This window comes from Rhipicephalus sanguineus, chromosome 1 (assembly GCF_013339695.2).
Source record: "Rhipicephalus sanguineus isolate Rsan-2018 chromosome 1, BIME_Rsan_1.4, whole genome shotgun sequence".
Classification (NCBI taxonomy): Eukaryota; Metazoa; Arthropoda; class Arachnida; order Ixodida; family Ixodidae; genus Rhipicephalus; species Rhipicephalus sanguineus.
Genome location: NC_051176.1, coordinates 137,384,504 through 137,528,387, shown reverse-complemented (window position 1 = coordinate 137,528,387; position 143,884 = coordinate 137,384,504). Strand labels below are relative to the sequence as shown.

The window sequence follows — 143,884 nt, the reverse complement described above, 5'->3', positions numbered from 1 at the left end:
TTCGCCTCGGTTCCCGGACAGGGGCTGCAGTCGCCCGGCTGCGTCCAGGTGGACTTCGTGCGTGGCCGCGCCTTCAGCCTCACGCTGCTCGCGCTTTTCTCGTCGCCGCTGGCCGCCATGACATTCATTTACTCTCACATCTTTGTTGTTATACGACGTCACCGGGCCGGCTTAGTCAGTTTCCCATCGGCTCGCCAGCTGAACCGCAATGTCAAGGCTGCCTATACGACACTGTGGATCCTGGGCACGTACATCGTCGGCTGGATGCCCGCCGTAGCCTTCATCGTACTAACCTGCACTGACTGCGCTTTTCCGATCTACGACCTGCCCATGTCCACGCGGATGACTCTCGGCATTCTCACCAATGCCCTAATCATCTCCAAGGGCCTCATAGACCCGTTCATTTACGCGGCACGCATGTTCGAGGTCAAAGAGGCTTTGCAGAACATGCTCCGCTGCCGTCCTCGCAGGACCAAGAACGTGCGCCGGCGCTCTCTCCTCGTTACGAAGACGGACACTCTAACATCCAGCCTTCGCCTTATTCAGCTGCGCAGGGAGTCGTTTATTGTGGCCAAACCCAGACCGGACATATGTCGTTGCTCGAGAGCATGACGGTGTCAGCACTAGCCCCGCGGCGACCTCGTCGGCGGAGCTCACTTTTACCGTCCTTCTCATGTGGTGCGTGCCAAGTGATGATTCCTAAGCTACAAGCGGCTACAAAGCACTGCGCGAGGCATTGGACCTTTCATTTGTGTTAGATCCTCTGAAGGAGGCATGTGCGCGATGTATGCCAGCGTTAACGGCCCAGCTTAAAGCCGAGACTAACAAGAGACTCTAGTAAGCCTTCTGACATCGGTTCAACAAATGACAGCGCAAGACCTTGAACAAATTTGGGTTTTAAAAAGAACTGACCTTCTACACATTCCCTGAATGAACTTTATGTAAGGTACACGGACATATGCGATATACCGAAAAAAAAAAACTGCACTGTACATAGACATATCGGAAGTGGCATTCCATGCAATCAGCACTAGGGAGACTACTGCTGGTTGTTACCGTTGTATGTTTCGATAGTCGAATTTCCTTCCTTCCGCCAAGGGCGACTCAAGAAATTTATTTCGGGGGAAAGGGGGTGTCCGACCATCCTTTATGCGTGTTCATGCTTGTGTTTGTATGTATGCGTATATCATATATACACAGAAAATGTAGAAATATCGGCGGGTGGGGGGTGTGGTTTGATTCCCCAAACCATGCCCCCTCAGGCTACGCAAGTGTTTCCGCCTCTTGTTTGCTTAATGTTAGTGTCGAGTGGTGTCATTTTGCGGGGAACTGAGGTGTTAAGAATCGTAGCAGGTAGGGGCTTGCATTTCGACTTGAGGGTTGTAGGGAAATACTATTGGCCGAGTCAAACATCACTAATCCGAAGAGCTGACTGCCGCGAAAGAAATATTACGAGAACGTTCGTTAGAACTTGGAAACCGCGGTTTAGGACCAGACTAAGAATAGTCCAACTAAGGACCAACTAAGAATAGCTGGTTTATTTAACTTATTCGATGGTATCGGTACGCTCCGTCTAATCGAAATAATCAGCCGGTTTCTCCGTGAAAGCTTGTAAGGGCCATGAGCAGGCCGTGACGTCGCAAACGTCGTCATATTTGGAGTTGATTTTGGTGCTGCTAAAATATGCGCGGAGTCATGAAGCGTACACATTCGCAGTTTTCTTTTGTCTGCCTACTGGCAGCTCGAGTTTTTATTCTGGGTGATAACGAGTACTCCCACTGCCATTTATGCAGCACGGGACAGGTCTCTAACACTCGTTCTGTACATATTTGCTCTAAATAAAAAATAAAGAAATAACATCAAATTACCAGTAATAGGTATGACATGGTGGCATGAACCAGAATTACCCCAATTGCTTGCCGTGGTTACGTTCCTGAGATGCTGAAATTAACGTAACTGAGCCTACCCCAGTGAACATCAGGCAGAAAAACTAACACTTCATGCGAACACCATTTTCACATGCGCTTTCGCTCGGGTAGCATATACCAAAATGATTAAACTTTTGTCAGATAAAAAGTGTTTATTACTGATCAGTCTTTTTCATCAATCGTCTCACACGATTGGCGAACGTCTGTTCTTATAAGAGTGCGTACAGGGTAATGTTCTTATAAGGACGAATACAGGGTAATTGGCCTGTCCGGGCGATTACCCTCTTTGCGCCACCTCACCCTTGGGGGTCGGAGTGGCGCATATCCGTATGCACCACTTATCTCTCGTAGTGGTGGTTTTAACCGCTTCGCTGGACATTCGCTTTCACAACGTTGCCTCAATCTACATCGGGCGCTGCGGAAGGCGGCCCTAATTTTAGGAGACGTTATACGATGAAAGCCGCCGAATGATCTATAAAGAGCACAGCAGTACAGGAACGTTTGACTTCGGCAAAAGCGGATTCCGAGATAGCTTTGGCGACGCCACCGTATTGAGGATGCTGTCAGTTGTGTTGTGTGCTAGCTTTTTTTTTTCGCTAATTACTACCCATAGAATCCAGCGATAAAAGACGGAACAAGAGAAGAAAGGCTACACAAGCAAGACGCTGCTGTGTAGCTTCTTTTCTTGTCGTGTCTTTTAGCATTAGAGTCATGGTAATAAACAAAGATTGCCAGACTATCTATTCTACCGCTCAACAGTTTGGCGTTTAGCTTCGGTCCAGGCCAAACCATACTTATAGGCTTGAAAATCGTACGTTCTCTGTTGCCACATGTGGGACGCATGCACCTGACTTTTTCGATTAGCGCTGCCCGCGATTGGCTACCGTCCGACCAATTGCCCTGTTATCAAGCCTACAGAAATGAGTCACGGGCCCCATGCAGAAAAATTTCACGCAAAAAATTTTTGTAAGTCGACGTCCCAATTCCCAAGTCCCAAGACGAATTGTGGCTACCTAACCCCACCCGATTCATGCCTGCGGTTTGACTGGCGTGGACTGATCTGGCATTATTGACCAAGCGACTGCAGGAGCATCTCATTGGACGTCGCTTCCTCCGGGAGGAGGCTACATAAACATGGACAGCAGCGGCTTGCGACCATATTGGAATTTGATCCGTGCTACGCAAAGCATCTTGTCGTGCACTGACGCCATTCTTCTTGCTACAGGTATGTGACAGCATGTCACTTTCATTTCTGCATTTTGCGTAGTATACGAATCGCTTTCGAACTTGCTGTATTTTTTTATTTTTGCTTTTTCTGTGTGTTACTACCGCATTTTCTTTTTGACGTGTGATACGCCTTCTAACGTGGATCTTATCAGGGACATAAGTGCCCTAAAAGATGACATGACTAGACAGATCAAAGAAGTGGCCGATGAATTAAAGCAAGTTCGTGTTCATGGGGAGAACAGGGCTACCACTTAAGCGGCGAAAATAAGCGAACTCATGAAGATTGTGAAATTCGTGAGTGATCAGTAAAATGCTACTACCGCGAAGCTTCACTCGGTCCTCACTGAGAATAGGTCACTGAAAGAAGAAAAAAAAACGATGCTCTGTCTTTAGAAAACAACAAACTAACGAAGCAAGTTGAAACACGGAACAACAGTCTCGTCTGAGAGATACAGAGGTCAGGGGCACTTCAAATGCTAAAGATGAAGGCTTTGCCGAAGAGAGAGAGAGAGAGAATAAGAATAAAAGAAAGGCGGGGAGGTTAACCAGGGCTGAGCCCGGTAGGCTACCCTGCACTGGGGGAGGGGGGAGGCTGTGTAGAATGGAAATGAAAGTGAAATGTCAAACCCAACCGTCACATATTGATACTGCCCACAGGATTCCCACGCCAAATAACACGAAAGCGAAAAACATTGTAGCTAGGTTCCTTTAACTTGACAAAAAGAATGGACTTCGAAGGAAAGTGCGGAAAGCAAGGCTCACATCTAAGGATCTTGGTTTATGTGGTGAGCCTTAGCTGCGAGCCATCGAACACGTTCTTGAATGATCATTTAAGTCCGTACAACAAAGCGTTTGCTCTGCTGCCTTGTGAGCTAAAAAACAAACAAACAAATTAATGACAATTTCTGTGGACAGATCAATGTGTGGTAAAAGACCATCGGAATGCATCTAGTGCAGTACACAAAATTAAGTCAGAGGCAGACCTTCATATTGTTGCGAAGGATCATAATGAGCAGTGATCCTGAATGCCCAACATATAAGTTTGCTTGATCTCTCGGGAAATATTTAAATACGAAACTCTGCATTCTCCAGACTTCTCTCTTATACACTTGAATATTCGTAGTCTCCAGTGCCATTACAATGAATTTTTTCGTCTATGTGTCACCTTGCAACATTCATTCGGCATCATTATTGCATCTGAAACTGGGCACAGAGATTCGTCATGTGTTAACTACAATATCCCAAGGCACAACCTTGAGTTAGAAAGTCGGCGATCCGCCACAACGGCTTCTTTACATGGAGGGGTATTTCTTTACGTTAAAGACAGCATCAAGTATAAAGTATGACATGACCTATGTTATACTGCGGAGTGCTGTGAATCGCTATTCATAGAAATTCCTCTTATTGCCACATCCATTCGCTGTATACCGCATAAAACAAAAGCCACGCTTATTGGAGTAATATATCAATCCCTTTAGAACAGGGTGAAATATTTATTTCAAGCAATGCAATTGTTTCTCACAAAACGTGCGACACTAACATATTTGTCACATGTGACCTCAACATCCACACCTCTGACAAAAACAGCACAACTTGCGAGTACTCTGATCTTTTGGCATGTTACGGTTTAACCCATATATAATAAATATGCCAACCCGATACAGTAGTAACAAACAAACAACACTATACCAGATAATAACGGATTATCCATGCTCTGGTTTCACGAATGGTAAAATATCTGCTGATATTCCTGATCATATGCCCATCTTTACTGTGCCTACTTCGTCATTCCCCGCTAAGAGTGAAAAATATATCCGTAAAGTATGTGACTACAAAGCCATAATATCAAAACTAGGTTAAGCATGGGGAAGTGTTTATGATGTTACTACCTTTGATGAAAAGCTTGAAGCCTTTCTTCAAATAGCTCATGTTTACATGAGCGGTTCTTACTCTACGGTATTCGGCTGTCGAAAAGCTTTAAAGAGAAAGCAGTGGATTACACAGGGTATTTTAAAATCGATAAATAATAACAATACAGTAATCTACATAAGAAGCTTAAGCTCCGTCTGTATTGCATTCACCTGGCGATGACATACAAGGTGTATAAGAAACGTCTTGAAAAGTTACTGCCTATTTCTAAGTCTGAATATTGTCATTCACAAATAACTTGTACAACTAATAACGCTGCTAAAACATGGAAAGTTCTAAACACTGCAATGAACAACGTAGCTCACCAAACTAAACTAATGGTATTACTGATAGTAACACTGCTATAACTGAACAATGTGCACTTGCACATAGATTTAACAGCTACTTTCCTGAGGTTATTGCAGGTGATACCTGAAAACAATAACGCGCGGCCTTTGAGCACCGTAACGGCAGCTCGTTTTAGTTCGCTCCTACTGATCCGGCTGAGGCTCGTAGTGATGTGCTTGTGTTGCACAAATTCTGTAGCATAGGATGACTTACCATTAGCCCTGTTGAAACAGTCAGTGAATTTTATAGCGGAACCTTTAGCAGACATAACAAATTCAGCGCTATCATCTGGTGTCTTTCCGACAGCTTTGAAACTTGGCAAAATAATACTGGTATATTAAAAGAACAACAAACTATTAGCCAAAAATTACCGGCCGATCACACTGCTTTCGCCTCTATCCAAGATAATCGAGAAACTACTTCTTAAACGAATTAGACTTTATTTCGAAAACGACAAACTTTTATCAGGCGCAACAATGTGGTTACATGAAAGCGAAAAGAACAGAAGTAGTCTTACTGACCTTGTCGTAAAAAATTGGCAGAATATTGAAAATAAGCTCCACACAATGGGGATATTTACTGACCTGACAAAAGCATTCGACGTTACCACTCACGAGAAACTGTTGTACAAATTTGAGGACTACAACTGTGGCACTCCTAAGAAGTTAATAGAAAGCTACCTGACGAATAGGCAGCAGTACGTCTGCGTCAACTGACGAAGTTCTGATAAAAACTCATTAACACAGGCGTCCCACAGGGGTTACTATTAGGTCCTTCCTTAATCATTGTATTCATAAATGATCTCCCATCGGACATACTAGAAGATTGTGTCCTATGCGCAGATAACACAAATTTGTTGATAGCGACCGAGAACGAGAAATATTTATAAAAAAAACACAATCATATTCTCAACCGTCTGTCTTACTTGTTACACAGAAATGAATTAATTCCAAATCTTACTGAAAGCAATTTTTAAATCTTTTTCTGCTAGAAACATGCCGCTTCTTGATGACAGAGATTTGCTCTTTAATGGACATGCTATACAAAAAGCTAGTTATGCAAAATTCTCAGGATTAGTGATAGACGGACATCTGACGTTGCAGAATCACGTATATGAGGTAACTAGGAAGATTCACAAAAATGGAACAATATTTTATGAGTTACGCTACCGATTTCCGTGACAAATTCTTATGATCATTTACTGTAGTTTTGTCAAATGCTGTGTGTTATACTGAATTTCAGTTTATGGACTTACGTATACGACCACATTATAGCCAACTCAGGTAGCTCAAAATACAGTTCTAATAATCAGTCCTGAGTCCATATCATTTGCTTATCATCTGTTAAATATTTTAATGTAGCACAATCGCATTAGTTCCGCATTGCAGTTCTGACTTACAAATTTCAAAGAAATATTTTACAGAGTCTGTCAGTTCGATTTCATCAACGCGTGACACAGTACCCAGCACGGTCCTCGTTTTTAACTTTAACAGTTGCACGTGCACGCATATATTATGGAACATTTTTCTTTATAACTACTCCAGCCAGTCTTGGGAATACACTTCCTAAAGACACAACTTCACCATCATCCATTCAGTATTTTCCCACTCTCCGCGCCAGTATTTCCTGCACAATTCTTAAGTTCACAAACAGTTTCCTTTTACGTACTGTATAACATTTTACCTTTTTTTTAAATGTATGCACATATCTATAGGATCTTGTTACACACTATCTTGTTACACACTCTAAGTAACACTATCTGTCATATAAAGACCCCTTCCACAACACACTTTGAGTTCTGGGGTACCAACTGTATGAATATGATGCACTGTATTTTATTTAGTTATGAAAAATAAACTGATTGATTGATTGAATGAATGGCTGATTTATTGACTGACTTACTGATTTATTCATTGATTGATTAATTTTGTTAATATGTGATTGTGTTTTGCGACCAACAGTGATCGTTCGTTCATGTCGCTGTTAGAATTACCTAAGGAATTTCCTGAACGAGGACCTTCTCAACTTTCGGGTCAGAAGCACCATGCTTTTCGTTCGCGTAAACTGTTTTCCATCGGCTGGCCGCTTTCTCTGATATTTTTCGCTAACACAACTTGGTAGTGCTTCTTCTTACGAACAGCTCAGCCAAGAAGTCGAGAGAGAGAGAGAGACAGACAGAGAGGTTTATCTGCAGAAAGGAAGAGATGGGTCGGCCTGAGCGATAGTATGCTCTCACCTGCTATCCAACACTGGGGGAGGGGAAGGGGGAGGAAAAAGAGTGATGAATGGCAATGGTAAGCTAGCAGACTTGTACACGTTACAGAAAATAAGTAACCGATTACAATTACAATTACTTCCTTTAAAATGTAATTGATTACAGGGGTCACTTAAAGCCCACAAAACAACTGAGCAATTACAGAAATGTAATCGATTACTTTTGCTTTACTTTCCTTCAAAAATTTTATTGCCGTAACACAATAACACAATTTTACTCAAATTACAGATACTGTGGCTTGCATTGTAGAGAGAATGCTGGAGGCTTGCGTGAAGCCTGGGAGGCTTACTGTGGCTGTTGTGATACAGTGTTACGCGTTGTTAACTTTCAACAGGAGTTGTTTTTCAAAGTTGTCATCACTGATTCTTCCACGTTTCCTCATTAAGCGGCCAGCTGCTACACTGAACACTCAATGCATGCGCTGGAAGGAAGGGCGGTATTATAGCGTACAACACCTTGCGCACAAGCTCGTAGTTGCGCAGTGCTTCGATGCTAGTGTCCATGGGTGCTATGCAGGATGGCCCGAGTTTGGCGAAACTCGGTATCTTTCCGAGCTCTGGCGACACCCCCTTTTGAACGAGCTAATAGTACGATAAGGTGAAATCCATCCCTCAGCGCGCGCTCCGTTCCATTGGTTACGATGGAACGCGGCGTCACGTCAAGGGCGGTCGAGAAGGTTGGGTGGTGTCGTAAAACTAGAAGCACCTTCTTTCATTTGTTTGTCGTTCCACTGAGTGCAGACGTGCACCCTTGCAGGAAAAGTGGCAGAAAGCTGTACTAACTATATTTTTTATGTGTGCGCGGGCCGTTTGAATTCATTTTCGAGCGTTTAATGTCTGCAGCAAGTATTCTTTAGAATAAGCAGCACCGTGGCCTCCGAGATTAGTTCCGACCGAGCGCCTTACAACACCGCGGCTATAGCTATTCGCCGAGGCCACGTGTATAATTACCATGGTCGGCCTGTACATTCTAGCGCGTTGCTCGGCCGGCGCGCGCCCTCGTCGTTCTCTTCTTCATCGTCTGCTCGGTCCCAGAGCACGTGCGCCCGGCTGATTAGCTAATTGGCTGGGCGGTATACCTAGCTAAGTCAGGACGTGCTATGACGAAGCTGATTAGGCCAAATCTTGCTAAGGTCGAGCTAACTAAGCCAAGTCTTACTAAGACCATGCTAATGAAGTCGTGTAAAGCTAAGAACAAGGTAATTGAGGTCATGATAAATAACGTGACGCTAATTAGGATCGTGTAATTAAAACCAAGATAATCAAGACCTTTCTCGCCGAGATCGTGTTAATTAGGATCGTTCTAATTACGATTATGCTAATTACCTCTGTACTATTCAGGACCTTGCAAACTAAACCTGTGTAATCAATGCCGTGGTAATTAAAGCATTATTAGTTATTGTTAATTACCGCGACGCTAATTATGAGCGTGCTAATTAGGATCGTGCTCATTAGGATTACGCTAATTACCTCTGTACTATTCAGGACCTTGCGAATTAAACCTGAGTAATTAATGACGCGGTATTTAAAACATTATCAATTAATGCTAATTAACACGACGATAATTACGAGCGTGTAATTAAAACAACGATAATCAGGACCTTACTCACCGAGGACGTGTTAATTGGAATCGTGCTAATTATTATTATGCCAATTACCGCTGTACTTAATTAATGTCGTGGTAATTAAAACATTAACAATTAAGAAAGGACTATTCACTATCATGTTAGTTAAGACCGTCCTAAGCAATACCACCAATATTGAGACCGAACTGACACGGTGATTACACCGAAGCAGACTGAGTAGACGAGCCACGTAAAAAGGTGGAAGAAGCTAGGTGATCACAAACTCCACCGATGGCCCAAGCACTGCACAAGCACCGCAAGCTGCACAAATTATTTTACATGCAAAGAAGCTGCTAAGTAGCGTCCACCGCATGAACACTTGAGAGGCACACCGGCACTATGACAGTCACGAGTTGAACTGGGGCCTTTTCAAAATCAACGAGTTTGTGCCCGAGTTCGCGCGTCAATCAATTTGATTGACAGACGCCCGCGGCGAAGAGCGGGTCCGCCCACCGCGTTCCCTCTTGCCGAGGAGCAGTGCTCACGCAACAACGCCAGCGAGCGGCACGATTCATCTATGAGCTTAATCACACAGACTATGCACACACGCACGAAGAACTAAAGGTTATATAATCACGTGGATACGGTGCCTCGCATTCAATTTCACCGCTCTCACGACGTACCACTCACAGCTATGAAGCAAGTGCCCCTGGTGGCATTTGCGGCGAGAAATGTTATTATTGCTTGTTTGCGGAGACACTGTTTCTACCGATTGGATAATACAAAAAAATGTTCATACGTGCAATGTAAGTATAGCAGTAACCTGTCCATTTATTTATCTGTAATATTCCAGAGAAGCGAAACGAGCTGCACCAGAGTGCTGCGTGGTCGCCCTTGTTGCCTTCGAGAGTGGAAATTTCCATGCACTAGGTGGAACGAAAGAATTTTCCGAAAGAGGACAAACGCCCACGAACACGCCCGTGGGAGGCGCGATCATCAGTTGGCAAAAAGATAGTGCGACAATCACGCTGACGTCGCTGCACTGTCGAAATGTTGACTGAGTGGCGGCGCTGACGCGTTCGCACGCGGTATTCCTTTGAAAACCGCCGCAAATGCCGCGCATGCGTTTGTGACGCCATTCTCGTTCTTGTAGTAGTTTTTATCAACGCTTCTATCACGCGCTCCGCACTGTCTTCCTATCATGACCGTCGTAGGGCGGGCTCGGAGCAAACTCGTGTGCCCGAGAAGCTCGGGCCATCCTGCATAGCACCCCATGTCCTCTATGGAGCGTCGCGCTTCGCTGTTGCTGGCGCTCGGGTAAGGCGTTGCAGGTGAGGCCAAGGAAAAGGTGAAAAAAAATAGGCCCTGCAGGGACCCCCCGTCTGGCGGGAGAGGGGTCCCTTCAGAGCAGTCGCATATTGTTTGGGACGACAACTGCCGTAGAAGACTGGTTACAACTTGATATTGGAAAAAAAAGTAACTGATTACGGGTACTCAATTACAGGAAAACGCAGTCGAGTTATCCGAAACGTTACAGTTTCGAAAAAGTAATCGATTCACAAAAATTACAAGAACATATAATAGATTACAAACAATCGATTACTTGTAACGCGTTATGTACAACTGTAAGTCAGGGAAGGGAGTAAATACAGACGCGTCAAGCTGGCGCCATGCAATAACCGTGCATCCAGTCCAGTAGCTTGTAGGAAGGATATGCCCGGTCTTACGATCACAGTTGCACTGCTGGCGTCAGGCTAAGAGCTTAACACAACCTCATCAGTTAATGACCTACTATGAAATCGTTGAATACAGGAAATCACTTTCTGGAGAGTTACAAAATATGTGTTCATGTATTTCTGGTACTTGACAGTGATCACAATTGGGAGCGACGTCACTGCAGCCGATGATATCGGCATAATGTCTTGTGAAGGGCACACCAAGACGACTCTGGTGAATCATACTTGCGGTGTGTCGCTTTAATTTACGAGGCATGCAGAACCTCATTTACGGGTCCCATTTGTGCAATCGCCGGTCTCGTCACCACGGTTTGGCCCAGTGCTCAAGTGTCAAGTTGCGCATTACACACCGAAGCAGGGCGTTCGTGTCTGGTCTTGAAGACGCAATGATTACACCAAGGAACTTGTGGTGAGTTACAGCAGGTATCGCTGTTCCATTATTAAATATCGGGTATCTTGACATATGTTTGCGCGTGAATGCAAGCACTGCGCATTTGTCAATTGAGAGTGTGAGACCCTGCCGCCGTAGATATTTGGCTGTGATCGTCACTTCACGCTGTAGTCGAGAACGCAATAGCGGACGAGTAGCCCCGGATGCCCGTATGCATATGTCATCCGCATATGCGCTGACCTTCACCGTGCTAGGAAGTTCAGCTGCAAGTCCAATCATCGTAACTTTGAAAATAATCGGGCTGAGAACTCCTCTTTGGGGAGCACCGCGGTGAATATTATTTCGATCGGTCTCTTCGTCGCTTGTCGTCATGTAAATGGTGCGGCCATTAAGATAACTAACAATGCAGGCGTACAGTGGGCCACCGATGTCTATATCTTCCAGTGCGCCAAGGATCGCATAATTCACAACATTGTCGTAGGCGCCCTTAATGTCTAGGAAGACTGCCGCCACTAATTTGCGTTGGATTCTTTCCTCTTAAACATTGGAGATCAAGCCGACCTCACCATCAATGGCAGATCGGCCTCTTCTAAAGCCGGTAATAAATTAAGGAAGAAGCACTTCGTTAATGCGGGTACGGGCGCGTAATTCACAAAGCTGTCAGAACTGCTTATCACTAGTCGACGGCACTCGCCAATAATTGCACAGTTATAACATTGGGACTACTCCTGTTGCTAAGAATAACCTTAGTCAAACAAATATTTTGTGAATATTGGTCTGAATGAGCTACATTCTAAAAAGTTTTCGTTCATGAGAGCATAGTGACGTCAGCCGGACAGATGCTGCCCCTGGCATATGCTCGATATCGCAATTGGCTAAACAGCTTATGTTGTTACGAACTTCTCCGGCGTACAAAAGGCGTCCACAGGGTCGCCTCGCAAAAACTGCTGGCTATTGGTCGATTATCTTGGCAGACATTAATATTGAATGACATTACTTATTCTTATAGACCTTTATTTCATGGGCGCCGCCATATTGCCTAGCGGGCGGCGCTATCGCAGGTCTGCGTTCTTGTCGCAGACTCTCGTCTGCGTTCTTATCTCAGGAGTTGCCGCCGTTAGTTCCACTGGTCCTCCATCTTGACAGAGTAGAATGGCTCCAAGTTCATTCTTTTCGTTAGACCAGCGCTATGTTCTCGGGCTATCCCGACGGTTGAGCCTGGCCGCTCTAAACCAGCCCTCTTTACACCCGATGGCTCATATGAACTTAATGTGATGCTAGTCAGCTTTCGGAACGCGCCTGCCCTTTTGGATGCATGATCGACAACGTCCCTTGCGGCCCGCGGCTTCAAGCGGCAGACGTGTATATGCTACCTGGACGATATTGTGATCTTTTCACACGACTTTGGGGCATATCCGCAACACTTAGAGACTATCCTCACTTGCTTCAGCGCCGCTTGCCTATAACTAAATTTAAAGTTCTTTAGAACTTTAAATTTAGTTATAGGCAAGCGAACAATTCGTGCGCCATTGAACAATTCTAATTGTTCATTTGGCGCACGAAAGCGTCTTACTCTGGCTCATGTTGTCTCCCGAGATGACGTCTCTCCGGATCCCACGAAGCTTCGCGCTGTGGCCGAGTCTTCTAAACCGACTGCAATGAAATCTTTCGCAGGTTTCTCAGCCCTTGCCCACATTTTCGACCTTTCCTTACAAGTTCGCTCAATTATGGCGCCTTTGACTCACCCCCACAGGCACCGCGACCTTTCAGCGTGGTCACCAGCGTGCGACGTTCCATTCAGCAAACTCCGACGCATTCTTACGTAGCCTCCAATACTGCGGCAATTCGACCCGCTTGCCCCAACTGAAATTCACACGGGCGCTAGTGGTGTCGGGCTCGGCACTGTGTTTGCCCTGCGTAAACGTGGATTTGACGAGTAAGTCTTTGCTTATGCCATTCTTGCGCTTACCAAAGCCGAAGTCAACTATCCCGTTACAGAAAAGGGGCACCTAGCTATCAAATAAACCATAGGAAAGTTGCGCGTGGTGGTCTATAACCGCATCGAACGGCCACCCGTTCGATGTGGTTACAGACTACCAGGCGAAATAACGCCACTCCTCCTTGAAATATCCATCCGGTCACCTCGATGGCGGGTACTCCGGCTACATGCAGGAGTGCGACATCCGCGTCATTGGCCGCTCTGCACGCGAATATTTTGGTGCCGACGCTCTGTCCCGCTCGACTTTCCCATTTGTTGCTGTGTCCCCCTTTTAAACCTCCATGTGTGTCCCCGTCTGTGCCCCATATGTTTAGATATATGAAAAAGATATATCCGACCAGGATATATATATATATATATATATATATATATATATATATATATATATATATATATATATATATATATATATATATATATATATATATATATATATATATATATATATATATATATATATTGCAACAAGAGTGTTGTGCTACAAACACTTGTTGTTATTATTGACAAGGCTTGAACCAACCATGCTGATTCAGGCAGAAACCCAGCAAGCACGAACCACACGAACGTGAACATCTTCTTTCACGCTGGCACAGAGCTGACACTGATGTGCTCCGGTACAATTACTCCCCGCGCAGAAAGGAGCTAATCTGGCGACCTAAGGAAATGACTCAACAGGAGGGTCGTAGCGCGGCTTTATCCGTGATACGTGAACAGTTTCTCGCCCTCGGCAGCAATGGTCGGATGGTCGGTCGATCGGCTCAGTGTCATAGTTGACGGGAGATGTTTGTTGCACTACATGATACGGGCCGTGGTATTTCGACGAAAGCTTTATGGAAAGGAAAGTCCGGGAGTCGTGGACGGGACCGAGAGCCAAACTCGCATTCCCAAGGAATAGTAGGCACTAGATGCAAAGGCGTCGTGGCGAGTTTTTTGACGCCATTGGTCTTGCGCGGTAAACGAGCGAGCGAGCTGACGACACTCTTCGGCATAAGCAACTGCTTCGGAAACAGGCGCCGCTTCGGAAACATCGGGTCGGTAGGGGAGAATGGTATTCATGGAGCGCGAGGGTTCATGCGTAAAGAAGGAAGAAAGGAGAGAAGCCGGTGATAGTTTGTGGCGCTGAGTTGTACGCGTATGTGATGAAAGGGAGCATCCGGTCCCAATTTGTGTGATCGTCAGACGCGTACACCGCAAGCATATCTCCAAGGGTACGATTAAAGCGTTCCGTCATGCCATTTGTTTGAGGATGGTATGCCGAGGTTGTACGGTGGACAATGTGACATTCCTTTATCAGTGCGTCGACGGCGTTCGTGAGGAACACGCGGCCACGGTCGCTCAGTAATTCACGAGGTGCACCGTGTCTTAAAATGAGGTGGTGAAGAAGAAAACAGGCAACGTCTTTCGCGGTGGTAGCTGGCAGCGCAGTTGTTTCCGTGTAGCGTGGGAGATGGTCTACGGCGACAATGATCTACCGGGTGCCTTGATGAGTGTTTGGAAGAGGACCGTAAAGATCAATTCCGACGCGGTAGAACAGTCTTGCCAGGTAGGGTAAGGGTTGCAGAGGATCAGCGGTACTGTGAAGTGGCGTCTTGCGGCGTTGACACGCGGCACAGGACCGCACGTACCGGCGAACGTGCGGATACATTCCACGCCAGTAGTACTTTAGACGAAGGCGCGAGCAAGTCTTGAATACTCCAGCGTGGCCACACTGGGGGTCATCAATCGAAGGCAGCGCATATGTCCGAGCGCAAATGCCGGGGGATGACAAGCAGCCACCTACGCCCATCCGTCACGTCATTTCGGCGATACAGCAAGGCGTCACGCACAACAATGTGTTTTGCTTGACGACGGAGGGAGCGTGAAGTGGATTCTGGGGAATGGCGATAGAGGACGTCGAGCAGAGAAGCGATCCAGAAATCCTTGCGCTGCTCGGCCGGCATGTCAGTAATGCTCAAAGATGACGAATCGCAGGTGGCAGTGGGCAAGCAGACAGGGTCAGGAGGTAGCGGAGAATGGGATAGGGCATCGGCGTCTGAATGTCTGCGTCTCGAGCGATAAACAACACGCATGTCATATTCCTGAAGGCGTAAAGCCCAACGAGCAAAGCGGCCAGTAGGGTCTTTCATTGATGATAGCCAGCATAAGGCATGGTGGTCGGTGACAACATTAAAGTGGCGTCCGTAAAGATAAGTACGAAATTTCTCTATAGCCCAAATTACGGCCAAGCATTCCTTTTCTGTTACAGAATAGTTTGACTCTGCCTTCGTTAGGGTACGGCTGGCATACGCAACAACGTACTTGTTGCAATGCCATCCTTGCATTGAGCGAGAATGGCACCGAGACCGACACCGCTAGCATCCGTGTGAATTTCAGTAGGAGCATTGGGATCGAAGTGGCGGAGTACTGGTGAAGATGTAAGGAGCCGGCGCAACGTCGTAAATGAGTCGTCGCAACGGGAATTTGAGGCAGAGATCACCGCCTCCGGAAAGAAGCTGCGTCAAAGGAGCGATAATACAGGCGAAATTACGGATGAAACGTCGGAAATAGGAACACAAGACAACGAAGCTACGGAGCTCTTTCAGGGTAGTAGGCTTGGGGCACTCGGCAACGGCACGCAGTTTGGCAGGGTCTGGTAGAATTCCTTCTTTTGAGACGACGTGCCCTAGAATCATAAGCTTGCGGGCGCCAAAATGGCATTTCTTCAATTACTTGCAACCCGGCTGCCGTAAGGCACTGAAGAACATGTTCAAGGCGGGCGAGATGAGTCTCGGAATTAGCAGAAAAGGCAACTATGCCGTCCAAGTAGCAAAGGCAGGTGCGCCACTAAGTCGCCGGAGAATACTGTCCATCATCCTTTCAAAAGTCGCAGGCACATTGCAAAGGCCGAAGGGCATTACATTAAATTAATATAAGCCGTCATATAAGCCATCTGGTTCAGCTATTGGCACTTGTCAATATGCAGAGCGCAAATTGAGCGAAGAAAAAATTCCGCACCTTGAAGGCAATACAGGGCGACATCAGTGCGTGGCAGGGGATAAAAATCCTTGCGTGTGATCTTGTTTATTCGCCGATGATCCACGCAAAATCTGTCTGAGCCGTCCGTTTTCCTCAACAGGACGACTGGAGAAGCCCAAGGACTGTGTGATTGCCGAACGGCGCTACGTTGCAGCAAGTCGTCGACGTGTTGAGTGATGACGTCGCGCTCAGCCTGGGAGACTCGGTAGGGACGCTGGCGCAGCGGAGCATGAATACCTGTGCCAATATGGTGAGCAACAACTGGCGTGCGTCCCAAGGAACGTTGGCCGTGGTCGAAGAAGGCGCGGAAACGGTCGAGGAGTTGGATGACTTCATTGCGCTGATCTTGTGTAAGCGCAGTGTCCAAGCTGCGCAACAGAACGTCTTCGTGAGGTAGTGAAGGTGCGGTGGCAGACGTGACGGCATTCACAGGCATTAGCGTCGTGTCGGAAGGGGCATCGAAAGAGAAGATGGCATCATAAGTGTCAGGACGCCCGATACATTCGCCTTGCAATAAACCTGAAGGGCAAGGGAACGGATTGCACACGTAAACGCCACTGGAACTATCGGCAAACGTGAGGACGGCAAACGGGATGACAAAGTTCCGGCGACTAGCGTATTCCTTAGACGGCATAACATAAAGAGGGTAGTCGAATCAGGAACAGAGTTACAAGAAATGGACACCATGGCGACAAAGAAAGCAGAGATGACAACGTCAGCAGCAACGACCACCTTTTCGGGCAAGCAAGGGAGATCTACGGTTGTGGTACTAACGGAGACAAGGCGAGCTGGCGAGCACAAGGGAGAGCTGACGAGCAACTTCCTCACAGATGTATTGCTGAATTTGTGGCAACAATGTGGTGTAGTCAGCACCAATACTTCTGGACCCCAGAGCTGAAAGGTCAGCTGTTTGCGTGCTAGTGCGACGTGTAGAAATTCGCTGCTTGCGCCTCTGATCAAAACTTTGGCAGAGCTGTGTTACTTCGGTTACGTATGTGGGTTTTTTTGGCCACAAGCATATGAAAAGCGTCATCGTCAATGCCTTTCATTATGTGTCTTATCCTGTCAGCCTCCGACATACTCGCATCCACCCGCGTACAGAGGCCGATGACATCCTCAGTGTAGCTCGTGAAGCGCTTACCAATTTGTTGAGGTCGTCCACGCAAGCCGCCTTCAGCGCGAAGTTTCCGCATAGCTGGACGACCGAATACGGAGTCACGGTCTCTTTAAAAGCCGCCGACCAGGTGGAAATAATGGCTTGGTGGTTGTTGAACCATAGGTTGGCCAAATCAGGCAGGTAGAAGACGTGAGTCAGCTTCGCAGGGTCATCCCACTTGTTAATCGCGCTGGCATTTTCGTAGTTTGCCAGCCAGCCCTCGACTTCACGATCTTCAGTGCCGCTGTAGACTGGAGGGTCGCGCAGACGAAATACAGCACAGCGCACGACAGACGGGTGGGGGGGGGGGGGGGGGGGGGGAGGACGAAGAGGCTTGCGAGATATCGACGCGCTCGGTCATTCTAGAATCAGATGGTAGCGTATGGCTGCGGAGCTCCAGGAAGGACGCGGAAGGGGACTACCCAGCGACTCCACCGAATGCAACAAGCGTGTTCTGCTACAAACACTTGTTATTGTTGACAAGGTGTGAGTCAACCAAGCTGGTGCAGGCAGAAACCCGGCAAGCACGAACCACACGAACGTCTACGTCTTCTGTCTCGCTGGCACAGCGCTGACACCGATGTGCTCCGGTACAATATATATATATATATATATATATATATATATATATATATATATATATATATATATATATATATATATATATATATATATATATATATATATATATATATATATATACAGGCACGTGGTCATGATGGTGAAGAATGAAGCAATCGGGCTGTTAACGGCGAAACTCTTTATTGGGCGAACTTGTGCCGAGAAAATGAAACGTCAAAATACAAGCAACACGCTGTACACTGATAGCGGCAATCACAGTCGTCGACGTCAGCAATCTGATCAGCGGTAAGGCGTGTCGGCATTTATGCATGTGGCATCAAAGGCTCCAGCCTTATTGTTGGTGGCCGCATTAGTTCCAGAATAAGCTGTACTGTTCGCGTTGTTCACTCAAGCTGATCAGAACAACCTACAATGACCGGGAATACTGCTAGTCACTCCGGTGCGGCGTGCGCAAGGCAGTGATTACACGTGTAACGGGTCGCTTACATAAAAATAGAAAAAGAAGCTCCCGTGGCATTGCCCCCTTCTGAAAAGCATCGTCCCGATGCTTAAGAGAGGCCATGGACACGAAAAAAAAAATGCATACATGCGTGCATACACGACAAACGTGGCATTATATATATATATATATATATATATATATATATATATGTATATATATATATATATATATATATATATATATATATATATATACATATATATTTATTTATTTATTTATTTATATAGAGAGATAGATATAGGTCCAACCCTACTTAAGCGACACAATAAACCTCTCCTTATATCAAAAGTTTAAGCATATTATAATGAGAGAACAGGAGAATACGACAGCGTTTGTTTTGGGTGATTTGTAGTTAGGGAGGAGTGCTGCAAAGTGGTATTGCCGAGTAGTCTTATAAAGAATGAGCCAATCTGAGAGGCCGTCATGCGTTGTAGAATGTTCGGTTCCGTGAGTACAAATCGTTTGCTCTCGCTGCGTGCGATGTGCCCGAATCCTGGCGGGAACACAAGCTACACTCTATTTCTCGTGAACATCTTATGCACTTGCCGCAGCTTTCCAACAGCTTCGTTGACGAGTCAATCGAGCACGTGAATGTTTCACACAATCATGTACGGCTATCCGATGCGCAGCTCGTTACTTCGAGCAGGTTCCCGTGTCTGCCTTTTACACGTTACAGTTCATGCTCGTGCCTTGATTCCTCCTCGTCATCGATCGAGCACGTGAATGTTTCACACAATCATGTATGGATATCCAATGCAGGTCGTTACTACGCCGAGCAGGTTCCCGTGTCTGCCTGTAGGCGTTACAGTTCATGCTCGTGCCTTGATTCCTCCTCGTCATCCATCGAGTACGGGAATGTTTCACACGATCATGTACGGATATCCACTGCAGGTCGTTACTTCGCCGAGCAGGTTCCCGTGTCTGCCTTTAGGCGTTACAGTTCATGCTCGTGCCTTGATTCCTCCTCGTCATCCATCGAGTACGGGAATGTTTCACACGATCATGTACGGATATCCACTGCAGGTCGTTACTTCGCCGAGCAGGTTCCCGTGTCTGCCTTTTACACGTTACAGTTCATGCTCGTGCCTTGATTCCTCCTCGTCATCCATCGAGTACGGGAATGATACACACAAGCATATACGGATATCCACTGCAGGTCGTTACTTCGCCTAGCAGGTTCCCGTGTCTGCCTTTTAGACGCTGCAGTTCATGCTCGAGCCTTGCTTCCTCCTCGTCATAGGAGCGCTGCGCCGACGAGTCTTCTGCCGATGATGACATCAGATTCCCTGAAGTTATGAATGTTGTGGTGGCTCTCCCTCCACAGAAGTGGAAGGCGACAGTTGCGCTCTCCCTTTCAGTCGGGACTTTCCTTTCTTATGCGGGGATCACACTCACCTATTTGCGGCTACAATGGCTTACTTAATGACTGCAAGTTTCCGTGTGCGCCAGCGTCGATCAGTTCCAGCAGGAGAGGTCACGTACTTTCCGGTCACCGAATTTGGGGATGCCAGGCGAGCACGCGTTTTCGCCAACGTAGTCTAGTAACACTTTCGCGTTAAAAAGTGGTGAGATATCACCTGAAATAACTCTCTATCGGAAGTGTGGGTTCTGTATGATACGGTAAGTCTTGATGCAGCAGTGCTGGTGCATCAAGAATTTCATATTAAAGAATTTCATATTGCGTAATATCCTCGAGTCATGGCCTGCGAATCACGGCCTACGAATGAAGATGCAGCAAGGCTTACAAATCAAGTTTTTTGTGCCCACAAACATGTTACTTCCGGTTATATCTGTGGTAAGTTAAGGTATGTTCGGCTCTGTCGCTTCTGCGGCCTTAGTAGTCACACACACACACACACACACACACACACACACACACACACACACACACACACACACACACACACACACACACACACACACACACACACACACACACACACACACACACACACACACACACACACACACACACACACACTTTTCCCCTCACTTCATAACACCTTTGCCTAACATCCCGTTTCAGGCTGGGCGGCTGAATTCCTTAGATCTAATATTTTCCACCATTTTTCCTTAGATGTAATATTTTCCTCCAGTGAGACACGCCTTTGCTACGTATATAGTAACGTGGCCCGTACATATAACATTAAAGCCATGCAAATATTTGCGCTCAAATTTTGATAGAAAACTTGCGTTTCATATAACTAATTACTGCAGGTACAAGCATTCCATTCGTAACTCACAGTTTCAGGCCTCGGCACTAAAATTAGACTTTAACTGATGAAGGAGTGGAAAATTTCTGACATCAAGGTCTCAGACGCGAAAAGGAGGGCTGCGAAAGTTAGTGAAGGGCAGGCAGCAGGCGATTACATATTTAACGCGTTAAAAAAAAAGATATGGCTGTCGGCTGTCGTGCTATTATGAATATTTTGTCCTAGTGCTTCCGTAATAAATTATGCGCGTGCCTATGATCCGTTTATTATTCTTATACATCTTTCGTTGACGCCGTCTTATGCAGGCTCAGGGAACAGTTATTGGCTTTGCAGCTCTTTGCGCAGCGTATAAGGATGTAAATTGTATTTAACCTCTTATGAAGTGAATATATTACAAAAGATCGGTTACTGAATTTTGCCAGATGTGCTTGTGCGATGCGAGCGTGTGAAAATGTTCCAGATCCATTTTCGACCAAAGCAAGCAAGGTGAAAAAAGAAAACGGATCGAGCATCGCTGTCGTCATCCTTTTACATGCTTTTCATTCGGAAATTCAATGTGACGTAGTCAAGATTACAAAGAAATAATTGCTGCAAAAATGAAATCAATGCTTCGTACGCACGCGATCGAATCGATTCAGCCGCATGGGCTTTTTTTATCAGTGCTCATCCTCGTTGCAAGCGTGATCTGAGGTGTCCTACTTTTCTTGAGGGAGCGGGAGATGCGCTGATAAATTATTTTTTTTACGAAACTACGACCTAAGAAGGCACTCAGCTTCCTCTCGCTAAGTGTTCCCGTAAAAAGGCTGAGTACTGCGCCATATTTTATTGCGAACGGCTGTTTACGAGCTAGAAAACAATTCGATACTGTTCTTTCATCCGTCACCGCTATAACATGTGCTCTACAGGATGTAAAGTAAAAAAGACATCGTTAGATCATTTACGGCATGTAATAGTTAAACAAGTACCGACATGTTATCTTAAAGTTCGTGTTTTTACGAGGAAACTCTCTAATATTAGGCATTACAGTGGGTCGCTTGCTAATACCGCATGTAGGCACACACGTAATATTAAATTTGCTTACTCCTTTGCGACGCGCAGTGAGTGCTCTTCATGATTTTTTAATGAATCCAAGTTTATTGAGCGGCTTGTAATTGACATTGTTGTTCCTCTTCATTATATTGTGTTAATGAACATATCTCATAGTTATGTTATATGTAAGTGCATGTAAAAATATCTGTACGGAGTCTACCCGCAGTATAACCTGTGTGACGGCCCTGTGTAGATTGGACTCGGCCGTTAGTGTTATTGTTTATGCGCGAGAAATGGTATGTGACTTAATGCTTCCGATTATGTTTTTCTTTTCTTATTCTTTTATTCTTTCTTGTTTTTGTTTTTGGGTGTTTTTTTATTTTTACTATCATGATTATGGTATAGCCGGCTCTAATGTAGCCTACCTTTCCATGCTTTTCATATATTATATATATATATATATATATATATATATATATATATGAATTAAAAAAATACTAATCGTGTCCCTTACTTATCGGTATAATTGTGCAGAGCAGATGAGCAATTGTAGAATCACACGTGTTGCGGGCGCAGATTCAATGTTGCTCCGTGCAGAACACAGTGGGAGCTAAATGTAGCCCTATATGTAGAAATGCGCCTTAACTTGAAGCCACTACTCTACTTGCTCAAGCGGGATTAATCGCTTTTAAGAGAGCTTATTTTATCGTAGTAGATGCAAGAAATCGAACTCAGGCTGGTGCTGATTAGTATAAATCGTATCAGTGTGAAATTCGTTGTAGAAATTCGATAGTTGATGGGCGATGTCGCCCCGCGTTCGATACGCAAGGCCCAGAAGTTGCGTAAGGAGACTCGTACAGAGAAATAAAAGAGAGAGAGAGAGAGACAGAGAGGTGTTAATCATCACGACCCTTTTTTAAACTATACGGTGAAACGTGTCAGCCTCCACATCAATAGCAAGCGCAGCTGATTGAGGCAAGCGTGGAACCCATCCAGTTATAAGTGCGGTGGGCTCAAATCCCGCAAGGCATAATCTCAGGCGCCACGAGTGTGCTGAGGCATGCGAATGCAATAGAGGTAGATGATTAGACCAGCCAATCAGCTCCCACCAGAAGCATCCACTGTATACACCCAACAACCAGCTTAGAATACGTGTGTGCCCGAGTATCATAGGCGCCGGAAGTTTGCTAGAGCGCGTTTCAAATGTCTTCGTCGACAAAGCGTTGTGCGTTTGGTTATGTCATTTCCGTGCTTTAGTGGCAAAGGGCCTTATGCAGCATGCACAAGACATGTGGAATATCTGACGTACCTATCTGCCGCTGTGCCCTGGATACTCCTTGTCTTTGTGTTCTATAAACTGTATTATTGAATATTCCCTGAGGCGCTCGGAACCTTTCCAGCATTTTTCTAGGGTTTCGATGAACAGGACTCCTCGCTGTATCAGTTGTCCCTAAAGCGGGACTCTCCGTAAATTTTCCAGGAGTGCAAGGTGCATGGTTTTCCAATTCACGTTGGCTTATCTTAAGGCATTGAGGAGTCGGTGTTCATATAACAAATGTCCGCTGTAAGCTTAGGTAATCCTAAAGTCAATACTTTTTACGCATAATACCTACTGAACCAATAATACGGTGAAACGCCGCTGTCGTACAGCCCCAGTGTACAGACGCTGTCGACTGACCAGAAATGCATTAGTGAGCACGATGGACCTTCACAGTTGTTTGACAAGATTTTTGCTGTCCTCCGTAGTAAATACAGTGTAAGCAGTCTATCTCCATTCTCTGACATCCATCATCATCCAGTAGAGGGCGAAAACTGCAAAGCTTGAGTGCACATAAAAAAAAAATCATGAAAAGGTAGCTTTCAACGAAACATAGTAGTGTCAAACAGGCAAGCCGCCCGTCTTAGAACATACAACGCCCGAAATAACCTGAAGAAGTGAGCGTATATATGCGCAAAATAAGCACTATGTGCCAGACACTCGAACCTATTTAATTAATTAATTAATTTATTTATGCATTTGTTCATCTACCGTAAGGTCCCATGTGGGCATTACATAGGGTGGTGGGGGGGTATTCACAATACTGTTGGGTTATGTTGACAATAGACATATTTAAAGAGAACATCCAAGAGCAAACAAACAAAAACAAACAGAAACCTATACAGCACAAGTCTGCATACCAGGGCTGGGCAAAGATACATTGATATTGTATCGCGATACGATACAAGATACTCAGGCAAGAAGTATTGGAGATACAGGTACAAAATACTGCCGCAATAAATGTATCCGATACGATACTTGGCAATTGTATCTTAAGATACTTCGATACATTCTCAAATTTGTTTTTACAGACGCTTATAATGTAGCAGCAAACGCCTATGCACAAAAATGTCTCCTTGAAAATTTCTTAACTGTGACCTATTTTGTTTCACTTGAATAAAATGTCTGTTGGCATCTCAAAGTCTTTGCCCTTCTTGCTCAAAGTACATTAGTTTCCTTCCAAAACAACTTATTGAGATTTGTTTTAGCTTCTTCAAAGCCAACACTTTATACACCTAGCTGACAGCCGTTCTTGCTTGTCATTTTTGCAATTGATGGGAGTCGCTGCTCAGCTTGCCGACCAGCTAGCGGGTTGCCATATAATAAGAATAACTTCAATAACAAGCCTTCGCACAACGGCGCATATACCGGTGTGGACTTTTATCTTGTCCGTGTATCCGGACAGGTGTACAGCAGCAACAACGCTGGCAGCGACATTTTTTGTGGGGGGGGGGGGGGGGAGGGGGTTGGAGGAAGGGCGGGGGGGAAACGCATGGTATATACTAGGAGTTTGAGACCTTTCGCTAGTGGCCCGGCCCGCACATATGACCGTCTTCGTCCCATTTGTTTTTATTTTCCAAATAAGTGTGTTCGTGAGCTACACAGACATGACTGGTCTCAAGCATTCCTTTCGTGAGGAACATGTGGTCACCATGTGCTGAAACAAAACCGCGGGACAAAAACTATATTTCAGAATCCGCGTCCAGATTTCGCTCGTTGTGTACATCGGTATTGATGTTTCTCGAGCACTGACTCCAAATCCCCTTCAGAAGTGACCTATATATATCAGGCATGGGAAAGGCTTCCTTTCAAACGTCATTTTGTTCAGAGACGAAGGAAACACAGCGCCGACCAAAAGTAAAAATATATTCTTAAAAAAGACGTTTCGGCTCCCACACGGGAGCCTTGTTCACAATGAAGCATGTGCAGCAAGTTCGCTTATTTATAAGGTTGCCATGGGTGCTTCCGTGTCTGTCACCGTCGCGAACCTTACCATGGAAGCGGTCGAGAGTCGTGCTTTGTCCTCATTTGCCGTCCCACCGAAAGTATTCTTACGGTATGTCGACGATTGCTTTTGCGTTTTACAACGTGAGGCCTTGCCGGCCTTTACATCTCAGCTAAATTCAATTGAACACTCGATACAATTCACAGTGGAAGAAGAATCGGAGGGCTGCCTTCCTTTCCTCGACGTCCTCGTAAAACGAGAAGACGGACACTTGAAGTTCTCTGTCTACAGGAAAAGCACACACACTGGCCGCTACCTGAATTTCAGATCGCTGAATCCTTCCTGCCACAAACGCTCTGTCGTCTCGACTCTCTTAAAACGGGCTCAACGGACTTGCTCAAGCGAAGAAGACGCACGTAGTGACGTGGAGACCGTCCGTCGGGAGCTGGCCGCATGCGGTTACCCGTCCTCATTCATCAATTCAGTTCAACGTCAACTATCGCGGCCGGTCCAACCAAGCAATCCTTCAGCAAAGAAAAGAGCGTCGGTGCCGTATGCTCCGGGCTTCAGTGAGGCACTCGCCAGAATTTCGCGCTCCTACGACGTACAGGTCTCCCATATACCTGCACGCAAACTTGGAAACAGCCTCACGGACGTCAAGGACAAGTTAGAGCGGGAGAGGTTTCCAGGTGTCGTCTACAAAATCCCTTGCACAGATTGTACACATGTTTATATCGGTGAGACCGGCAATTTCAAGAGAAGGTTACGCGAGCACTGGCAATGACGTGAAAAACAGAAAGCTGACGTCAAATGCACTCGCCGAACATGTTGTGTCCACGGGCCATGTGATCAACTGGGAAGATGCTTCCGTCATCGCCACGGAAAAGAAACTCTTTCCACGGCTTCATCTCGAATCATTGTTTATTCAAACCACTGCGCACACGCTGAACAAGAACTGTGGTAATCTTCCGCCTGTGTATGCCCGTTGCCTCAAACATGTGATTAGACAACCTTATAAATAAGCGAAATAAGCGAACTGCACATGCTTCATTGTGAACAAGGCTCCCGTGTGGGAGCCGAAACGTCTTTTTAAAGAATATATCTTTACTTTTGGTCGGCGCTTGTTTCCTTCGTCTATGTCTTTCCCCGGCCAGGCGGGTTTCCGCCAAACTCTCGACTTCATTTTGTTCAGACTCTCTCCCACCATCTTCACTGTCCCGGCCCTTGCAACTAAATTGCGCGACTGCGGCCCGCTGGCTATAAGCTGAGTTTGAGACCCCTGGTGTATACGTGGATGACGTAAAACTGCAATGTATTTTCATATTCTACTTATCTGCTGGCGTAAAGGATTCTCTGTGATATACTCACGAACATGCAATCTTTTGGCAACTTTTATTCAACGAGAGAACACGTGCAGCCCAGAAATGTCTCAGACGTATTGTATAGTTGCACAAAGCGTCCCAGGACACCGCCGCTATTCGCGCTATTGACGCTTATAGCTCCCATTACGTGGCGCTTAGTAATACGAAAAATATTTAAGAAGGCCCAAAACAGGAAAACAAATATAAGTAAAATAGAGAGGTGGTTCTCAATCAAACATTCACATTGAATGAGTACAGAAACATATTACTTAATAGCTATGAGCATGAAGTATCGTCAACTTACCCGTTGAGACAATAGAAAATTCAGTGCCCATGGAAAATTGCCTGAAATGGCTCGTTGGGACGCTCATGAGTAAAACGGAGCATTCAGTAAAACAACGTTTCTCGAATCCCCTTCCTAACATCTTTAAGATGGCTCCTAATGATTTCCATTATTATAAAGCAAATGCAATTCCGCTATTTTTCTAAGCGGTAAGCAGAATGTTTTATACTATATACTCAAGGCACGCCCACATAATTATGTATTTGTTTTCAATATCCCATTGCCAACGTGTAAATGTGTAAACAGTAGTAGAAATAAAGCACAGTTGGAAGAATAAAGCCGGGATCTTATTTTGGGAACGCGTTACAAAAGACATACTGCAGTGACCAGACTGGAAAAATAGTAAAGAGACCTAGGTAATGTATGGAATGAAAAAACGGGGTTGATCCCTCTATCATAGGAATCGGTATAACACGAAAGTAAAACGTGTCTTCACAGACGTAGTTGAGCGTTTGTTGTGCATTGTTTCGCCCCGAGGGCGATGGAATGAATGCTATAGCAACAAGTTGTAATGTCACGCGAAGAACGGCAAGCAGCTCGAAACTTCCAACGCGTTGCTCAAGCAGAAAGGACGCACGGAACAAACATACACAGGATGAGCGCGAACTAACAACTGTCACAGCTCGACAGTTAAAGCGCGCTGGTCAAATACAAAGGAGGACGCACGAAACGAACGCACAAGTATACACAGGATGAGCGCGAACTGTCACGGTTGTAACTTATTTGTTTGTGAGCAGCGCGCTCCTTTCGCAAAAGCGGCCGCTGCGGTGAGCGAAATGACCTTCGTGTTCTCTGTAACTTGAATGCAAACCTGCGGTGAGAGCGCAAGACGTACACGATAAGCGCGCGCGCAGGAGCGACCACGCCCTGTAGAGACACGCTCATCTCAACGCGGGGGGCGACGACATTTAAAGCGCGCTCTTCTAGGGTGCCTCAATGACAGCGCGCTCCCCCGCGCGCATCGAGGCACCCTACGCTCTTCGAGCCCTTCGCGCCATCTCGCTAGTGAAACGAAAACACACTGATGTGCCCCGATCTCTGAGTACCGACACTGCCAAATGGTGTATATAAATAGCACGCCGTTAGTATGACGAAGGAAGTGTCGTTTGTGGCGGAGTCGTTTCGTGCTGCGCGCTGGGGATCGAGAGGTCGCGAGTTCGATTCCGGGTGACGGAACTTTTTCTTCTAGTTTTTTTTTTGCCATATGCTAGTCTTTATATTTTACGTCATATCCGTGACGGAAATGCGTCAGTGGAGCCGTGGTGGACCCCGGCATAAAACACTTTCGTGTTAAAAAGACTGCTAAGAAAGCACTTGTGCTAATAATCAAATTGTGATTTCATAACTTCTTTGAATAAATGTAGCAGGAAGTGAAAAATACGGTACGCCAAGATATTTTCTGTTCGGTAAACGTTTGCTCTATGAGATATAGCATCAGTACCAGTGGTGCTAAAGTTGTTAGAACCTTATTTGCATATTAGTTAATTCATTGCATGCAAGTCAAACGTACATCCATGGGATCCTTCAAATCGCTGGTATGTAAAACCCACGAGACACAAACAAACCCCATTCTTCCACGCATCACATTTCGTTACGGAGCAAGAAGCAAGACGTAAGAGAATATTCAATAACGACAATGTAGCAACATCAGAATTTGCGCGATAGACGCCGCACGCAGTGGAGTACGCGGCGCAGGATAGTGGCTAAGAGTAAGTGTCGCGGCATTGGCGCTACTAAAAAGAAAAGAAATCGAGAAAACAAACAGTACGTGGACAGGTCGTAGATGTCCACGCGCTTGTCTTCCTCATCCTCTGCCCTCACTGGAGGACTTTGGGGGGAAAATAAATAAAGTTGCTTCACTGGCCTTAGACTTATTCAGATGGCTTAGTGGCACCAGTACCAGCTTGAGAAGTGGAGCATGGCCAGCGATTATTGTTTTGTATGGTTGTGTTGCGATAGAAGCATCTTGTATTTTAAGATACATGATACATTATCTAATGTATCGGAAATACACATAAAGATACTCGTCTTTCGAGACGAATCGCGATACAGATACAAGATACCCAAAGAGTACCTAAGATAGTATCTAAGATACATGTATCTTCGATACTGCCCAGCACTGCTGCATACAAACATGGTAGTGCAATGTAGTACTAAGTAATGCATGAAACAGAGCATGATATAATACAGGTATTATTGAAACTAAACTCAACAAAAGAAAGCTATAAAATTTTACAATTCTACGTTCCACCTCAGCTTCAATATGCTAACAAAAGAGTCGTGATTGCGCATGGTTACAATATCGCTTGGCAGTTTATTCCAGTGATAAATAGCAAGAAACAGTGGTGAGTCACGAAAAAGTTAGCTCGCGCAAACGTGGGTTGTATTTGGTATGCGGCACCCAAGCGCAGAAAAATGCGTTGAGCTGGCTTAATCTGTGACTGCTAGAACGATGAATCACTGAAATAAAGCCGGTGGAAATGAGAAAGCAGTGCGATAAGCGTACGCTTTTCTAGTGCAGGTAATTTCAATGAGGTTTCAATAGCTGTTATGCTATGGACCTGGGAATAGTTTCCCGTTATAAAGCGGGCTGCTTTGTTTTGGATGGCCTAAAGTTTATTAATCAGGTAATGCTGATTAGAATTCAAACTAGGGATGGTATATTCCATTTTTGAGCGAACAAAGTTATGTATGCGAGAAGTTTAGTAGACTGGTTAGCAGAGTGCATGTTTATTGAATCCTTGAGCTATTGAAGCCTTACTGGTTGTTGCCTCAACGTGAGGATTCCATGAAAGGTCATGAGTAAGATGGACGTCTAAGTACTTTATTGTACACACATTTTCGACTAGCATATTGTTAATCATGTAAGAATGCAGCTAGAGGTTGGAAGTTCTTGTGAACTGGATTGCATTAAGATGCTTCAAATGTCCCAATAAGCAGTACATAAGGGGGCGTACGAAAAAATCTGACTGGATTTGATGGATGACAGATTTCTAGGTAACGCTTGGGTCAATGGCGTGCACAGTATCGATAGGGAAGCGTCGGCAAGGTATGCACCACTTCACAAATTTCGCGGCTGTTAGGGAAGTTTTTTTTTTTCTTGGAATGGCCGATGCATCAATGTGCGGCCTATTGCGGGTAAGACACCTCTTGTGCACTCGATGTCAGTACGACTTCCATCACATCTCTTCCGACTGCACCTTTTCTGAAAAGTTAATAAGAATGTTGGGTCCTGGCAACATTCGTCTACGGCGCTGAAAGCTATTTGGGCACGCTGCTGCAGTTTGCTGGGGCCTTAGTGGCCTCTAGTAGTCATTCTGCGCGGCACATTGTGGGCGTCCAGTACTCGTTCCCTTCCTCTTTTTCTCTTTTTATTCCTTAATATCCCCACCACAACTGACGAAACGTCAACCGGACACTCGCCTGGTTCCCATCCCCGCTTTCCCTCTCTTCTTGGGTGTCTCCGCCTCATATGATTATGAGGCACACCGCAATGGGGGACTGAGGATTAAGTTTGACCACCTCCTGTGGTTCTTTAACGTGCACATCAAACGAAATACACGGGTGTTCTTGTACTGCGGCATCATAGAAATGCGGCCGCAGTGAGAATCGAAGCCGCGTCCCCCAGCTTGACAGCCCGACACCTGAAGTGCTAAGATGCAAGTATATATATATATATATATATATATATATATATATATAATATATATATATATATATATATATATATATATATATATATATATATATATATATATATATATATATATATATATGTATATATATATATATATATATATATATGTATATATATATATATATATATATACATATAAGGCTGGTTCATACATATGTATATATATATATATATATATATATATATATATATATATATATATATATACATATGTAAGGCTGGTTCACCCGCTGAAAACGTTCAGTAAAGACGCATTGACGAAAGTTTTGTCGTCCCTTCCTTGCATATAATACGTCTGGTCGAGCGTAAATATATATACATGAATCCTTTATAACAAAACCGTGATACAAGTGCAACATATTTACATACTAAGACTAGTTGCAGCCTTGCCGTACGGCCGTGGTTGCTGCATGTGTCGCAACCACGGGTGTTCGCAAACCATACAATCGAAGCAAAGGGCTTGTCCGGAAATCGCTTAGAGAGAGAGAATAAACATTAATAAACCAAAATATAGGTGGATTACCGCTGCCGGGCCCCTCTTTCAGGGCCCCGCTGGCCACAGCGTCTCACCCGACCTAACTGATCGAGTTTTGCCAGCTGGTTTACAAGGGTCAGATCGCAAGCTGCCCCTCCCACGACCACGTACGTATTTGTCGTGTATGTCCAGAGTCGAGCGAGACTGGTCTCTCTGGGCAGCGTTGGAGTGCCTCCGCATCATGAAGATACGTTCATGTATCTGTCTGGGTATGCGTTGTCTGTGGTTTCTGTGAATGAGAAAAGGTGCTAGTCTGTAAGCAACGCCATCACACGCTTTTTTCTTACTGAGTTTCTTATAAGGCGGTTCCATAGATCTACTGTCCAAACGCTGTTGCTCTATGTTGATTTGTCGTGTCACCTCTTCTGTCGGCAGGACATATGTCCTTTCCCTCTCTCCCTGTTCTTTACTGCTTCCTCATCCACTGATGGTCGCCGTTGAGGTGTCAGCTGCTCGAGCGAGACAGTTGCAGTGCAGCCATCATTGCTGATTTTCCTTTTCCTTCCCCCTTTTCTGTATATTTTCTCAAATAAACAACCTGTTACTACAAGGGCTGGGCAAAGATACCTTGAAATTGCATCGCGATACGATACTAGGTATTCGCGCAAGGAGTACTTCAGATACAGCTCCAAGATACTTCCGGAATTATTGTATTCGACAAGATACTTGCCAATTGTATCTTAAGATACTTCGATACATTTGCAAGTTCGCTATTATGAATGTATACAGGGTGTTCAAAACTAGGCTTTATGGTTTTCTTAAAATTCAGCGCTGGGAGTTACATGAAAACCACTTTTCAGATAAATGTTTCATCAAGAGATACACAAAGTGAGACAATAACTATCGCTGTCAACCACCAAATTAAGCAAGATTGAATACCTACACTCTTAAAAAAAAGGGTGTCTGTACTGACTACCTTTGGGTGGTAATCGCCTTGCTACACATATGATGACCTTTTGGGGTGTCAAACGACCGCTTCGTTCTTCAGACCAACGACTCCCTTCTTCACAAGCAGAGAGAGAGTATGTATTACTCCCAACGCAGGAGTCTACGCGACTACCTTTTATTTCCCGCTAGTACCTATAGGTAGTCAGGGTGACCCCTTTGCCATGGTAACGCTGACCCCACCCCCACTGAAGCGTTCCTTTGACTCCGTTGTCCTTAAGGACAGTGGTGTACGACTCCCCTGGCAAGAGTCACTGTGACCACTTCGTGGTACTCAATGAGACACTCTGCAACAAATAATGCGTTTATTTTTCTTCTTGGTCGACATTGATGAAACTTGCTGAGTTTAGGTTTACTTATGTGGTGATTTCAAATATGCAATTATCTGGAAGAAAACGCAGTTTTAACACTTAAAAATTTCATGTGTCTTCATGAGCAAGCCTTTCCAAACTTGGAGAGTTACAAAGTAAATCGACATATCGCTATAGTTAGGGGATAAAAACTGTATGCAATAGTTTTAAAGGAGTTTACTGCGCTGTTCTGGCATAATGTTCATGAACTCACTAGCCCACATACGAACTCGCGTTTTAAACCCATTTGAGTTAAAAGTTACGTAATATTGAACTCTCGTGAGCGAATCACCAGCTAGACATACACTTACTGGTCAATGTTCAGCATACTATGACTATTGTTTAAGTGGGTTTAGAACATGCATTCTGGTTATGTTGCATACAGTTCCCATTTCATATTATTGTGATATGCTTACTTTGTAACTCTTTCAGGTTTGTAACTCGTGCAGGCATAACATGGTACATGAAATGTTTGATATACTTAATTAACACGACATATAATAGTAAAAAATATTTGCATTTTCAAAATCTGCGTACAAATACACATAAACTAAACAAGTGAGATTGATCAAGAATTTCAAGAGAACTTCAAATCAGAGCGAACACCATTAGGGTTTTTATCTGACAATCGACGAAAGTTGGTACCGCTACCTCTTGTTACTCAACAAGGCACTTCCACCGGGCTTACTCAAACAGGAACACTGTGGTGGATGCATGACAGCCGCAACAAGATTTTGTAGCAACTTTACAGTGGTGCACTCGATTCCTCTGGGGGAGATAAAATACTACTCGAAGTTTATATAGATGAGTCTCAGAACAATTGCCGCTCGCGTAAAACAACAAAAAATGTTTATTCTAGAAGAAAGTAAGCCATGCAACACGGAGACAGAAGAGATGCGGACAGCTCAGACGCTAGCGTTTGGTTTGTCTGTGTCTTTTCTCTTTCACTTCTGCATGCCTTCATCCTACAATGAATTCCTCTAAACAAACTGAAATTTCTGTGATTCGTAAAATTATTCTCTGAATCAGTTTTAAACACTGCATGCCATTTCATACATGTTCACATTGTAATGACAACCTACTGTTTTATCAATAAGCACCTAAACTATAGGCACAACATCCTGCGAATAATGCGTAGTCCTTAGCCACGTCACCACCATTGTTAAGCATTATGTGTGTGTGTGTGTGTGTGTGTGTGTGTGTGTGTGTGTGTGTGTGTGTGTGTGTGTGTGTGTGTGTGTGTGTGTGTGTGTGTGTGTGTGTGTGTGTGTGTGTGTGTGTGTGTGTGTGTGTGTGTGTGTGTGTGTGTGTGTGTGTGTGTGTGTGTGTGTGTGTGTGTGTGTGTGTGTGTGTGTGTGTGTGTGTGTGTGTGTGTGTGTGTGTGTGTGTGTGTGTGTGTGTGTGTGTGTGTGTGTGTGTGTGTGTGTGTGTGTGTGTGTGTGTGTGTGTGTGTGTGTGTGTGTGTGTGTGTGTGTGTGTGTGTGTGTGTGTGTGTGTGTGTGTGTGTGTGTGTGTGTGTGTGTGTGTGTGTGTGTGTGTGTCATTCCATGCCAAGTGTCCCAGACGTGGCGCTCGCACATCGCAGATTTTGCTGATAAAATTTGCGCCTTTTTCCTGTGCCACATGGAGTATTGTGGCAAAACACTCTAGCTCGAAAAAAATTTTGACAATCATGGTGCCCGCTCGAAATTCGCTTCTATTTATTAAACTGTGCCTAATAGAAAAATGTGTATAAAATCTATTTTTGTGTGTTTAGCTACGAAACCGCGCTTGCGCTATCGCAGAGGTTCTGTTTAGTTGTCCCATTCATTATTTCCGAATTTTTGGGTTTCACTACCAGCTACGTAGCTTCAAAAACTACAAAAATCTTCAAAGTTCGTGAATTTTTCTTGAGCTATCTGGAACTCACCCTAACCAATATTAATCATAGCCTGATTTCCAGGAAAGTGTATTTTAGTACAGAAATGTTTAGGGGTAAAATAGACTTCGAATCTTTCCGAAACAATTGTGATATTAGAGAAAATGTACGATTTGTCGCATGTTTGACCGTATTTTTCCTACTGATGCGGTCCAAGTAAAAATCCTCGTCATGTGGCGTTTGATAGAAGACCTGATCGTTAGGTAACGAAGAAAGTCTAATCAAATCATTTTTTTGTTTTAAGGAAGAAAATAATTTTTGAATTTGGCCCTCCGAACGCGCAGTGCATTTCATTTTGTTGCCACTTCGCCGCAAAGCACGTGGTCGCCCTTAGAGCTGACACTCGTCACAGGCAGCGGCCAGGTGCGAGATGTATGTCAGCGGCTCGTGAGTGGTCGAAAGTCTTGTCGCGCTGTCAGGGCGACGAGTAATGAATTTGCGTTACAATGTGAACTTGCTAGGCGGGCCCAATGGGAAGTATGGACGCCCGAGAGCAGCATGTGGAGTCGTTGGCACAATGTCCTAGAGGGACGTCTGCACGACTAGCATACACATACTGAAAGAAATAATGCACACTGTATACACTTCTTTCTCAGGGTATACGTGTTGTACAGAAGGCCATCTAGCCCATTGTGCCAACGACGCCATAGGCTGCTCTCGGGCGTCCATACTTCCCATTGGGCCCGCCAAGCAAGCTCACATTGTAACGCGAATTCATTACTCGTCGCCCTGACATCAACGTGACAAGACTTTCGACCACTCACGAGCCACTGACATACATCTCGCATCTGGCCGCTGCCTGTGACGAGTGTCAGCAGCAAGGGCTACCACGTGCTTTGCGGCGAAGTGGCAACAAAATGAAATGCACTGCGCGTTCGGAGGGCCAAATTCAAAAATTATTTTCTTCCTTAAAACAAAAAAATGATTTGATTAGACTTTCTTCGTTACTTAACAATGAAGTCTTCTATCAAACGCCACATGACGAGGATTTTTACTTGGACCGCATCAGTATGAAAAATACGGTCAAACATGCGACAAATCGTACGTTTTCTCTAATTTCACAATTTTTTTTTCGGAAAGATTTGAAGTCTATTTTACCCCTAAACATTTCTGTACTAAAATACACTTTCCTGGAAATCAGGCTATTATTAATATTGGTTAGGGTGAGTTCCAGATAGCTCAAGAAAAATTCACGATCTTTGAAGATGTTTGTAGTTTTTGAAGCTACGTAGCTGGTAGTGAAACACAAAAATTCGGAAATAATGAATGGGACAACTAAACAGAACCTCTGCGATAGCGCAAGCGCGGTTTCGAAGCTCAACACACAAAAGTAGATTTTATACACATTTTTCTACTGGGTACAGTTTAATAAATAGAAGCGAAATTCGAGGGGGTGCCAGGACCGTCAAAAATGTTTTCCAGCAACAGTGTTTTGCCACAATACTCCATGTGGCGCAGGAAAAAGGCACAAATTTTATCAGCAAAATCTGCGATGTGCGAGTGCCACGTCTGGGACACTTGGCATGGAATGACCCATATATATGAGCTACAGAAAGATCACGGAGGTCCTGATACTGTAGGAAGGTATTTGACACACGACGTACGTTTTAGCACTATGCTAATGCTAAAACGTACGTCGTGTGTCAAGTACCTTATATATATAAGGGATGATATATATAAATATATATATTTAGCGGTGGTACGGAGAGTTCTGTACAGAACTAAAATACAGAAACACCGTCCAGAAATACAGCGAGACACGTTACTGTCAGAATGAGTGAGATATGAAAAGCAATAGTTTCGCTAACATCGTTCATTACTGTCAAATGCGGCAATGTACTAGACCTGGCATAAACATTAGCATAGCCAGCAGTCAGTTTTTATGAATAGGAATCAATGGCCAGCCATCAAGCACTTCTTTGCGACATCCATTACACATTTTATGTGGCATACAGCGCAAAACATGCAACATGTGTAGTTATCATGCAGTACAGCATTCTCATGTAGTCATCTGAGATACAGGACCCCAATAGGTGACACAGCTTGCGTGCATGAGCTTGGCAGTGTCGTGTTCCCAGACCATGTCAGGGTCAGGTGGCATTCTGGCGAAAAGGACAGCAGGTTGCACTGATTCGAGACGACTCACGGCCAGACCTTAAGCGTCGCTATTCCGAATTCTTGGACACGTCTTGACTACCTCGAGACACGAAGTTTCCAAGGAGGCTTCCTGGTCAAATGCAGCTGTAGAGCTTCAATGTACAGTCTTGAAGCAACCTGAAATAGTCAAGTGCACAAAAAAAAAACCCATGATGACAGACAGATCGATCACCTTTAATCTGATAAGGGCAGCGCTCACACACCAGATTCCATGAAGTGTCATGGCAATGAACAAAACCAGGGATACTCATTAACTTTGCTGTACTTTGAGGGTCTGTTACTCCCTTAGCCAGCTGCAAATGTTTCCGCTGCATGACCTCCGTACAATTAGAAGGATGTTTTTTTAGAGAACGCATATTTCTTATCAAAATTGTATAATAGTCACGCTCAAGATGTTTTCGCGCGCGCTCTATGTCAAGAAGGAAATAGTTCGCTGCAACTAAAATGGCAATGAAGATATTAATTAACAAAAACTCATTAATTAACTTTTATATCCTGACTTGGAGGTAGTTGTTTATATCAGAAAGTTGTAGCGCGTGCCAATTTATGGCATACACATTTTTTTTAATCGCGAAAGTTACACGTAATTCGTGATATTCATCCACGAATTTCAAGGACGAAATCGAAACTGATAGCGCCTGAAGCGCAGGAAACGTCGCTTCTCTGTTACGTAAGCTCAGAGCTACACGTGAAAAGAAGGTGATGATAGTTTAATGAAGGTGGGCCGAAGCAGAATGTGATCAGGAAAGTCTGCAAGCATTCATAAATACACAACAGTTTATTATTTGGGTGCGATGTGTGGTACTTATCTGTAAACATAGAAAGAAAAGGTTGATATTACTGCGGTTTCGGTTGCGCGCATCTCGAAAGAAACAGATGAGCACCAAACGCCACATGCAAATGTAAGGCGATCCGCTGGCGCAAGTTAGATGACTTGCCACTTTTCACGAAAAGGTACGACCACGACGCGCCTTCATTCAAATTTCGTCACTCCCTTGTCACGGGCAGCTCCGGTCTGACGTATCAGAAAAACCGCGTTTTCTGTGCGCCGGACACGATCAGTTTTGATTTAGCCCTTAAAATTTCACAATAAATATGTCGAGTTACGTAAAACTTTCATGATTTCTGAAAAATGGGGATGCCATAAAGTGGCACGCACTACAAATCTCTAATATAAACAACTGCCCTCAAGTCAATAAATAAAAGTTAGTTAACGGGTTTTTGTTAATTAGTCCCGTCAACGCATTTTTTGTTGCGGCAGAATATTTCCGCCTCGAACTAGAGTACCACTGGAGCGAACTAGAGTATGACTGGAGCGTGACTGTCATAGAATTTTTTTATACAAGATATGTATTTTCTGAAAAAAAAAATCACCTTGTATAGCATGGCAGCAGTATTTTAATAATAATAATAATTGTTGGGGTTTGACGTCCCAAAACCATGATAAGATTATGAGAGACGCCGTAGTGGAGGGCTTCGGAAGTTTCGACCACCTGGAGTTCTTTAACGTGCACCTAAATCTAAGCACACGGGACTAAACCATTTTTGCCTCCATCGAAAATGCGGCCGCCGCGGCCAGGATTCGATCCCGCGACCTGCGGGTCAGCAGCAGAGCACCATAACCACTAGACCAGCAGTATTTTAACGAATACCTGTAGGTCGCGGGATCGAGTCCCGGCCTCGGCGGCTGCATTTTCGATGGAGGCGAAAATGTTTGAGGCCCGTGTACTTAGATTTAGCTACACGTTAAAGAACCCCAGGTAGTTGAAATTTCCAGAGCCCTCTACTACGGCGTCTCTCAATCATATCGTGGTTTTGGGACGTTAAACGCCAAATGTTATTATTAGTTTAACGAAGAAAACGGCAAAATGTGTATACAGCTACACGAAATATGGCGAATGTACGACAAGACTAGGCTTGCCTTCACTGCCTTCTTTCTGTCGCGTTATTGTGAGCGTGCCCTTCTATGTGCCTGGCTTCAGAACAGCTGCACGAAGGTGCAGCTATTTTAAAGGCCTAATGTGCCATTTTTTCTTCAGATCTATATCAACAGGCAAAGGTCTCGTTTTTCCATTTGTCTGGAAGGACAACCCACCAGCCAGCGTTGACCAGTATAGAGGGTTGGGAGCAAACTCGCGCAAACTGTGCAGCACAAACATCACCTCAAACCTCAAACAATTGAGGTGATGAGAAGCGGTCAAACAAAAAGGAACAATGCTGAAGTGACTAATATACATATTAAAAACAACAGCTGATTATGGCACAAAATTGGGACAACTAAGGTGCATTGTAAAAGAATGTCAAATGAGGTACCCTGCTGTAAAGAGTGCTAAATATTCATTGCAGACTATGGCGAATAGAATTTAAATACGATACAGCGAGAGTTTTGAGGTATAATGACGAAGTAATAATTGCTAGAGATTTATGAGCGAAAAGCACGATACGATTAAGCGTTGCTACATAGTGGGAGACCACGGATTAATTTTAACTACTTGGAGTTCTTCAACGTGCACAAATTAAAGGGCATGGGAGTTTCTGTATCTCGCCCCCATCTAAATGCAGCTGCCGGGGTCAGGAATAGAACCCGCGTCCTTGGGCTTCGCAACGTAACGCTTCCAAGTCCATTTTAAAGGATTTTTGTCCACTGCCCACAACATCACTGTAGACTGTATCTTTGTGTTGAAAATAATACCGAACTGAACCACGGCTGGTATAACAAAGGCATCCAATATCCACGCAACACAGCGTTTGAGCAGTATGTTTACTGCCATTATTACTAGCTGCTGTTGTGTTTACTATTGGGTACTAGCACCACACCACATTAGACAAAGCAAGTATCACAGGAGGATGAGGTTATGCTCGTATGCAGTTTGTGGACAAAAAAAAAAACTACAACTTTGAAGTGAACTCACATTTACCTTTGTTGCATGATAATTTTTAGTATCATAAGATTAAGTCACCACTGTTTCAATTAAATGAAGCCGTGCTACAAAAGCTATTGCATCAAAGTTTTATAGCAGTTACGCACGCACGCACGCACGGACGCGCGCGCGCACACACACACACACACACACACACACACACACACACACACACACACACACACACACACACACACACACACACACACACACACACACACACACACACACACACACACACACACACACACGGCGAGAAGTTCGAATATGCAGCGAATAAATACGTATTAAACGTGTTTCAACCTCTGGGTAGCAAAGGAAAGAAACAGTAAATTCTAGAGTTTCACGAGCCAAAATCATGATCTGGATATCAGGCATGTTGGGGCCGGGTGCATTAGATTGATTTTGATCAGCTGAGCTTATTTACCCTTCAAATATATATCGGTGCAACGTTGCTCTACGTGTCACCACACTCGACTTGCAACCGAGATTTCAACTCGCAATTTCATGTTTTTCTGGCATGTATGGAATAAGGAAACACGGTATTGGCGCGCACCACTCTGTTTTACCCGCTACTGGATAGTCCAGTGCGGTTTTCGTCGTTGCCAAGCCATTGAAACACGATAGCAAAATCCGTGCAACTGGAACATCAGAAAGACAAGTGGCAAAGCTACGTGTGAAGCGAATAAAAGAGTTGCAGGCAGAAGCCGGCAGAACTCACCTGAAATCTATAACGATCGTTGGAGCGTCGTCCACAGGCTTCATCTGTCGGTGCCACTGGGATCCGTCATGCGCTGCCATCTTGCTCAGGCAAGTTCACGACGAAACGAAGCTTACTGCAGAAACTTCTCCGTCCGGAGGCTCCTTTCCCAAACACTGAGTGACACTGCTTCAGCCAGTCACGACAAGAGTGAGCCGACGACACGATACTACGCCACGAATGCATAGCACGGAAGGAAAGTCACGCAAAACGATCAGCCAGACACGGCAAGAGCGAGCCGACGATACGACACTACGCCACGAATGCATAGCACGAAGAAAGTCACGCAATACGATCACTTGCAATCACGCTTGACGACACAGATTATTCTGGCGGACTAAAGAACGACCACAACGAGACGGATCGCGAACAAAGCCGTCTAACGACGCCAAAATGGCTGTCTCGTATTGATGGCTTCGGCTTTGGATTAAAGTAGCCTCCACGAACGCCTACATGGTTTCAGTTTTGTTTTGGTGCTATAGAACACACATCCATGCATAGTTAAAGCTCTATTAAATAATAATAGGGTGGAGGAGGCGAAGCGTGCCCTGTGTGTGTGTCTGTAAGGGCTGTACGGGGGGAGGGTGCGCAGGTGAACGTGCATCCCCTGCTCTAGGGGCTAGGGAGAGTGCGGTGAGGCCATGTGTGCGTGCCTAGCGCTCAACGTTTGCTGAGCGATTTGGTGGCCCGAGCAGATTATCGTGAAGATATAGTTTAGCTGTGGCGGGCAGAAATGATGACCACGCGCGCTATAATTCTGATACTATTGTCGCTATTTAGGAGACGCGGTAAAGCGTCGCCTTGATAACCAGTCTGCGCTGTTATCATGCCAGCTTTGCGGCACATGTTCTTACGGCCGTCGAGTTAGATGTGTTCCCGATGGCCAGTGCGTTCAACACCATGCACGTCCATTTCACTAATAAGCGTATGTTTTCTGCCATACATGCTGTCGTAGGAATCTACAAACCTCGCTTGCAAACGTGCGAAGATTCGCAAATTTGTCAGCGCTGCCATTGTTAAACGTTGTCATAACTCTCAATGTTTCGCTTGGGGGCAAGATTTTTTAAGAACCCTGTTTACTTGTAGACGTTTTCAACGCGCTGTTTCAGCAATATCGTAACTGAAGCCATAACACAATACGTGCGTAATTCCACATTTTACGATCCCATGCTATATATTCTCAACCAAAAGTTTTCGGTATACCACAAGCCAAAGCAGCGAACTGTATCTTGGTCGCAGCCAGTGAAGCTTTCTTTAAAAAAAAAACCCCACCCTGCATATACAGAACCATCACTGACTCCCTTGGAGCAAGGGAGTCATCTATTTCATTCAGGAGCATCGACCAGAGCATTGTGACTCCCCTTAGCAAAAAAGGTGGTCATCGGCTGCAACAAAGAGAGTCAAGCAGACGTGACTCCCTTTTGACTCTCTTTTTTTTAAGAGTGTAACTTCTTAATTAGTGCAGCACGCGGGCATGTTTGCTTTGAAAAGTTGGAGGCAGTCGCGTTTCTACGCAGTTCCACTTGGAAGAATCCTTCTAGCATGTCTGTGCCCCGAGATATTCCGCTGCAAAGTTTAATTGGTGTTTGCATGATTACGTACACAAGACAGTGAGCCCTGGCGCAAAGCTCCTTCCCGATGTGCCGCGGCAGTTGCGTGCGGCGTTTAATCTGACAACGGGCTGAAGCCATAGACAAAGATGATAACGATTACCCTTTTGCTACCGGCTGGCGATACCACGCAATGACCGCTCGTCACGTCAGGGAGGAACACTGCGCCGATCACCGTCCTGCGTGCGTAATCACACAAACCACAATTAAACTTTGCAACGGAGTATCTCGGGGCACAGACATGCTAGAAGGATTCTTCCAAGTGGGAAAGTGTAGAAATGCGACTGCCTCCAACTTTTTAATAGAAACATGCCCGCTTGCTGCACTCATTAAAAAGTTCATTATTCTAACTTGGTTGATTGGGTGGCTGACAGCGATAATTATTGTCTTACTTTGTGTCCCCCTGTATACATAACTTATCTGTAAAGGTGGGTTCCACGTTCTTCCCAGTGCTGAATCTTGACAAAACCATAAAGCTTAATTTTGAAAAACCGGTATAATGAGCAGCAAAAGCCTATGTACAAAAGTGTTTACTTGGAAATTTCTGAAGTGCGACCAACTTTGTTTCATTTCAGCAAAATACCTGTTTGTATCACAAGATTTCTCTCTTTCTTGCTCAAGGTATATGGTTTCATCCCGAAACGACTTACTGGGATTTGTTTGGCTGCCTAACATGACAGCTCTTTAACCGCTGCGCTCTTAGTGGTTTCTGCTTGACACTTTTGTAATTCATGGGTGTCCCTGCTCCACTTGGCGACTATCTAGCGTATTGCCCTCTACTTCGGAGAACATTGTTAAAAAGCCTCCGCACGATGGCGCATAAAGCATTGTACCTAGAGAAGCGGTCGCTCATTTCGCCACGGTCCATGCGCCGGTTTTTCACCGGAAGCACGTTTGACAGCGCTGCCGTACGGCAGGGCACCACGGCAGTAATGTGGCCACATTGCTCGGGCTTTCATTAAACGCCGGAAAAATTACGAAGCAGCATGTACGTTTCCACAAAAAATAGATCGCTCGTTTCGGAATGCCCCTTGAAATATAAAAAAAAACGCACCCGGCCCTAAAGTGAACACAACAAACGTTGCATAATTCATCTTAGTTAATTAACAAATTAGGTGTGATATAAAAATACCCTAACGAGAGCCACATGACGGCGAACCATATGATTAGACTTATTCAGTCGAGGTTAGTCAATATTTATAAATGTTCGGTTGCATTTACGGGAAACACCCTCTGTACACACGATACAGGCGGCACACCTAACAGCTATGACAATAGAGCGTGATGTATCGTGAACTCGCATGATAAGGTCGGACAGTAGAAAACTCAGCGCTAATGGAAAATAGCATACAACGGCTCGTGGGGACGCGAATGAGAAAAACAGAGTACTTGGTATTATGTTTCTTAAATTCCCTTCCTAACATATTTAGGATTTCTTCGTATAATATCTAATAGTATAATGCAAGCTCATGCAATTTCGCCATTTTGCTAAATCGTACGCAGAATTTTTGTACTGTATACTCTAGGCACGCTCATATTATCTTACATTTGTCCTTAACATCGCCATGACATAAAAGTAAACTGACACGGAATGTAGATATGTAAATAGTACCAATGACGCAGACAGTTTAAAAATAAGAATACAGCAGAGAACGTGTTTTAGCAGCAGGTTTCAAGAGATATAATACAATAAACACACGGGCAAAGGCTATGCAGAGGACTAGGTGGGATGCAAACGAAGGACATCAAAGAGAGCACTTGTGCTAATAATGAAATTATCATTAAAAGAACTTGTTGAATAATTCAGCAGGAAGAACAAAGATAAAGTAAGTTAAAATATCTTCTGCTACGTAAATGCTTGTTCTATTGCACCTAGCATCGGCACCGATAATGCGACGGTTGTTGGAATCTCATTTGCATCATTTGCATGTACGTCAATATCATCGTGTGTAAGTCAAGCTTACATATTGAACTACAGCACAGCTTCATGCCGCAAGTGCTATGTATATATCTCGGTCTGTAACAAATCAGATGCAAAAAAGAAGGAAAAAAAAGAGAGAAGAAAGCGTCGTTGGCCAAGAAGATGGAGCAATCGGTTTCTTCGTTCAAAGACAGAGGCGCCGGAGGTTCGAACGGGCGACTCGGTCAAATTTTTATTCCTGACACTTTTTTTATAACCTATATTTGTCTGCCCTTTCACTGACATCATTTCTGTGGTGGAAATGACGTTAGTCTGTTGTTGGTAGACCCTGCATGAAAATCTTTCACGTTCAAGACACGTTTGAAAAATAACAATCAAATGTTGATTGTTATCTGTTCAATAGGCGATAGCTCTTAAATTTTTTTTCGAAGGTATTCAATTTACTTTAAATTTTACTAACCACTGTGTTTAATTTCTTCTAATTTAGCACTATTGTATTTGTTCAAATTCAATCTGCAGACACAATTTTGGTTATCCTGCCTTTGTGATGGCATGTTCACAATGAAGCGTCATGGCCTGCCTAGATAATAAATGAATTAACTGTGTCTCCAAGGAAAATTTTCTAAACGCAAAACTTGAGAAAATGCTTGCTAGATACCCTGGAGCTAGTCGATGCGGTGGTCAAAAAGCTAATATTTAGCGAGGATGGTCACCTCTAAAAACGGAAGCGGTAACACCAAACTCAGTATGAGCTATGGAAATTTTCATGTTCCTTACACATCATTGGATTGTATCTATTTGCACGTGTCTTGAGGGCCCGTGAGACCGCCGTAGTTTTTTACCTCATGCAATCGTCTGCATTGCTTCGTCAAAACGATCACCTTCCGAAGGGCTGTTATGTTTTCTGTGCTCTATTTTTTTTTTGCATGCAGGCGCCATAAGGGTTTGTGTAAGCAAGGTTATCCGTGGGCCTTGCATGCTATGGTGTGATGGAGCAGGTAATTTCGCCATATTCTTTAACACGGCACGCCCATTTTCGAGCGGTATGCCGTCACGGTGTATGCTCGGGGATGCATAATCTATGAATACCGCGAATTTTTTCGCTATATCACTCAGACTGCAGTCGAAACACACAGCGTGTACAACAGAAGAGTCCAATTAACGTCATTGCTATTATATATTCTGCTAATGGTCAGGCAATTTGCATGCTAACTGGCTGGAAATAAGGGGTTCTTTGAAGCCGAGGTCGGCAATTCGCCGTTTGTACCGGGGAGCTGAAATGACTGGTCATTGTTCTGTGAATTCTAAAGATGCATGTTCTTCTGGGACACTGTTCAAATAATTCTTGAAATATATGAAGATATCAGACTATATACCCCATACTCAATTAGCTCCCTACGTTTAAAAAAGTAGGAGCCCTTGCCCTATCAGGAAAATGGGGGTTTACGTGCCTGACTTACTATTGTTTAGTTTCCTTCTTTCTTTCTTTCGTGTCATCGCATTCCGCAATGCTCCCTATCGCTTTTTTGTTCCTCCATGCCGGGAAAAACGCCCACGTGCATGGCAGCGCCACGCTTCTGTTGCTACCGGCGACAACGACGGTCATGGGTGAAACAATGAAATACAACAATGAAAGGCAACAATGCAATGTGGCAGCGTGAAATGACAAGTGACCTCGATAAAAGATCATCTGATCAAGCCCTCGATCGAGAGAGCACCAATTAATGGAAAATGGCGCATACAAATACGCATGTGACTGGCGCAACTTCGAGAGCTGCATTTCTGCACACTCACCGGCGCCGGGGTTTTCGCAAACCAAGCCGCCGCCACCGAAATCTGTAACTCATAGAAGCTTCGCTTAAAATCTAGTGATCGACGATACGACATGACATGTTTATGGTGATTGGCCTGCAAAAGCCTTTGGCAGAGAAATTGCAGAAGGATGACCAGCTGGGCGAGTTGGTGATCGATCGTCCATCTTGTGAAGGAACAGAGTGGATGTAAAACAAAGACAAAAGAAGGAGGAAACAGACAGGACGAGCGCTCCATTCAACTGAAATTTTATTGAAGAAACAACATATAAGCAAAGAACCTTTAATTAAGGAACTGATCATGCGCATACAGGAACACGTGTTCAGAACAAGATGAAACCGATACATGTGATTTTTCTTTTCAACCTATGAGCTGTCAAGATACATTATCTCTTTTCCATGGAGGGATACAGAGGCTTGGCTGATGCCATGTTGTCTCAACTTGTTAATATACCAAGCCTCGATTACTTAACGTCCGCCGCGTCTGTGCTGCTACCACCATCGAAAGAATGACACTCAGATTCATCAGAATCCGTCGAAATTCGCCGTTTTCGTGGAGCACCCGCGAGCGACGTCTACGGCATAATCGAAACCACGAGCGCTCACCTCCCCGACTACAAAGGAGCTTTAAAAATCCCCCGCTGCGGAAAAAAGAAACTCAGAAGCGAAACTGATAAAATACTTCCTCTTTCTTTTACCCTTAAATGGCGTTAGTTGTCCAGAAGCGCTCAGAGAGCGCCAAAATTTGAACTTGATGTCATGGGAATAGGCGTAGTCACGAAAGTGATAGAGCAATGGGCGCGGATCTGCATGTCTATTAGGCTGCGAACGCACGTGGGCGCACCACGTCCGAGCCTACAACTGCCGCAAGGTGCCGTCCAGTAGAGTAAAGCCGGCTGCTCACGCGCTCTACACAGTCGTGAACGCGGCTATGCGTACAGCGAATCTGCGACCGACAAGCGTAACCACTGAAGCACTCTGTAATTTTTCTGGAATCTGTTGCTTTCCTAGTGTGGATGCAATGAAAGAATTACAAGCAGAGGAATGGGTATAATGAACGCCGTGTACTTACCTCCGACATTATAGTGTTTTATAAGTGATCTGCAGTTTGCGTAGTGTGTCGCGGCTTTAGAATAGTTTCTGCCATGTGATGAAGAAAGACAACGGTATGGCCTCGTTCCAGCCTGCCAGCTCACTCGGTTAGCGCATTCCACTTCCGGCCACCGCAGTGAGCGGACGTGCCATCATGCGCTCCCGTGTAGGGGCAGTTTTAGCGGCCCATGTGGGCCGTGGTATCAGGTGCATGAAAAAGCCAGGTGAAGATTTTCAGTTTGTTCTGCCTCATTTGCCTTCACATGGTTCTGTATTGCACAGGGCATTTTTTGCATGGCAATTTAAAAGCCGGACCGTATCGAGAGGAGCATGTCCGAGACAGCCTTGCTCGTCTTTCGCCGCTGCCCGAATGGGTCACCCTTTGGGCATACCAAATGAATCACCTGTGGGCGGTGACGTTTAAGGACGAGGAAGGAAAGAAGAAGGTGCTAGCGGCGAAGGAGTTCGACTGAAGGACCATCGCTGTAGGTATGTTGATTGGCCACCAACACCGAGGTGTACGGCTGAAGCTATACTGGCCGCTTCATAGGGTGCCGGACGTAGATGTGTGAGTCGCCTTTCGGAAGAGTAACCGAAATCAACACAGACAAGTGGAAGGTGCAAGGATGCAACGACGAAGGATCAACCATCCGCTATATACGTAATGTCTTTAAAAACGGTTTAAACTATTATGCAACGTCCGTCTATAAAGACCGTTACCTTATATCAATAAGGCAATATGCTTCGACTAACGGGTTTTGAGGCACATAGTTACTTGCGATGTCAAGGAAGAAGAAGAATATACGTCACGCAGAAGTTAAACGTCGGTGTTTCAGTGGATGACCTGCCACACCAGCCGCGCGTTGCGCAAGATAAGGCACTTGTCGTCATTCCTAGTAGAGCGCCGCTCTGCCTCCGGTGCGGTGGCATCAGGCACATTCGAAGGGATTGCCGCGTTCCGCGTTGTAAGGACTGGCGTCGCTTTGGTCGCGATGGCTCCCATTGTGTTCGTTCGTACTTCAGCATTACGGGCCCAATCCGAACGGACGCATACTGTCAGAGCACATCATGGACGCCGCAGAGGCCGATGAAGCTAGCAAGGAAGACGACAGTGCGGAAACTCCTGTAACGCCCCCTGAACCTTGTTCAGGAGTCACGAAGGAAAGGAGCGACGGTGGCGACGAGGTCCCTGCTGCAGCATTAGAAACGAAGACGGAACCGGCAAGAGGAGGCGACGCGAAGGCCGCAAGCACGTCATTGGCAGTTGCGCAACAGATCGGCCAGGAAGCTACGGAGGTCGAGATGACCGCGGCCGGAGGCCTGGCCTCAAAGCGGGCTTATGAGGCATCCGACCGCAAACGAAACGAGAGCACGTCAGACCCCGGCAAACCTCCAACGAAGACTTCGACTGGGAGGCTCACCTTGGTACCAAGGCCGTGGGGGAACCGTGGGAGGACCGTGGGAGGACTGTGGGCGGCCCGTACAGCGCCTCCGCCTTAGCAGTAGAGACGTTCCAGAGGCCTTCTGCGAGGACCAGAAGCACCCAACTGCTTTGACATGAGTAGGACACCCGCGCAAGCAAATCTCATTAAATGGCGACTAACATTAGAAATAGCACGGGCGCTGCGACACGGAATGTGAGGGGACTATGTTCGCGCAAGTGGCAATGCCAGATTAGTCCCATTCTTTTCGAATGGACGTAGACCTTTTGGCTATACAAGAAATACAAATTGAAAGCGAAAAACGAACACGGCACATCGTTAAATTTTTTCGCTCTAATACAATGTCTGCGTTTGCCAAGCTGCGGGACGGTCATGAGGTTGCGTCATTTTCATTCGAGTGGCATCGCGGTTGTTGAAAATGTGTCCACCTGCTGTACTGGTAGGCTGGTTGTGTGTGATTTTACTTTTTCTGGACTGCCGTGGCGCGCTGTGTGCATTTACGCACCGAACAGAATGCATGAACCGTGAAGTTTTTTTTAATGAGCTTGATTGTTTTTTTTTCTTTTTTTGAAAACGGAAAGAAATGTTGTGTTTCTAGAACACTTCATTTGCCTCTGTAGAGTTGAAGACGAAACGATCAGCCACAGCGTGCGGGATAGAAGCACTGAGTTGTTGAGTCCAGGGTAATCGAGAGAGAGCTGGAGGGTGTTCCCATGCGAGGCTGTGTAGAACAGAATGCACGAACGTGAGTTTTCTTTTTCTTAATGGCGTTGAGCATTCTGCATTAAAGAGCTCGTTTTGCAGAAATTCTGGTGTCGGTGTCGGCGGAGTTGATTGTTAGCAAAAAAGCATCATCTTGTCCGTGGCCGAAAAACAGAGAAAGATGCAAATTAAATCAATAATAAAGAACCTTCCATTCGAGTGAGAATCTAACCCAGGCCGTCTGCGTGGCAAGGAGATGCTCTACCACAGAGCCACGCTAGTGCTTCAAACTGGTTCCGAAAAAAAAAACACAGTATGAATGCGATGTAGTAAAAAGAGTGTCCTTAACGCATGTAATATTACGTGGTAGAAGCGCAGAATCGCGCCAGGCGTCAAAACACGTGAATTGCCCAACGAGTGGGTGTTTTAAAGGCCCACCCATTATAAAGCTCTGAGACATATTTAATCATCATCAGCTGCAAAAGCATCAACAAAGTGAGCAACTGCGCAGCTTGCGTGTTGCCTTACGGGCGCGTCATGGGCCCTTCGCTGATTCACAAAAGGAAGAATTAGGGCGTTCGACGCCCCGATTTGCTCTCCTGCCTGGACTGGGCCTGTACGCCAGCGGTGTCTTGGTGCATCCTCCCGGGGGGTGCGGCCAGAACGGGCGGTGCTGAATTAGGCACAGCAGCCTAATGTCTGTCTCGTCTCCCGGCCACGCAAATGCTGCTTGGTCGGCCTCTCTTGCTCCTAATGACTTACCCATTGACGTCTTTTTGCGCAGCGGCCTGAGCACCGTTCCGGTGGCCTTGGTACCAAAAAACGAGGATTCCATTCGTATGAAGAACCCAAAAAGCATCCAGGAAGAACTCCGGAAGGCGACTGAACGCTTCCAATTGATCACTGAGGTGCGGCAGTTTGGTCGTGGAGGTATTTTGTGCAGTTCACTGGACCAGGCCTGTGTTTCAGATCTCCTAAACTGCACTACATTTGCCTCTGTCCCGGTGAGCTGTTTTATACCTCCTCATTTGGCCTGTGTGAACGGTTTAGTTCGTGGGGTGGACTAGAGCCTTTCTCCGCCAGAAATTTTACAGGTGTTTTCTGTAGCAGGAGCTGTATCAGTGTTTCGTTCCTCACGCACAGTTGACAACAGAAAGATCCCGACAGAGTCGCTAATAATTACGTTTGCGGGTACGACTAGACCAACAGAAATCAAGGCGTGGCCACTGATATAGCGGGTAGGATCGATGTCTCCTCGTCCACTGCAGTGCACTAAATGCTGGCGTTACGGACATAGCATGTTTTTATGAGGCATCCGACCGCAAACGAAACGAGAGCACGTCAGACCCCGGCCACTTAGGGATGCAGGTCAGTCGTCCGGTGTCAAATGTGTGCAGGACAACATAGCGCTATTGACTGGGCAGCACAGGAAAGGTTTTGTTGTCTGATGACGGTAGCTGCCCTGCGAGGGCCCAGGAAATTCAAATAATGGAGCTCATTGAAGGAAACAGATATTCTAGACGTGATGCTAGAATTGCCATTGCGGAGCGTTCTCGTAGGTACTCCAGTGCTACGACTCGTTTTACTCAGGGTATCGATTCTTCTCTCTCAGAAGTAGTAGCCTCCACCATTGAAAAGACAATGACAAAGGTCATGGAAAACCTCTTTATAACACTGACCGAATCATTGGAGCAAATAGCAAATGCGCAGATGTCTCAAATCCTCCCGAGTGCTAATCGTCCAGTTGCGACCTCTCCACTTTCTTTGTCAACTAAGGAAATTAGTCCAGGGTCACGGGACTCAGACTCTGTGGAAAACAGCCGCAAGAAAGATATAGCTGCTGAAGATTACTCATATTCTCCAAAAGCCGGTCCGTCGAACAGTAGCCGTAAGGTAATTATACCCGTTGAACAGATCTAGATTGGAGCTCAGATTCAGGTTCACAGGACTCACAAATGGAATTCGAATCTCGAAACATGAAACGGCGTGCGTCGCCCATGGAGCGCAAGGTTCTCCAATGAGCCCTAAAGTTAAGAGTAAAGAACACCAGAAGGAAACCTCATCAAAAAGGGATTTCTTCAAAGATAGTATACTGGAGAAGGCAGTGAATACTGCCGGAATTTCGACAAAGTAGGTCGCTTAAAATTTTTACCGTGGAATTGCCGTTCAATTTATTCTGCAGCTATTGATTCATTTTACCTGTGTAATCAACATTCCCTTGGTGTTATTGTTCTGCAAGAAACTTGGCTTTCGAAAGAAATGAGTTTTCATCTTAAAAATTACCGCACATTTCGTTTAGACCGGCCCTCTCGGGGTGGCGGATTAGCATTTTTTATTTCTTCACAAATTGCACATCGGGTTGAAATTACGTGTCGAATAATGAACTTACAAAGTGAAATTTTAGCTTCAGATATCTCTCTTCCGGGATGTCTTCCGTTTTCGTTAGTCAATGCATATTTTCCTACAGGTGTTCAAAATTCTACTGTAATTGATTCTGTAATTTCTTCTCGCAGGAAAGAAATTATATTGGCAGGAAAGTTTAATTCTCATCACATTTCATGGGGTTTCAAAACAGATATGAGTGGGAAGCGTTTGTGGGATTGTGTTTCTAAGAATAATTTAACATGCATTAATAGAAGAACACCCGTTCATTGTTAGACCTTACCTTCTGTAGTCCTAGCCTCTCTATTCCTACATGGTCTCCATTGAACTCGGGTACAAGTAGCGACCATTTTCCTATACTGTTTGAGCTTGTATGTCCGTTGAATTCAGTAACCTGCTATTCGATTACTCATGTAAATTTTAATACATTTCAAAAGCTGCTACGTGCAGCTTTGTCCAAACGGATAGATGAAAATGAAGAACAAAATCCCATGCACTTTAGTGATATTATCAAAGATTCGTTAAATAAATCTAAGTTCCAAGTAAAGGTCTCTAAAGGAGGTTCTTTAAATCCAGGGTGGAACTCAGATTGTTCACGTGATTACAGGCTAAGAAAAGCTGCGTGGCGAAAATTGCTTTACAGCCAATGCCCTAGAAATTGGATGGATTATAAATATGTGGCTGCAGTTTTTAAGAGAACAGTCGCCACAGGAGAGTTCTGATAGCCAACGTTCTGAGTTCCTTTCAAAGCATGGCTACAGGAAACCCCTTTTTAATATTCTTAGATCCAAAAAGATAATACCTTCCCCCAGTGGCGTCGCCAGGGGGGGGGGGCACACCGGGCCCGTGCCCCCCCCCCCCGAAATTTTTTTCTGCCATGGTATGCAGAGCAAAAAATGACACTCGACCACACTCACTAGCCCGGACCCCACGTCGGATCAAGGGCGTGCAGCCCCCCACCCCCACGAAAAAAAATTTCTGCCTACGCCACTGCTTTTCCCCATAAACATTGTATCGGTGGTTTGAACGCCAAATAAATTGGCTAGTTTTCTTGAAAATATGGCTAAAGGACTTGAAAGTCGCTTCACGACTGCTTGTTCATACCTCTCACGGTCCCCTGTGAAAAGTGATGACTTTTAAGAAGTCACTGCTTCAGAACTAGCACACGTAGTGCGAATCATACCTAATTCTGCACTAAGTCCTGATGGCATTGCTGCATCGGTAATAAAAACCATGCATAAGGTTTCGCCCCAGTATTTACTTGAAATCGTTAACCACTCTGTTAGAAATTCATGGGTTCCACTTGATTGGAGAATTGCGAAAATAGTTCCTTTATTAAAAAAGAAGGCTCTGGATATACTTTAGATAACATCAGGCCTATTTCGCTCACTTCGAATCTGTTAAAATTAATCGAACGAATACTGTACTTTCGTATAGATAATTGGTTGAATGAAAACATGATCTTGAGCCCATGCCAAATTGGATTCAGGCGTGATTGTTCCATTTGGTGTGCCCATGTTGACTTAGAAAGCAGGATACAACTAGCCCGTGATCATAAATACTTTGCTGCTTTTGTTATTCTGGATATCGCAAAAGCTTACGACAGTGTAGAACATGTTAAACTAATAAATTCGCGTGCCTACGTATGTAGGTCTGCCACATTACTTCGTTGCATGGGTACGGTCCTTTTTAAGTGACAGAGAATTTTATTGCTTTCAATCTGGTATATCTTTTTTAAAATATAAACGAACCAGAGGTCTCCCCCAAGGATCGGTATTGTCTCCATTACTATTTAATATTTTATTATGTACTATTCCTATACAATGGGGCGTGCAGGTATACGTATACACTGATGATATTGCATTTTTTGCTACAGCTGCAGATATACATCCATTGTATCAAAACTTACAGATGCATATGAACACTCTTGAAACGTAGTTGGAAGGCATTAATTTGTCCTTGAACATCAGAAAAAGTGCAACTGTAATTTTCCCGCTCAGCGTTCCCGTTCAAATTTCGTTGCTTTATCGCCACGACGTTATCCCGCAGGCGGAATCGGTTAAGTATTTAGGGGTCATTTATACCGAAAAACCTAACTGGGTTCCGCATATCGAAAATATGGCAGCTAAAGGATCGCGTGCGGTGGGATGCTTCGTAGGCTCATCAATAAGCGGTCAGGATTACGCCTTGATGTGCTTATTATGATTTATTGTATGTATATTCGCCCGATATTGGAGTTCGACTGCGTCTTGTTTTCTGGAGCACTTGCCTACAAACTTCGACGATTAGTTCTTCTAGAACGCGAATCACTACATTTATGTCTTGGGCTTCCTAAATTTGTTGCGAATAATATTTTATATAAAAAAGCGCGCGTGCCTTCTCTTCTTACACACTTTTACATCTTGACAGTAAGTACCTTCCTAAAGATATATGCATCACCCCTGAGGAGGTCGCAGTATGTTTTTATTAATCATCCGACGTCATTTTTTAGCCATCAGTGGTCTAGTTTATGGTGTCCACAAGTCATGTTCGCACAGAAACTTTTGGCAGCATTACAAGTGAATCTTCGTGAAGTACTTGTGCTTAACAGATCTGTGCAAACAATTAGAATAGAATTCGATGGCATATTTCCTAAGAAATGCAAAGACTTGCCCAATAGGTACTTAAATGCCATTTTGGAAGACCATTTGTCAAACTTAGATACAAACATCGTAATAGCTACTGATGCTTCAGTTTGTGAAGAAAAAGCAGGAGTGAGAATTGCATCCTTATCTTTGGATTGGTCTTTCTCAATTCGTTTACCTGATTTTATACCTATTTATCAAGCGGAATTACTTGCAATCATCCTAGCTTTACATAAATTACCCTTATCTATAACAGAAGTAGTCACTTTAACACATTGTCTGTCTGTATGTTCTCCATGAACGGCACCTATCATGTCAAGTACTTTAGAATTATTTTATTCTCTTGTCCCAAGATATTTACGCCTTATTCGCTTGATGTGGGCACCAGGTCACAAAAGGTTTAACCCTCAGTGAATGTGCGGACGCACTTGCAGTAGCATGACACAATGGTCCCATAATTTCTATTTTACCGACGTTGGCCTTTGTCTCTACGGCGCGATTTGAAAAGTTTGCCACGTCGGCCGACCTTGCTAAATCTCCTTTGTCAACATCCGAATTCCTTCACCTTGACTTTTTGTAGAAAAATCGATGGTGCTCCACCAGAAGGGCAGAAATCTCTATCACTAGACTACGATGCCGAGCTCCCCCACTGAACTTTTACCTGCACAGATCTGGCCTGTCACAGTCACATTTATGCCACCACTGCAACGAGAGTGAATCTCTGCACCATTTCTTTATAACATGCAGATTGTTCAAAAGTCAAAGAAAAAGACTTCTAGAGGAACTTCTCCGAAGGATGGGCTTAAATTTATCCCTTCCGGTGGTTTTTTCCTTTGGTGCAACCGAATTGGGCCGACTGCCACAGGAACGTTTTCGAAGCCGTATGCGATTTCCTACAGGAGACAAAGCGAATTAAATGTTAAGTTTATTTCATTTCACTTTACTTTTCATTCATATTGACTTCAACTTTTTTTAGCCTATAGACTATTCGATTGAGTTTTTCTTTAACTATCCTTATGTAAACATATTCGAAATATAAAACAATTTTATCTCTAAAATAAGGTGCTGCCCGTTTCATGGCCGATCCCCTGCAATAGGTTGCACCAGGTTGTCAAGGAGCAACCAACCAATCAATCAACCAACTTGCAGTAGGCATTCTAGGATAGTTTGAAACGGCCAATGTTACGCGCACAGTCGTTCGTTTCCTTAAGGCACGGCTGAGACATGCACCGAGAACCGAAGCCAGGCAAGCATTTGGGAAGGTGATGCGCACGGGGCCCGATTACGCTATCGCGTTCTACTCTTTAAGGCGAAGCTCAAGCGTACTCCAAGGTATTTTTTTGAAAGAGAAAGAAATGTGTTTCTAGGAGACTTTAATTGCTTCTGTAAAGTTGAAGATAAAACGATGAGTCTCAGTGTGCGGTATAGAAACGCCGAGTTGTTGAGAGCATTGTGATTCCCATGCGAGGCTGAGCTTCGGCAAACTCATCATGAAACTCATCATGAAACTCATCATTTTAGTTTCAGCGATCATCGTTTGGCCACGGCTGCGATTGGCGAAAAACGAAACTCAGTGAAATATAACTGGTTTCTGTGGAAATTTAATGAAAAAAGTCACAGTTTCACCGCAAGGGCGAAGCAATGAATGCGATAGCAGCAAATTGTAGTGTTACACGAAGTGAGGCTGGCAGCTAACTGTTTTGTATCCGATCTCGCGTAACTACAAAACGCTGGTGTAAAACAATACGGCCGCTCCTGGGAGATGCTCTCCGTATAGTCACTTCGCGTTGGGAGCGCAGCACGTAGAAGGGTATACGAGCCGCCCGCTGTGATGGCTTTCGAAATAGCGCGCGTGCCAGCGATCGCGACCGTGCCCTTAGATTCAAAGTTCAAAGTGTCTTCTCGCGCGACAACCCCCCACCCCCCACCTCGCGTCTTTTCATGGTCGTTAAAGACGGGTGGGGCGTTTCCTGTCTGCTTCGACCGCAGGCCTCCCGAGTGGAGTGATGTTATCGCATGCACCCTCCGAGCGACGGAAATGGGCTGGCTCGTTTGATCTCTGCTTCAGCCGCGTTCGTCACCCCCGCTCGCGCGCTTTTACCAGCGGTAGAACATACAATGCGCGGGGGGATCTTACCAATTTCGACTTCATACCGGAAGGTCATGACGGCGACGGCAACGGCGATGGCAAAAACCCGTCGAGATTGTCCATATAATTGCTATCGCAATAAAACTGCTGCAAGATGAAGTGTTTGCCAAAAGAACCAAATGATCCGCCACGGTGGTCTAGTGGTTATGGTGCTCGACTGCTGGCCAGAAGGTCGCGGGATATATGCTTGGCCGCGGTGGCCGCATTTTCGATGGAGGCGAAAATGCTTGAGGCCCGTGTACATGACATTTAGGTACACGTTAAAGAACCCCAAGCGGTCAAAATTTTCGGAGCCCTCCACTACGGCATCCCTCATAATCATATCATGGTTTTGGGGTGTTAAACTCCAACAATTATTATTAAGAGAACCAAAGAACGCCTTTCGAGTGCCCTTCATAAGGAAACGAACACCTTCGCGTCAGTGTGGGAGCAGTTTAAGTCTGATGTAAAGAATGTTGCGATCGATAGAGCGTGTGTATTTCGTCACAAGGAAAGGCAACAAGAGAAAGAGTTACAAAATACTGGACTATGAGTTAAGCGTAGAAAATGAACTCCCTGGAAAGTTAAAAAAGATAACTAAACGAGGTGAAAGGAAAGCTTGAACTTATGGACGAAGATAACTACCGCAGAGCAACGATAAGGGCGCGCACTGAACGGTTGTGAATGGGCGAAGCGCCCACTAAGCGTGTGCTTAGTGAAGAAAAGAAATATGCAGCAGACAAAGAGATAGCTAAAATCGGATACCGCAATCACATTACCCAAGAAAGTGAAGAGATAAATCTTACATTCGTTGAATGTTATACTGCACTTTTTAGCAATAAAATTAATTACCCTGAGCGCTTGAAAGAGGACTCTCTGGCCCTTTTGCCAAGATTGGAAGAATCTGTTGAATAATCACTAGAAGCTGAAATTACTGTGGTAGAAATTGAAGCAGCTATAGATGACCTCAGGAATGGCAATTCACCGGGACCGGATGGGTCGGTACCGCCATATACAAGTGTTTTAGGAGAGAAATGGCCATGGCTCTACATCGTGTGATCGCAGAATCCTACGTTGAAAAGCAGTCGCCTCAATCTTTCAAGACAGCGCACGCAATACTGACCCCCAAAACTGATGATCCTGCAAAGTTACTTCCGGTGGAGCGCTACTGGCCCATGAGTTTGGCCAATAGCGACAATAAAATATACACAAAGGTGTTAGCAGAGTCCTTCAATATTCTCCTGGTCATGAAGCTGCGCCGTAACTCTATGAGGGAGCTTTGTGCGCTGCAAGCGGAGGCCGCGGGGCGGCGCTGCGTCCAGTCCGTTGGCATCGCGCTGGCGGCAGCAGAGGTGGCGTGTTAGCGCGTCCTTTTTTGCCGTATGTCTTTTCATGTGGCTAGCGTGTTGTGCCTGAAGATCAGGAAGGATGCCGCGTACCTACTGCGTACTCGGACGTCGATCCGGATACAAGGGAAACGACGAAAAAGTGTCGATGTTCTCGCTTCCTCGAGACACCCAACGGCGGGAAAAGAGGAAGCGCGCCATACCCCGACAAGGAACTGGTGGTTTCACATTCGATTCCCCACATGTACGCGTTTGTGAAAAGCACTTTGACGAGAGTGACATCGTTCGCGTGGACCAGTGGATAATCGGAGGTGCTTTCGTGACGTCGCAGCGCGACGTTCCGAAACTCCTGCCGGACGCGAGGATTTTCGATGGCCTCCCGGCGTATCTGTCAAGCGCGAAAACGTCCAGAGCTCGCCTACCTAGACAGCAGACGCGTTCGAAGCGTCGTCGGAAACCATCACCAGATGTGGAAACCGTTGAGGCTGCACCGACACTGTGCACGAGTCTCTCTGACACAGCTACTGCGGAGCACAGCTAATGAAGGTGAGCATATTGACCGCCTTGACGCACACTTACTCGTTGCATGTCCGTAAAACATGAGTTTGAGGAGTGCAATGTTCGCCGTTTCCTTTTACGCAGGCACTGAGATCATCAAAAACGTAGAGGTCGCATGCCAAACAGACGGAGCTATATGCAGTTCCTCGCAGCTTCAAAAATTGGAAGCACACGTTCGTTGCTTGGAACAGTGACTTCAGTGCTACCAGCTGAAGCTTGCTAGAGGGACAGCACAAGAGAGGCGCACCTTCGTCATGCGAGCGAATGATTTCTTTAAAACGTTTAATACACACACAACATATGTGTTGTGCATGTGTATTAGGGCAAACGTCTGTACTAAGTAAAAACATTTGGTTTTGAGTGCTGGTGATGTAATAGGGTTTGAACCTGATGGATCAATAAAACAGTTCCTAACCGTCGTGCGTAATAAGCCTGGTTCTGACGCGCTAATTGTATATGTATCAACACCTAATGAAGACCGAGACGCTTACGGATGGCGGAAATAAAGAAAAATAATTTAGCGGAAGTCGCACCTGAACAGCGCAATAAATACGTTATCACGAGATGATCATTTTTTGCGTTACGTGTTGACACCGCCGACGTGGGACGCCGACGATCATTTTTCGCGTTTGGTGAGGAATGTAAGGCTTTCGCCTTGACGGTAAAAACAGTAAAGAAGGATTGGGAAAACTACACAGTACTTCATGAGCAACAGAAGTTCAAACGCGGCACGGCACCGTAGTGATGAATGAACGCGAAATAAAGCACGAAAACCTGGGGAAAGCCCTGTGAACTATCACTTGATCATCGTCAATTTTCAAAAAACTGATTCACTCATACTGGCACTTGATTCTTTAAATGCGAGGCTATATTGCGATATCTTCGTATGCAACCACGTATAGCCTGAAATATTTGATATGCACGGTCAAAAGTTGCCACCACTGCGTTTCCGCAACGCGTGAAGATCCGCCAGAGTCCTTGAAGGACTCTGTATCATCCACAAAGTTCCCCTAGATAATTCATGAAAAAAAAAAGCCTTCGTTTATAGCGGTAGTATATAGCGCACAGCGTAAGCAGCATCTGTTTGTTGCCATCGAATTTCTAGCTTTAAGGCCTCATTCGACGATAAATTGCACTGTATTAGATACTACCCGAATTTCCGTGATGCTAACATCACTCTGAAGATGTACTAAACGTTCACTGGTACTTTCAATCACGTTTTGCAGTTGCGACGGGCGCGTTAAAGCTTCAGCGCCGGTGCCGCTCCGATGCCTACATGGATGGATGGACGCTATGAGCGTCCCCTTTATAACGGGGCGGTGACATGTCTGCCACCAGGCTCGAAGGAGAAAAAAAAGAAAGAAAAAAAACTTCCTTGTTTCATGTTGTCCTAATGCCTTATTTACATTGATTAAATCTATGTTATTATACCAAAAATATAAATTCACGGTCCATCTCTCTGCCTCTTAAGGCAGAATGATCTTTTTTCCCCCAATTATTTATTTTTGTACTTTATCTCTACTTTTCAGCCACCAATACTCTAACCATCTCTTACTTATTAAAGACGATAGTCTTTCTTGGGGAACTTAAACGCAGAAATTTTGGTCTGTCTTTCTGTCTGTCTGTCTTTCTGTTTGTCGGCACGTCCCTCGATTCAGCCACTCGGCCAAAGTTGAACCACTTGCCCAAGGGCCAGCCGTCTTGAACTGGTACAGCTGTTCATACTTGTGAACGTTGTCGATCAAAAAGTAAATATCATGCATATCTGAGGTGCAACATCACTAGGTAAGTATTAGGTGGCGTGTTCCTTTAATAGAAAATGCATACATACGTAATTTTAAGGACCCTAGTTTCTTAAGCTGCGCTGAAAATGCATAAGAATGGAAGCTTGAGCGAGTTGGTATGCGTTCATCTTTGTTGAAACAGCGCTCACTAGACGACGACGAAGTAAAAGAAGGCACAGGACAGGCGCTGCCTGTCCTGTGCCTTCTTTTACTTCCTCGTCGTCTAGTGAGCGCTGTTTCAACAAAGATGAAAATGCGACTGCGCTGAAATTTGCCTTCCCCCGTGCCCTTCGCACAAGCTCATTGTTGTGTTTCGGTTTCGGTTCTGTATTGCACTGTACGAATGCCATGGGTTAGTGTTGAAAAACTTTAGTTTTGAGAAGGCCAAGAAGGTGAAAAAAAATATTTAAAAATGAAAAAAGCAGCGTTGTGGGCGGCCTTCAGGCTGCCGGTTGTGGGCGCCGCTCTGGCGTTCCTGTTTTACCCAGGCGACGTGTAAATAAAAGAGTGTGTGGAGAGTACTCGTTGAGTGCGGACGTTTCTCTGCAAAGGTCTTCGCCTGCTGCTGCGCCGGGACTACCAGCACGCAATACAGCACTCGTGTTTCCCGACGTATTGCCAGATGGCGGCCATATCTCACACAGCGCCTCTTCTATCGTCTTTACACGACATTTGCAGCGAAGCACGCAGATACGCGGCCAATTTTTTCTATCGCGGACGTGTTCAGCTTTCCATTGTTGTCCCTAAAACCCAAGGCTTCATGTAGACTCGTGCCCACACGTATACCTGGGTGAATATCGCCACATTCAATCAGTACATGTTCCATCGTTTCCTTAGTTCCCCCGCAGCATGTACATTGTTCTTCTTCGTTACTGAATCTCGCTTTATAACTACGCGTTCTAAGGCAGCCCGACCTTGCTTCAAACAGTAAAGCGCTTCCCCTTGGATTATCATAAAACCTTTCCTTCCTTATTTCGTTTTTTCCTTTTCGGTAGTTACTCAGAGCCGGCTTCTTTTCCATCGCTGTCATCCAATAAGTCCTCTCCGCCTCTCTGACCTTCCGCATAATGCTCCTTGTTGCCATATCGCCCGCACTGCCAGCCGTATATTTACTGGTGAGCCTCCTAGTTCTTTTTCTCCACTGCGTGTCAACGCTTCTTCTATACAAATACCTGAAAACCTTCTCTGCCCATCTACTCTTCTTCATTTTCCTCAGCCTCTCTTCGAATCTCATTTTCCTCTGCGCTTCCCTCACTTCAAAGCCTGTCCATCCCATATCACCCTTTACCGCCTCATTTGTCGTCTTCCCGTGAGCGCCCAACGCGAGGCGGCCCACCGTCCTTTGATTTACATCCATTCCTGATTGCACCTCTGACTTCATGCACACCACTGAGTTCCCAAATGTAAGCCCCGGAACCATCACACCCTTCCACAGCACTCGAAGCACCTCGTACCTATTGTATCCCCATAAAGCTCTGTGCTTCATAATTGCAGCATTCCTCTTTCCCTTTGCTACCGATGCTTTCTCTTGTACCTCCATATATCTATCCCCCTCATTTACCCATACTCCGAGGTACTTGTACTCGCTTACCCTCGGTATTTTTTGGCCCTGTATTAAGACCGTATGGTCTCCGTGATCATTGAATACCATCAATCCACATTTTGTTGCACTAAATCCTAGACCCAGAGCCTCACACTCCCATCCGCATATATGTGCCAGTCGCTTTATATCCTCTTGACTGTCCGCAAATAAGACAATATCATCAGCATAAAATAGACATGGAAGCTTCTGCTCAACCATCGCTCCGACCTGTTTGTGTGACAAATTAAATCCATTGTTGCTACCTTCTAGCGCTTTTTCCATCCTCGCCATGTACAGCATGAATAACAGCGGAGACAAACGACATCCCTGTCTCAGCCCCTTGCTAATTTCAACGCTGTCCTTGCTACTTATTCCTTCCAATTCTATACAAACTGTATTTTCGCGGTATATTTCCCTCAAAAGCTGTACACAGTCGTCACCTATGCCCACTTCCTTCAATATATCCCACAAAATTTCCTGATTAACGTTGTCATACGCCCCGGTGATATCTATGTAAGCTACGTATAAGAGCCTGTTTTCTATTTTAGATATTTCTATACACTGGGTAAGAACAAACAGATTATCGTCTAACCGCCTGTCGATTCGAAATCTATTCTGAAGTTCTCCCAAAATATCATTTTGTTCTACCCACGCTTCTACACCCACGCTTCAACTCACGGGCGAGGGCGCCCCTAGCGGCTGCTCCCGTCCCTATATCAAACTTTCGCGGGAGCTTCATGACCAGGAGAAGTATTGAAGGACTCTGGTGTTAGCTATTCGGCTCCAATGTGTTGTCACGTCCCTTGTTGGCCCGCGTCAGACATGTGGTATTAAAGGCGGAACCATCTTTACAAACATACACATAGCAAGAAGTATCCAGGAATGTTGGGACGCAATGTGTGAGCTCGTAGCCATGATGCAGCTAGATATGCATTAAGCGTTCGATAAAGTTGTGCTTGAAGTATTGTTTTTTATTGCTGGAACATGTAAATGTTGAATCTCTGGTTACTCAAGGTGTTAAAATGGTGTACAAAAATACATAAAATGGCATCAAAAATACAGCCGCAGTGGCCGGGATCGAATACAGCGGCTGTATTTTTGATGCAGGCGAAAATGTTTCAGGTCCTTGTACTTCGATTTAGGTGCAAGTTTACGTACCCCACGTGGTCAAAGCTTCCTGAGCCCGCCACTACGGCGCCTCTCATAATCATATCGTGGTTTTAGGACGTTAAACACGAGATACTCCTGCGCAGGCCACATTTTATGTCTATACGAAACGTATCACCGTACTGGCCTGCTAGCTCAGTCCTTTATGAATACTTGTTGTACATTAGAGATGTGTTATACGAACTTCCTGAGCCACCTGACTGGCTACCCATGATAGAAAAACTGCTCACAGTGAAATATTATTAAATTAGTTACACGGGACAAGATGTCAGTCCCGTTTTTAAAATGTATATTTGAACATGTTGTGAAGTGTTGAATTCAAAGATAAGAATTCCTATGTAAAGTGTGTCTTGACCAAAGCAGGAAATAAAGAAAAAAAAAGCCTGCTAGCTCAGTCAGATAGAGCGTCGTCCTAATAACGCGAAGGTCGTAGGTTCGATCCCTGCTCAGGCCACGTTTTTTTTCTGTTTCATCGCACTCCTTTTGCACATCACTCGTTCTTCATTTGGCAAACCGCTGTATGGGCAATATTTGTAGAAGCGTTCATAAACACCACGGAGGCCTTTTCCAAATGCGGAGCCTGGTCCCATACACATGGTATAGTACTCTCTATACGAAAGGTGCCCTCGTTCAGGCGTGCTAGCTCAGTTTCCCCAATTCACCGTACTGAGCTAGCAGGCCAGAAAGAGGACACCTTTCGTACAGATAGGTACTATGGCATGTGTATGGGACAAGGCTCCGTATTTGGAAAAGGCCTCTGTGTCGTTTATGAACTCTTGTACTACCTGTACCGCTGTATAGAACCATGTACTCTGGGGGTCGATGGAGAAATGTACTAAAAAGGGTCAAAAGAATGATGGTACTTGCAGGAATGAAAACATTCTTCTTTCAACTACATTCAGGTACACTTCCAGTCAAACCCTGGCTGGAGGAAAAGGGCATGTTTGTTCCATGGGGAACCGACTGCTTAATATGCAGAAGTGTAGAAACGATAGACCATATGTTCCTCGATTGCTGGGACGCCGTGTTTTTATGGGACGTACTGCAGCGTACCATCAAAAAAGATTTCCCCTTAGACCCCCCTGGAATTCGGTATCTCTCTGTCGAAAGTGATGACGGGACACCGTTTGATCTAATAATGTTGATTACAGTCCACAGCATATGGAAGTGCAGGATGGCCATACGGCACGCTGATGTGGACGTTCATGCGGCGCGTCAATAATTCAAAGAAAGCGTAACCCGTTTTGTTGAAGAACAAAAACTTCTTGAAGATGTTCCCGATTGGTTAGATCGTGTAGAGCGTCTTTTACAAATGAAGCAGTTTTAGAGTGTCCTCACTAGTCCCAGTATGGCCCTTCCTTTTTTTCCTGTCGATCCCTCTCCGTTTTTACGCAAGCAGTGTTTGTTTTGTAAATAGCGTTTCCTCTTGTCTTTGTTTGTTACATGTGAAGTGCAGGCAATAACGAAAAAAAAGGCCTGCTCGGTTAGAGCGTGTGCTAATAACGCGAAGGTCGTAGGTTCGATCCCTGCGCAGGCCATTTTTTTTTGTTGTTTCATCCCGCTACTTTTGCATTTCACTTGCTCTTCTATTGGCCAACAGCTGTATGGGGCAATATTTGTAGAAGGGTTCATAAACGCCACGGCGGTCTTTTCCAAATACGGAGCATCATCCCATACGCATGGTATAGTACTCTCTATACGAAAGGTGGCCTCGTTCTGGCCTGCTAGCTCAGTCGGTTAGAGCGTCGTGCTAATAACGCGAAGGTCGTAGGTTCGATCCCTTCGCAGGCCATTTTTTTTGTTTCATCCCGCTATTTTTGCATTTCACTTCCTCTTCCATTGGCTAACAGCTGTATGGGGCAATATTTGTAGAAGGGTTCATAAACGCCATGGCGGTCTTTTCCAAATACGGAGCATCATCCCATACGCATGGTATAGTACCCTCTATACGAAAGGTGTCCTCGTTCTGGCCTGCTAGCTCGATTCTACTTCCGGACACTGTCGTGAACGGTTGGGGAATGTTACGCTCCTCTGGGGCGGTATCAGCGGCCATGCCTAGCCGCGGTGACCGGAATGCTGCCTTCGGAAACCAGGAATATGAAGTTATTTTGCCTCCGCTTCCAACCGGTCGTATCGTTTTGAATACTGTTTTTCTTCATGCTGATGTTCGAGGACGGCCATACCGAGTGGAAGACATACGTGACGCACTTGAATACTTGGGTATGTTGCCTGACATTGAAGCGTTAGGCGCATACCAAATGAATCACGTGTGGGCGGTGACGCTGAAGAACAACGAGGCGAAGAAGAAACTGCTTTCGGCATCTCAAGTGTCAGTGGAGGAGCGGCGTTGCCTCGTAGTGGATCCGAACAATCAGGATATAAGGCTAAAGCTACACTGGGTCCATCATCATGTCGACGACGAAGATGTACGGACGGCGTTTGCACCGTTCGGCAAAGTCACGGAAGTGTCAAGGGAGCGATGGCGCACAGAAGGTCTATCCGAGAAAGGGTCAACGACGCGGCTCATAAGTCTGCAGCTCAAAGCAGGCTACACGAAAGAAGACATCCCGCATCAGCTGCGTGTAGCAGGTGAGCTGACCTTAGTAGTGGTTGCTGGAAGAGCTCCCCTCTGCTTACGATGTAAACGAACAGGCCATATCAGACGTGAATGTAGAGTGCCGCGGTGCACGTCATGTAAGCGCTTTGGCCATGCTGAGGAAGAGTGCGTAAGAACTTATGCGAAGGTTGCGGGGCCCTCTGCATGGTATGATAAAACAGAACATCAGATGGATGAATCAGAAGCCGAGGAAGTTGCAGCTAGCAAAACGAGGGAACTTGAGCCTGTTGACACGTTTCCTTCGTTCCTACCAGCCAGTAGCGACAAACCGGAAGAGCCTGTAAGCGTGCCCGCTAGACAACGCACTCCGCACTCTGAGAAGTCAACGGCAACGCCCACCAAACCGATGGAAAATACTGTGAACTGTCAGCAAACACCAGTAGAGAAACCCGAGCGTCAACTTGACGACATGATGGATACGAAGACTACCCCGTGGAAGAGAGCACGCGATGAAACAGAAGCTGAGAACAAGACCCCGGTTGAGTCCAATACCGGCGAACCGCCTACAAAGACAGCCCAAGTGTGGTGTGTTAGCTAGTTCCGATTTACTAGTTCCAGTTTCGATTTCATGTAAAGTACTTTCGCCCTTAGGGGGCGCCACCTTGTATATATATGCGCGGCACTATATCAAATAAATGAGTTCCTGCTTGGCTACCGGCTGCTGTTGTTCTTCCTCCCGGCCGGCGCTTCGGGCGCCGTGCCCTTTGTTCTCCGGGCGTCGCGTTCGACGTCCGATACCACATTTGGCGACGAGTTCTACGAATCCGCGTGCATCAAGAGATAAGGTGGGCATCCGGACTTATTTATTGTGCTGTCGTCTCAGCACCCTTGCCTGATATCCCACCACTGCTGTATTTTACACGTTCGACTTCTACATTTCTGCAATTCGTGCCGGTGTCGGTCACTAGGCCTACTCACGCTTGACGTCTCTCCTGACCTTTCTGCTGGACGCTCTCTTCGGCAAGCATGAACGCCGCTATCCCTCCGCCTCCGTTTCTCCAGTGCCCCGGCGTACCACCTATTCCATGGGGAAAGTGGCGTCCTGTGTTGCAGGTATACATCGACGCCGCGGCCAGGGACGCCTCGCCGGAACACAAAAAGGCGCTGCTTCTGAACGCCTTAGGCGTCGAGGGACTGAACACTTATCTGCGTGCCGCCGAAGATGAGCAGCAGCCGGGAACCGACCGGCCCACTCAGGAGGAGACACCGAACGTGTACGACGCAGCACTTGCGCTGCTCAGCCAACTTTTCGACCCTCAACCGGACGCGGCGTGTCTGCGCGCCCGCTTCAAAGCTCTGTGCCAGGGACCGGACGAGTCGGCGGTCCAATTCATTCACGAAGTACGCCGACTAGCCAAGCTGTGTGAATTCGGCGCGGCGAGCGACATCTTTGCTTACGACCAGATCGTCTCTGGCATCGCGTCGCCGCACATGAAAAGGACTTTTTACAAATTGGGCAAGGACTTCACCGTGCAGAAGGCGCTCGACATTGCAAAGGAGGAGGAGCGCGTTGGCCGAGCCTTGCTACAGTTATCCGGAGTTCAAGTCGACGCCGTGTCGTCGCGTACAGCTCAAGATGGCGGCGCAACTCGCCGAATTCGTCAAAATGGCGGGCCAAGTGGTGGCCGTCCTCCCCAAGCTTCGCCGCAAGATGGCGCCGGCGGGACTTCGTCTGCGTGCACCTCCTCGCCCACCACTGCTGCGGACACCTCCTCTCCAGCTGCGCCGCCGGGTCGCGCGGGTGCCTGTTACCGCTGCGGATCGACGCGGCATTGGGCCAACTCCGCCGCCTGCCCAGCCAGGAGCCGGACGTGTTCGCGATGCGGACGGCGTGGACATTTCGCGCGGGTCTGCCGCTCTACTTCGGAGTCTCCGACCGGTCATCAGGGCACATCAACGGTGACCAATACAGTTACTGTCCTACAAGTGGACGAACCGGTCACCGCTAACGGACTTCTTCATCTTCCCGTACGGATCAATGGATCCATTTTCAATATGCTCATCGACACTGGAGCGGCTGTGTCGCTACTTAACGTCCAAGATTACAAGCGGTGCTTCCCGAACATCAAGCTTCTTCCATCAAACGTTATCCTGAAGAACTATTCGGAACAGGCCATCGTGAATTATGGATACTTCAAGGTTTCCGTTTCCTACAGCGGCAACGACGCCTCCATTACCTTTTACGTTACGGACAAAGGCAATTCACTACTGGGGTTAGATGCCATCCGAGCCCTGAAGATTATCATCGAGGGTGAGACTCTCTCCTGTTCCGTCGTCGAGCCATCGGCACTTCCCGTCAATGCAGCGTTGGAGCCTCATCGTCCGTTCACTTCGGACTCCAGTCCTGCAGAGCATACGTTGCTTCAGCATGGTCGTCGACAGGGCGTGCCAGCAGTGGCATCCGGGTTCCACCGGCGCCCGTGCCGGCTTCCTCGGCAAGGGACTGATGCCCCGACTCAACAAGAGGCTCATGCAGTCATCGCAAGGGCGAGCTCATCGAACGGCAGTGCCCCTATTGTCCAGGTGAACATGTGCCGCGATGAATTTTTTCGCACTGCTCGTGAACGTGAATTGCCGCTGTCTAATGCCCCTCAGAATTCATTTTTCACACCTACTCAAGTGTTCTATAGTCAACGGTACATGCATGCCGGTCTTGCAAATGCTCAATATTGTCATACTTGTTCTGACGTTTCTTGCAAGGGCAATGCTTCCTTTTCTTCTAATGCCAGTGTACTTGAGCCACAGAGCTCCTTAGCGGCACCGGTTCAAAGTCCGGCTGTGGTGCCCAGCCACAATACTTCTAATGAATGCATAGTAGAGCCACCGGGCTCCTTACAGACACCTTTCCAACGTTCGGCTGTGGTGTCCAGCCCCCATAATGTTCCTCCGTGCCCCGAGCACATTTCAGAGTCGTCGAACTCTTTACAGGCACCTTACGAATGCTCGACTGCCGTGCCCAGTCCCCATGCCAGTAATTTTCCTAACACTAACGGACATGCTTCCAAACCTTTGGGTTCCCATGTTTTGCGTCAAGTTTCTCCGTCCCCAGCTACTACTGAGGGACGCTTAAGCGAGTCATCTGACTCTAGTTATTCCTCTACGCTCTCAGCTGTGCCTGAGCAGCGCGTAACTGAGCCAGTAGGCTCTTCTGAAGATACAGAACTTACTGCTCCGCAAGGCAGCACTTCAGAACGAAATGCGCCTCGGCGTTCGAAACGGTTGCGTGAAAAACCGTCCAGGTTTGAGGACTTTGTGTCCTAAATTCTTTTTTTTCACTCACTTGTTGAAGTCAGTGTGCCATACTTCTGCATTCTTGTGTGTATGCTGTGCATCTATTTATTGTATAATGGTTATAAGTTCTACCGCTTGGTACACTGGTATGCTGTGAATTCTTGTTGTATTTTGTTTGTATCAGTGCCTTCAGCTACAGTGCGCTGTGTACTCGCTTTTGTTCCCTTCTAGTGCCGGTTCCTTCTTCACCAATTGCGCATTACACCAAAAAGAGGGGGGGATGTTAAGGTTGTGTAGTTGAAGGTTGTACACGGTATATGTGTCACGATTCCTTCTCTAAAGTTGTATAAGGTTCACAAGTTACTGTCTATCAAGTGGCGTCTGCATTAATCACTGTATAAGGTTGTTAGAGCCACATGTCCTTTTTATTCTAGGGGGGGATGATGTGGTGTGTTAGCTAGTTCCGATTTACTAGTTCCAGTTTCGATTTCATGTAAAGTACTTTCGCCCTTAGGGGGTGCCACCTTGTATATATATGCGCGGCACTATATCAAATAAATGAGTTCCTGCTTGGCTACCGGCTGCTGTTGTTCTTCCTCCCGGCCGGCGCTTCGGGCGCCGTGCCGTTTGTTCTCCGGGCGTCGCGTTCGACGTCCGATACCACACCAAGTCCGCCGCATGTCCTTGAAGCCGAAGACCAACATACTGCTACGTAGCTAACCCATCAAGAGCCAGACATTCTGCGTACAGAAGACGACAAAGAGGACTGGCCTGGCTGTCTGCTGTGGGTGCTGTCCTCCATCTTGCTCGATGCTGTGCACATCAGTGTAAATACACTTGTAAATAGTCACGCCTCCTGTCATTTTACGTAACATCTTTGTGGTGGAGGCGCTGGTTGTTCCCTGTACCCATCACGAAGCTCCGCAACGGCCGTATCGTCGCGGGTCCGACCATGTCACAAGTTGACGGAACATCGTCTTCACCGCCTGCCCCTCCCGTGGCTTCTACCTACGTAGTCCTACCTCCTGCTCGTGATCCTGGCGTATTTTCCGGACAGGATGGCGTTGACATTGACAAATGGATCAACCTGTATGAACGGATCAGCGCCAGCTATAGGTGGGACCCGACCCTTATGCTTGCCAACGTACTTTTCTACCTTGATGGCCCACCGCGGGTGTGGTTGGAGACGCACGAAGCAGACATTACGAGCTGGGAATCTTTCAAAGAGAAGATCCGCGACCTTTTTGGCAACACCGCTGGACGGCAGATGGCTGCGCGGAATCAACTGGCAACTCGAGCACAGACCTCTACCGAATCGTACGTCGCGTACATTCACGACGTCATCGCCCTTTGTCGCCAGGTTGATGAGCACATGCCTGAGTCGGAGAAGGTATCGCATGTGCTAAAAGGAATCGCAGACGATGCCTTCAACCTGCTTGTTTACACCAACGTTGCCACCGTCGACTCAATCATCAAAGAGTGCCGACGGTTTGAACAAGCCAAGAGCCGCCGCATAACTCAGAGGTTTACGCGGCTCCCCAACACGGCCGCAACCTCATCTTGTGAAGCCGCTCGCCAGCCGCCCACCTATGACAACGTCACACGCATTGTTCGTCGGGAGATTGAAGCTGCCTGTCCTGCTCCCATCCAACCACCAGTTTTCACAACACACACCACTGACCCTTCACAGCCATCGGTGGCCTTCATTCAAGCTGTGGTCAGGCAAGAGTTTGCAAACCTCGGTCTTCCATCCGCATGTCCCCTGACTCGCCCTGCAGTAAGGCCTTACTCCCCAGGCAACGCTCGCCGATCCTCTCCTACATTGCCCCTCCGCAACCCTACAGAATGGCGAACACCCGATGACCAGCCTATCTGCTTTTACTGTCACCAGCCAGGGCACGTTTCTCGCTATTGCCGTCGCCGTTGGTCAAACCCACCACGCCAGACCTACCCTACCTAGATGCGCCCTACCACTTCTACACGTTCAGCCGCTGCACCCTCCAATGTCTACTCATCCTCTCACGAACCTCTCACCAATGACGCCACTTCGCCCGTTCGCCGCTACTCCCGCTCGCCGTCACCGCAACGTCGCCAATCCCGCTCTCCGCAGCCCCGACGCTTTTCCTCGCCGACCTTCTCTGGACGCTCGCAGCAGGAAAACTAGATATTGCAGCTTATGGAGGTGAAGCTGCAAACCATCGACGCCTGCAAATCCTCTACTGACGCTCCCCACACACCACAGCCTGCTTGAAGTAAAAGTCGACAATGTTCCTGTGACCGCCCTCGTTGACACAGGCGCGCACCTGTCTATTATGAGCACTCCTCTACGCCGCCGTTTGCAGAAGATTATGACGCCGTCCACGACACAGGCAATACGTGTTGCCGATGGCGGTACTGTGGAAGTCATCGGAATGTGCACTGCTCGTGTCAGCATTGCCGGTCGTCACACCGTCGTCCTTTTCGCCGTTCTGGCTCGTTGCCCTCATGACCTCATACTTGGCCTTGATTTCTTTTCGGCACACTCGGCCTTAATTGACTGTTCTTCTGGCACACTCAGCCTCGATCTTCCTCTTCTCGCCGATACCTGTGAAAAGCCCGTCAGCCGCTTGAGCCCAACCTCTTTTGTTCGCCTGCCACCTCGAGCAGTGACGCACGTCTGTTTGTCATCGACCCCTCCAGTTCCCGACGGCGACTACATCGTTACACCTATAACTGACGCACGACTGACGCGCAATATTACTGTGCCGCATACCATCGCCACTATAGTGGACAACTCCGTCTTCCTTCCGCTCCTCAATTTTGGCCTCATTCCCCAAGTGTTGCCCTACCAGATGTCGCTAGCCCAACTCACTGCTATAACCGACGACGATGACATCAACGTTGTCGCCGTAACTGCTCCGGACCAAGCTGAAGTCTCACGGTTACCCGGTTCTGACGACGCCATTTTTCGAAACATGATTGGATCAAACCTTTCGCCTGATCAGGCCGACGCCCTCTCCCAGGTTTTGGCCTCCTATAGTGACATTTTCGATATTCATGATCGTCCCTTGGGCCAGACTAAGATTGTCACTCACCGAATTAACACAGGTGACTCTGCGCCCATCCACCGTCGGCCTTACCGCGTGTCTGCATCAGAGCGAGCAGTGATTCAAAAAGAAGTGGCCAAAATGCTAGCGAAAGACATAATCGAACCATCGTCTAGCCCTTGGGCCTCCCCCGTGGTATTAGTAAAGAGGAAAGACGGCTCCTGGCGTTTCTGCATTGATTATCGGCACCTCAACAAAATTACCAAGAAAGACGTGTATCCTCTTCCACGTATTGACGACGCACTCGACTGTCTCCATGGCGCCACCTTCTTTTCATCTCTCGACCTCCGATCTGGCTACTGGCAAATTGCTGTAGACGACATGGATCGTGAGAAGACCGCCTTCGTTACCCCTGACGGTCTTTACCAATTCAAGGTCATGCCCTTCGGTCCTTGCAACGCTCCAGCAACCTTCGAGAGAATGATGGACACGCTGCTTCAAGGATTTAAATGGTCGACGTGCTTGTGTTACTTGGACGACGTGATCATCTTCTCACCCACTTTCGCCACACACCTTGAACGCCTTTCGACCATTCTATCAATATTCCGACAAGCTGGCCTCCAGCTCAATTCCTCGAAGTGCCACTTCGGTCTTCATCAAATTAATGTGTTGGGCCACCTCGTTGACGCTTCCGGTGTACGACCAGACCCGGCCAAAGTCCGCGCTGTAACGAACTTCCCCGTGCCTCGCTCTGTCCATGATGTTCGCAGTTTTGTGGGCCTGTGCTCGTACTTCCGCCGTTTCGTGAAAAACTTTGCGGCACTCGCACGCCCACTCACTGACCTTCTCAAACAAGACGTCCCGTTTTGTTGGGGTCCTCTCCAAGCTGACGCCTTTTCTCAGCTAATCACAGCACTAACGACACCACCTATTCTTGCACATTTTGACCCAGATGCTCCTACAGAAGTGCGCACAGACGCTAGTGGTCACGGCATCGGTGCAGTATTGGCCCAAACTCAGCGGGGCACTGATCGTGTTATTGCATACGCAAGTCGGCTCCTCTCGAAGTCTGAACGCAACTACTCTATAACAGAACGGGAATGCCTTGCCCTTGTCTGGGCGGTTTCAAAATTCCGCCCTTACTTGTATGGCCGCCCATTCCGTGTCGTAACAGATCATCACGCGCTCTGTTGGCTTTCTTCACTGAAGGACCCTACTGGACGACTTGGCCGGTGGGCGCTGCGTCTTCAGGAGTACTCCTACTCAGTTGCCTACAAGTCTGGACGCCTCCATCTGGACGCCGATTGCTTGTCTCGTTACCCTGTTGAAAAGCCAGACGGATCGGTCATCCAGCCTAGCCCCAGCGTCATGTCCATGTCTCAGTTTCTTCAGATTGGTGAAGAACAACGTCGCGATGCTTCCTTGCGATCACTCATTAGCCGTCTCGAATCTGCCCCTAACGACGCGTCACTCCGCATGCTCGTCCTCGTGAACGGCACGCTGTACCGTCGTAGCGTTCTGCCCGATGGCCCCGAGTTCCTTCTCGTCGTGCCTAAACATTTGCGTTCAACGGTCCTGCATGAGCTTCACGACGAGCCCACTGCCGGCCACCTGGGCATATCTCGCACGTACGACCGTGTCCGGCGCCGCTTCTTTTGGCGCGGTCTCGCCCGGTCCGTTCGACGTTACGTGGCCTCCTGCGATAAATGCCAACGTCGGAAGCGTCCTGCCGCACCCCCTGCTGGACACCTTCACCCGATCTCCATCCCTACCGAACCTTTCTTCCGTGTTGGTGTAGACCTTCTCGGCCCTTTTCCTGAGTCCAACTCTGGCAACAAGTGGGTCGCCGTTGCTATAGACCATGCGACCAGGTACGCCATCACTCGAGCGCTCCCCACCAGCACTGCTACTGACGTTGCCGACTTTGTGCTCCACGACGTCATTCTACACCATGGCGCTCCTCGTCAACTGCTCACCGATCGTGGCCGCGCATTTTTGTCACGAGTCATTGACGATCTTTTACGCTCTTCCTCAACGCAGCACAAGTTGACCACTTCCTACCATCCCCAAACAAATGGCCTCACCGAGCGCCTAAATCGCACTCTCACGGACATGCTCTGCATGTATGTCTCATCTGACCACCATGACTGGGACCTGGCGCTACCCCACGTGACCTTCGCTTACAATTCATCGCGTCATGATACCGCCGGTTACTCACCTTTTTATATGCTCTATGGCCGTGATCCGACGTTACCACTGGACACCCTACTTCCGGCTACTACATCTCCGCCGAGCGAATACGCACGGGATGCTATCGCTCGTGCCGACCACGCGCGTCAGATAGCCCGCTCTAGGCTGTCGGCTTCACAAGCAGCCCAGAAGACCCTCTACGACAGCAGGCATGTCGACGTTCGTTTCTCGCCTGGTTCCCTAGTTCTCCTGTGGTGCCCGGTTCGTCGTGTTGGCCTGTCCGAGAAGTTGTTATCCTGCTACATGGGTCCGTACCGTATCGTCCGCCAGGTAACGGACGTCACCTACGAGATCGTTCCCGTTTCCGAGACTAGCCCGCCGCAAACACGACCAGTGACGTAGTGCACGTCAGTCGGCTAAAACAATACCGCCCTCCTTCTGAAGAACATGGTTCAAGCGCACCGAGACGGCGCTTTTACCGCCGGGGGTAATGCTACGTAGCTAACCCATCAAGAGCCAGACATTCTGCGTACAGAAGACGGCAAAGAGGACTGGCCTGGCTGTCTGCTGTGGGTGCTGTCCTCCATCTTGCTCGATGCTGTGCACATCAGTGTAAATACACTTGTAAATAGTCACGCCTCGTGTCATTTTACGTAACAATACCACCGGATCGCCACACCTCGGGAGGCTCATAGCCTCCTGGTCCAACGAGTTGCCATTGCTATGGCCGGCGATCTACACGCAAGAACTGAGCGAGGCCGAGCGGAAGGGTTTAAACCCCAACGCCTTGTCCCCAAGGAGCCTGTTGTGTGTTCGCCCGTGACAGCTTCAAGGGCCAGCTATCGATATAGTACAGTTAGCTGTCCGTTACAGAACAAGGTGAGCGCCATGCGGTCTGGTTTTTATCCCCTATAAATGACGCAAAGACTTAACACGCCCCTTTGTATCGGCACACTAAACGTGCGTGGCTTATCTTCAAAACGCAGACAATATCAAGTAAAGAGATTGTTATTAGAAAATAATCTTGATATCTTAGCGATTCAAGAAACGAAAGTGGAAAGCCAGGCTCAGACGGACCGCATGGTGGAACCCTTTATCGCGCGGTATTACGTATGTGTGTGTCAAGCGGTAGGCTCTTCTGGGGGGGTGTGCCTTGTTACTCCGCAACTCCCTTCGCATAGCGGTAGAAACTGTGATTGTGTGTAAAACGGGGCGGGTAGTTGTGTGTGATTTTTCATACTGTGATTTGAAGTGGAGAGCTATTTGCTTGTACGCGCCGAATAGAGAAGCAGAGCGCTTAGCTTTCTTCGAAAGCGTTGTATCGTACTTAAATTGTGAACGAATCATTCTACTTTTAGGTGACTTCAACTGTGTGTGTGCCGCTGCTGATAGAATACAAAACGAACCTGTACGAGACCGTAGTAGCACTAAACTAAGTGCGATAGTTCAAGATTTTAAATTAGAAGGTATTGGAGACATTCTGACTAAAGGAAGCCGACCACATTTCACACATATCCAACGTGCAAGTCAAGCACGCCTAGATAGAGTGTACGTGTCTGCAAATGTGGTGCCGCTGTGCCAAGATCACTGCGTAAAGCATGTGTCTTTTAGTGACCACAGCTTGGTAATGTTTTTCTTAGGAGCAAAACACAAAAACCCATCGTTTAATTGGACACTTTGGAAATTTAATGATAAACTGCTACAGGACGATGGTTTTGTGAGCAAAGCAGAAAAAAAACATTGAAACGCTACTATCTAAAACAGACCGCTTTATCGCTGAATGGGAAGTCTTCAAACAAGAGACTAAATTGTGTGCCATTGAAAGAGCATGCGCAATGCGCCGAAACGAGAGAAAAGAAGAGAATGCACTTCGAAGACAATTAGATTATTTGCTGAATGTAGAAAATGCACAATCGGAAGCATTAAGTAACGAAATTAAAAGTGTAAAAAGTAAACTGGAGGCAGTAGATGTTGAGAGGTATAGAGGTGCCATTGTTCGCGCTCGTAGTGAAAGATTCTTGTTGGGAGAAACGCCGACCAAACGTGCCCTTGCAGAGGAAAAAACTTACGCTGTCAAAAATGAAATAAGAGAGATAGAACATGAGGGTGCTATTACAAACGACAAACAAGAAATTGAACTAGCTTTCGTGCAATACTTCAAAAATCTGTTGGGGAACCAAATTAGTACTGCAACAGGCTTCGAAAAAGAGTACCTTCACCTAATGCCTTCGTTAGGAAACGATGTGAAGACCCGTCTAGAAGCACCCATAACTATAAGTGAAATTGAAGACGCAATAAATGAATTAAAAGTAGGGATATCTCCTGGCCCTGATGGCCTGTCAAGTGCATTTATAAGACTTTTAAACCACCGCTTGCAGAAGCCCTGCATCGCGTGATAACTGAAGCGTACAAAGAAAATGTAGTGCCACCGTCTTTTAAATCTTCGCATATCACACTAATCCCAAAGTCTGACGATCCGGTCAAGCTCCTGTCAGTCACGTCCTACAGCCCAATAAGTTTTGGAAATGTTGATTACAAAATATATATGAAAGTGCTGGCAAAAAGATTGCAAACTGTTATCACAGATTTGGTGGGCCCCCACCAAACATGTGGAATCAAGGGACGCTCAATTTTTACTAACATTCATGTGACAAGGAGTGCACTAGAATACTGTGACGATTTTTCAGAACGGCTAGCAATGTTACAACTGAATCTGGAGAAGGCGTTTGATCACGTTTCCCATGAAATCCTTTTCAGCATACTGGAACATATCAATCTGGGGTCTGTGATAATTGATGGAGTGAAAATGGGCTACAGCTGCAGTTCAGCGAGCCTTATTAACAAAAATGTTACCCAAAGTTTCAAGATTAAATGTGGAATCAGACAAGGCTGCCCCTTGTCATCGTTATTATTCGCAATTTTTCTCGAGCCCTTGTGTTTGAAAATCCTTCATAATGAGAGAATTCATGGCTTTAGGTTGCTAACAAACGAAGTCAAAGTACTGTGTTACGCCGACGATATAGCTGTTTTCTGTACCGATAAGAACAGCATAAAAGAAACCGTGAAAGAAACGCGATTATTTTGCACAGTTACAGGAAGTGTTATAAACTGGAGCAAGTGTATGGGTTTCTGGCATGGACCGTGGGAAAATACGCCAGATTACTATGCAAGCATGACATGGACTACCACACCAGTCAGATACCTAGGCGTGCCGTTGGAGCACTATCGCGATACGACGCAATACTGGAACGACGAAACCAAGCGCGTCAAGGAACAAACTGATAAATGGGGCGGGCGGGACTTTTCTGTGTTCACTCGGGCTTCAGTTTGCAACGTTTTTCTAGTTGCCAAAGTTTGGTATGTTCTTCAAGCGCTTTGTATGTCTCGCGTCAACGTGCAGAAACTGCACAGAGTCTTTGCAGTGTTCGTGTGGCGCTCAACATGGGAGAGAACTAGCCGAACAAATTTATTTAGGTCACTACGCAGTGGTGGATTGGGTTTAGTCCACTTATTTCTTAAACAAATTGTGTCCAGATTTATTTTCTTGCGTGACCAGAAGAACGGCTTCCTCCGAACAGCCATACAAACGCGATTAGCTAACGCCATCCCGGAATTTGTTGTATCTAGTATTGTGAAGCAAGGGAATGTTCGCGGCTTCCTTCGCCAGGTCGTTTTGTCCTTCCAAATGCTAAGAGTGAGGTTTTCAATGGAGTACCTAAGTAATGTTCCGAAAAAGCGTCTATATAAAGACATTATAGATGTTATGTTACCAGTGCCTGTGTATCGAGCCATGTACTGTGTAGGCTCAGAGCGAAACGTTTTAAAGCGAGTTAAAAGAATGATAGTCCGCCCATCGGTTAAAACATTTTTCTTCCAACTACATACGAACACTCTAACGGTAAAACCGTGGTTGAAAGACAAAGGAATGTTCGTACCATGGTCAATAAAGTGCCTCATCTGCCGGAAGCCCGAAACAATTGAACATATTTTGCTAGATTGCTGGGATGCAGTATTCCTGTGGGATGTCTTGAAGAGAACCCTCAAAAAAGAACTTCCTGTAACGCCCTACGGCATCCGTTTTCTTCCCGTAGAAAATGAAAACGGAGTACCTTATGACATGATCATGGCTCTGACCTTACACAGCTTATGGAAAACGTGTATGGCTGTACGAAATGTCGATGTAGACGCCAAGGACCCCCGAGAATACTTCATTGAAAGTATTGTCCAAATAAGAGATGTGTATAAGTCGCAGTCCCAGCCACCAGATTGGCTACCTGTATTAGATACTTTAGTAACCTTAAAACGGTTTTAATGGTTCTGTTGGCTTCATAGTGTGGTGAATGTTATGTATGCTTGAAGATGTGGCAATAAAGAAAAAAAACTGGCCTGCTAGCTCAGTCGGTTAGAGCGTCGTGCTAATAACGCGAAGGTCGTAGGTTCGATCCCTGCGCAGGCCCTTTTTTTGTTTCATCCCGCTACTTTTGCATTTCACTTGCTCTTCCATTGGCCAACAGCTGTACGGGGCAATATTTGTAGAAGGGTTCATAAACGCCACGGCGGTCTTTTCCAAATACGGAGCATCATCCCATACGCATGGTATAGTACTCTCTATACGAAAAGTGTCCTCGTTCTGGCCTGCTAGCTCAGTCGGTTAGAGCGTCGTGCTAATAACGCGAAGGTCGTAGGTTCGATCCCTGCGCAGGCCATCTTCTTTTTTTTTTGTTTCACCCCGCTTCTTTTGCATTTCACTTGCTCTTCCAATGGCCAACAGCTGTATGGGGCAATATTTGTAGAAGGGTTCATAAACGCCACGGCGGTCTTTTCCAAATACGGAGCATCATCCCATACGCATGGTATAGTACTCTCTATACGAAAAGTGTCCTCGTTCTGGCCTGCTAGCTCAGTCGGTTAGAGCGTCGTGCTAATAACGCGAAGGTCGTAGGTTAGATCCCTGCGCAGGCCCTTTTTTTTGTTTCATCCCGCTACTTTTGCATTTCACTTGCTCTTCCATTGGCCAACAACTGTATGGGGCAATTTTTGTAGAAGGGTTCATAAACGCCACGGCGGTCTTTTCCAAATACGAAGCATCATCCCATACGCATGGTATAGTACTCTCTATACGAAAAGTGTCCTCGTTCTGGCCTGCTAGCTCAGTCGGTTAGAGCGTCGTGCTAATAACGCGAAGGTCGTAGGTTCGATCCCTGCGCAGGCCATCTTCTTTTTTTTGTTTCATCCCGCTACTTTTGCATTTCACTTGCTCTTCCAATGGCCAACAGCTGTATGGGGCAATATTTGTAGAAGGGTTCATAAACGCCACGGCGGTCTTTTCCTAATACGGAGCATCATCCCATACGCATGGTATAGTACTCTCTATACGAAAAGTGTCCTCGTTCTGGCCTGCTAGCTCAGTCGGTTAGAGCGTCGTGCTAATAACGCGAAGGTCGTAGGTTCGATCCCTGCGCAGGCCATCTTCTTTTTTTTTTGTTTCATCCCGCTACCTTTGCATTTCACTTGCTCTTCCAATGGCCAACAGCTGTATGGGGCAATATTTGTAGAAGGGTTCATAAACGCCACGGCGGTCTTTTCCAAATACGGAGCATCATCCCATACGCATGGTATAGTACTCTCTATATGAAAGGTGTCCTCGTCTGGCCTGCTAGCTCAGTAGTCATGCTGTAGGAACATCGGCGGGCTGTTGCCTACTGCTGCGCCGTAGCTTGAACCTATCGAGACGGGTAATAATTTGTTGTGACGAGCGTTTGATTGTTTATGATTTCCTTCTTGAGAATAAGGAGTGGCGTATTATTTGCGTGTATGCACCCAATAATGTAGAAGAAAGACGCTCCTTTTTTGAGCATGTTCGCCAATTCTGCGAATGCCAGAAGCTAGTCATTATTATCGGCGACTTCAACTGCGTACTATCTGCAGCAGATAAAACTAGCAGGAGGAATTTTAATGATGCAAGCACCACAGCTCTTCGAGAAATAGTGAGTGATTTCTGCATTGAAGATGTAGGAAAATGTTTAGAAGGTGCCCGTGCTGTACAATTAACTCATTACCAAGGATCGAGCCATGCCCGACTAGACAGAGCGTACGTGTCTCTGGATATTTTACCATTTTGTCAGCAGTACCATGTTATGCTGGTCTGTTTCAGTGATCATTGCCTGGTTAAATTTACTACTGCTAATCGGGCGGAAACGCGAAATAAATTTCAATGGGAGTTACGGAAATTGAATAGCAAGCTGCTCAAAGACGAGGTCTTTGTTAAAGAAGCAATTGCAATACTTAAGACACTGAATATGGAAAGTAAATTGCTCATGGGAGAAAGGTGGGAATTCTTTAAAAATCAGATTAAAATGAAAGCACTGGAACGATCCAGCGCCGTCGCTAGAGAGGCAAGAGCTCAGGAAAACAGACTGCGTTCGAACCTTCAGATGCTTATCAATCAAGAAACACGCAGACCTGGCGAATTCATCGAGGACATCAAGACTATAAAACGCAAGCTAGAATTTATCGACATCGAGGGATACCGCGCTGCTTTAGTTCGAGCAAGAGCTGAGAGGCTGATAAGCGGGGAAACGCCGACGAAAAGAGCGTTGGGTGCGGAAAAGTGGCATGCGCAAAAGAAACAAATAGTAGAAATTGAACGCGAAGGCGTAATCACTAAAGAAACAAACAAATTGTTAAAACTTTTTCGGAGTACTATCGTGCATTGTTCGCTAGAAGCGTGGTTCACATCGAACTTTTCAAAAGCGAGTTCCTTGCCTTGATAGCACGGCTGGACAACGAAACGAAAGAACTCTTGAGCAGCCTATCACTGTTGGTGAGGTGAACTGTGAGATAGAGAGCATGACTTGTGGAAAGTCGCCGGGCCGGATGGCCTTGATGCTTCGTTTTATAAAGCTTTCAAGAACGCCATGTCGCCAATTCTGACCAATATTTACAATGAAGCTTACGAAACAAAGTCTCTACCCCCGTCCTTCACTACAGCGCACACGATACTAGTACCTAAAACTGACGATCCCGTAAAATTACGTAACGTAGCTGCTTACCGGCCTATCAGCTTAACTAATAGTGATTATAAAATTTTTATGAAAGTTTTAGCTCAAAGACTGCAAACTGTAATACCAGAGATAGTAGGGCCACACCTCAGACGTGTGGCATCAAAGGTCGTTCGATTAAAACGAATACAAGCATCGCCCGTTCTATCCTGGAATGCTGTGATGTGACAGGTGCTGGAGTTGCCATGCTACAGATAGACTTCGAAAAAGCTTTTGATAGGGTTCCCCATGACGTTCTGTTGTGCGTGCTAGACCATGTCAATGTAGGCCATGTTATTAGAGATGGAGTCGCAATGGCGTACAGGTCGTGCACTACGCAGTTAATAGTGAATAAAGTGGTCAGTGTGCGTATACCAGTGCGACGATCTCTGCGTCAAGGGTGCCCTCTTTCAGCATTGCTTTTTAGTCTGTATGTTGAATCTTTTTGCCAGTGTATTATAAAGAGCGAACAGATACGCGGTTTTAAATTACAACAAGTAGAGGTGCGTTTGTTGGCCTACGCCGATGATATTGCCACATTTTGTACAGACTACGACAGCATTCTGCATGTTGCTAAAATGGTCAAGTCCTTTTGTATTGCAAGTGGAAGTGCCGTGAACTGGGGGAAGTGTCTCGGGTTCTGGCACGGTCAATGGCCGTCTACCCCAGACACGTTCGCCAACTTAAGGTTTGTTACCACTCCCGTTAAGTATTTGGGTGTGCCGCTGAGCAGTTATATTGACAGTGAACCACATTGGCATGATGAGATCGATAAACTACGAGAAAAAGCCAATAAGTGGAACGGATGGAACCTGTCAGTCTTCGCTAAAGCTACAGTATGTAACTTATTCTTCATAAGTAAACTGTGGTATGTCATGCAAGTGATTCATTGTTCCAGAATGAGTGTCCAAAAGCTCCACCGCATATTCGCAGTGTTTATTTGGGGCTCCACGTGGGAACGAACTAGCAGAACAAATCTGTTTATGCGAGTCCGTTATGGTGGGATTGGTTTAAGCCATTTGTACTTGCGCCAAGTAGTCAATCGTTTTATGTTCTTAAGGGATGTGGAACACCCCTTCCTGCGGACAATGTGCCAGCTGCGATTAAGTCAGGCCTTACCTGACTTTGTTGTTTCGACAGAACACGTGCACGGAAGCATTCGCGGTTTCCTCAAAGAAGTAGTTATGTCTGCGCGCTTTTTGTTTACTCGTTTTTCGTTGAGCTATTTAAGTGATGTAAATAGGAAAATGTTATACAGAGACCTGCGTGAAATGGTGCTGCCTATGCCACTGTACAGAACTCAGTACAGTACAACAAAAGGAAAAGATGTTCTCAAGCGTGTAAAAAAAATGCCTGTGCCAGCAGGTGTGAAAACTTTCTTCTTTCGCTTACACACTGGCACGCTGACAGTGAAGACATGGATGGCCGAAAGGGGATTTTTCCTACCCTGGGGCGTACAGTGTGAAATATGTAAGAGATGAAACAATTGATCACGTGTTTTTAGAATGTTGGGATGCAGTCTTTCTGTGGGATATACTGCAGAGAACTTAAGAAAGATTTTCCCCTGCACCCCCAAGGAATCAGGTTTTTGGCCATAGAGAGTGATGGTGGCGTACCCTATGACTTGATTATGCTCTTTGTACTGCACAGTGTCTGGAGATGTCGTGTGGCAGTGCGAAATGTGGATGTTGGAGCAAGATCGGCAAGTGAATACTTTAAGGATAGCCTTCACAGATTTGTGGAAGAGCAGAAATCTCAATCCAACGTACCGGAATTGTTGCCGCAAGTAGAATTGTTGTTCGTTCAGCGCTATTTTTAGTACCACGTTCTCAAAGAACACAGAACGTTTTTAACTATTCACCCTTTGTTATATTATTCTATTGTTAACCAATCTGTATGTACTGAAACTGGAAATAAAAAAAAGCCTGCTAGCTCAGTCGGTTAGAGCGTCGTGTTAATAACGCGAAGGTCATAGGTTCGATCCCTGCGCAGGCCATTTTTTTTGTTTCATCCCTCTACTTTGGCATTTCACTTGCTCTTCCAATGGCCAACAGCTGTATGGGGCAATATTTGTATAAGGGTTCATAAACGCCACGGCGGTCTTTTCCAAATACGGAGCATCATCCCATACGCATGGTATAGTACTCTATACGAAAGGTGTCTTCGTTCTGGCCTGCTAGCTCAGTCGGTTAGAGCGTCGTGCTAATAACGCGAAGGCCCCGCCACGGTGGTCTAGTGGTTATGGCGCTCGACTGCTGACCCGAAGGTCGCGGGATCGAATCCCGGCCGCGGCGGCTGCATTTTCGATGGAGGCGAAAATGTTTGAGGCCCGTGTACTTAGATTTAGGTGCACGTTAAAGAACCCCAGGTGGTCGAAATTTCCGGAGCCCTCCACTACGGCGTCTCTCATAATCAAATCATTGTTTTGGGACGTTAAACCCCAGATATTATTAATAACGCGAAGGTCGTAGGTTCGATCCCTGCGCAGGCCATCTTTTTTTTGCTTCATCCCGCTACTTTTGCATTTCACTTGCTCTTCCAATGGCGAACAGCTGTATCTGGCAATATTTGTATAAGGGTTCATAAAAGCCACGGCGGTCTTTTCCAAATACGGAGCATCATCCCATACGCATGGTATAGTACTCTATACGAAAGGTGTCCTCGTTCTGGCCTGCTAGCTCAGTCGGTTAGAGCGTCGTGCTAATAACGCGAAGGTCGTAGGTTCGATCCCTGCGCAGGCCATCTTTTTTTTGCTTCATCCCGCTACTTTTGCATTTCACTTGCTCTTCCAATGGCCAACAGCTGTATGGGGCAATATTTGTATAAGGGTTCATAAACGCCACGGCGGTCTTTTCCAAATACGGAGCATCATCCCATACGCATGGTATAGTACTCTATACGAAAGGTGTCCTCGTTCTGGCCTGCTAGCTCAGTCGGATTTCACTTCCGGCCACTGCTGTGTACGGCCGTGTGCATCATGCGCTCCGTAGGGGTGGATACAGCGGCCCAGATGGGTCGCGGAAACAGGATTGTCGCCGAAGATGAACAGAATTACGAAGTCGTTTTGCCGCAGTTGCCTACAGGTGCGTGTGTTATGAATACTGTTTTTCTACACGCAGATATCAAGGCAAGGCCGCATCGTGTTGAAGACGTCCGTGACACTTTGGTTAGTCTGGGTATGTTGCCTGAGGTACTCGCCTTAGGCGCTTTCCAGATGAACCACGTCTGGGCCGTGACTTTCAGTACGGCGCAAGCCACGAAAAAGATGCTAGCACTTGGTGACGTAAAGATAAAGGGAAGGCGCTGCCTCGTTATCGACCCGAACAAGCAGGATGTCCGGCTAAAGCTTTATTGGCTTCTGCATAATGTACCGGATGAAGATGTGCGCACCGCACTCGCAAACTATGGAAGAGTGACAGAAGTATCAAAGGAACGTTGGCGCGTCCAAGGTATCGCCGATAAAGGAACCTCGACCAGGACTGTCACCCTGCAATTAAAAGCGGGCTTGACAGTCGAAGACCTACCACACCAGCTCCGAGTGGGCGGCATAACAACGCTTTTGGTTGTGCCAGGACGAGCACCGCTTTGCTTACGATGTCGACGAACGGGACATATACACCGGGACTGTCGCATACCTCGGTGTGGTCGGTGCAGACGCTATGGTCACGAAGACAGCGAGTGTGCCCAAACATACGCCAGTGTGGCCGGGCCTGTGGCTGGCGACCATCTCACGGAGCACATAATGGACCAAGCTGATGTAGAAGCAGCGGAAAGCAGAAATCGGGGTCCCGTATTCACGCCCCTTTCTAAGGGCCCGAAGGACGAAGGAAGCGAAGCGGCTCAGGCTGAACAAACGGGTCAACAGACCAACAGCGTGAGCTCTATACCGCGGGACCAAAGCGACAACGAAAATGAGCAAGGTATTGGGTCGTCAACTGGACAACCTGAAGATATGGACGTCACAAGAGCGGGGACAAGCGCAAAGCGAACGCTTGAAGATGTCAGCAACGAGGACGCAGAACCAGAGAGGACAACAGGAGGTGAGCCGGCAACGAAAGCGGCAACGCTCAGGCGACCCAGCTTGAGGTTCAAGCCGAAGATCGCTGCGGGCACACGTCCGCCGCCGAAGCCACCCTCGTAGCCACGGGGGAAGACAGTCAACGAGGGACCTAAATCCATAGGCGCTCAAGGACATAGCGAATATGGCTTCATCATTATGTGACGCGTGTGGAAAGTACACGCCTTGTACGTGTCTATCCACAACTTCAACGGTGGAAGCCAGGGATGTGTCAATCGGCGAGGTAAGAACCATGCGGTCCGTATCCTGCCCGCGGCCTTCACAGCCCATAACTACGTTGCGTATCGCAACTTTAAATGCGCGCGGACTTCGATCTAAACGAAAGCAATATCAGGTTAGTCGTCTTTTCCTAGAGGACGACCTCGATATCATAGCGGTACAGGAAACGAAGGTCGAAAGTCAAGAACAAACGGACCGCATGGTCGAACCTTTTCGGTCCCGCTATAATGTTTGCATATGTCATTCTGTTGGCACCTCTGGAGGGTGTGCTCTCTTTCTGCGGAACTCTTTAGGATTTGTTGAAGAGTATGTTCATGCTAGCGATGACGGCCGTCTCGTTTTGTGCGATTTTGACGGTTTTGGTAAAAAATGGCGCATCATTTGCGTATATGCACCGAATGGTATAACTGAGCGGTTATCCTTTTTTGCAAGTGTCGAACGGTATTTAAAATGTGAAAGAAACGTGATAATTCTGGGGGATTTTAATTGCGTGTGCTTCAGAGAAGATAGAAGCAAAAGACTATCCGTTCGTGATCAAAGTGCTTTGTTGCTGTCAGAGCTTATGCAAGAGGGGGGTTTTGAAGATGTAGGAAACGTATTGCAAATTGGAAGTGGCGCTAGGTTTACGCATTTCCAGCGCGATTGCCATTCCCGTTTAGATAGAGCATACGTATCAGATGTACAGTGTCAATTTTTATGAAAGGGAACACGGGAGCGCATGGCCTGCGCTCTCCGACGGCCGCCGTAAGCTCCGTCAACCGACAGCTAACGAAAGCTTGCCCGCTTTTGGCGTCATCTATTGGCTAACAAAATAACGAATCATGGCTGGTTGAGAAGCGCCTTTAGATAACGCTGGCTCTCGGCTCGCGTAAGGGCAATTCCTGCAGCTCGCGCAGTGCTAGCGCGCCACGCTCGATTTGTTGACAGGCAGACGACGCGCTGCAGTATAAGCGGTATAAGTGTTCTGTGGCGCTGCCTGCATCGCCCGTTACGCGAGCCGAGATGCAGCGTTATCTAAAAGCGCTTCGCAACCGGTCATGACTTGTTATTTTGTTTGCCAATAGATGACGCCAAAGCAGGCGAGCTTTCGTTAGCTGTTGGTTGACGGAGCTGAAGGCAGCCGTCGCAGAGCGCAGGCCACGCGTTCGCGTGTTCCCTTTCATAAAAATTGACACTGTACTCGTGCCGCTGTGCAACAGTTACGAGCACAAACCAGTGGCTTTCAGTGATCACAGTGCCGTAATGTTTTCTCTGGGAGTGAAGAAGAAAAGATCAACCTTTTCTTGGAAACTGTGGAAGCTGAACAATAAATTACTTAGTGATGAAATCTTTGTGGAGAAAGTAAAAGTACTTATTGAAAAAGTGCGCTCGTCTGAGTCGGGGCGAATGGTCGCTGCATGGGAACAGTTCAAGGAAGAAGTTAAAATTGCTGCAATTGAAAGGTCTTCCATGTTACGCTACAATGAAAAAAGAAAGCAAAAAGAACTACAAGGTCAGCTAGAATTCTTGTTGTCACTCGAAAGCACGCGACCAGGCACTTTAACTAAAGAGATTAGAGAGGTCAAGAACCAGCTCGAGACAATGGACACTGAAAAATACAGAGGAGCAGTCATACGCGCACGCGCAGAACACCTTTGGCTGGGGGAAACACCGACGAAACGCTCGCTGAGCGAAGAAAAGCGCTACGCCTCGCGTAAAGAAATAAAACAGATTAAATACGGAGGAGTGACTACCACGGACAAACAGGTGATAGAAAGCGCGTTTTTGGATTATTATAAAGGACTTCTTGGGTGCAGCGGTAACAGAGAAGCATCCTTGGACAGCGAGTTTTTGTCAATAATGCCGACACTAGATAAGGAAACCACCGCACGCCTCGAAGAGCCAATATCAGTTGGGGAAATTGAAAGGGCCATTAATGAATTAAGTGAAGGGAAAACGCCCGGCCCGGATGGACTAGGCACAGCTTTTTACAAAGCATTCTAAGATGAGCTGTCGGAGCTCCTGTTACGCCTCGTAGCGGAGGCTTACGAGGTAAAGGAAATGCCGCCGTCCTTTCGAAGGTCACATATTGTACTCACACCCAAAAGTAAAGATCCAGTGAAGCTCTTGTCAGTGAGTGCTTATCGTCCCATAAGCCTCACTAACACTGATTATAAGGTTTTTATGAAGGTACTCGCCAAGAGACTGCAAAGCGTAATACGGTTAATCGTAGGACCGCACCAAACATGCGGAATTAAGGGCCGAACAATAGGAACCAATATCCACACTGCGAGGAGCATACTTGAGTGTTGCGATGCATGGGACAGCCAAGTAGCAATGTTGCAACTGGACCTGGAAAAGGTTTTGACCGTGTTATGCATGATGTACTTTTTTCAATATTGAAACATGTAAATGTAGGAGATGTTATTTTAGAAGGGGTGAAGATGTCGTATAGGAATTGTTTTGCTAGCATCGTAATTAACAAGGAAGTCACTGCAAACTTTCAAATTGCAAGGAGTGCCCGTCAGGGTTGCCCGATTTCCCCCTTGTTATTTGCTATCTACTTGGAGCCCTTTTGTTTGAGCATAATCAATAGCGACAAGATACATGGTTTTAGGTTAATGACGGCTGAGGTCAAAGTACTGTACTACGCAGATGACATCGCTGTTTTTTGTAAAGACAGAGGGAGTATTAGTGAAGCAGTCAGTGTAGCAGACAAGTACTGCAAGTGGTCAGGCAGTGCCTTAAACTGGGATAAGAGTGCAATTTTTTGGCATGGTACCTGGGACGAAAAGCCTGAATTTTTCGAAAAGGTTAAGTGGAGCTCCGTGCCGACGAAGTACCTCGGTGTGCCACTGCAGAAATATAATGATCCCAGTGAATACTGGAACGACGAGACAGAAAAATTAAGGGAGAAAGCGAACAAGTGGGGAGGAAAAAACCTATCAATATTCGCGAGGTCAACAGTTTGCAACTTATTCTTAGCAGCCAAAATTTGGTATGTACTTCAGGTGCTGTGCATGAACCGCTCAAATGTACAGAAGATACACAGAGTTTTTGCCACTTTTGTTTGGGCCTCCACGTGGGAACGCACGAGCCGTACAAATCTTTTCCGGTCAGTGAAAGCCGGTGGGTTGGGATTAGCCCACTTATTTCTAAGGCAGATTGTTTCCAGGTTTATGTTTCTGCGAGATCAGAGCCATCCTTTCTTACGTACTATGCTACAAGTTAGATTATGCTGTTATCTACCCGAATTTGTTGTATCCACTTGTTGTGCTGGGCGTAGCGGCATTCATGGTTATCTCCACGAAGCTGTTTCGGCTTTTAACATACTAAAAGTACGTTTTTCTTTACAGTACCTTGGTGGGGTGACAAAAAGACAATTATATAAAGACCTTATTGATATAATGCTGCCTGTGCCGATGTATCGTGCGATGTATGAAAAAGGCCAGGGAAAAGACGTTCTTAAAAGGGTTAAAAGAATGGTGGTACGGCCATCAGCAAATACCTTTTTCTTTCAGCTACACACTGGTACACTTCCCGTAAAACCATGGCTGCAGGAAAGGGGCTTATTTGTTCCCTGGTCTGTTAATTGTCTCCTATGCCGCAAACCAGAGAGTGTCGATCACATTTTTTTGGACTGTTTGGATGCTACGTTTCATTGGGACATCCTACAACGAACTTTAAAAAAAGACTTACCTTTGACACCCCATGGAATCCGTTTCCTACCGGTTCACAGTGACAGTGGCATACCGTACGACATGTTTATGCTGTTAAGTATGCACGCTATTTGGAAATCATGCATGGCATTTCGGCATGTTGACGCGAATGCCCGTTCTGTCAGAGAATACTTCATCGAAAGTATAGCTTACATAAGAGATGCATACAATGCACGAGAAGAACAGCCGGAATGGCTCCCTGTACTGAATGAACTTGTAGCAAAAGCGCTTTTAAACAATTTATGCCAAACAAAGTGTGATTGGCGGTTTTAATGCATGGTTAAATACTTCTTGTCAAACTACACCTGTTTTTTTTGTGTGTGTACACGATGTACCTCGTTCTGAATAAAGAAAAAAAAAAGCCTGCTAGCTCAGTCGGTTAGAGCGTCGTGCTAATAACGCGAAGGTCGTAGGTTCGATCCCTGGGCAGGCCATCTTCTTTTTTTTGTTTCATCCCGCTACTTTTGCATTTCACTTGCTCTTCCAATGCTGTATGGGGCAATATTTGTAGAAGAGTTCATAAACGCCACGGCGGTCTTTTCCAAATACGGAGCATCATCCCATACGCATGGTATAGTACTCTCTATACGAAAGGTGTCCTCGTTCTGGCCTGCTAGCTCAGTCGGTTAGAGCGTCGTGCTAATAACGCGAAGGTCGTAGGTTCGATCCCTGCACAGGCCATTTTTTTTTTGTTTCATCCCGCTACTTTTGCATTTCACTTGCTCTTCCAACGCTGTATGGGGCAATATTTGTAGAAAGGTTCATAAACGCCACGGCAGGTCTTTTCCAAATACGGAGCATCATCCCATACGCATGGTATAGTACTCTCTATACGAAAAGTGTCCTCGTTCTGGCCTGCTAGCTCATTCCACTTCCGGTTTTCGAGCGAAACGGTCGCGGGATGTTTGGCTCCGACGGAGCGGGTTCAGCGGCCCGAGTGGGCCGCGGTAACAGGGTTTTTGTTCCTAGTTCTGAGGATTATCAGGTGATTCTGCCCAATCTGCCTTCCGGACGCATCGTTACGAACACAGTTTTTATGCATGGCGATCCAAGAGCCCGGCCCTACCGCGTCGAAAATTACCGGGACACTCTGGCCAAGCTTGGTGCGCTCGCCGACGTTTTGGCGTTGGGGGCGTATCAAATGAACCACGTGTGGGCCGTGACAATGACGAGTGCTGACGCTGCTCGGAAATTGCTCTCTGCCGTCGACGTGAAGGTAAAGGATCGCCCATGTTTGCTCATCGACCCAAATAACCGCGAGGTTCGCTTGAAGCTACATTGGTTGCTGCACGGCGTGACCGATGAAGACGTGCGTGTGGCCTTGACTCCCTACGGGAAAGTATTGGAGGTGACGCGGGAGAAGTGGAGAGCGCAAGGCGCCACTGAAAAGGGCTCGACGACACGGTCTGTGGGGTTGAAGTTGCACTCCGACGTCAAGGTCGATGACATTCCGCACCAGCTCAAGATTGCCGGAGAGTTGACTCTTGTTGTTGTTCCGGGCCGTGCTCCGTTGTGCCTACGGTGCAAGAGTACTGGGCACATACGTCGAGACTGCCGAGTACCACGCTGCAATCGTTGTCGCCGCTTCGGCCACGAAGACGCGGATTGCGCAAGGACGTACGCCAGCGTTACCGGACCAGCCCAGGCAAACGACGTACTGGAGCACCTCATGGACGAGGCAGACTCAGAGGAAACAGCAGGAGTGAGCCCAAACTCGGCTGTCCAAGATGGGTCTTCAAGCTCACAAGAAGAGGGCCTGCGTGAAGCACCACGTAAGCCCGAAGCCGGGCTTCCACACGAAGGTGTAGAAGGAAGGAGTGAAAAGGTTGACGCAAGCAGCACCGGCGACACCTTTTCCAGCGGAACCGCTGAGACCTCCTCCGAGCCAGAACCGATGACTGTGATGGACAGCGACAGTGCCAGTGCGACGGGCAAGCGTCCCCACGACGCAGGCAAAAACGAGAAGGGGCCCAGTGCGGCCGCGACGGACGAGCCACCCGCCAAAACGACTCCCGCGCGGCGAGCTCTCCTTCGGCCACGGCCGAACATTCCAACGGAGCGCAAGACGGCGGAAACGCCGCCTTTGCCACCGTGAGGACTGTACTGGGGCAAGGCGTTCAGGAAGGAAGTGCAGCTGTGAGGTAAGCGCCATGCCCCTGGGTTCTTCACAGCCTTAAAATGATGCAAATAGAAAATTCAATCCGTGTGGCCACTCTAAATGTGCGTGGCCTTGCCTCAAGGAGAAAGCAATGTCAACTGTACCGACTAGTAAGCGACCTCGATCTTGACATTCTGGCAGTGCAGGAGACTAAAGTCGATGGCGACGAGGAAGCTGGGGGCATGGTGCGCCAATTCTTGTCGCGGTACTCTGCTATAGTTAGCCATGCCGTAGGAACTTCTTCCGGCTGTGTTCTCTTCGTCCGACAGAGTCTAGGTGCTAAAATAGAAGCCGTAACGTCATGTCCGTCTGGTCGGCTCATTGTGTGTGATCTCTTGCTTTCGTCTTTGGAATGGCGTGTAATTTGTTTGTACGCACCGACTGTTGCCGATGAAAGACGCGTATTTTTTGAACAGCTAAAACAGTATACCCAGTGTAACCGGCTCCTTATCATTATTGGCGACTTCAACTGCGTCCTTTCAGCCAATGACAAAACTAGTGCTCGACAGTACAAGGATGCAAGTACCGTTGTACTAAGCGATATAATAAGTGACCATGGCTTGGAGGATGTGGCCGAATGTCTCGGTGGTGGGAGGACTAAGCAGTACACCCACTTTCAGGCAGCCAGCCACGCCCGACTAGATAGGGCGTACGTGAGCCTTGATTTGGTGCCATTTTGCAAGGAATACCGTACTAGCGCTGTTTCATTTAGTGATCACTGCTTGGTGAGCTTTCTAGTAGCTAGCACGAAAGAAAGGAAAAGGGGCTTCGAGTGGCAACTATGGAAATTAAATTCGAACCTGCTGAGCGATGAAAAGTTTATGGCAGAAGTAATGACGGAAGTTGAAGAAATGAAAGTGGTGGGTAAGAAGACGTTCAGAGAAAAATGGGAGAACTTCAAGCAGGCGGTTAAAATGAAGGCTTTGGAGCGCTCGAGTGCTATAAGCAGAGAAAAAGGAGCAGAAGAAAAGCAGATGCGCAGAAACCTGGAAAAATTGATCAGCGAAGAATGTAGGATGCCCGGCATGTTTATTGACGATATTCGAGCATTGAAACGCAAAATAGAACAGTTCGATATCGAAAGATACCGTGGTGCTATGGTGCGGGCAAGGGCGCAGAGACTGATAATGGGAGAAGCACCGTCAAAAAGGGCGTTGGGCTCAGAAAAGTGGCACGCGCGACGTAATCAGATAACAGAAATTGAACACGATGGTAAAAGTCAGCGATGCAGCAGACGATATTGAGCGCGCTTTCTTCGAGCACTTCAATGGCTTATTCGTCGCCTGCTCAGTCGACGTCGACCGTTTTAAAAAAGAGTTTTTAACGCTGATGCCAAAGCTAGACAACAATACGAGAGAAATATTGGAGGAACCAATTTCAGAAGAGGAAGTAAAAAGTGCTATTGAAAGTATGCATCCGGGGAAGTCCCCTGGCCCTGATGGTCTGACTTCCGCCTTTTATAAATGTTTCAATTTAGCAATATCACCAGTCCTAACCGACGTATACAATGAGGCATTCGAGCTGAAAGTGTTACCCCCGTCCTTTTCTTTTTCCCACACTGTTCTTATACCGAAATCAGAAGACCCCGTTGCCCTGCGCAGAGTAAATTCTTACCGCCCAATCTGCCTCACTAATGGAGATTATAAGATATTTATGAAAATCCTAGCTAAGAGGTTGCAAACAGTCATTACGGAGCTCGTGGGGCCGCACCAGACGTGCGGCATTAAAGGCCGAACTATCTTCACTAATATACACGCAGCACGGAGTATCCTCGAATGCTGCGACGCTATTGGAGCACGAGTGGCAATGCTCCAAATCGACCTGGAGAAGGCTTTCGACAGGGTGCCTCATGAAATTCTTCTGTGCATTTTAGAACATGTGAATTTAGGTAAAATAATTAGAGAGGGGGTTGCCATGGCGTACCGAGACTGCTCAACGCGGCTAATCGTTAACAAGGCGGTGGGGGAGCGCATCCCTGTCAAGCGTTCGGTCCGTCAAGGTTGCCCTCTCTCACCACTGTTGTTCTGTTTGTACATAGAGTCTTTTTGTTTGAATGTCATAGAGAATGACTGTGTTCGCGGGTTTAAGCTGCATGAGGTTGAAGTCCGGCTGTTGGCTTATGCGGACGATATTGCCATTTTTTGCGCTGATTCAGACAGCATAACACAAGCTGTCAAATGTGTTAAAAGCTTCTGTGCTGCGAGCGGCAGCGCGGTAAACTGGGGCAAATGCCTGGGCTTTTGGCACGGTGACTGGCCAGAAACCCCAGACAGTTTTGCCAGCATCAATTTTGTTACGACACCGGTGAAATACTTGGGTGCCCCCCTCGAGTGCTACAAAGACAGCGATTCGCACTGGAGGAGCGAAGTGGATAAACTGCGGGACAGAGTAAATAAGTGGAATGGCTGGAATTGGTCTATGTTTTCTAAAGCCACAATTTGCAATATCTTCTTAATGAGTAAAATTTGGTATACCCTACAAGTCTTACATTGTTCAAGGGTAAACATCCAAAGATTTCACCGTGTGTTCGCAGTGTTCGTGTGGGCTTCGTCTTGGGAAAGATCAAGTCGAACCAATTTATTTCTTCGAGTGCGAAATGGAGGACTGGGCTTGTCGCATTTGTTTTGAGACAGGTAGTCAGTCGGTTTTATTTCTTTCGGGACGTTAGCAACCCATTCCTGCGAACTGTCTGTCAACTGCGCCTGGGGCAACACTTGCCTAACATGGTTGTCTCCACCGGCAGCATGCCCGGTGGTGTTTATGGTTTTCTTCGCGAAGTTGTGCTTTCCTGTAGGCTTTTGTCAGCGCGGTTTTCACTTGAGTACTTGAGTGAAGTCAAGCGTAAAAAACTGTACAAGGACCTATGTGATGTGTTTCTACCAGTGCCTTTATATCGGTCTCTTTACAATGTAGGCCATGGGCACACTGTACTAAAGCGCGTCAAGGCGATGCTAATACCGCCAGGTGTTAAGAATTTCTTTTTTAAATTACACACCGGTACGCTGACTGTCAAATCATGGATGGCTGAAAAGGGGTTTTATGTTCCTTGGGGCACGCATTGCATAATATGCAGAAAGGAGGAGACAATTGAGCATGTATTCCTGGATTGTTGGGATGCTGTCTTTCTTTGGCATGTGCTCCAGCGCACAATCAAAAAAGATTTTCCCCTTGATGCACATGGGATCCGCTATTTGCCAATACAAACTGACGACGGTACCCCATTCGACATGATAATGCTTATGGCTCTTCATAGCATCTGGAAATCCAGAATGGCATTCAGTCACGTTGATGTAGATGCACGATCGCCTACCCAGTACTTCAAAGAAAGCATAAGGGATTTTGTGGAGGAACAAAAGTTGCAGGAATTTACTCCAGAGTGGTTGCCACGCGTCGAATTATTATCGACGATGAAAACATTTTAACGCATGTGCGGCCACAACATTTCAGCGGTCGTTTTTTAACGATGTTCTTGATTGTTTTGTGTAAATATCTGTAAATATGTATATTGGTTATGTGGGCCAAAGACAGGCAATAAAGAAAAAAAAAAAAAAAAAAAGGCCTGCTAGCTCAGTCGGTTAGAGCGTCGTGCTAATAACGCGAAGGTCGTAGGTTCGATCCCTGCGCAGGCCATTTTTTTTTGTTTCATCCCGCTACTTTTGCATTTCACTTGCTCTTCCAACGCTGTATGGGGCAATATTTGTAGAAAGGTTCATAAACGCCACGGCGGGTCTTGTCCAAATACGGAGCATCATCCCATACGCATGGTATAGTACTCTCTATACGAAAAGTGTCCTCGTTCTGGCCTGCTAGCTCAGTCGGTTAGAGCGTCGTGCTAATAACGCGAAGGTCGTAGGTTCGATCCCTGCGCAGGCCATTTTTTTTTGTTTCATCCCGCTACTTTTGCATTTCACTTGCTCTTCCAACGCTGTATGGGGCAATATTTGTAGAAAGGTTCATAAACGCCACGGCGGGTCTTGTCCAAATACGGAGCATCATCCCATACGCATGGTATAGTACTCTCTATACGAAAGGTGTCCTCGTTCTGGCCTGCTAGCTCAGTCGGTTAGAGCGTCGTGCTAATAACGCGAAGGTCGTAGGTTCGATCCCTGCGCAGGCCATTTTTTTTTTTGTTTCATCCCGCTACTTTTGCATTTCACTTGCTCTTCCAACGCTGTATGGGGCAATATTTGTAGAAAGGTTCATAAACGCCACGGCAGGTCTTTTCCAAATACGGAGCATCATCCCATACGCATGGTATAGTACTCTCTATACGAAAAGTGTCCTCGTTCTGGCCTGCTAGCTCAGTCGGTTAGAGCGTCGTGCTAATAACGCGAAGGTCGTAGGTTCGATCCCTGCGCAGGCCATTTTTTTTTGTTTCATCCCGCTACTTTTGCATTTCACTTGCTCTTCCAACGCTGTATGGGGCAATATTTGTAGAAAGGTTCATAAACGCCACGGCGGGTCTTGTCCAAATACGGAGCATCATCCCATACGCATGGTATAGTACTCTCTATACGAAAAGTGTCCTCGTTCTGGCCTGCTAGCTCAGTCGGTTAGAGCGTCGTGCTAATAACGCGAAGGTCGTAGGTTCGATCCCTGCGCAGGCCATCTTCTTTTTTTTGTTTCATCCCGCTACTTTTGCATTTCACTTGCTCTTCCAACGCTGTATGGGGCAATATTTGTAGAAAGGTTCATAAACGCCACGGCAGGTCTTTTCCAAATACGGAGCATCATCCCATACGCATGGTATAGTACTCTCTATACGAAAGGTGTCCTCGTTCTGGCCTGCTAGCTCAGTCGGTTAGAGCGTCGTGCTAATAACGCGAAGGTCGTAGGTTCGATCCCTGCGCAGGCCATTTTTTTTTTGTTTCATCCCGCTACTTTTGCATTTCACTTGCTCTTCCAACGCTGTATGGGGCAATATTTGTAGAAAGGTTCATAAACGCCACGGCAGGTCTTTTCCAAATACGGAGCATCATCCCATACGCATGGTATAGTACTCTCTATACGAAAAAGCGTCCTCGTTCTGGCCTGCTAGCTCAGTCGGTTAGAGCGTCGTGCTAATAACGCGAAGGTCGTAGGTTCGATCCCTGCGCAGGCCATCTTCTTTTTTTTGTTTCATCCCGCTACTTTTGCATTTCACTTGCTCTTCCAACGCTGTATGGGGCAATATTTGTAGAAAGGTTCATAAACGCCACGGCGGGTCTTGTCCAAATACGGAGCATCATCCCATACGCATGGTATAGTACCTCTCTATACGAAAGGCGTCCTCGTTCTGGCCTCCTAGCTCAGTCGGTTAGAGCGTCGTGCTGATAACGCGAAGGTCGTAGGTTCGATCCCTGCGCAGGCCATCTTCTTTTTTTTGTTCCATCCCGCTACTTTTGCATTTCACTTGCTCTTCCAACGCTGTATGGGGCAATATTTGTAGAAGGGTTCATAAACGCCACGGCGGGTCTTGTCCAAATACGGAGCATCATCCCATACGCATGGTATAGTACTCTCTATACGAAAGGTGTCCTAGTTCTGGCCTGCTAGCTCAGTCGGTTAGAGCGTCGTGCTAATAACGCGAAGGTCGTAGGTTCGATCCCTGCGCAGGCCATCTTCTTTTTTTTGTTCCATCCCGCTACTTTTGCATTTCACTTGCTCTTCCAACGCTGTATGGGGCAATATTTGTAGAAAGGTTCATAAACGCCACGGCGGGTCTTTTCCAAATACGGAGCATCATCCCATACGCATGGTATAGTACTCTCTATACGAAAGGTGTCCTCGTTCTGGCCTGCTAGCTCAGTCGGTTAGAGCGTCGTGCTAATAACGCGAAGGTCGTAGGTTCGATCCCTGCGCAGGCCATCTTCTTTTTTTTGTTCCATCCCGCTACTTTTGCATTTCACTTGCTCTTCCAACGCTGTATGGGGCAATATTTGTAGAAGGGTTCATAAACGCCACGGCGGGTCTTGTCCAAATACGGAGCATCATCCCATACGCATGGTATAGTACTCTCTATACGAAAGGTGTCCTCGTTCTGGCCTGCGAGCTCAGTCGGTTAGAGCGTCGTGCTAATAACGCGAAGGTCGTAGGTTCGATCCCTGCGCAGGCCATGTTTTTTTTTTCATCCCGCTCCTTTTGTATGTCACTTGTTCTTGTATTAGCCAACGGCTGTATGGGGCAATATTTGTAGAAGGGTTGAGAAACCCGTCGGAGATCAATACCAAATACGGAGTCTGATACCATACACGTGGTACAGTAAGCAGCGTGGAAAAGTGGAAAATTTATTAAGTGTTGATTTTGGGGAAACTGCGCGGTGGGACGGGACAAGAAGAAAAAAGTAAGACAGACAAGCGCAGACTAACAACTGGGTTTATTGAAGGATGAAAGCAACCATTTTAACAGTCTCAGCCCAGATGACATGTCGTCCTAGGGTTTAACAATGGAACATGTATAAGCTATGGAAGAAGGCGCGTTAAGGGGTTAACAATGAAACAGCTAAAAGCCATCAAAAAGACCCGTAATTGGCCATGAAAAGGCAAGAAAGAAACATGAAAAAAAAAAACAATGTGCGTGAGAATATATGTAGGCACGTGAGAAAACCGCACAGACTCAGCTCGTTACGTGGCACGTGGAGCGGAGATACGCATACTCCTTGTGAATTAAAGTGTTTTTTTTTTGGGGGGGGGGGTGGTTGATGCACCCCTCCCATTTCCTCCTGATATGGAACGCCTCCTGCGTTAATCCTGCGGCCTAATAACTTCCTTTCCTTAGACACAACTGCCGCGTCTTTGAAAACTGAGTCGCATTCGCACTCCAGGCAGGGCACTAGCAGATTCAAAGCTGGGGCATTTCGAAATCGATAGCTCATGCTTCCTTAATCGCATGTGGATGCATTTTGCGCTTTCCCCTATGTACGATTTTCCACACGGTAATGACACCTTGTACAATACACCGACCTCGCAAGGTACATACCTATCCCTGTGCTGGATAACGCAGTCACTTTTACGCGACTCACTCGCACCTTTTTTCTTACTTACGAGGTTACATACCTTGGAAAGCTTCGCAGGTGCGGAAGAAACTACGTTTGCCCCGTATTTGTTCCGGATCTTTGTCAAACTACTGTAAAATCTCGAGAAAGCGCCCCTCCCTCCTTAGGTGAAACACAATCCGACAAAATTTGGAGGGGGGCCCTTGCTCGGTCACGCATCAGAATTCAAGATGGTGACGGAGGAGCCGCGCGTGCTTCCAGTGAAATGTGTTGTTGAATAGGCATGCATTCACTGTCGTTATTAGATGTCACGAAGCGAACAAAAACACTGAATGAAGCAGTGAAAATGATGGGAGGGCAGGGGAGGCGCTTGCTCGGTCATTGCGGATATTTCAAATCTCCAGATAAAGGGAGGCGGGCGCTTCCTCGGGCATAGGGCCGCTTGTTCGGGATTCTACGGTATGCGAAAGGCGCTGAATATCCGGAACAGCGGCTAATTTGTCCACCTCTTTCGCCTTTCCGCTAGCTTTCTGTCGCATGTCTTCTTTTTCTTTTACCACGTGGACCAGTTTGCCGCAAACTGTGCGTCACGTTGCTAGGATACCCAGTGCTCCTCAGCCTTTCCATCTGCTTTTCGGAGCTTTGCATCATTTTGTGAACACAGGATTTTTCCAGCGCTGCTCGCAAAGCGGTGAAAGCGATCCCATTTTGACCACCTTGGAGTGACTGGATGCATAATTCAGTCGGTGAGAACGTTGGGCTGATAACGCGAACGTCGTAGGTTCAATTCCTGCGCAGGCCATGTTTTTCTTTAAGTGGGGAGCACTTTAGGGGGCCGGGCTGTCGTAGGCTGTGATTCTATGCTGTCGTCGTAGCTTGGGGGAACGCAGGCAAAGCATAACCATCTAAGCGCCCGCTCGCGCCATAGTGAAGTCTTCTTCCTCTTGTTCTTCGAGTGCCTTGATGATCATATTTCCGCAGGCAAAACCACATACAGCATAGCCAACGGTAGCATATTAGGCGCGCGTACGCGACAAAGAGAAGTCTTCTTCCTCTTGTTCTTCGAGCGCAGGTAAAACCACGTATAAAAATTGAAAAAGAGGAAGAAAGCGAGAAATAGAAAGAGAGAGAAAGAAATGAAAAAGAAAATACGAAGAAGAATAGAAATAAAGCGGAAAAAAATACATAAAAAACTGGAAAAGAGAACAAGAAAGAGAGGAGGAAAGAAAGAGAAAACCGAAGAGAAACAAAGAAGGCCGCCCAGCTCTGCACTTCCTTCAGGCTTGGCACCACTAGTGCGAAGCTGCCTTTTTTTTTGTTTCATCCCGCTCCGTTTGCATATCACTTGTTCTGGCATTGGCCAATAGCTGTAATGGGCAATATTTGTAGGATAGTTGATAAACGTGATGTAGATCTCTACCAAATACGGAGCCTGATCCCATACACATTATATAGTACTCTCTATGCGAAAGGTGCCCTCTTTCCGACCTGCTAGCTCAGAATTCCACTGACGGCCGCCACGGGTGACGGACGTGTTTTCGTGGGCTCGAACGAGCCGGTGCTTGCAGCACAGTTTAGCTGTGGAAACAGGGACACAATGGAAGATAACCAGGATTATCAAGTACTGCTGCCGCATCTTCAGAAAGTCGTATTGTCTTGAACACGGTTTTTTTTGCTCGGTGACCTACAAGCGAGACCGTACCAGGTTAAGGACTACAGGGATGCGCTTGCTCAATTTGTATTGCTACCTGAGGTAGGAGCCTTAGGTGCATTTCAAATGAACCATGTGTGGGCCGTTACGTTCAAAAGTCGTGAAGGAATGAGAAAGTTGTTGGCATCTGGACATATTAATGCGAAAAACGAGAGATACCTTGTGGTCGGCCTAAACAACCAAGAGGTTCGAGTGAAGATTCACTGGGTTATGCACAATGTGACTAATGAGGACATACTCGTTGCCTTCGAGCCGTATGGCGAAGTCACATAAGTGAATAGGGAGCTATGGTGTGTATGCGGTGTATCGGAGAAAGGTTCGACAACACACGTGCTGAGCCTCAAGCTAAAGACGGGAGTCGCTATTGGAGACGTTCCCCACCACGTACGTACCGCCGGAGAACTTGCTGTGGTGGCAGTTCTTGCTAAGGCCCCTCTTTGCTTACACTGCCAAGCAAAAGGTCACATTCGCCGTGACTGCCGAATCCTTCGGGCACCACTCAGCGCGACCGACGAAGGACGCACTTCACATGGGCTGCGCCGATTTCTTGGCTTCACCCCGGACAGTGAGACCCTAGCGTACTTCAATCGACGTCATCGGCTTCCTAACGATGAGAGGAATTCAGAGACATCAACCAGAAATACGTACAACGACGAGTGACCATTCTAGGCCAATTTCTTTCCCGCGGCCACGCCGGATGTCTCGGTAGGCCTACCGCGCCGCGCCGAGGATTACCGAGCTCGGCGCCGCAGCGGCGCGTCCGCCAGCTGCGCCGCACCGTAGTCGACCATGAAGGTCGCCGTAGAGGGCATCCCAATTTCTCGTGAAGAACTAGCCGCTACTGACAGGCTCACGAAAGTAAACAAGCTCCGGATGGCGCGAACAGCACCAGGGTCTGCCGTACCCGATTCCCCCGGAGATAAAGCGGGACCGGATCAACCGCCCCAAGTCAACAAAGGTCATGCCTCGGGTGCACCTGTAAGGAAGACGTAATCCGAACTCACGCCTCGACAGCGAGGACGCGTACTAGCCAAAAACTCTGTAGCTTCAAAACAGCCTCGATTACTGAGCGACGCACTCAAGCTGATCGTTCGCCCTCATGGCGGACTAGACATGTGCGCCGGACCCAAAATCACCGGCGGCGGCCCGTGAACGGCGCGGGGTTCATCGGAGCGGCGGCGGCGGGGGGGGGGGGGGAGAGGGCGAAGCAGTGATGCGATAAGTACACGCCGTAATGTTACATGAACGAGGGCTAGCAGCTAACACTTTTAGATGCGAAGCAGCTTTTGCGCTGGGCGTTGTCCGTAGTTCCATTGGCCACCGTTCGCTTTCTAAAACCTATATACCATAGCCATCTGCAACATATTGAGCGCGCGCACGAGCCAAGGAGTCTTCTTCGTCTTGTTATTCGACCGCCTTGATGATGATACTGTCACGTGGCCGTGACGTCGACGAAGGCAGCAGTCAGCACTTCAGATATGATACTGTTTATTTGGCCAAACTTGTGCCGGATTATCGCTGGTTGTCGCGCAACCTATGGAATAAGCTCGAGTGTTCGCGTCTTGCGCGCATTCTTAACAAAATGATCTACAATAATCGAGAAGCTTCTCGAGCAATGAGGCGCGGTTTGCGCTGAGCGTTGCTGACAGTCTTTGGGGGCGAAAACCGAATACAGCAAAAATAAGAAACGCACGTGGCAATGCCCCCCTCTGAAAAAGCATCATCCCGAAGCATCATCCCGACGCCTATACCCACCCGCTCACGATAGTCTTCCCAAGAGGTCCCAGATCGCCTGGCGCCGACTGCAGACCCGTACCTTTCCGTGCCCTGTTGTGTACTCCTACATCCACCCGGCGTCATCGATTCGCGCTGCTGCCTATGTGGAGGCGTTGCGTCGCTCAACGACGTCCTCTTGGCTTGCCCGGAGGATCTCCAGCCCACCGACCTCGTCTCGCCACCCTACACCGATGAGCAATGGGAGGCCCTTCTCTTCAGCACAGACCGAGAAGTCCAGACACGGATCCAGGCACGAGCTGAAGACATAGTTGAAAAGCACGGCCTGGCAGCATACGTAGCCTGAACCCCCCTTACCCCCACACCCCTTAATGAGTAAAGTCACTTACTCACTACCGGACATCTGTGTAAGAGGCAGGCACCGGACAGCTGGATCATTGTGACTGGGAATTACCCCAGCACGGTGAAACCTGTTATACATCTCTGCGCTCCGAGGTAAACACTATGCGATGTTAAGTGCTCCTCATAAACTAAGAACGAAAAACTTGGAGGACGCTTGAGCTTCGCCTTCAACAGTCGAGAGCGAGCGTAATCGGGCCGCGTGCGCATCGCCTTCTCAATCGATAGCCTTGCTTCGGTTCTCGGTGCATGCCTCAACCTAACGTCTGAACGCGTAACATTGGCTGTCTCAAGCTGTCCCATATTGAACGAGCTCTTTAACGCTATCGCGTTAAAATATATAGGACAGCCTTAAAAGGAAAGCAGGTATATCTAAGTAAAATAGAAAGGCCGTGCTGTATCAAACATTCACAGCAAATAAGTATGAAAACACGATACAAAGGGCACCCCTAAAAACTACGTCAATTAAGCATGAAGTATCGTGAACTTACTTGTTATGGTAAGGCAGTGAACCTATCCGTGACTATGGAAAATAGCATAAACCGGCTCGTTAAAACGCTCATAATAAAAACGGAACATTTGGTAGAACAATGTTCCTCGAATGCCTTTCCTGGCATATTTAAGATGACTCATAATTTCCTTTATTATAATGCAAACTGAACTTCGCAATTTTACCAGGTAGTAAACATAATCTTAGGTACTGTATAATAGAGGTATGCCCAGATTAGCGCATATATGTCCTGAAAATCGATTTGACATAACGGTTACTAAAGCAAAGCGTAAACGAGTAAAGAGTAGTACAAATGACGCAGACATTTAAAAGTAATAGTAAAGCAGATAGTCTACTTTAGCATAACATTGCAGAAGACACGTTGGAGTAACCATACCGAAAATAAAAACAGTACAGAGACCCGGGTAATTAATGTATGGTATGCAAAAGAAGGACACCCAAGAAAGCACTTGTGCTTACAGCCAAATATTTTTTTTTTGAAACTATTTGAATGCAGATAGCAGGAAGGAAAATATACGGTGCGCCAAGTTACCTTCTGTTAGGGAAATGTTTGTTTTATTACACCTAGCATCGGTACCGGTGGTGATATGGTTGTTAGAATATCATTTATAAGAAGTCAGTCGCATTACACAAAAGTCAAACTTAAATCAACGAGACCCATCATATCGCTGTCTTGTGCGAACCACGAGGCGGAAAGCAAGCACAACCTCACAAGAGAAACTTCGGTAACGACACTATTTCCCGAATTCTAGAACGTCCCTTCACTCGGCGTTCCACCTTGACTCGAGAATGTCGACGGCAGATCCACCTTTCGGCAGGAATGTTCACTGCGTATGAGCGATAGCTGGCATCATTTCCTGAGAACCTCCGAGCCATTTTTAGTCGAGTGGCGGCGCTGTGCTCAGCTCGATCAAGTGAAGGGTGAAATTCAAGTCGAGGCTTGTTTCAGGATACGGGGGTATATCGGCATCAGAATTTGCGCGGTAGACGCCACACGCATTGGAGCACGCGACACAGGGCAGCGACTAAGAGCAGGTGTGATGACACTGACACAAACGAAAAGGTAAAAAATCGAGAAAACAAAAGATCGGCTAGGCGTAGACGTTCGCGCGCTTGTTTTGCCGAGATGGCGCGAAGCGCTACCACGTGACTCTGCACCGGCAATACACTCTAAACTGGGTAACCCTTACTATAGGTGCACAAAATCACATTTATATGTTGCCTTGTAATTCATGTATTATAAGGTATACGGACGAGCACACCTCATCGCCTGCCCTCACTGTAGGACTCTGGCGGAAAGATAAAAAGAATGTCACTGTCTCTAGTTTTATTCAGATGGCTTAGTGGCTGCAGAATCAGCTTGAGAAGCGGATTTCATCTAGCGATTATTGTTTCGCACGGTGGTGTAGCAATAGCAGTATCTTCCCAGGCAGCACGCCGCCATTGGACCGATCTCGGCCCAACGTCGGCAAATGACGGCAGCAACATTGGCCCCACGTCGGCAAATCACGCTCGCGCTACTTTCACCCGCATCGGCCCGACGTCGGCTAGCCGCCTTTGGGCCGATGCGGGCTTGCCGGCTTCGGGCCGACGTGGGCTAGCCAGCGTCGGTCCGAGACGGGCCTGCCGTTATTCAGCCGATGATGGCAAGCCGTCATTGGGCCTATGTATGCTAGCCGATGCTGGCGCGGTGTCGGCCCCGCCGACGTCGGGTAGCCGCCGGCGTGACCGTTTACACCCGTTATTATGTTTTAGCAGTGGTGGCTTACCGTGCGTTAAGTACGGTAGTACTATGGTAGTACTGTACCGTCGTGGTCGGCAGGTAGCTAGGTTATATGGAGACACCGGCGGTAGTTGCTCGATGCGTAAAGTAACCTGATCAGGCAGGCTGATACATGTGTTATAAAGTAAAATGGCTGCGTGCCGACCACGGCAGTTCGGTATTACTGTGGTTACTGTACTGTAAGTCAGCAGCGCTAAAATAAGACTATTCGCGGCCCAATGACATTTATTGACTGCCATTGGTGCCATATTCGAAAAATGCTTCCTAATTAGAACGACTGCTCCACTGATGTCTTAGTGTGCGATTAAGACCCACAATTCTGTCGAACCATGCAAGGCCGAGAACGAGTCAATATTGTCTCAAACAAAACTAAATTGATGAAAGGCCTGCTGCACCAACTACGCATGCGTCTGAGAAATTAAGGAGCAACACATTTGCAAGGAAATAAACACAAATTTATTCACAGATATGAACACACGCCAGCAGTTCCGGAATAATTATGCCATAAAGGAATATCTAAACATCTATAGATACCGTAGCCAATATCTAAAACAACCCCAGAGCCACCGTATTCCTCAGAAGAAGCAGGACAATCCTAATCGAGAATGGGATCAGGCGCAAAATCATAGGCGTGAGCAGGGTTTCCCTTCAGAGGGGGTGGGGGGCGAAGGTTCAACGCGGCGCCCCCCCCCCCTCCCTATTAAGTCAATGTGTTTGGCAGACCTTGCGCCCACCTCTTCTTAAGTGACTACGAGGGCCGGCCGCCCCCCTGCCCCACTGTGCGCACGCCTATGCGAAGAGTTACAATCACTTCAACGTTATGCGCGGCACATTCGCTATAAATATTGAAAGAACTAGAACGGGCAAAAATAGGAATAAGGATTAACAAAGAATATCTTAGCTACTTGCGTTTTGCGGACGATATCGCGCTTTTCAGCAACGACGGTGCCGAATCACGAAAAAAATTCTGGAGATGTAAACGAAGGCAGCATTAAAGTAGGATTAAAGACGGACCCGAAGAAAAGAAAGATAATGTTAGGCGGCTTGCCGAAAAAGCGAGATTAAGAGTGGCAACTGGACTATATGTGCGCGTATACACAATCTTCTATAGAAGATTGTGTATACGCGTGAGCTAATTACGAGCAGAGGAGCACACCCCCCCCCCCCACGTTTATTAAGTTCACCAAGGAACGGTAGGCATTCGCAACACATGACTGGCAATTAAATTAGCGTTATCCTTTAAGTGGGAATTGCAATTTTTTCAGTGATATCTTAAGGGCCAAAATGGATAAACTGCTGCACGCGACGCGAGAAACATTGCGAGCGGTACCACAAGATCCCATGAACTCTACATCTAAACAAGATAGACACGCACGCATTCCTAATCTAAAGGTAAGATTGTAACAGAAAGGAATCGTGCATAAACACCACTCACGTGTGCCCGTTGGATCGCTAAAAACACGAGCGAATAAAAAATGCAAGCGCACCATATACACAAAACACGATGGTCAATAGAGAATACGCGATAAGAAGAGAACAAAAATCTGATGACACGTAACAGCAGTGAACACGCGGCCTTATATGAGGTGAGCGAGTTCAAAATGGAAGCAGGGGGCCACTGGTTTCTCGCTGCGGTGATCTCTGCCAAAAACAATGCCGGAATCCTGCCGCGTATCCGTCTCGTGCACGATTTTGACTTTCCACCACACATGTCCACACACCGCACTTCTTGAAGAATTCTGCTGGTCGGAGTGAAAAAAACCTGCTGCCGCAGCTACGATTGTCCCTCCGTCTGGACGGCTACCCTACCCTGCCTGGTCAAGCGAGTTTCGCGACAATGACGGTGAACGAGGGGAAGGAAGGGAGGGGGGGGGGGGGGTAGAGGTTGAAGAAGACGAAAAAAAATGCGAATTCTCCCTTCTTGAAAGCACGGCTCAGCCTACCACAATGGTGTGCGATTCCCCCAGCATGTCTATGGGCATGCCGTTTGAGAAAGGCGTTCGTGGAATTTTCAATGCATCACTTGTTGCCACATGTCGCTGCATGAAAACTTTGCGTACACCACGTTGGAGCCGCATTTTTCATCGTATTTCACGTGCCATAATAATAATTTTATGCGACTGTTTCTGAAAGCACGTGGGAAGCAATCGTTGAGCGAGATTTTTACTTGAAAAAGATATGTATGTCGCAAAATGGACGGCAACGAAGTGCAAATGCGAACTGTTAAACACGTGGCAAACACGTGTTTGTCAGTTCGTTAAAGATGGTCAGCGGGCTAGTTGATTTGTAAACATTCAAACGACAAAACGTGTCTTCACTTCGCCCGGTCTTTTTTGCACCATACCTATTTTTCTCAAGTAATGAACCAACTAGCTCAGCAACACGCCTTGCTGAGCTTTTACTATTTTCATAAAGTAAAATTATGTGACATCACTGAAGCAAATGCGCTTGTTACGCTTCACCCAAACACGCGCGTGAGTAAATATGTGTAAACACAGAGATCGGAAACTGTCCGTGTAGTATATGAGCGCTGGCGGCACACATTCAGCGGCTGAAAGGATATAGCGCTATAAATATGATGACAGGCTCGATTTATGCACAGAATTAGTATTCACATAAAACTTCTTCCGCTAAAAGCATTCGTGCGGGAATGTTTGTGTGAATTTTGATGCTGGATACATTAGTGAAGTCGGCCGACCAGTGGCAAAAACATTTACGAAACAGAAGTACTTCGAATTTGGCCCATGAAGTTAATGGTATGTGTTATAACGTTTCAACATTTTTGATAGCGTTGAACAACTGGTCAACGAAGTGGCCATCTAATTTCAGTCAGTTATTCTTCTAAAGACCACCTTTTTTTGGTAGAAAAGTGACTGTGCTAGTGATAGTTGTTAGTCATTATCATAGCAGAAACTAATAAGAGAATGCAAGCTATTCAGTCGGCGATACTTCGCGCCCCGAGTCGTACGTGCGGCATTAGCACGGTACAATATTTGAACTTTGTTATTTGTGCTAGTACAGCAATCTATGTAGCGGCTACAAATATTCAAGCGCCTAATGCTCTATTGAATTACGATTGTATGCTAGGCGGGCGAGCTGCCGGGCTTCTTCGGCGGGCTAAAGGTAGAGCGGAACGTCCAGGTTATTCTCGTCACTGACGGCCGGCAACACGGCGTCCAGCGTCGTTGAGGGGCTTCCGGGAACTAGTTTGGACGGCGTCATATGTGCGCTGTTTCTTACACTGCCGTGTTAACTCCAGGTTATGTGCGGAAGATATTGTGGCGTCCCATGTCATGTGTTCGACGTACAGTACATTGCCAGCATGTCGGCGAGGGTTTCATTAACCCGATCGGTGAGGCCATTCGCCTGCGGGTGATGTCCGTCGGTGACTTGTGTGGCTCTATTGCAAGATGGTTTGCGTTAGCTCTGCCGTAAAAGCCGTACTTCTGTCGGTGACGAGGACTTTTGGAGCGCCGCGACGCAGGAGGACGTTCTCAATAGGGTATGTATAACTGTCTGAAGGGAGACAAGAAAGTTCCAACATCGTCGATAAGCCATCGGCTCCGCCGATGTCAGCTGAAGCACGGCAGAATGACGGCATGCTCGGCCCAATGTTGCCGGTGAAAACCATCGGCTCGGCCGATGTCGGCGAAAGTACGGCAAAATGGCGGCTAACTCGGCCCAATGTTGCCGGTGAAAGCCATCGGCTAAGCCGATATCGGCGGTAGAGCAGCAAAACGCCGGCAAACTCGGCCCAATGTTGCCGGTGAAAGAAGTCGCCTAAGCCGATATCGGCGGGAAGACGGCAGAAGGCCGGATAACTCGGCCCAATGTTGCCGGTGAAAGACCAACATCGGCTGAAAGGCGCACAGTCGGCCCTATTTTGCCGGCGAAAGTCAACGGCTCCGCCGATATCGGCGCCAGGCTGGCAACGCTGGCCCGAGGTGGGGCCGCGCACAGCCGCCGTAAAACCAATATCGGCCCGACGTTGTGTGCTGCCTGGGTTGTATCTTAACATACACGATACATTATTTAAGTATCTGAAATAAAGATACTGATACACGTCTTGCGAGACGGATCGCGATACAGATACAAGATAACCAAAGAGTATCTTCGATACTGCCCAGCACTGGTTACTGTGCACACTAGGGCCCACACGAAACAAACATTAATATCAGGAGTTTGTGGCAATAACGCAGTAAATCTAAAACGCTTCTCGCTGTTATTAGCATGTAGAATATATGTTCTTGTAAGAATTACTTGATACACCGAGGGTGTTCTTATTCAGTTTCCTGATAAGAAGGCTCTATCTACTGTGCATGTCTACAAACTTGCATAAACAGGTATTGTAATGTTGATATTTGGTTGAGTGAGGCACCATGGAGGAGCCCGAGGTGTTGCGGTAGGAGTGAAGGAAGCTGGTATTGATTCACCGTGCGCGGTCACTGTTTGGCAGTAAGATGTGCGTGGTCGGTCCTCTGGTAGAGAGGCTAGGTAATGGCGGGGAGTGCGAGCAAGGTGTCGTATATGTGTCCTCAGCACTTCAACCTCAATGTGAGTATTGATGAGGTGGTCCCTCGCGATGGGCTATAGTCGCCACTGTTGATGCACTCTGAGTCAAGCCTAGACAAATGCGTAGTGCTTGAGCCTGTACGCTTTGTATCATCCGTAGACTTGTTTTGCTCGCGTTGGTTAATGCAGGCAGGCGGATTTGTCGTCACCGGCACTTAAGCAGCTCTCTTTACTTCTCTTGTACGAAAAGTACCAAGACTCCATACACATCTACACTGACGGATCTGTCCTGCCGAACAGCTCGACCAGAGCAGTCGTAATACCAAGGTTGGTTACGACAATTAAATTCAAGACGTCTCACACAACAACATCGACGGCAGCAGAACTGTCAGCCCTTCGTAAAGCGTTACAATTCGTCAATGAGCAGCCGACACACAAGTGGACTATTTTCTGCGACTCGAAGGCGGCACTGCAGTCTCTAGTGTCAGCCTTACTCCGCGGGCCTTACGAATAGCTGGTAAGAGACAGCAGAGGTTATACACCACCTAACTGAGAATGGACATCAAATCACTTTTCAGTGGTTACCCAGTCACAGCGGAATCATCGGCAATGAACGGGCCGATCAAGCTGCCCGCTCAGCCCACGCAGAAGACCACGAACTACTGCTAGGGCTTTCTAGGACTGACGCTGCACGGAAGCTCCGTTTACATGCTCGCCAACGCACCACGTCACAGTGGAATGAGCCGCACTTTAAGCATGCTCGATTGCACTCATTTGACCCTACCTTAAGTCTTCAAGTCCCATCGAGGCTTTGCCGAGTAGACGCAACCATTTTGTGTAGACTATGGTTGGGCGTTGCGTTTACCAACGCCTATGCTTTCCGCATTGGGATGGCCGACACCGCAGCCTGTGACCACAGTGGCAACGCAGAAACAATTGGATATATTTTTTGCGACTGCCCACAGTATAGTGACAACTATTCCTTTGCGACGCGCTCAACAAGTTGGATGACCGACCTTTGTCGGAGGAAAGAATTCTACGCCATCGACAAGACCCAACGTCGCAGAAGAAGACCGTGCAAGCGCTACTGCGCTTCTTGCGATCGACGGGCCTTTCTGAACGATTGTAACTAGAACGCCCTTCCTGTGTTTGTGTCGTTTTTTATCCTGCGTGTGTGTATGTGCGTTTCTTTCTTTTCCTCTCTCTCTCCCTCTACACCCCCTTTCTTGCCCCTATTTCCCCACAGCCCAGTGCTGGGTAGCAAACGAGATGCTAATATCTGGTTAACCTCCCGGCCTTCCTTTTTTCATCTCTCTCTCTCTCTCTCTCTCTGCATAAACAGCTATTGACACAATCGCCACTGCGTAGTGTACTTGTGTCAATAGGCGTATCTACCGAGGGGGGGGGGGGCAAGAGGGGCGCTAGCCCCACCCCCCACTGAGAAAAGGTAGGGGGGCAAAGTGACCACTTTCGATAGTGGTCACTGTCGGCTGCGCGCTGGCAAAGCAACAATCGAGGCAAAGTTTTCCTTCAACACAGCAATCGCGTAAATATATAATGAAATTTGTCCTACGCTTCTGCTGTGAAGATTGTCTTCCGCGTCTCACAACCATGCACTGTAGGCTTTCTGCGGTGCAGGCCGCTTATGCTACGCTTTCGCACCTTGTGCGAAACTGCAGAACACTGCAGAACAGGCTACCGCTGAGCAAGGGACCTATAACGTTAGATCAGTCTGTCATGCTATTATTCTGCTCTGTCCGGCCTCGACGCAAATACGGGCGGAAACCAGTAAACGTTTTATGGGGCGATGAAACCTCTTCTTGTTTAAAGAAATTCATTTTCTTTAAGCGAAAAGGAATAACAACACCGCTGCTCTATGTCCAAGCCGCTCTGAGCCGATAAGTATGCAGAAGTGTTGAGTGTTTTAGTTTGGCCGAAATGGAAGCGATAAAAAAGGTTTCAGCTTTAGTCTCCGATCAACCTGCTGAGCCTTGCCTATCATACACGTATGGTAGCTTCCAGCGATCGCGGCGGCTTGAAACAAGGCGACGAATATGACAGTGGACTCGAACACATTGGGAAGCCCAGCTTTCAAGCTTGCCCCGCACCTTGATCTACCGGACCAGGGTTTTCTGGACTAAGGAGACTGAATTAACAGCCCCGCTAATTGGTCTTGATTCAACTTGAATTGACTTTTACAGCACAAAATAAAATACAGAAGACAGATAAGCACGCTAAGAGTCGCTTATTTCTCTCTCCCTCTTCTTCAGCAAGGATGAGTTCAAAGAGTTGTATAGGCGCACAAAAAGCTCGACATCGTTTTACTAAAACGGCAAACATTTATCATACGCATCTGAATCTATCTCGCCGGCTGCTATAAATACCCGCTGCCAATACGATCGGCGGGCAGGCTTCTTGAATTGCGTTCAGAAGGAGACACTGTCCGGCTATTCCATAAACGTTTAGTTAATGTTCAGCAAATGAATGCGCTGTTTACCTTGCACGCATCATTTAAACGCCATGATATTTCACTGATTTGTGACGTCGCGCAACAAGCAGGTAATATTATGGCACACCAAAAATGTTTGACGAATGCCGAAGAACTAATGGCCAACAATATGTTGCATGGAAAATAAATAGTTTGTTCTCTTATTTTTTTTTACCTAGTCGCGCATAAGTGTATGGTCATTAAGCGATTGATAATTTTCGCGCCAATTGTTGCATCGCGTTACAAGCAGGTGCTGTGTACATGACCCAGAAAACTTCGACCGATTGTAAACAGCTAATGAGCAATGGAAAAGGAAACAATGCGAGGTAGCTTAGCGTTACAATCGCCCACATTGTTTTTTCAAGGAAAATTTATTGTTACACCACTTGCGTCGGTGTATTCGTTGCAAATGCAAATACAATGTTTTTTAAACACTGTGCAACTCGTCTAATACCAGATATTCTTAATTTTTAAGCAATACTTGTGCTTGACACGTTAATAATCATAGTAATGCAGTAATAGTAACCATAATAATATTAACCACGCGCTAGAAACACTATTTTGACTAGGAGCAAACAAAGGCAAAATAGAGACAATATACGCCAACCGGAATATGTGCAAGAAAGTGTAGTACTTTTTAGGAAAAATAAAAGGTGCAATTATTGCTACTTATATTGAAAGCAATTATTATAGTGCAGCTTTTATACATTAACGAAATTTCGTTGAATAATACAGATCTATACTACTGGGAAGGCCACCATTGACACAATTGTATTCATGCATAAAGTTGTGTGGTTAATGTATAAAATGTGTTCCTTGTAATACTATTACCTGCATAACACGCATATGTATGGTTGTCGCAGCGTGTGCTGTATAAAAAGTCTACTTTTTCTATATTGTGATTAAACAGTGCTAAGCAAATTCTCTCTGTGCATACGAACAATTGAGTGCTAATGAAGTTTTCTCTCTCTCTCTTTATATATATATATATATATATATATATATATATATATATATATATATATATATATATATATATATATATATATATATATATATATATATATATATATATATATATATGACGTATGAAGCCATATGGTAGGAGAAGCCGAGGATGAAGAAGTGGCTCGTGCAATGGAATAAATGTATGGCGTATGAGCCACGGCCCGTCTCTCATTCATAGCGTCACACAAGTCGACAGGATGAAGATCTGGCGGCCGCCTCATCAGCCGCACATCAGCAGCAAAGCCATCAGCCAGACACCTTGACCGCATGCAGACCACCGAAGCAGATCCTGCTGCACACAGCGATCAGCATCATGACAGAACCATCGGCTGACCTTGACATCCCCAAGTACACCGGATCAGCGGACGATGGACCCGTACAGGACTGGTTTCACCTTTTCGAGCTCCACGCTACCGCTGCATCATGGTCGGAAAAGGAGATGGTCACCAACTTCAACGAATATGCCACTGGTGAGGCCTTCCGATTTTATCTCACGCACATCTTCGAAAACAATGAGTCGTGGACAAAAATCAAGGAAGAGATGGTCACCCGATTTAAAGACTACGATGAAGACTTGCTTGTAACGCACCATCTGCGGACATTCGCACCCAGTCCTCATTTTCACAAGCAGTCTTCATGCATTGGAACACCAAGCATGAATCGGCCATTCCCACAAGACAAATCAGGGCATCAGCTGACTGAAAGTTACCCAAGATGTTTTCCCATAAGAACCGACCTTCCACCAGGTTTTCCATCTGCGCAAAGATCGCCATGTCCTACCTCTCCACTCTGCTACAAAAATCAAGCCAATGTTCAACTACCCGATGGGCTTCACTACTCGTCTGGCATACGTGGACCACCACCTGGGGTTGCGCCAAGTGGCTCTTCAGTTGCTTGTAACTCCCACGGCACGCCTCACGAAGTCGACACGTACGCGACACACCAGTTAAAGCATCCGGAAAGTACCCTGCCAAGCCACTGCCCTTCCGCAGGAGTACATGCTTCAGGAGGACTTAGCTCGGTAGTGCCGCAAAGTGACACGCATTCACCATTGACTAAACTTTTACTGCCTGATCAACAACACAACAGCCCACCGTGCACCAGCTACCCAGTGGACATCACACAAACCTACGAAGAAAACCAGAGTATTGTTCCGAAAGGGGCTCCACTTAAGCAATTTCCTGAGCAACTTCAGCAATGCCAGTACATGCAAGTCCACCAGCTCCAACGACAACAACCAATCCTCCGACAAGCACGACAACCAACGAAAACTTCATACGAAGAACGATCACGGCTGAAAAAACGACGTCGTAAAGAACTCATTTTAAAGCAAAGACAAATTCATGATGTACACTGTAAAAAATAGTTGTAAATTTACAGATAAAATACATGAAATTTCTGTACCGCCAAAGAATCTTTCTGTGAATGTGCCATGAAGGAAATCTGTTAAAAGAGAAACCGAAATTTCCGGTTATTCGTGACCTTCAGCATAACAAACGACTCAAAATTGAACCTCCACAGTTTTAAATGCTTCAAAGATTACAAATGTCAATGAAATAACATTTCATGTTTTTCTGGTTATTCCCACAATGCTATTTTGATTTATTAATATTGAGAGCCTTTTCTGCGGTTCTACGTTCATGCCTCGCGGGCCCCTACATTTACAAGATGGCTACCGCTCACGTCGAAGCGCGGCTACGCATGGCTGCAGTGTAAAGCGCGGCTACGGCACCGTCCTGCTCCTGCTTTTTGTGCGTCTGTCATTGAAAGGTGGGTGGTTTGCTTCTACCTAGAGTTCCTTACAACAAGAACTCGTTGATATGCCTGCCCGCTTTCGAAATTCGCTCTCGCGTAGTTTCTAATTCTGCTTTGCGTCGGCAGCGCGCGCGACCACAACGTTGTGCGAGAGCCGAAATTCCTTCCATGCTTTGGTAGAAATACTGAAGAGGCCTTGTAAGTGGGTGCTTGAGGGAACGCATGCTGTTGTACCCCATTTATTTCTTTGCTGATGAAACGGGCAACAGCGCGGTAAACGACGACAAAGAAGGAACACACACACCACACCACACGAAGCGCTGACTGACAACTGAATTTTATTCGGGCGAAAAGTATATAAATACTTTTGTATTTATATACTTTTCGCCCGAATAAAATTCAGTTGTCAGTCAGCGCTTCGTGTGGTGTGGTGTGTGTGTTCCTTCTTTGTCGTCGTTTACCGCGCTGTTTCCCGTTTCATCATGCTTTACCAACTAGCCAACAAGTTGACCTTACTAGACTTTATTTCTTTGCTGTTAGCGGCAGCGTACGTCAAGGTATGCGAATTTGTACTTCGACGGTTGCAGAGCGCATACTACCGTTCGCAGCGCACTTCATGTGCGTTCTCTGCGGGCAGCCATTAATGAGGTTTCGCTGTACAGAATAATGAGAGGTATTTGTTCACCTTACCCGCTTTGTTTCTTATTACATCAAACCTGTGTATTCTGTGTTTCTGCACCTATTTTTTTCTTGATGCTTGGACCGACTTCCTCTAAAAACTAATGAAGTGCGTATAACTCAACTCAGCTAACCGAGCGACGTTACAGAGCATATGATACTTTCTTTTTTTATGAAAGTGCGGGCGTTTCCTTTTTTGTGTGTTTATCTACGTGTGATAGGTAGCTTTCTCCTGCATAGTGAACATGGCCCTGAGCAATGATGTTGTGGCTTGGTGTGCGGCGTTTAGTGTTTTGTAGTGGTCATGTTCTGCTTGGTTGTATAATGCTGTGTATCTTGAACATTGCTGGCGGGAATGTGCGAACGCATAGCTTCTTGGCGTAGTATCATTGGATGACCTTCCTCACGAAGCTTTAAGTTCCTGGCAGAAGGTAAATAACCTAGGTTAACCTAGTTTACCGAATGGACGTGTGGGGTACATCCACTCGGTAAACTGATACCTCGAGTGACTAGCCAATGGGGCACGGGCTTGACGTGTACACGCGCTACCTTGCGTTATCGCATTCCGCCTGCGTTGCGGTGGAGCACGTCTTCTCCTCGGTAGGAGAAACTCGGCGCGTTTCGGATTGGCGTGTTCCCTGCTGAAGCTCATGTTAGATACGCGGTTGTTATCCGTGGTTTACACACAACGGCGTGAAGCCGTGAACACCTCTGGAAAGCGGGTTCAAGTACGCTCGTAGTACAGGCGGTGAATCGTGGCACATGTCACATGTGATCTCTCAGTGAGCACCAACGCCGACGCCGCTGTTTTAGCCGTGCGTAAAGGCTTATTGCGGACATCGATCGTGACTACCTTTAAAGAATCCCGGTTTTCGGAGAGGCGGACTTTGTTTTTAGTGGCGTATTGAAGGACGAATGAATCTTTCGTTGGCTTTCGCCCATTTTGTTCACCAGTGCTTGGCGGCAGTAGTTATTAGACTTCCATCGTCGAACAAAAGTACCGACACAAATTTTGAATGACGCAACCAAGTGTGTTCAAGATGTGTGTGCGAAATGTTTCGCCGCTGAGCGCAAAATTTTTTAACTCTTTGAGGCGCGCGTTCTGTCGCGCGTGAGGTTTCGGGTGTTTGAAAAAAAAAAAACACATGCGCACGTTTTGGTCCACAGCTTTAAAAGGACATCCGTTCTATACCTCCGCCCTATCGACATGTAGGCCACAAAAAGAGCAGCTTGGCAGATAACAGCGGCTCCCGAACTGCTCAGACGACTGGCATATGACGGAATGTTCTGTGTGTTTTGCGAGCCATGCTACCGCGACAGATGGACTTTGTTTATTTGACGGTGTTGTTTCCTGCCAAATGACGCCATGCGAAACAAACTGCACTGAAAAAAATATATCGTGTTTCAACGTCGGAACAGACCGTAAGAAACACAGAGTATAATTTGTTTCCTGAAAAATGGCGGAAGTGGACGTTTAGAGCACAAACTGTGCTGCGTCTTTTACGAAACAGCGGGACTGGACGTAAAGGAGTAGTCGACGTTTCCGTTCCGTCGCTCTTTCCGTAAAACATCAGAAAAACGTATGTCTTCTGTTATTCAAGAACACGCATGTAGTGTGTTTCCGTAATTTGTGTGCATGGCGGACACACTGTCTGAACTTGGACCATCGACTCCGTTCGACAATGATACATTGAACTAGAACAGTTAAGCAACAGCCGTGTGCAGCGCCCTGAGAGAGCTGTCGCGGCGGGTGGCAAACGTATAGTGGCAGCACTGTAGTCGCCGACTACGCTGAGGTGTCCCGCATAGGGTTAGGGTTCCGCCTTAGGAAACTCTAAGGCGGAAAAGTGGGGAAAAAGGACAATTAAATGGCATGAAAACCAAGGAGCTGTACCGTGAAACGCCTTTTTTTCCACAGAAAGAAAATTTTTCCTTAGGTATACACAAATAATTAGACAGAATTAAAAAAAAGATTTATGGCTAACAGGTCAGCGTGTCTGTTACAAAGGGGACGCTTATAATATCCATCCATACAGGCATCCTGAATTCCATCCAACACCATGCACCCCTTGACAATTAAGCGCAAGAGATTTGGTGTGAGCAATATGTTTCAGTGATTAGGTATTTTGCATGGAAATGCAACTAGCATACTTACACGAGAGAATTATAGAAATGGATAGTTCCAAACATGCCACTCGGGAAAGATAGTACACGTAATTTTAGCCTCTAAATAGCAGCGGATACCTCGTTCAGAAGAGGTAAAACCCGCACTACGTCTAGATCTATGGTCTAGATCTATGGTCTTCGTCGAAGGGCTGCACTTCGCAGACACCTGCAAGATTGAAAACGAACAGGTACTTGTACTGCGTCTACGAGCCCTTATTGACAAAAACAAAAAACAAAAAAAGCATACCCGTCCGAGGATCCCCGCATATGTGAATCTCGATTGTGCGTATAATAGTTTACGTTTTTTTTTTCTTCATCACATCGTGAGAATGCACGACCCACAGGAGAACAGACAGTGTACGCGTTCTCCTGTTTCCCATCCCTTTTATCCGTGCTTGCACGCCTTTACTTCTTTTATGAGAACGTTCTTAGCATCGCAGGTGCGTTGCGTATTTAGCACACTAATCAACACGCCATCAATGAAACACAGTAACGAAGGCACGCGCGATTAACTTACGTAAGTTAGTACAATAATGAAATACTCTGAACTATAAGGCGAGAACAATATTCTTCTGAAGGCTCGTGCAAATGTTTGTTCTTTTATGTATTAATCAGTCTGCTCGGTGAACATCCACGAGGAATACACTTCTTCACCGAAGAATTCGTTGGTTGTTAAAATGTTCTCACTACCTGCGACAAGAACATCCATTCTTGACAACTATTTACCATTTTACCGCTTCCCCTGAATAACCAATAAAGTTTTTCCACCACCATAACTCTTCGCAACAGGCAAAAAGAAAAAAGCGCGCAGATGGCCACACATAATACGCTTGAAAAATTCATCATCGTACCCTAGAAATGCGTAATAAACGGTAAGATGCGTGTTTCTGTTATAATGGTTGTTTTATTCTTACCTGTCCATTGTGCAGATTTGTAGCGACATATCAATTAATACGACTCCTGTGGTGTGTACGGCCGTCACCGCCCCATAGAATTGGTGCATCGCAGTATAGGCTAGAATACAGAAAGAGTGAAAGGCAGGCGCTAAAGAAGTTAGTTTGACTTACGTAGTGCGTCGCGAGTGCGATTAAAAGCCGCGCAGCCGGTGCCGCCTTCGCTGCGCGCTTCCCATCGCCGCCGATCACAGCGCCGCCGCTACTTTCGCCACCGCAATGGTAGTGATGGTAGCTCGGTTATGGCTCGAGCTCGGTCGCAACTTTCAAAATCGACATAGAAAACGTGTGCGTCTGAGGGGGCGCTGGTTACTTTGCTTACATGAACTTTTCGTCCACCCATCGGTTTAGTACGTGCTTCGCATACCACCACAGGGGCGCGCACTGCGCAAAGGTTGTTGGCGCGCTGTTCACCGTGTTCACATTGTTGTTCGTGTTCTCCGGCACCGTACGTGGTTTTCGTCAGCGCTCTCGCAACTGCCTGCCAAGTCTGTCACCTCGCACACATCACAATCAGGTAAGCAATACTTCACTGTTTCGATCATTACCTACTCACCAATAGTATCATAAGCAGCTAGTCTCATAGGCGCACTCGCATGCCGCAGGTCATAAAGATTAAACACGTGTTTGCCATGCTTGCATTAGGGATAAGATTAAACACGTGTTCGCCATGCATGCATTGCTCATACATATCTTATTACTAAATTAGGTGCATGAAACGGTAGATACAGTAGCTGTAATTTTACTGTGCGTAGGCATATTTCAATGCATTCTGTTGACCCGGAGTGACTGCCTTGAGGCACGACCATTGTGCTCGCACGCTGTGTTGTGTCTTCTTTATTGAGCTGCACATTCAGGAAGGAGTGTAGCGAGCAGTTGAATTTTTCTGAATTCAATGACGCGTTGCTTGCGCTCAGCAATAACGTGATTTCACACGTCACGTAACCGTTTTACACAAACGTATTGCGATGAAGCCTGATGCTGGGCTGCATCTCTGTAGTTTGAGAATGTCACAGCTCAGTTTTGGCACGCAGTCATTAGTAATTTCACCAATACCCAAACATATGGCTGTTATAAGGTGCACTCGCAAGCCTGAACCGCAAGCCACATGCACCAAGCGTGTACGTGTCTTTGTTGTCTTATCGAGGGCAGGCAGTGCTTTCCGTGCTTGCATTGCTTGCAAGTCGTACGTACTTTACTACAGAATAAGGTGAACGAGACCGCAGGGGCAGCAATTGTCACGTGGCTTTGTTCATGCATGATCAGGACTATTAGGTATATTTCTGGTTGTTGTCAAAACATACTCCTATTATTTCACAAGAGTCGACACATGAAGGCGAAGTTTTTGTTCTACTCTCAATCGAGATACTGTGTATTGCGCGAAGGATATAGCATGAAGTGAAAAGAGAAAAATTGAAAGTTCGACCTTAATTATCTTCTAGTAATCAATCTCACTGATGCTTATGTTACATGGGGTTGGGAAATTCATCCACCTAATCAGGGGCGTAGGCAGAAATTTTTTAGGGGGGGGGCACCTCCTTGATCTGAAGGTGGGGGCCGGGCAGGGAAATGGTTATTTTTCGCTATGTATGCATGTCATGGAGAAAAAAAATTTTCGACGGGCCCGGTGTGCCACCCCTTAGCTTCGCTACTGATATAAACCACTAAGTGGTATAGAAACATATTCTAAGAACACTAACAAATTCTAAGAAACTAAGAAACATATTCACATATGTTTCTTAGTTAAGATCAAGCTTTTTCAGTTTTTAAAGGGTTCCTCAAACACCCCTCCGGCATAAAGAAAAACACATTCTATGAACAATGAACACTGCTAAGCAAAGCTCAGCCATATTTTGTAGCTGTGTGTGGCACATAGAGCTTAACAGCAGAACGTACAGTTGGAGATCAGTATATATAGTATTTCTGAAAATCTAGCTGCTCACTCTGAGCGTGATCAGAGCCAGTTGGGAAATGTCTTAACTGCACTGCCCCTACTTTTTAAATATGCGCATCAAAGGCCATATACACGTGCAGAGAAGGCATTATAAAGAGTGTACGTTGTTGCTTCTCGGATGTGTTTTGATCACTTGTTTTTAACATTCCTTTCAGACATAAACAACGTGCTGAAGTGGCAGTCTTTGGAAATGTCACTAGCTGGTTTGTGACACTTGTAAATAAATTTTGTGTAAATAAATTCATCCATGTTTTGTTAAAGGTGCATTATTATTCATATGGCATGCTGCAGCAGAGGTGGTGCACGCATGCACAGTACATGAAGACACCACTAGTGTAGGTTAAGATAGTGCTGTCAAATGTATAGGCATGTGGTGTAGAAATAGTGATGTGTAATTGAATATGATAAAACACCCTACTGTGAGAATTTAAGCAGCTCCATAAACATTCCTATGAAACGTCGGCTTTTCTACAGTGTACTGACGTTTCACACCTCTCCACAATTCAACAAGGGCTTGTGTTAATTTTTCACAAACTAAGTTACTACCGAACCTAAGTTTACTTAATGCTCAGTGAAACAACTGTTTCCTTCAAGCTAAAACTTAATCCTTCAGGACACAAAACCTTAATCAAGCACAGAAAAGCCATTAAATTGAACCAACCGTTTTACGAGAGCTTGTTTTCGTTCACAATAACAAATTAATTCACTGGCAGACCGTTATACGGCAACCTTCGTTTTTCTCTTTTATGAATACCGCAAATGCTGTATTCCTAGTAACAGGGTCATGGTGTGTTTGAAGTAACAGATTTGCTGTATTCCTAGTTACAGGGTCATGGTGTGTTTGGGATGACAGATTTGCCGTGTTTGGGATGACAGATTTGCTCTGTTTGGGATGACAGATTTGCTGTGTTTGAGATGACAGATCTGCAGTGTTTCGGAAGACAGATCTGCAGTGTTTCAGATGACAGAGATATGACGTGCACGTACTAACAGAATGATGCTGTGAACGAGGATACAGAAAAATAAATAACGGAGTCTGTGATACGGAGCCTGCTGTTCCTTATTAACAGAATGCCTCTGGCACCTATTTACCAGCAGCTTCTGCCGTGAACTGAGACATTTTTTTTTACAGTGTGTAATTACGCTAATATTACGACTGAAAAAATAACATCTACTTCTTTAAGCGCATCACTGCTTGAATGAAGCGAATTGCTCATTAGAAATGTTCTGCGATTTGTAAATATTCACAATATTCTGTAGATTTTGAACATATATATTGTGTTGCTCTTTTGCGGAGAAGCAAATTTCATGCAATGTATAGTTTACAGCACGTAATAGGCAGGAACAGGCGTATTAGGGTGGGGTTCACCCCCCCCCCAGTAATTGTTAGATTTAGCATGTGTAAATATGCACGCACGAACATACTACATAAAGAGCGGTTGAACCCCTCCCCCGAAAAGAATTTCTGGCTACGGCCCTGCAGGTAGTGCAACTCGTCTTCTGGCCCAATGGCTTAGCCCTCCTCGAAGGAGTTTTTCAGTACAAATATAAACCAATTGACCCTCTGCTTTTCATAAAACGAAGGACAGTTTGCTCCATCTCAGGTGGCAAGTTTTCCCAGATTGATACAGATCATTGGAGAAATTTCCCCACCACGTGCCATTTATAAATGAATTCCTGGTAACGAAAAAAGTGTGACAGAAATCGCAACTTGGTGGCTCGCTAGCCCAAATAATGAAATAGTCGACGCGAAGCAACCGTCATTGCGAACGTCATTGCGCATGCATTGTTGATTCCTTGCGTAAACACTTTCTGCAATGGAGGTTCACTGAGCGCGCCCACGTGCCCTGGTGTTATTAGTATGCATGCTTAGCCTCACGTCCGTGCAAATGCGCATGCCTTTAAAGGCTTGTTGAAAGCATTAGGAATATGTTTCAATTAGATATAGCATTCAATGTTAAAGATTCATTCTCTCTGAATTGGCAACAATGTCTGTTACAGTAAGGCATTAGCCTCCTTTCCTTTCTCTTTAGAGCTTTACAGAAGTGCTTACCGTTATAACAGACTTTTCTATTTCTTTCGGTAATTGCAGTTTTTTATTTATTTCAGCGATGTATGTCTGCAGTCTCCCTGGCACCACCAAGACGACTGTGCCATGTTTCATGAAGTATGCCGCACTGCACAAAAACATGAATCTATTCTGCATGAAATGTCCATTGGAACAGCACAGAAAAGTGTTCCGAGAGTTCCTTCTCTGAGCTAGTCCTACGAGATAAAAAGGACGAAAATAGGACTGTAGAGAAAACGAAGAGTCCAAAAGGATTTATATGGTTTTGTGTCATGGAAGCCCTAAGGTGTCATAGTGCCCTAAGGTGGTGCTGCATCTCGGGCTACCAGAAGGTAAGAGAATAATATGACAGTGGCCTGCTCCTCAAATTTTTCGCTGCTTTAATTTACCTTCCATTATTGAGAGAATTTATTTATTTATTTTTATTTTATATCACATCTACAATGTCTGTAGTTCCATAAAAATATTGTCTAACTTGTTAATTGTCTTCGTATGCTTGTTTGAACTCCAGGGTACAGGAGTTTTAACGACTACTTATCGCATAATTAACTTCATAACTTTTATTATCGCAGGCAAGTATAAGTGAAGATAACGTCGGAGACGTGCCGTGCTCCCCTTTAATCATTGCCAAAGGTATTGTTATGGATATTTGCAATATATTGCTGAATATTTCTAAACAGGAAATATTTCGTTCCAGGAGAGAACTTTCTGACTGCCGGGGTATTTACCATCTGTATTGATACCCATGCTGTGATCGAATCCACCACACGGTGCCAGGCATTCAAGTTGATGCTCTTTGCACACTTCGCCTTTACTATTGAATACCGCAAGGAGGTCAGCCTAACCCTGGTGTTCACACAGAGGTAAAACTTAATATGATTTTTCGGACTTTTTCAACAAGATTCATGCAACTAACCTAGATAAAGCCACATTAGATAGTACAAAAATAGACAAGTACTGGGGAATTTCTAATATCTGATACTACACTCCCATTTGGCTAAGTCAATGAGGGTTCTGATGGAGGGTATGACTAAATGGAAATGTTCAGCTTAAGTGTAAAACTGTCTACGGGAATCCTGAGCGGTCATGAAAGATTTTAAGTAATAACGTTAGTATATGGAATGGTTGACGAGTGAAGTATTTTTAATCACTGTTTAATGGGGATTTCGAAGGGGCACCAAGTAACACAATTTTCATTATATTAAATAAGAGCTAGCACTTTTTTATGCAGTTCTCAGTGATTCCACTCCTGCGCCAACTGCGCCAAAGTGCGCCAAATTGTATTTACTGCGCCATCCTGATAATATCGACGAAATTTGCGCCAAACTGCGCCAAAGTCTCGGGTTTGGGGGCGTCTATCACCGGCAATCGCACCGCCGGCGCGTCAGAACATGTGCAGCTCGATGTTGGAGCTGCCAATAAAGTCGCAATCATGGACCAAGAATTATTCCGCTGAATAAATAGCGCTCGCGCGTGCGTTCCGAGTAAGCCACGATGTCATGCACGGTGCCGACGCAGCTTCTGTTCTGCAAGTCGGCTCGACAGCAAAAACGCGCTCTCCGCAGAGGCTCGTGACGTCTAGGCCTATCGGTAGCGAGAAAGTGCGACGGCGATTCATCGGCGGACGTCGTCTGTTCCAGAAACGCTGCTGATAGCTCGTTTCAAGCGTCGCACGGCACGTAAGGAAAGCAATGCTCAGTAATAACTACATGAGTGCCGCTAAAATGTCTGTCACTTCTGTTTCCGGATATCGCGGAATGAAATCTGGAATCGCTCGCAGTAGATATATGGGACAATATCAAATTTTCCTTGCTTCGCGTTTATGGAAGAGCACGCGAACGGTGGAAACGCGTTGACACTTTTCCTCAGATATACTTTATCCATGCATCTTCATCCAGAACAGCTTTTTCGTAATTCCTTCCGCCAGCACGTCCGAGTTTGTAATCACTCTGCGGTAAATACCCCCTAAAAGGCCCTGCCCTTTCGAGCTCACGTGCTAGGGTTCCAATTCGAATTTTTTGCTTGCTTTTTTAAAAATGTCATCTCATTAGTAAAAACATATCTCCTGGTCGGAGCAGCCGCAAATGCGCAGCTGTCAGTAGCGGGCCCGTCGCTGACGGCCCACAGTGAAGCGGCTACGCCATGTTACCCGTCCGCCCCTCGCTTTCGGGGGTCAATAGCTAACGGTTAAAGAAACTCAGTTTCGCTTAAGAGCGAAGCAATGAATGCGATACCAAAAAATTTGTATTGTGAAACGAAGTAAGACTAGCAGCTAACTCTTTTGGATCCGATCTCGCGTAACTCAACAAAACACTGGTTTAAGGGACTATGGCCCCTTCAGGAACCGAAGCGTTTTCTTGCTCTGAGTTCTCTAAACGCGAAGTAAGCGTTGAGAGCACAGCAAGTTTACGAGCCGTCTCCTGATGCCTCGAGATAGCGCGCGCGCAAGCGACTGCGCCCTTCGAACGATGCGCTCCCCCCCCCCCTTCCTCTCCCCTGGCGTCCCTTCATGCTTCTTACGAAAGACGGGCGGGGCGTTTCCTCTCTGTTTGATGAGCAATCGACGGCAGGCCCGCACGCGGGAAGATGTTATCTCATGCGCTGTCCGTGGGGCGGAGACAGACGGCCGGCTAGTTTAATCTCCGCTTCAGCCGCGTTCGTCGCCAGCGCTCGCGAGCTTTTACCCGCGGCTAGAATGCGCGTGGTGATGTTATTATTTTGGACTTTATACGGAAAATTACGGCAACGGCGACGGCAAAAATCCGCCGAGAGTGTCCACATCATTGCTGTCGCAAGGGTCAATGTACGGGGCAGATTTTGCGCCCCCCCCCCCTCTTAGGTGAGTGAGGGTGGGGGGGGGGCAGCCCCCCCTGCCCCCCTGTGCTCACGCCTATGCTCCTGAGTTGATTTTTCTATGAGATTTGCAATGAATCGAAATATTTCTAGCCTTCATAAGAGCCCCATAATAATACTCGGGTGCTTGAATGTTAATGCAATATGCTTCTGTATTGCACTCCAGGATGTAAAATTCGCTGCTCCAAAGTGCTCCCAGATGCAAAATTATCTGCTCCAAAGTGCTCCAAGATGAAAATTTTGCTGCTCCAAAGTGCTCCAAAACGGAAATTTTGCTGCTCCAAAAATTGCTCCAAATCAGAAGTCTTCGGTAGCATCACTGAGTTCTGCATCCGGAGCAAGGTGTATGTCCGGGCTAGTTGGTATACCATAATTGTGAGCCCAACGCAGAAAGAGCGACACAATAAACAAAGGACCGACGAGGATTGGTGCAATCAAGCGAGAATTCCCTGTAAGCAAAATGGGCACAGATTGCATCAGCAATACATCTACAAGTTTATTTGGCATCAATAGCTACACACGACTTTTTCATATCTCTTATTGTTTGCAATGGAGAACATGTGCACGTATGCGCTTCAGGATGAGTATGTTCTTTTCCTGATTGTCTGGGGCAATGCCGTAAAATCCGTGGTGAAAATTGTGCCCGTGGTGTCCCATCATCCACTTTGTCCGGGTCTATCGCGCTACAATGGTTTCAGTGTAATTTTTAGCAGATCTAAATTGTGAAACCCATAGTGCCTACCATGCAATCATGCGTGTGCACTTAAAAAATCGGATAGTTCGGTGGTGTTCTCTGGTCCCAGCAAGCGCATGCATTGTTTAATTACACCTTTCTTTTGTTTAATAGCATGGTAGCTTTGTTTCGACTTTGGGCTATGCGCGCTCAACGTCACAAAGCTCATACATGGTGGAAGCTGTTGAAGGTGAGGACCTTCAGCGGCACTCCGCAAGTTCACATAAAACTCGCTTGTTACATTCCGACGGATAAACGATCAGTTGCCGACCGATTTTACGGCGAAAAAATGATCATCACGTGGGCGTGGTGGTGTTGCTCGCGGAGGTACGTAATAAGGGATGGGTTGAGAAAACGTTTCGGCTTAATACACGAGGTCTTGGGCAGCAGTCTCATTGTGAACGACGAACCTAATGACAGAAATCGTGGCTTTTACTCTCGTGCAAAACAGGTACTGCATTTGCGCATTCATCAAGAAAAAGAAAATGCATTGATATAATAGTCATTTGTTTATTTTTTTCTTGATACTCTCGATAATTGGGCATTCGGTTAATTCAGACGTTTTTTCCGGACCCATGAAATGCGAATTAATGAGCTTTTATTGTATTTGGGTGAGTGTTTAAAAGCACGTGAACCTTGCTCTGTGAGGAGAATTATATCCTTTAAAGTCCTTACACTGCAATAAATGACATTGTATGAACCATAATGCAATTTTATAGGAATGAATCTCCATCTGGATCATGAGGTTATTTTTTTAACTGACTCCACACACACCTTAGAGTGGCAATGCGAGGGTCTCTTGAGCGCTCTACCAACATAATCAATGTTGTTCTCAGTGTGGTCCATTATGTTCAGCATAGTCATGCAACAGCCTGGTGCACCTAAAAATATCATTATTTGTTTTTAGGGCAGCCGCAGCAGTCAACCCTGACAGAGGGAGCAAGGTCGAGAAGTTAAGGAAGCAGCGCCGCCTCACACCACAAATGACCAACTTAATCAAAGCTCTGCGAGACTATATGAATGCTAAGTGTTACAACGAAAAATTTGCAGTGTCATTATAAATATACCGTCTTTACTCGAATCTAAGCCGATGTCTTTTTTTTCGAAAAAAACGATGTGCGAAAGTGTGTGTGTGGGGGGGGGGGGGGGGGGGGTGGGCTTAGATTCGAGTACAATGATTAAGTTTTTTTTTTTCTGGCCTTGCGAATTTCGCGGGTCGGCTTATAATCAGGTACGGCCTAGATTCGAGTAAATACGGTATATATACACAATTTCCAAACCAGTTTGCATCTACGGTGACAACATGTACGCAGTTTCCATTATTTTGAAGCTGTTCACATGCAGCATTTCCTGTGCTTAAATAAAGAATCGTTTCTTTTATCATGAAAGGAGAATCTACTGAAACGTGCCTGTTTTTATTGCGTTATTTACTAGAGTGCTGGAGGCAACACCTTGCGGGTGTAGCTCCAAGAAGTTCACAATGTCCGCTCAGTGCTCGGCTGCTTACCGGAAAGTCGCGGGTGCGACCCCGGCCGCGGCTGTCGCATTTCGACGGAGGCGAAATGGTAGAGGCCCGTGTACTGTGCGATGTCAGTGCACGTTAGAAACACCAGATTGTCGAAATTTCCGAAGCTGTCCACTACGATGCGCCTCATCATCATATCGTGGTTTTGGCTTGTAAAACCCCAGATATTATTTTTAAAAAATTGGAATATATTTGGATTATGCAAACGCAATATATTGGTATTCTTGCCATTGAGTTTGGCTAAAACAAATATTTTTGCGTATCGCTTGCACAAGTGACATAACTACTTTTTAGTACTGAGGAATGCTTTTCTAAGAAAATATATATAAGTTCATCTTTATGCATAAAAAATATGTTCCAGAATTAAAATGCAGTAATGAAATAGCAGGAGGGCAGTAACAGAAAACACAACCTTTGTAACTCGATATCCGAACTTGTACTTATAGATAACGTTTCTGTAAACGATAACAGACACTATTAGCAAAATAACAGATAAATGAGAACAGAAAACAGTTTCTTTCAGTGGGTGAAAACTGAAACGTGTTTTTAAACATAAAATTTCTGTACTGTAAAAGTGGAAGTAACAGTGAAATAACAGAAAGAAGACAAACTGAAAACCAAGTTTTTTCTGTAACACAAAGCTGAACATTGTGTTTATGCAGAAAAATTCTGTAAATTAAAACGGAAAAAATCTGTTAAAACACAGAAAACTTCAAAATAGAAAACATAGCTTTACAGAAATTTTGTGGCAAGAGAGCTGCCAGACAATTTCTGTTTTTTTCACAAAATATTTTTTACAGTGTAGGGCATTCTCGCATACAGAAACGCCGTCAGAGACTCCTTCACCACCAGCAATCAAGACTGCGCCTACGACCAAAAAAACTAAGACAACAGAACAGAAAAAGACGAAAAAGACACGAAACCACCCCTAGTACTCCGCAGAAACAGAAGCATCGCTCAATCAGCCTTGGTCAACGAGCACGCAGACTAGAATCGAGGCGTGTGTACCACTCACGACGAACAATACGACACCTGTTTCGTCCTTGTCCCTTTTTGCGCCACCGTCTTATACTTAACTATGCACCAACTAGCCCCGCAACAAATTTTATTGGACCTACGAAATCCCCGCTGTCGATCCTGCAAAGTCTTCCAACCTCGTTCATTTCTCACACGAATACCAGCTGTGTCATTATCAGTGTCCACGTTCAAGACATGCTTGTGTCCTCCAGAACGCAACAGCCAGCCTCGCCCACCAGAGCTCTTCTTGACATCAGCGGGCTGCTGCGCTCTCCCCTGAAGTTTTTTGCGAGTTTATGGAACTCCATTGGAACATAGAACGATTTGTCTATTTTGACATCTGTCACTTCTAAGCCTCTCCTTGTTTACTTTGCGTGCTTTGTAACTCACGCCTTCTTTCGGGGGGAGGGGGAATCATGTAACGTACGAAGCCATATGGTAGGAGAAGCCGAGGATGAAGAAGTGGCTCGTGCAATGGAATAAATGTATGGCGTATGAGCCACGGCCCGTCTCTCATTCATAGCGTCATATATATATATATATATATATATATATATATATATATATATATATATATATATATATATATATATATATATAATATGTACGGCTGACGGAGTGACGCAGGTTTGCCCCCCCCCCCCCTCCACTCGCGAACGAGTAGGTACGCCACTGCTTATGTCATGCCTTGCGTGTAAGCACGCAGCTTGCGATCACCACCGACATCCTAAAGCACTGAAGTCTCCTTGAAATTTACGTGGCAACATAGCTTAGGCGGGCGGCTAGAATACCATTGGCAGCCCTCGTTATACAACATGTTTTCGTCTTCACACCATCCCCCGCCATGGTGGTCTAGTGGTTATGGCGCTCCACTGCTGACCCGAAGGTCGCGCGATCGAATCCCGGCCGCGGCAGCTTCATTTTCGATGGAGGCGAAAATGTTTGAGGCTCGTGTGCTTAGATTTAGGTGCACGTTAAAGAACCCCAGCTGGTCGAAATTTCCAGAGCCCTCCACTACGGCGCCTCTCATAATCATATCGTGGTTTTAGGATGTTAAACCCCAGATAATTATTATCTTTACACAATTGCAAATTTCTATGCATATGTGTCATTCAAAGATTTCCCTAACCGACACATACGACCAACATTTCCCTATTTCATAAATGTGTTTTCGACTTTTGTCGCATTTTCACCATCGTAGCCAATCGCTATCGCTCCATCTTCGTTTTGACTTCATGCGATTGTAAGAGATTGCTCAATAGTGCAGCATTTTTGCAGAAAGTTTCATTTGGCTGGGCTGATGCCGCAACAAATGAGATTTGAGCCGTTCAAAGGTGTTGGCACCTGCGAACTACTCCATTCTACTGCTTACCGCATAAAAAAAAAAGTGATCGCACGATCAAGGAGTCATGATGCTGATGAATCAGGCAATATTCAGCACTTAAAAGATACACCAGATATAGTACAACGAACCCGCGTTTCATCCGCAAAACGCCTACTCAGATGAGACGGTCACGCGCTCCCGCATTGCTGTCTTTGTCTGCAAACATGTCATCACATAACATGCTTTCGTCATTGCCGCAAGGCATGTCTTAAAGAGTGCGAGCCATGGCCGTCATGATGAAGGTTTCCCAGATTCCCTACAGCACAAAAGGCAACCATATTACGAGATGAGAGCCGCAGGTGACCCCACCGCGCAAGACCCAATGTGTACAAATTGCGTCACCGCCTCCTGTTTTTCTTTGGGTCGTAGTGCTTACGTAAGACTTGGCCTCCGCAATACTTGACAGGGTGGGCCTGTGAGGCTAGTAAGTTGTGAGAAAGGGGGAACAAAACTCATAATTAGAACTGTGATTTAGGCGCATACACAAAGTTATCAATGGTACCCACACATATTACAACGTATGAGCGGGACAAAAAGAAAAGACGCATGCAGTGGAGGCTTAGCCGACTAATGATGAGTGAATGTCGTTTTATGATGTGAGAGCGTTTTTCTTTCTTCTGCTACGGCGCACATGAATGCGCATGGGACTTAATTTTGCTAGTTCGAGAAGTCTATTCAAGTAAAAATAAACAAACTTTAAGCTTCCGGTAAACTGAAGTTTCTCCTTACACAATATGGCTTAATTTCTACGGGTAGAGTATTGCCCCACACGGCCGCTTTCTGAAATTACATCATGTCTGACGGCATGTTCGACCTGTCCCGTTTCGTCAGCAATTGTGAGAATATGGGTTGTGATTCGTCGGGCACTGTGTACAGAAAATAATTAGCCCTTGAATGCATTTTGTACCGGTGAATCTATTTTATTTACATGAAAAAAAAAATGTGGCATAACGGAATATGAAACTTCACGACCACTATAGGGTCGTTGTAAAATATACAATGAATGTAACAACCAGCTTCATTTTTTTTTGCAACGTAGCGTACGGTTACGTGAAAAAAAAGTTGTGGGGGTTTTATGCATATATTCGAAGGAAACTTTTGAACGCAACTTTAACTTGATGGCTTATTGAAGCTCGGTTCTCATTGAGCTAGCTTAGGTGGGATCGCTTGTGAAGAGACCCTAAGGTTTGTTTTAGACATGTAGCTTGAGACATTCAAAGCAGTAAAACATACAAGCTGTTGTTTTTTTTTAGAAAATACAAATTTTTAATAAAAATTCTATGACATTAAGACTCCTGTCGTTTTCGCACACCAACTCTACGGGGAGGCGGAAATACTTGGCCCCAGCTGAAATGGCAATGTCGCGACTAATTAACAAAAACTCTTCAATTAATTTTTTAATGATTTACTTGAGGGCAGTCGTTTATATTAGAAAGTTGTAGTGCGAGCCAATTTATCGCATACCCATTTTTTCAGAAATCACAAAAGTTGCACGTAATTCGAGATATTCATCATCGAACTTTAAGGGAGCTAGCGAAACTGAAAGCGCACTGCGCGCAGGAAATGCGGCCTTTCTGTTACGTGAGACCGGAACTGCACGTGACAAGGAAGTGACGAAATCTTAATCAAGGCGTGCCAAAGCAGAATCCAGTCAGGAAAATCTGTAGTCATTCTGAAATACACAAGTAGACTGCTTAATCTTTGGGTGCGATCTGTGATGCTTATCTGTTTCTTTCATTAACTACAAACAGGCGCGAAAAGCTATTTAGCATGTCTGCAAGAAGACGCCCCGCAGTGTCTGCTCCTGAGTTTTACGTTTCATAAAGAAAACGTTGATATTGCGCTTTTCGTGCGCACAGCTCGAAACAAACAAATAAGCACCAAACACCACACGCAAAGGTAAGGCGATCCGCTGGAGAAAGTGAGATGACTTGCCGCTTTTAAAGAAAAGATACGCCCACGACGCGCCTTCATTCAAATTTCGTCACTTCCTTGTCGCGGGTAGTTCCGGTCTGGCCTAACCTAGTCGTCACGTTTCTTGCACGCCGGGCGCGACCAGTTTCAATATCGCCCTCGAAATTCGACGATGAATACCTGGAATTACGTGCAATTTTGTGACTTCTAAAAAAATGGGCATGCGATAAATGGGCACGCACTACAGCTTTCTAATATAAACGACCGCCCTCAAGTCAATATTAAAAAAGAAAGTTTATTAACAAGTTTTTGTTAATTAGTCACAACAGTGTAATTTCAGATAGGGCAAAGTATTTCCGCCATAACGTAGAGCTCGTGTGCGGAAACGATAGGAGCGCTACTGTCACAGCATTTTCATTAAGAATCTGTATGGTTTAAAAAAACGCTGTATACTAGCACACTTCGGAGCTAAGCGCAAGGCGAACGAGAGTTTTCAACGGAGGCATTAAAAGAAACAGGCAAAAGAATGAACAATACATTCGCCACAGGATTCATATGAACTGCATGTGTATGTATACGCTGAGCGTAGTGCGCGCTTCAAGTTTCGAAAGCTGGAAGTGCTTGCGTAGGTTAAGGCAACACCGCCACCGCCAGGCCTGATGATCCAACCAAGTGCCTTGTTATGTTTCTCGCAGGGGCCCGTTCATGTTGCGAGATTTTTTTCGGGAAGAAACTTTTCGTTCATTTCATTCACGCGACGCTAACAAGGACTTGCAAAATACCGTGCGCAGAAGCAACCTATCGTTCAGAGCGATTACATCTATTCGAAATAGAACACAATACTGGCTCGCGGTATATTCGGTGGTCAGTTCACTCACCAAAATGTATAAAACCTTAGTTTTCCTGCTCTAGTTTCCTTTTAACCAATTATCTACGGGTTCTAAACGGAGTAGTCTTAAGCGGGTCGATGCACCCTAAAGGGGCGTTTCTTCGTGTTTCAACCTGTATAGCCGACTTACGAGACACCAAGTAATCTTTATATTAAAGAATCCCTTCAGCCGTTTCCATACTAGCGTCTTAACTGTTTGTGTCACGTTCATATCAAGCGCCACCAGCGCTGCACCAGTTGGGCTGCGCTGATTCTGTGCAGGACCAATTGCGGGCGCAATGTTGCGAAGAGCCAGATAGTGTGGGACTATTATTGTAAGGCTGCTTAGTGCGAACGCCTCGGGGTCGCGACCTCATTCCTCTTTTGCGCCGGGGTCGTCCTTTCAATTAGGGAGCAGCGCAATAAGAATGGCGGCGTTTACTGATTCTTTTGAGTCTTTTTTATTTCATTGTTACGTAGGTATATTGTTACTTTCTCTCCAGTCTCTCAACTCCACACCGTCATGTGGAGGCTGAGCAGTAGAGCGTTGCGCATACCGGGTTTTTTAGGAAATGTGCCCAAAATTCTCAAAAATCAGCGAAATGCGATATCTGTTCGATGTCTTCACAATTACTCCTTCTGTAGCCGCAGGCATCTTAAAATGTCTAAAGACTTCATTTAGGACAATAATTAAGAAAGTTAAATGAATTAACTTTTTAATTAGTGGAGTTAAGCGATTATGTCAAATACGAGAATTAAAGTCCTACATGCGAAGAACCCATCGCAGCTTTGGGATATAGAAGAAGCGGCCTCTATAGTAATAATTCCGAAGTAGTGAAATTGACCCAAATTCAGCGGAGAAACCGAAACCGTTATGCGGAAGAGCGCAACTGCATATTCTTTTGAGACGTCCAGAATGAGTGAGCGTCGTTATATCAACCATCAACCGACTTCGTTGTGTGGGTGTACGGGATGCGCTTGCAATTATAGCACGCATGACGCACATACGTTAACAAAGACGGAAGAACTACATCACTGTAGCCACTGAGAGCGCTCCATCGGTTGCTGCCCTTAGTTTTCCGGATACGGGCTAGGCGACCGGCCCCGGTTTGGGCCAGTGTACTGCCGGCGGTGTGGTGACATGTAGCGGCCGGGCGACGGCGAGTGGGAAGGTCGTCGTTCTTGCCACTGTGTTCCGGTGAGGTAGTCGTCGATGTCGCGAGGCCGTTCGCCTGGCTGCGGCCGCGGCGCGTTGACGGCGAATCCACGTAGCGCCATCTGTCGGTACTGGCAGCGGCGGTAGGTGTGGCCGGCTTCCCCGCAGTGGTAGCTGAGCGGGCGGTTGTCTGGGGCGCGCCAAACGTCGGTCTTCCTTGGCGCGTAGCGCGGGGCATAGCGCTGGGTGACAGGATGACGGTAGGGCGTCGCTGGTGGTGGCGGCGGCGGCGTCTGGCGGCCGAACTGTGGCGATGCGATATCTTGACGTGGGCGCGGAGGGGGAAGGTAGCGTCGGGCTGCTGCAGCGTAGCTCATGGCTTGCGGCTGAGGCGGCGCTGGCTGAGGAACACCCAGTGACTGTTGAATTTCTGATCGAACGAGCTCTGCGATCGAGTCCACTTGAGGTTGTGGTGAGGGTAACAGCTTGCGCAGTTCCTCCCGAACGATCGCTAGGATCGTTTCGCGCAGGTCGTCGGAGGCGAGGGCATGAACAGCTGGGCTGTCTTCAATCGATCGGCGATTGTAATGCCGGTTTCGTATTTCCAGCGTTTTCTCAATCGTCGTCGCTTCTGAGACGAATTCTTGGACTGTTGAAGGTGGGTTCCGCATCAGACCAGCGAAGAGCTCTTGCTTTACCCCGCGCATGAGGAAGCGGACTTTCTTGTCCTCGGGCATGGCAGGGTCAGCGTGGCGAAACAGCCGGGTCATTTCCTCTGCAAAGATGGCCACGCTTTCATTTGGAAGTTGGACCCGTGTCTCCAGCAAGGCTGCGGCCCTTTCCTTTCGGACGACGCTTGCGAACGTCTCCAGGAAAGCGGTGCGAAAGACGTCCCAGGTTCGAAGAGTGGACTCCCGATTCTCGAACCAGGTCCTTGCTGAGCCTTCAAGGTAAGAGAAGACGTGGCGCAGCTTGTCCTCGGAGTCCCAGTCGTTGAAGGTTGAGACCCTTTCGAACGTCTAGAGCTAGGTTTCGGGGTCGTCGCTTGGTAATCCATTGAAGGTCGGCGGCTCTCTGGGCGGCTGCATCACGACAGCTGCAGGGGACGCTACTACTGTCATCGTGCCCGTTGTATTCGTCGCCGTGGTTTTTGGCTTGTCCTGTACGAGACCGTATTCGGGTTGCAAGCCTTGTAGCCTGCGGCTAGCTCGCTGTTGCACGATGTCTTCGACGTCTTCTTCACGCTGTGAGCTTGGCTCCCGGCTCTTCGTAGGTGTCCGGAACATCAAGGAAGCAGCACCTCCACCAGATGTCACGTGGTCGTGACGTCGATGAAGTCAGCAGCAGGCGTGTTCAAGATGAAACTGTTTATTTGGCCGAACTTGTGGCCGAGAAACGGAAAGTTAATTCAAAGCAATACGCACGGTATGCACTGACAGCGGCGAACAGAGCGTCGACCGTCGATCAACTGACAAGCGGTCAAGTGCGTCAGCTTTTATACAGGCGCCATCGAACATTTCAGCGATATCACTGGTGGCGGGGTTATCTCTCGATAAAGCTGGAACATTCGCGTGCGGCGCGAAATCTTAACAAAACGATCTGCTACAATCGAGAAGCTTCTCGAACACTGCTTCGCGGACAGCATCGAGCGTTGATAACCGTCCTTGCTGGTCAAACCCAAAAAACATCAAAATAAAACAAGAAGTGGACATGGCAATATCCTGGCATAGCCGAGCTAAGCCACTACAAGTTTTTCTTTTTTTTTTTGTCATGCGGAGGGATTTTTTTCATCGCGGAGCGTTTCGCTTCAAGGTAACCGGCTCCCCGAGGGGACCTCCAACCCAGACACCTAAGGCTTTCGCCTTAATAAATTAACAAGCACAGTGCCATGCGCGCACGGGCAAAAGCAAACGTTATCACTCGATGACCCCGAATACTCGCTGTCACAACGATGGCGTGATGGACATAACCGGCAGGTGTGTACAAGTATCTGGCGTGGCCTGCCACTTCAGCGGTTCTACGGAGCTTTGAAGTTTTCTCTCTTGCTTTTCAGATAACGCGCCATCCAACGCAACATCCAAGGCGATAGGGATTTGTAAGCTTATATTAGTAGTCTGTGTAACGGTATGATTGAAGCAGTCTTCCGCAGAAGCGTCAGAAAGGAATATCTTGTCAACGATAAAACAAATGGTTCGACAGGGATCGCTCAGACCTGTTAGCGAACGAGAACTGAATTCGACTCGGAAGAGCCATCAGTGGAGCTAGCTGCTCTGTGAACAGTTAACACGTTGTAACTTGCATTAGCTAACATTTATGCTAATTTGTGCATCGAGCTTTTGTCTTCAACGTGTTCGTAACTACGAGAGACACGAGACAGTGCCAGTTTTCATGATCGCCATCGAGGTACTGCGAATGGAGAGCGTTTTCCTTTTTTCTTATTGTGAAAGAGGCGCATCAATAGTACGGACACATAAAAAAAAACAGTTCTTGCAGCAGCGATAAAAACGTTGATCTGTGACGACTGTCCTCTCTCAGGCGCGCTGCATCGCTACACACATAGCAACAGCATTGGCACGACACAAGATCGCATTTGCCTGTTCGGCTGCATTTCGGCTGCACTACCCACAATGACGTGAAGCTACCAAAACCAATGGCACACGTGGACTCACGTGCTAATGCGGGCTCACACCTTTTACTTCAACTGAAAAACTACCATAACTGTTAGTAACTCACCTATAAGAAAAGAGCAAATATATGTAATTAACTGCAGCCTTGTCCGAAGGTACCGCTTTCAGTGTTTTTTTTTCTCGTTTTGCCCTGGGGGCTTATTGCGTAGACGTTAAAGATATTTGTCTCCTGGCATCTGCAGTCCTATAGCCTCGTCAACAAGCCTGCGACATTCTGTCGCGCCCTACAGCGGGATTCATCATCTGCATTTAGCGGTTAACAACCAAAGAAATCAAGCGGGGGGGGGGGGGGGGGCTGTCATCGTCGTTGTTTTTGCTTGTCGAACGAATTCTCTTCAAAAGCAATTTAACCGCGATCGCACCTAACCAGACATAGAGCCTCGAACCCCGCAAACGTCACTGGGCACTTTCTCTGCGTTTCGGCAAGTTGAATTGCGTGGCAACTCGCGTCTCGGAGCCGCGTGTTTTTGATGTGGGGCGCACGTGAAGCTTGTTGCCTAGAGCCCCGAGGGCACGTAGATGCCGTTAGCGTCGTTTGGGGACCCATTCGCACGAGAAAAAAAAAAAACAAGCTCGCAGTGCTTTCGGAATTCTGCTACGTCAACGTAACGAACGCAATCCCTCAGTGTAAAGTGAAATCAACCAAAACACTAAATAATAATAATAATAAGGCGAAAGAAGCAGACGCGTGACAGTTTTATCGAGCGCGCCAACCGGCGTAGCACCAAATTACACGCGATTGAGGAAACACAAACACATTCTTCTGGGCTATCCTGAAAGTACGTAAGACTGCTAACGACACACACAAGGACCGTTGAGCACGCGCGCTTCAAATGGGCGTCCCGATGACAGCGCATAAATTCCCCCTTGATGCTCTGGATGTCGCAATTCACGTAAAGTGCATAGTATGGTCACCGGGAAATGTTTCTGTTGTACTTGAATCGGGCACTACAGAAAAACGTTATTACCAGGTTCATTGGTACAGGTTAAGTAGGTTACGTGTTTGGAATATCATAAAGGGACATGACACAATGAGCCAAGGTTTTGTAGCTATAAAAAATACACAAAAATGAAAAAAAGAATGCTGTTTTCATTTAAAGCACTTTGCTTGCCCGGTTGGAATACCGAACTTTGGTGCATTTCCAGCGCTTAAAGGGACACTAAAGAGAAACAATGAACCGGTTTAGATCGATAAATTGTGCTCTGAGAACTCTAATGTCGTTAATTTCGCCATCATACGTTTATTAAAAGAGGAGAAAATCAAGTTCAAAAGTCTCATTTTAAAATTTCGTGCCGAAATCTCCCCGCGTGACGTCACGAATTTCAAAGCGAATTTATCTCATTTTGGCGCCATTGGCTCGACAAAACTACCCCAAACTTGGTGTGTTAAGTCTATGGCCGCCTCAGAGGACAATGTACATCAGTTTTACCGATTGGGAACTACGTAGTCCCTAGTAGGCGCCGTCTAAGCATGTGACGTCACGGCGAATGGTGGGAAAACTTCAAGGTGCCGTCGCCACCCACATTTTGTCTTTGCGCGTTTTCTCGATTACTAAGCGTCTTCTCGCCGCAAGCGTGAGGGCTTTGGTATCGTAAAAGAGTAATTTACTAATATGAGAAATATCGTTTTGCTCTATAGTGTCCCTTTAAGCGAAATAGGAAAAACAAAAACAAAAACATGCAGACACGGAAAGAAAAGGGAGAAAAAGGGCAGTAAGAACGTTGGACCAGCGTTCTAAATGTCCCTTGTTCTTTCCGTATCTGCATGTGTTTTTTTTTTCCTATTTCGCTTTTCACCCGCCACGGTGGTCTAGTCGTTATGGCGCCGACTGCCAACCCGAAGGTCGCGGGATCGAATCCCGGCCGCGGCGGCCGCATTTTCGGTGGAGGCGAAGATACTTGAGGCCTGTGTGCTTAGATATGGGCGCACGTTAAAGAACCCCAGGTGGTCGAAATTTTCGGAGCCCTCCACTACGGTGTCTGTCATAATTATATCGCGGTTTTGGACGTTCAACATCAAGAATTATTGTTATTCTCCCATTTCGCTTAAACGCTGGGAACGCATCAAAATACTGTCATCAATTTCGAACTTTTCGCACAACCTTTTCTGTCACAACATGCAGACGGAGCTAAATAGTGACACTAAATAGGATAACGTGAAGTTTCCTATATCCGGGAGAAAGTATTGCAGAGTGCGAACTACTAAGGCCTCCGCATATCTTTGTTTTTGAACGCGCTTGGAACGCAAGGACACAGAGAGGCACGCATAAACTACAAACGAGAGCGCTTTCGTTTGTGGTTTATGTGTGCCTCTATGTGTCCTTGTTTTTCAAGCGCGTCCAAAAACACAGTATGCTATTCCACCTACCTCAAGAAAAAGCACTCCGCATATCGTTACACAGCAACACCGCCATGCATACAGGAGATGATCGACTTGCCGCGCATTCAGAACGAAAGCCAGCGCACAAAAAAGAAGTGCAGAAATCTAATAAGGAAGCACTCGTAGGCCTTTTCCATCGCGCCACTTTTTGCCTGAACCATTAAAAATTTATAAGGCGACAAATGAAGGGGAACTGCAGTTTCGACAGTCATCGGACAATCTTATTTCATTACGTCGGAATATTGCGATCGTCTTATAAAGGTTATATCAAGGGCACGTGCGGCGCTTCTTTTCTTTGTAGTGCCCTCAGTGTACGTCAGCACGAGAAAGTGTCATGTCATCCCTTTATTCCACTATTTTCGCTCACGGCAAATAAATGTCGCAATCGCCATCAACAAAGCCGAGGGAGAAGTTTCGCAGGCGTACGTGTAAGGCATATCGCCACGTCAGTGTAAGACGCATGCTCTTAATCGAAATTCTAGCAAAGTCTCGCGTTCCTGTTTATTCTATCTGAAGTACAGCGCAGTGACGAGTGACGCATAACTGCTGGGAACCCCGATAGGGTTGCTGATGAGTCACCTTTATTAAGCCGCGTAATTGCTGCGACCCTAACAAAACAGAGTTTCTGCCGTTTTGTGTTATAAAAGGTACGTTTACCAAAGTTCACATGCAACGAGATAGCATGTAAGCTTAGATTTAAAAAAAAAAGAAACATTACTTGAAACTCTGGCTTTCGTCACGCGGCTTGGGATAATGTCCTTATAGACTATGTTACGCAAGGCATATGGCCGCCGCCATCATGGGCTGTTAAACGAATGTTTTCTTATTTTTGTACATCTGACGCGAAACTGATAAAGCCAGGAAACGCCGAATGCACCAACCCAACAGTTTTCATGCGTATACGCCCACCGTAGCGCTGTTCGTTTAGTTGTTCAAGATAAAACGCGGCAAGGTTAACAGCCCAGCATGGCGGCACCGAAACCCGTCCGTAAAATTGTCTATACTGCCTGTTCATTTGCCAGGCGGATTCCCGATGAAATATAACTTTGTTTTCTTTGTCTTTTATGATAATACGACAAGTGGTGACTAATAGAAAGAACACTTATCCGGCTGGGGTGTAAAAAAAGTTTATTTTTCTATGATTTCTTTCCGCCCCTGCAATGCGGCAAGCTTCACTGAAATTAGCGGGGCGTCATTCGTATTGAGCAGCCGTTATGGAGCGTGCGAAAAAATTTGCGCAGCGGAAAAAAATTGCATGGGTCCCGCACTGTTGGCAGCGGTCAGTATCCGGTGAAACGTTATTAGCATTTAAGCGTGTGTAGATAACGTTAATTACTACGTGCCATGCAGTCCATGCAGCATGACGTGGGCTGCGAGGATCGTGGCACTCAAGTGGTTTTGCCCTTCGTAAAATTCGGTGTCTGTCGCACTGGGATATAGGAATGAGGCGGGTTTGTGTGTAATTATGAGCGGCTTTCGCCAACTGATCTGCTATTTGATTTCCCTTGATTCCGCAGGGACTGGGAACCCACTGAAATGACACGTGATGCCCTGACTTTGTAGCTTCTGAAAGCTCTTTCAAGATCGCGTATACTATACATATATCTATTTTTCCTGAAGCGGTATTTTCCACACACGCAAGAGCCGCCAGGGAATACGTGATTACGACCAACCTTCTGGGCGTCGTTGACAGTTTATTAAAGCTAATGGCTAGCAAAATGGCTACAAGCTCCGATGTTGTTGAAGAGGAAAGATGACCCAGCCGACATGCATATTCTTCATGTACTAATTCCGGAATGATAAAATGCTGATGCCGCAGTCTCTTTGTTGACGGAGCCATCAGTGCACACGTGAGTGTCCTTGGAACCTGGGGTTCTCTAACGTGCACCTAAATCTAAGTACACGGGCCTCTATAGAGGCCCGTGTACTTAGATTTAGATATAGAGGCCCGTGTACGCTGGAGGCGAAATGCTATAGCTTTCGCCTCCAGCGAAATGGCACGTCCGGGATTCGATTTCGGCGACCTTCAGGTTCGCACTTGAGCACCTCGACCACTAGACCACCATGGCATGTTTAAACTCTGACGCTTGACTGCAAAGGTTCGGCTCGAAGAAATCAAAATAGAAGCTCTGCTCATTCGAGTGCAGAGTGAATGCGAATTCACAAGGGCTGCTAAGATATTTTTTCCCACCTTTGTGGTCCGCTTAAATTTTCGGCGTTTCGTTTTTTTTTCTCCCCCCCCCCCTTTTTTTTAGCCGCCGTCGATAATCAAAAATTTAACATCGGAATATTCACGTGCTAGAACCACAGATAAAGTAAATTCTTCAATTCTAAGCTTGAAGAGAACATTGTAGGTGTGCCCAATCAACGGCTTTCCGAAATCGACTTTTTTTTCTCTTTTTTTGCTTTTTCCCATTTAAGTTTACATCGCGCATCGTGCACAACGTTCATTAAATGCCAGGTTAAAAGAGTATTGGGCATTTTCACAATACCTTTCAGTTTATGGGTTCAAGCGTCCTTAAACTGCATCGTACGATTTATTTATTTATTTATTTATTTATTTATTTATTTATTTATTTATTTATTTATTTATTTATTACGTTTAACATTGTTTGTGACACAATGTAGATCATGCCGTTGATAGCGAGGGTAACGAAACGAAAAATTCTGCCTGACGTAGGTCATGCACTGTTGTGAGCGACGCTGCTGCGATAGACCCGGCTTAATCTTGATGCCTTAAGGTTCCTCGAATTTCACCCACATCCTGTGTTTTTACATTTCGACCCTTTTGTATAGTGGTGGCCACCCCGCTTCTCGACTGGCGATGATCACAGACGAAATGGCAATGTTCGCGACAGTTCTCGACACCACCTTGTAGATATCCTGAGGGTGGTCTTTGTACACACATCGTCATTGAATGGTTCATGGTCCTTGAACATCCCTATAGGAGCCAGTTGAGTAACGGCGACTACTGCGGCTGATATTTACCTTAGTTGTATGAGTTTTACACGCTAGGATGCTGAAGCGCTGAGACTCTTGTAAACGACTCTGGAACAATTTTGTCCCGGAGGTTGTCGCAAGGCACTGCCGAGGCTCGCTAATGGTAATGATCGATATCTTTCACATTTCCAAAGCCACCCTAGGTCTAGGAAGCCCGGACCCCACTGCAAACTGTTCAGGATAACATTTAACTTCATACCCTTTTTTACCACGCAGGAAAATGTAGGTGACTGTTCTCACTGTAGCATCGGCTGCCAGGAATAGCGCCGATGTACCGTAGACTGACACATCTCCATCTCAGCGTACACCCGACGAAAAGCTATGAGCCAGGCGTAAAAGTAATAAAAAAAATTAAAAATGGCACCATGACTCAGGCCCGTAGCCAAGAATTTCTTTCCGGGGGGGGGGGGGGGGGCACTCGCTGGAAGCCTTGACTATTTGAGAAAAACGCCTAGTTTCATGATTTCCTTTCAATAAAACAACATGTGTCATCGAAATGTCGTGGGGGGGGGGGTCCGGGCCCCCTGGGACCCGCCCCCCCTGGCTACGGGCCTGCCATGACTATATCTAAGATAGCATGCATTGAAACGCAAGAAATATTGAAAGAAAATACCGAACGAAAGTACGAAAGAACCAAGGAACTAATGTACTAAGGACCAAGCAAGTGAGGTACTATGAGCTGGTGCTCATAATACCTGAAAAATTGTAATGCGAGATCTCTTTCGAGATCGGTCGGCTTTATTCTGCGTTCACGCTGACAAAGGAGTCTAGCGAGTGCCGTGTGTAATGATATCGCCTATTATAAATAAGAAATATGAGTGGGTATATAAAAAGTGTGCCATCGTTTATTCTTCTCCTCTTAAGGCACTTGTTTCCTTTATTTATTTATTTATCCAAGTAGATCCTGTCCCCCCCCCCCCCCCCCGGACAGTTTCGGGCGAAGAACGGCCTATACGATGTCACGTTTTTCGTTTTTCCAAAACGGGTTTTTCGGTTCCCTTTTTGGCCTTTTAGTTTAAATTTATAGGGCACTTTTTTCCTCCTTCCATATTCGAGCATCTTTCGTCTTCGTAAGCAGTCCTTTTTCTTTTTTCTTTTTCTGAAAACCACATCGGACGTAACTGTCCAGTTCGCGTAGTTTATAATTCAACACCCGTGTTATCTATATTTCTTTTTGTGCGCCGAGGTAACCGATCTATACGAGGGAAACAACACCTCGTCCTCTTTCTTGGCTCTTTTTTTTTCTGTCAGGAACAGGGACGGACGTGTGCGCCGTTATGCAGAACGTCACGTGCACCATAGCTGCAGGTGTGCTGCAAGGTAACGTAATCAGTATACCCATTCTGCAGCTGCAGCCTTAGTGCCGCGTTATAAGCCCTCAATGGTGACTGAGTTACGCAAGTGGAATAGAAACACGGAGCTGCGAAACAAGTAGCTAACGCCGTTATTTGACATTTTAGTAGGGTTAAAAGCGGCGAAAAGCGCAGAGTTAGGCAGGTCACGTAAATTGCATCGGGCCAGTGCTGGGCAGTATCGAAGATACATGTATCTTAGATACTATCTTAGATACTCTATGGGTATCTTGTATCTGTATCGCGATACGTCTCGAAAGACGAGTGTCTGTATCTGCATTTCCGATACATTCGATAATGTATCTTGTATCTTAAGATACAAGATACTTCTATCGCAACACAACCACGCGAAACAATAATCGCTGGCCAAGCTCCGATTCTCACGCTGGTACTGGTGCCACTAAGCCATCTGAATAAGTCTAAGGGCAGTGACGTTATTTTATTTTTACGCCAGAGTCATCTAGTGAGGGTCGAAGATCAGGAAGACAAGCACGCGGACGCCTGCGCCCAGCCCACGTACCTTTTGTTCTCTCGATTTCTTTTCTTTTTAGTTGCGCCAATACCGCGACACTTGCTCTTAACCACTGTCTTGCACCGCGTACTCCAGTGCGTGCGGCGTCTATCGCGCAAATTCTGATGTTGTTACAGTGTCGTTATTAGGGAGTTTTAGTGCCGCCGCCCCAAAGCGGCTTGGGTACGTAAGCCCTTGCGTTCCTTTGTATTCTCCGTGGATGCGGCTGGGAGTACAAAGGAACGCAAGAGCGTGCGTAGGCGGGCCGCTTGGGGGCCCCGGCACTAAAACTCTGTATTGAAGGTTCTCTTGCGTCTTGCTCCGTAACGAAGTGTGATGCGTGCAAGAATGGGGTTGCTTTGCGTCGCGTGGATTTTACATATCAGCGATTTGAAGGATCTCGTGGATGTAAGTTTGACTTGCATGCAATGAATTAACTTATAGGCAAATAAGATTCTAACAACTTTAGCACCACTGGTACTGATGCTAGATCTCAAGCGTTCACCTAAGAGAAAATATCTTGGCGTACCGTATTTTTCACTTTCATCTACATTTATTCAAAGAATTTATGAAATCATAATTTGATTATTAGCACAAGTGCTTTCTTAGCTGTCATTTTGCATCACATACATTACCTAGGTCGCTGCACTGTTTTTCCTGTCTGGTCACTGTAGTATGTCTTTTGTAACGAGCTCCCAAAATAAGATTTCTGCTTTATTCTTCTGTCTGCTTTATTTCTACTACTGTTTACAGATTTACACGTTGCCAAGGCGATTTTGAAAACAAATATATTATTATGTGGGCGTGCCTTGAGTATACAGTACAAAATATTCTGCTTACCGCTTAAGAAAATAGCGAAATTGAGTTTTCATTATAATAACGAAAATCATTAGGAGCCATCTTAAAGTTGTTAGGAAGGGGATTCGAGAAACGTTGTTTTACTGAATGCTCCGTTTTACTCATGAGCGTCCCAACGAGCCGTTTCGGGCAATTTTTCACAGGCACTGAATTTTTTATTGTTTCAACAGGTACGCTGACGATACTTCATGCTGATAGCTATTAAGGGCGCCGTCTGTATTGTGTTTCTGAACTCATTCGGTGTGAATGTTTGATACACAACTACCTCTCTATTTTACTTATATTTATTTTCCTGCTTTAGGCCTTCTTAAATATTTTTTGTATTACTGATCGCCACGTAGTGGGAGCTATAAGCGGCAATAGCGCGAATAGCGGCGGTGTCCTGCGACGCTTTGTGCAACTATACAATACGTCTGAGACATTT

The 143,884-nt window shown here is 46.3% G+C and overlaps 4 protein-coding genes and 21 non-coding genes across 25 annotated transcripts in view; all 25 read left to right on the top strand.

Annotated features, from left to right (window-relative positions):
- The window catches only part of LOC119379418 (melanocortin receptor 5), a 1,354-nt gene extending 480 nt beyond the window's left edge, over window positions 1-874 (top strand). Inside the window, exon 1 of the mRNA XM_037648730.1 lies at window positions 1-874. This exon is cut by the window's left edge and continues 480 nt beyond it. Within this exon, the coding sequence (XP_037504658.1) occupies window positions 1-612 (612 nt within the window). The 3' untranslated portion in view covers window positions 613-874.
- A 63,116-nt stretch (window positions 875-63,990) lies between these two features.
- Window positions 63,991-64,064, top strand: Trnai-aau (transfer RNA isoleucine (anticodon AAU)). The gene has a single exon. It is a non-coding gene; the product is annotated as a tRNA-Ile (tRNA).
- A 226-nt stretch (window positions 64,065-64,290) lies between these two features.
- Window positions 64,291-65,427, top strand: LOC119379408 (uncharacterized). The gene has a single exon (XM_037648726.2). It carries the CDS (start codon window positions 64,291-64,293, stop codon window positions 65,425-65,427), a length of 1,137 nt encoding a protein of 378 aa, XP_037504654.2.
- An 11,081-nt stretch (window positions 65,428-76,508) lies between these two features.
- LOC119379401 (uncharacterized) lies at window positions 76,509-77,648 on the top strand. Its single transcript, XM_037648720.2, has one exon. It carries the CDS (start codon window positions 76,509-76,511, stop codon window positions 77,646-77,648), a length of 1,140 nt encoding a protein of 379 aa, XP_037504648.2.
- A 71-nt stretch (window positions 77,649-77,719) lies between these two features.
- On the top strand, window positions 77,720-77,793 carry Trnai-aau (transfer RNA isoleucine (anticodon AAU)). Its single transcript has one exon. It is a non-coding gene; the product is annotated as a tRNA-Ile (tRNA).
- A 175-nt stretch (window positions 77,794-77,968) lies between these two features.
- On the top strand, window positions 77,969-78,042 carry Trnai-aau (transfer RNA isoleucine (anticodon AAU)). Its single transcript has one exon. It is a non-coding gene; the product is annotated as a tRNA-Ile (tRNA).
- A 183-nt stretch (window positions 78,043-78,225) lies between these two features.
- Trnai-aau (transfer RNA isoleucine (anticodon AAU)) lies at window positions 78,226-78,299 on the top strand. Its single transcript has one exon. It is a non-coding gene; the product is annotated as a tRNA-Ile (tRNA).
- A 176-nt stretch (window positions 78,300-78,475) lies between these two features.
- On the top strand, window positions 78,476-78,549 carry Trnai-aau (transfer RNA isoleucine (anticodon AAU)). Its single transcript has one exon. It is a non-coding gene; the product is annotated as a tRNA-Ile (tRNA).
- A 181-nt stretch (window positions 78,550-78,730) lies between these two features.
- Trnai-aau (transfer RNA isoleucine (anticodon AAU)) lies at window positions 78,731-78,804 on the top strand. Its single transcript has one exon. It is a non-coding gene; the product is annotated as a tRNA-Ile (tRNA).
- Window positions 78,805-82,298: 3,494 nt separating this feature from the next.
- Trnai-aau (transfer RNA isoleucine (anticodon AAU)) lies at window positions 82,299-82,372 on the top strand. Its single transcript has one exon. It is a non-coding gene; the product is annotated as a tRNA-Ile (tRNA).
- A 672-nt stretch (window positions 82,373-83,044) lies between these two features.
- Trnai-aau (transfer RNA isoleucine (anticodon AAU)) lies at window positions 83,045-83,118 on the top strand. The gene has a single exon. It is a non-coding gene; the product is annotated as a tRNA-Ile (tRNA).
- Window positions 83,119-87,273: 4,155 nt separating this feature from the next.
- On the top strand, window positions 87,274-88,644 carry LOC125757035 (uncharacterized). The gene has a single exon (XM_049412108.1). The coding sequence runs from the start codon at window positions 87,274-87,276 to the stop codon at window positions 88,642-88,644; it is 1,371 nt and encodes a 456-aa protein (XP_049268065.1).
- Window positions 88,645-88,731: 87 nt separating this feature from the next.
- Trnai-aau (transfer RNA isoleucine (anticodon AAU)) lies at window positions 88,732-88,805 on the top strand. The gene has a single exon. It is a non-coding gene; the product is annotated as a tRNA-Ile (tRNA).
- A 173-nt stretch (window positions 88,806-88,978) lies between these two features.
- On the top strand, window positions 88,979-89,052 carry Trnai-aau (transfer RNA isoleucine (anticodon AAU)). Its single transcript has one exon. It is a non-coding gene; the product is annotated as a tRNA-Ile (tRNA).
- A 5,033-nt stretch (window positions 89,053-94,085) lies between these two features.
- Window positions 94,086-94,159, top strand: Trnai-aau (transfer RNA isoleucine (anticodon AAU)). The gene has a single exon. It is a non-coding gene; the product is annotated as a tRNA-Ile (tRNA).
- A 170-nt stretch (window positions 94,160-94,329) lies between these two features.
- On the top strand, window positions 94,330-94,403 carry Trnai-aau (transfer RNA isoleucine (anticodon AAU)). The gene has a single exon. It is a non-coding gene; the product is annotated as a tRNA-Ile (tRNA).
- Window positions 94,404-94,573: 170 nt separating this feature from the next.
- Window positions 94,574-94,647, top strand: Trnai-aau (transfer RNA isoleucine (anticodon AAU)). Its single transcript has one exon. It is a non-coding gene; the product is annotated as a tRNA-Ile (tRNA).
- A 172-nt stretch (window positions 94,648-94,819) lies between these two features.
- Window positions 94,820-94,893, top strand: Trnai-aau (transfer RNA isoleucine (anticodon AAU)). The gene has a single exon. It is a non-coding gene; the product is annotated as a tRNA-Ile (tRNA).
- Window positions 94,894-95,063: 170 nt separating this feature from the next.
- Window positions 95,064-95,137, top strand: Trnai-aau (transfer RNA isoleucine (anticodon AAU)). The gene has a single exon. It is a non-coding gene; the product is annotated as a tRNA-Ile (tRNA).
- A 174-nt stretch (window positions 95,138-95,311) lies between these two features.
- On the top strand, window positions 95,312-95,385 carry Trnai-aau (transfer RNA isoleucine (anticodon AAU)). The gene has a single exon. It is a non-coding gene; the product is annotated as a tRNA-Ile (tRNA).
- A 172-nt stretch (window positions 95,386-95,557) lies between these two features.
- On the top strand, window positions 95,558-95,631 carry Trnai-aau (transfer RNA isoleucine (anticodon AAU)). The gene has a single exon. It is a non-coding gene; the product is annotated as a tRNA-Ile (tRNA).
- Window positions 95,632-95,806: 175 nt separating this feature from the next.
- On the top strand, window positions 95,807-95,880 carry Trnai-gau (transfer RNA isoleucine (anticodon GAU)). Its single transcript has one exon. It is a non-coding gene; the product is annotated as a tRNA-Ile (tRNA).
- A 174-nt stretch (window positions 95,881-96,054) lies between these two features.
- On the top strand, window positions 96,055-96,128 carry Trnai-aau (transfer RNA isoleucine (anticodon AAU)). Its single transcript has one exon. It is a non-coding gene; the product is annotated as a tRNA-Ile (tRNA).
- A 174-nt stretch (window positions 96,129-96,302) lies between these two features.
- On the top strand, window positions 96,303-96,376 carry Trnai-aau (transfer RNA isoleucine (anticodon AAU)). Its single transcript has one exon. It is a non-coding gene; the product is annotated as a tRNA-Ile (tRNA).
- A 174-nt stretch (window positions 96,377-96,550) lies between these two features.
- Trnai-aau (transfer RNA isoleucine (anticodon AAU)) lies at window positions 96,551-96,624 on the top strand. The gene has a single exon. It is a non-coding gene; the product is annotated as a tRNA-Ile (tRNA).
- Window positions 96,625-143,884: the final 47,260 nt, after the last annotated feature.

Coding starts and splice junctions, on each gene's coding strand:
- LOC119379401 (XM_037648720.2), top strand. CDS start 76,509: ATGACATGGACTACCACACCAGTCAGATACCTAGGCGTGCCGTTGGAG.
- LOC119379408 (XM_037648726.2), top strand. CDS start 64,291: ATGTTACGCTCCTCTGGGGCGGTATCAGCGGCCATGCCTAGCCGCGGT.
- LOC125757035 (XM_049412108.1), top strand. CDS start 87,274: ATGACGGCTGAGGTCAAAGTACTGTACTACGCAGATGACATCGCTGTT.